This window comes from Canis lupus, chromosome 31 (assembly GCF_003254725.2).
Source record: "Canis lupus dingo isolate Sandy chromosome 31, ASM325472v2, whole genome shotgun sequence".
NCBI classification, from domain to species: domain Eukaryota; kingdom Metazoa; phylum Chordata; class Mammalia; order Carnivora; family Canidae; genus Canis; species Canis lupus.
The window spans coordinates 36,232,661-36,335,467 of NC_064273.1; the positions used below are offsets into that span (position 1 = coordinate 36,232,661).

Sequence of the window (102,807 nt, forward strand, 5' to 3'; positions counted from 1 at the left end):
GACAGGTCAGTGGAACGCTCCAAACCCGTTGGAGGACACGTCCCTCTCCTCGTTGTGCTGCTTGCCTCCAGGAACCCCATCTCATTCCCAGCTACCTTTTCTGGGATCTATCCTGGTCCCTGTTCTGTGCGTCTGCGTCGTCATAACTGGATGGCTCCTCAGCCTGTAGCCCTGCAGAACTGCCCGGTGCTGTTGAGCAGTCTGTGCACTGCATAAAGGCTCCGGATGAAGGGGGCTGCCGCGCTCTGCTCAGGGGCTCATGGAGCCGCCTCTGCCCAGAGTGGTGGGTTTCCCTCACAATAAGTCATCACATGGGCCAGAAGTGATCCGTAATAAAGAGTTCTCTGGGGATCCCTGGGTGGCGCAGCGGTTTGGCGCCTGCCTTTGGCCCAGGGCGCGATCCTGGAGACCCGGGATCGAATCCCACGTCGGGCTCCCGGTGCATGGAGCCTGCTTCTCCTTCTGCCTATGTCTCTGCCTCTCTCTCTCTCTCTGTGTGACTATCATAAATAAATAAAAAAAAAAAAAAAAAAAAAGAGTTCTCTGGAAGGTGGGGGTGATCCACAGTGTCTAGTGCTGGAGAGTCAAAAAGAGGCCAGCTGGGGCGCCGGGATGGCTCAGTCTGTAGAATACACAACTCTTGATCTCGGGGTTGTCGTGGGTGATCTGAAGATTTGTTTTGGGGGCGTGATGGAGGTGGCAGTCTCATTACAATTGGTTCAAGAATTCCAGGAAAGAAAGTAGGATGGTAAGACTGTGTGTGCGTGTGCACGTGAGCATGTTCATGTACACACACGTGCTTGTGCGCATGTGTGCATGCGGGGGTGTGGCTGGGGAGCAGAGAAGGCAGGATGATGTCCAGGTGATATGAGAAGGTCAAGGATTTGGTGGTTTCACATGGGGGCAAGAGTCTAACTGTTGGGTGATTATTTTTATTTTTTAAAAGATTTCATTTATTTACTTGATTTTATTTTTAAAAAGACTTTATTTATTTATTCATGAGAGAGGCAGAGACACGGGCAGAGGGAGAAGCAGGCTCCATGCAGGGAGCCTGGCGTGGGACTTGATCCCAGGACCCCGGGATCATGCCCTGAGCCGAAGGCAGATGCTCAACCGCTGAGGACCCAGGTGTCCTAGATTTATTTATTTATTTATTTATTTGTGAGAGAGTGAGGGAGACAGCAAAGAGGGGGAGCGGCAGAGAGAGAGGGACGAGCAGACTCCCCGCTGAGGGAGGAGCCCGACATGGGGCTCCATTCGAGGATTCTGAGATCATGACCTGAGCCGAAGTCAGACGCTTCACAGACTGAGCCACCCAGGTGCTCCGGGTGATTATTTTTAATATTTTTACAACACACGGAAAAGCACTTGGCCCCGCGCTTGGCACGTGTGAAGGCTTTGTTGACGTGAGCTGCTATTATTACAACCACAGCAACAGAAATGTTGGCGGCGTCCTTCTGGCCTATGCGCCACAGCCATCAAGGCGCTCCCCGACGCTCCCCCCCGTCTCTGGCTCATTAACGACGGGTGGCATGGCCGGTGGCCAGGCGGTCTTCCCTTTGGCCGACAGCCATGGCATGTGGCTTTTAGCTTTGAGGAGAGAAACCTTTGTTGGTGCGGAGCTGGCCTAGGACGGGTTGAGGGAGGCACAGGTCCCAGAACTGTCAGGTGGGTGGCCTGAGGACTCGGGCTGTCTGACAGCGGACCGTCTTCCGGAAAGACTAAACCATGGGGCTCGGGAGACGCGGGTGCCTGCCACGGATGCTTGCTGGTTTGAGTTGAGAATTCAAATATCTTGAGAAAGCGCCCAAAGTTTGTAGAGCATGGACTTCCTCCCCACGTCCACCCCCAGCCCCAGCTCTTCGCTGCTGAGCAGCCGGGGTGACCTTAATCTCTGGGCACCCGGGTGATCCTGTTTTATCCTTTTACAGGTGGACGGTGTCCTTGGCGACATCCTCTCTTCTCATTCCCCGTTTCCAGACGTGACGCGCGCCCTGTGCACAAGGGCGTGGAGTGCATGACTACTTGGGTTATTTCTGTCTCCTTATTCATTGTTAAACATCTTTTACCATTTTAACTGTGTGCAGACTTAAAATCCTTTTTCATGTAATAATTGTCTGAGCTCAGAAGAGCCAGTGGTGTTACTCATTGCCACCGAAACCCAGATGGTATTTTTATTCTGTGCTCAAATTGGCTTCTGCATTTCTTTCCAGGCCCTGTAAGCGCCTTAAAATTTCCATGGATTGGGTCAAGCTGTTCTTTAATCAACCAGCAAGTGTAGGACACACGTATGTCTTAGCCTCTTCCAAAGAAAGATAGATGAAGACTTTTTCTAAGCCGTACGTATTTTTTTTTTTAAGATTTTATTTACTTACTCATGAGAGACACACAGAGAGAGGCAGAGATACAGGCAGAGGGAGAAGCAGGCCCCATGCGGGGAACCTGACTCAATCCCAGGACCCCGGGATCACTACCTGAGCCAAAAGCAGACACTCAACCACTGAGGCACTCGGGCACCCCAAAAGCGTACGTATTTATATACATTTTAAGAAGAGGCAGGAAAAGAGTCCTCCCCTCTCACTCTCACTGTGGCTCACATTTGGCTACCTAAGGGTCTACAGATGGCTAAGGAAGATGATGCACGGTGCTGCCTCCACTCGCTTTGGTCAAGGCCAGAGCTGTGTGTGTCTTGGCTTTCTTCGCTGCCATGGGTGTACTGGGGACAGGGTGCGCTGGGTGGAGCACCGTGGCTTTGGGACTCCAGGGTCAAAGGGCACCACTGCGCCCTGCAAGGCTGGTTAGCAAATCTGGTTCTCAGGGGAAAAAAAGGTCATGGGACTTTGGAGATGGAGAGGACTTGAGAGCTCCTGGTGCAATTTGCTCACGTTTCAGATGGGAAGCTGCGGGGGGAGCCGAATGCAGGAGTGCGGCCTCCCAGGGCAGCTGTGAGAATCAGCCGTCAGGCCTTCGGTTCCAGGGCTCTCTCTCTGCTCCAAGGGTCAGAAGAGAGCGCTGCCCACACCTCCGATCTTCTGGGAAGAGCCCTCTCCTGCCCTGCGGTGAGGCCGTTAGTGAGGTCTGAAGCAGGGCCTTCTCGTGGGAAGGTGATTCAGAGTGAGAGGTCGCGATGCCAGGTCTGAGGGCGTGGGCTAACCTCCTTCTGAACCTGGCTTCTCCTTCCCCTGCTCCAGATGTCTCTGCAGACACTGGTCTCTGTGCCACGTGGCCCCAAGTATTTGACTTCAATGAAAATCCTGCCAACCCTGTGACCTTCTATCCCAGGGCTGCGCGCACCAAGTAGGCACTGCAGGACACCTGCTTGATTGCCAACTGGTCCGCAGATGGGGCTGTGGAGGCAGAAACTGAGAAGTCACCGGTCCCAAGGCTCCTCCCCACCTACCCTTGGTCTTACGAATGCCCTCATCTCCCTCAGAATCGGCGCTGCTCTTTCCTTTCTAGAGGACAGTGGGTGCCTATGAGAGAGAATGCTGGGACCCACCTCGACATCCACCCTTGCCTTCCTTCTGAGTAATGGAAGTCTGATTTTTTTTTTTTTAAGATTTTATGTATTTATTCATGAGAGGCACAGAGAGGCAGAGACAGAGGCAGGAGAAGTATGTGAGATGTGAGACTTGATCCCGGGACCCCAGGGTCATGCAGACGCTCAACCACTGAGACACCCAGGCATCCCCGGAAGTTTGATTTCATTTGGGGTACCCAGTTAAGGGACCGCATTTTCCAGCCTCTTGACTCTCCGGCCCTCACATGAGGACCTGCCAAGAGAAATCCGTGCAAATAGGTGTCGGGAATTCTGAGAAGCCTCCGCTGAAGGGAGGGGGCGCTTGTCTCGTGTTCCCCTGCCTCTTTCTTTCCATCTGCAATGTGGATGTCGGGGGCTGGAGCACTGGCAGCCATTGTGCTCCAAGAGTTGACTCTGAGAAGAGAAGCCACATGTGGCAGAAGAGGAAAACAGAAGCAGGGTGGCGTTCAGGTGACGTTCAGGTGACCTCCTGAAGCTGCCATCTCTGTCCCAGAATGCTTGCCTTCAGACTTCTTTTATGCGTGAGAATTAAACTTTTCTGTTGTTGGATCAGCTGACCCTGATGCTAAGATCTTCTGGGGTTCAAGATCAAATGAAGACACCCTGGTGGAGAGGTTGGAAGGGGCACCTGAGTATACACTTGGTGACTCGAAATACCGCCTTCTTTTCTGCTAGCTCCGTGGGACCTGAGAACCATTGGATCATACGGGTCCGGTGAGCTCAGATCGGTGGGGTGCTCTTCGTGTCGCACGTTCATGACTGGACTTTTTCTCGGTCCCTGGTGGACAGAGAAGCCCTCAGGATCCCAGGCAGCCCCAAGTCCTATTGATGCAGTAAGAGCTGCTGTTCTCAGGGACACGACAAGTAACTTTTCTTTTCCTTGTGTTCTCTTTTCTTGGCTTTCATCTCCATCCTAATCTATGTTGGCGTTTCCATGGGTTTTCTCTGCAAAATGAGTGACTTTGGAAGTTGGTTGCAGCTGGGCAGTTTGGAGGAGTGGGAATAAGGAGGGGGTGAGCCGGGGCTCACACCAGACCTGTGAGGGGTTCGGGGCTGGCCTCTTGGGTGCTGGCTCCTGCCCCTAGGCACATGCAATCCTGGGGGTGGGAGGCAGAGAGACCCCAGGAGCATCCAGAGGGTTGGCAGTGCCACTTCTGGGCCACTGTACAGAGGCTCGCTGGGGATAAAAATGAGAAATCTGGCCCACTTACAAGTAGGAGGGGCTACTTGGCTACAAATAATAGTGGGGACGGAGCCTGGAGCCCAGTGGGCACTCAGTGAAGCACTGTTGATTGACTGATGGTGTTTCTGGGCAGATTGGATGACTTATTTTTCTCTTTCTTTTTTGAGATTTTAGTTATTTATTTGAGAGAGAGAGAGAGAGCGCACAAGCAGGGTGAGTGGAAGGCAGAGGGAGAAGCGGGCTCCCTGACAAGCAGAGCGCCTGAAGTGGGGCTCCATCCCAGGGCCCTGAGCCGAAGGCAGAGGCTTCCCGACTGAGCCCCCCAGGTGCCCCTGGATGACCATCCCAACAGGAATCTGACCAGATCCAGCTGGGCTTTTCATCCTCAGAAAGGCTCTGCTTTGCACCCTCTGAGGGATTAAAATTCTCACGAATCCTAGGGACTCTCCTAGGGCTGAGTGAATCAGGGGATTTCCAGGGGCTGCTCTGGTCTGGCCATGCCCCAGGGGCCGGGGTTTGAGAGATGAGGTCCAGAGCCGTGGCCCCTGGCCTCAGGCTTTCCTCTGGGGATCACTGTCCTGGTGGCGGCTTAGCGCTGGGGGGCTGGCTCCATCTCCCGCCATCCCACTCAGCCCATAACAAATTAGACCTCAGAGCTGGCCCAGCAGGCCCCGGGTGAGGAGCTCTCGGCTCTTGGGCATTCCCGGGACTGGCATAACCTGACAGGCAGGTGCCGTGCCTTCAAGGGAGTGGCTCACCTGAACCTGCCCGGTCTCCAGCAGGGTGGCTGGCGGGGGGCCCTTCCCCCGGGCTGGCCTCCTCTCTTCTGTGTACTCACCTACCCTGCTTCAGACTAACCACCTGGGCCTTCGGTTTCAAAGCTCACTTTAAAACACAGAGTCCTATAAATGGCCAGATGTCACTGGTTTGCAGAGGTCAAACATTTAAAGAAAATGAATGCACAGCTGGCCAGCAGCCTGCGGAGCGGCGTCCAGAACCCGCCCTGCCCTGGGAATGTGGGAGCGGCGCCCTCAAGACAGCAGTTCTCAGCCCCGTGGGGGCGGCGGACAGGATGGCCCCGGGAGCTTTCCCAGAACCCGATGCCCAGACCTCACTGGAGACCAGTCTTCACTGTGAGCTGCAGCTCCCTGTGACCCCAGGGCTGGTGTCCCTGCTGGATGGCAGGTGGGCCGGGGGGGCCGCCTCACTGGCAGCTCCCAGCAGGACCGCAATGGTCCGGGGGCCGCAATCAGGAGACCCCGGGCCAATCTGGGGTCTCCGCTTGTGAGCAAACCTGGGCAAATCCTCGTTCTGAGCCGGGCTCCTCACCTGTCCCCCGGGTGATAGGACAGGCCCCCTCGCAGGCTTACTGTGAAGGGGAAGCTGGTGGACCCTCGGACGGCGAGGGAGGACCTGCTCTGGCTTCTGGGTGAATAGCAGGTGCCCCCGGAGGGTGAAGGCCCCAAGGCCCCCTCCCCCTTTTATCTTCTGGTCTTTCCGTGGACTCCTGGCTCCTGGCAGCCCCGTTTGCGCTCCCTCGGGTCGCTGTCTCTGAGGGCTGTGCTCCTCCCTGCGGGCACGGCCACCTCCCTGGGCGCCCCTGAGACGTGGCAGCAGGTGTCTCCGCTCTCTCCTTCTCTGCCTTTTCTCCCCCCTGACATTTCACATTTCGTGAACTTGGATTTTCTGCTTTCTTGCAGGGGCTTTCCCTAGTCTGTGCTCCTGTCCTGCTGCAGCAGACGGCTCGTTTTAATTACCTGCTTCTTCACTGTTTCCTTCCAGACTATTCTCTGCTCACTAGGCCCTGGCCTCCCCCCATTTCCAAACTTCTGGCTTATGTGACTTTGGTTTTTTTCCCTGCGTGGTTCCATCATGGGGCTAAATATGCTCATGGCCGTGACCTGGTGGGTCACTTCCCAGAATGGTCCTGGCCACCCACCGTCCCTTCCTTCCGTCATCACCCCAGGGGATCTTAGGGGGACCGGCTGGCATGGGGACAAGCCTGTGCCATGCATGTGTGCACCTGTGTGCATGTGTGTACGCACATGTATGCTGCAGTCTGTAATGTGCACACCAGGACCTGCTTCTCCCCTTTCACCTGCCAGTGTTCATTCCCAATGGTCTGGATATGGCTCGGTTTTAGGTTAAGACTCCCACTGATTTCCCAGCAAGTGAACAGAAGAAGTAATACATTGATTTCATTGGATTTGGTCCAAGTCAAGAAAACACGAGTGAGAATTTTACATTACTCTGCTCCAAGGGAGGGGGAGATTTCCTCCAAGAATTTTATAACGATAGCATTTGGGTGTGGGCATTGCACTCAGCAACATAAATCATGATGTTTTGATGGGGGTTACAAAACCAGTTTTGAGCTTACAGACGCTAACACTCCATCCTGCAGGCCCCTGGGCTGGGAGCTGGTGGTGAGGTGAGCTGGGTGCACTTACCCGAGGACCCTCAGGGCCAGCGAGACAGGGTTCACGGTTAGGCCCCCTAGGAAGAGTGGGCCTGCCCAGGATATGGGCTGATGTGCAGGCCCGCCTGTCCTCCGACCACACACTGAGCAGGGCAATGATGACCTGCTTTTCCAAGAAATGCAAGACTTGGGGTGCTTCACGGGGAACCAGGGTGCTCCCTGCAGCTCTGGCCGAGGGAGACAGAGAAGGGAGCAACTGGCATCGCCCTGGAGCTGGTTGTAGGGGGCAGACGTGCTTTCTCTGCTGCCAAACCAAACACCACTCCTTTGTGAGAAAGCACAACTGAAGAAATATGGACTGTAGCACTCTGCACAACGGAGGGACGGAGACAAGGGACGGAAACACCCACATGGCCCTATGCAGAGGGCTGGGAGGCACAGTGTGCTGTTTCCTACAGTGGAATGGTGTCAGCCATAAAGGGAATGAATACACACCTACCACAACACAAACGAGCCTTGGAAGCTTCTGTTAGGTCAAAGAAGCCAGACACAAAAGGCCACAGGGTGTGAGATCTTTGCACAAAATGTCCAGAAGTGGCAAATCCACGGAGACAAGAAGTGGATTAGTGATGGCCCAGGGCTGGAGGGCACGGGGGAGACTGGGAGGAGTGGGGAGCCGATGGCGGAAGGGGGTGTCCTTCAGGGTGATGAGCGTGTTCTAGACACGACCGTGGCGAGGGTTGCACAGCTCTGCAAGTGCACTAGGAAGGACTGAACGTCACGCTCCAGGCGGGTGAATTGTATGGCATGGGGCTGGCATCCCAGCAAAGCTTTTACAACAACAACAAAAGTGGGCTGGCTCAGGTGGCCTGGCCAGGTGTCACCAAGGTCGCCGGGCTTCCTGGACCTGCCAGTGCGGCCCTCTCTCCCCACCCACCTGTCCTACTGTGCCACCCCTTACCCCACTGGTTAAATTCTTGCACTGTCCTGGGGCCATGATCACGACGCCCTGTTGCAACAGTTCTTCTTACTGGAAGTGGTGGGAAAAGAGGTCCTGGGGGGCAGGGGGCAGACCGAAGGTCGGTGCCAGAGCCGGTGCCAGGTCCTTGCATCCTGCCCAGTGGAATAAACAAGGAACGGGAGTGTAAGCAGGTGCCCCATCTCAGCACCAGGGCTGCTCAGGAGTGTGGATCCCTGTGCCAAGGACTCATCCCGAACAGACGTTCGGCTTCACTGATCGTGGCAACGCTCGGCACGAATCGCGTTCTTTCTGTTCGGAGCCACGTGTCCCGGATCTCGGAGAGTGGAAACAGGCGCGATGGCGCTCGACGCTGGAAGGATTCTAACCTCCCCCTCAAACAGGGTGTCAGTCCTTTCACGATGACGTTTGGAGAGACGATGGGCCGGAAGGTTGAGACGACCTTCCAGAATGTGCCTCCAAAATCCCGGCCCAAATCCAGGATGGGAAACGGAGGCTACTTGCTGGCTGAACGCTGAGCCATCGCTCAGTTCTGCAGGGCTCCCCACCCGCTGTCCCCTCCCCTGTGTCCGCGGCCTGACGCTTCCCCCAGCTTGGGGCTCTGCTCTGGCCGTGATGACTGCGTCCCCTTGGGTTTGCCCACCACGCCTGCCCTCAGCTCCTGGGTCCTGGGGCTCATGCAGGCTCCCGCTGCTTTCTCTGTTTTGCTCTCTCGACAACGGGGACATCAACCCCTTTTCATGCTGAACGGCTAAGGTAGACAGACTCATGCCCCCCCCAGAGAGGCCCACCTCCCGATCCCCGGAGCCCATGAATACGTTCCCTTAGGTGGCAAAAGGGACTTTGTCTGCATCGCATGATTCGGTTAAGGCTCTTCAGAGGAGGAGAGGATCCTGGATCATCCAGGTGAGCCCTAAATGTGATCACGAGGGTCCGTTCAAGGAAAGAGGATCAGAGGAAGGAGGATCAGAGGAGAGGTGGTGACAGAGCAGAGGTCGGAGAGGAGGGAAGGTCCTGTGCCATAGGCCTTGAGGATGGATGGACGGGCCGTGAGCCTCAGAGGGCAGCTGCCCCCAGATGCTGGAGGGGGCGAGGAAACAGCTTGTCCCCTAGAGCTTCTGGAACAAACGCGTCCCCACTGACACTCTGATTTTAAACTTCGGACCTCCAGAACTCTGAGCTAGCCCATTGGCGCAGTTTGAATCCACCAAGTTTGTGGGAATTGCTGAAGAAGCGACAGGAAACCGATGCCCGGTGTTACCATCGGCCAAGGCAGGGAGCAGGGCAAGGAGGGGCGCTGTAAGAAATCCTAAGGTACAGCTTCTAGTAACACTAGGCCTCGCCCAGTGTCAGCAGGTCCAGGGCTGCCTTCCACGGCCCCTTCTCCGACTCTGTGGTACAGGCCAACCGGGCCAGGCGTTCCCAATCCCTGCAGAGGGGCCAGCCGCGCCGAACCCCGGTGACCCCGACTCAACTGCACTGCAGCCGGAGCTGGGGTGGCCTCACCACTTCCTCTGAAGGGATTCTCACACTTTGCAGGTAGCTGGCCTGAGCATGACCCCCCCCCCCGCCCCCGCGCCGAGCCCCATCCTGAGACCCTGGCGTCCCCCCACGCCTTCCCGGGGCCCCTGGATTTCCTCCTCTGTTGGTTTCAGGCTGCTCTGCTGTGACCTGCGGCTCTGGCCTCTGAGAGGGTCCCTTCCTCCCCATGCTTCAGTCTGCCTGGGTTTCCTTATCAGCCGTGTGCATAAGGAGGGGGGCCATTTCCTTAGCTGAGGCTCAGCTCTGTCATTTGTCCTAAGCTGTTGTCTTGGCAGAGCCACCCTCCCTGGCCTGTAGGTGACAGAGCAGGAACCAAGAGAGTTGCAAGTTGAGTATCAGCAAAGAGCTGTGAGTGTGTGTGTGTGCGCGCATGCGTGCATGAGCACATGCACCCAGTCTCTGCACGGTGGACCCCAGATGTGTTTGAGAGGAATGGCATTCATTCCCTTGTTCATTTATTTACTCACTTGGAAAACAGAGAGCACCCGCCTATGGACTGAAGGATAGGGTGTCTGCTGCATGGATCGCCATGTGCGTCACGGACCATAGGGGCTGCGGATGCAGACAAGTGGCCACTCGCGTCCAGACTGGAGGGAAGGCAGTAACTTGGGCCAGAGAGGCAGTGGGAAGAACAGAGGCTGGCCAGAGGAGGATTCAGGAGGCTGCATTCCAAGCACTGATGGAAGATGAAGGATGAGGGCCTGGGGAGGGTCACGGTGACCCCGCTGCTGGCATGAACAACCGCTGGATGGCGGGGTGGGCACAGAGAGGAAGTTGTAAGGGGTGGGCAACCGTGGCTCCTCTTCGGGCACATGCACGCCTGTCTGTGCACACGGCTGCAGAGGTGGGATGAGGGTACCTGGGGAGGGAGGGGAGGCAGCAGAGAGAAGGCAAGGCTTCCTGGAGAACCCTGATGGGATCGTTTGGCAGCAGCAATGCGCTTTTTTTTTTTTTTTTTTTAAGATTTGATTTATTTATTCATAAGAGACACACAGAGAGAGGCAGAGACACAGGCAGAGGGAGAAGTGGGCTCCCTGCGGGGAGCCCGATGTGGGACTCGATCCCAGGACTCAATCCCAGGGATCATGCTCTGAGCCGAAGGCAGACGCTCAACTGCTGAGCCACCCGGGTGCCCCAGCAGCAATGTTCTTAAACCCACACACAGATGAAAGCTCTGGAGTCTGCAGAGAACGGAACCAGGCATGCTCCAACCTTGGAGGCTGTGGGGGCCCAGCCAGACCCTGGGGCCCCTCCTCCCCCAGAGGAGCCCGGCTGCTGCTGGTGGGCGGGGTGGGGGGGTTCAGGTGCACCCCTGCAGGGTCCTGCTGGTGTCTCTCTGCTGACAAGCACATTCTCTGCTCTCAGGCGTGAGTCTGTCCTGCTCACAGGATGGGCTGAGGATGATAAGTTGAGGCTCCCAGGAGGAGTGACCCCTCCAACCAGTGGGGACAGGGGTCGGTGGAGAAATGCTTCAGCTCCCTCTTGCCTGGTGTGTCCTGCTTGGGGTCCCACTGGGAGGACACTGATCTCCCACAAGAATCCCTGTCCTCCCTCCTCCCCTGCGCTTCCTGGACCCTCCACCCAAACCACCTGTTTGCATGCAGATCCTTGTCTCGGGGTCTGTTCCGAGGAAAACAAACCTCAGCTATTAAGGAAAGTTCTCCTTGCATATTAGGGTCACTTATTTCCAATGGATAAGGACACATTATCCTATGTTTTATGTCCATTTACCCGAAAAATTAACAAGGGCACATTATTTTTTTAGAATGAGAAAATGTTACTGCAGCAGCAAGGCCGTGTGACGTATTTCATTCCATCGCAGAGTCCAACGTACTCGTTGTGGTCTTTGGATGACAGCAATGCGTCTGGAGCAAGGTTTTCCTGACACTTGAAAACTCTGTTTCCGAGCTAATTTGCCCCATGCAATCGATGCAAAGCTCATATTGCCATCCTGCTCTGACGGAGGGTGGGGGGAAGGAGGGGCTCAGCCCAGCCCCATCTGTTTGAGGTGGGGTGACCTCCCTAATGTGTTTGAATTCTAGTGAGGGGGTGCCGGCCGGCTGTACTTGCCCCAGAGCAGCTCTGGTTCTGGGCATGCACATGACCCTTCCCTCTGTTACACCCGGCTGGCATCTCCCGCAGGGTGAGATCTGAAACGGGTTAAAACACGCAGGGAGCTGCGGGTGGGGGAAAGCAGGTGCCTGCAAGTCCCCTGTTCCCTGGGGCCTGAGGCTGGCAGTGCATGCATGTCGGGCCTCGGAGATTTTCACATCCACAGCGGCGGTGAAGCAAGAAGGCAGATGCTTTGCTGTGACCCAGCTCAGAGCCAAGGGCGGGCAGAGGCTCTATTCTTAGCTCTGAGCCAGGCTTCCCGTTGACGTTCCAAGTTGTGACGAGATGGCAGCCAAGAGCAGGATTAACCGTGGGCCCTGGGACACGACATAATTCATTAGGCTTTGCCTGACGTACCTGTTGATCGGTGCTGGCTTGTGTGGCTGCTCCAGCAGGCGGCAGGTGGGGCCCTGCTGGCCCGCTTGCTCGTTGATGAGGACGGAGGACCTCCCCACCCTCTCCACGCCCCCCGTGGAGTTCTGCATGGGGCGCAAGGGGTGGCACTAGAGTGAAGGGACTGCAGGGCCTCCAGAGTGACATAGTATCTCAGAACGTCTGTTTGTCCCTTCGTTAGAGACTAACCCCCCCCTCCCCGCCCCGGGACAGATCCCTCCCCTCGGATGCCCCTAACCTGCCATGGTCCTTGGTGTCAGAAGAGCACGGTTGTGACCAGTGTGCGCTGGAAAGTGTGCATCGTGTGGTCTCCGCAGGAAACCTGGCATGGGGGGCATGAGGCCTAAGGGGTGGTCTCACCCCTGGCAACCGGTTGGCACCGAGGTATCTAATTATATCATGAGTAGCATACCCGAGAACATTGAGAACGATGGTAATCATTAAAAGCAATTACATTTTATTTTATTTTTTTCAAATATTTTATTTGTTTGAGAAAGAGCTCATGTGAGAGCACAAGCAGGCAGAGGGGCAGAGGGAGAGGGAGAAGTGGACGCCCCTCCGAGCAGGGAGCCCGATGCAGGGCTTGATCCCAGGACCCTGAGATCATGACCCAAGCCAAAGGCAGGTGCTTCACCGCCTGAGCCACCCAGGCGCCCGGCACTTGCATTTTATAAAGTCTTCTCAGGTCCTGGATGCTGACAATGACATCGTGGCAGCGAGGTATCACCCTGCAGCCTCATCTTGCCTGCGATGCAGCTGAGGGCCCCGGAAGCGAACCAGGTGGTAAACCATGAAGCTGGGCTCGGTTGGGCCTCCGAGCCTCCAGGCCTTGGCGAAGCTCAGTGCGGTGACAGTGGCTCTTCTCCCTACTGTCCTGCACGCAAGGCAGTGGGAGGCGGCTATGGACACACCCAGGAAGCAGGCCCCTCCGTCCTCTGGTCCCGGGGACTGGTCCGCCGGACACACACCCATCACCTTCAGCTCCTGTAGCTTCTCCAGAAGCAGGTGACCCTATGTGATGTGTGTGTGTGTACGCAGGGGCAATTCCATGAATCTTCCCACCTTTAGACTTTCAAGAGCCATGGATCCCAGGTGGCCTGGACATGACCACCCAACCAGCTCCGACGCCCCCGGGGCCCACCGTGGCAAACTCCTCTTTCCCAAATGTTGGCTTCAAACATCGAAATCCCTGCGGTCCTTGGTGTCCGCCCACGAGTGCTGGCACCTGTCAGGGAGCAGAAAGAGCCCTAGGCTTGGTGGGAACACAGGCCCAGACAAGGAGAATGGCCGAGAAGGCAAAGTCGGCTTAGTGGGAGTTGAAAATGGAATTCAAGTCCAGCCAGAGCTTTTCCATTATTGAGGCTGACGGCAGAGAGTAGTGCACAGTGAGGGGACAGTCCATGAGTGTGAGCAGCCTTTGTCCCCAGTGGCTGCGCATGGCCGACTGCATCTGCCCTGGGTAGGACGGGCCCGTCCAGCCTCCGGAACACCCTTGAGAGGATCCGGTCGGAAGACAGAGGCGTGATGAGGGAGAAGGAGGCGGGGAGGCCGTCAGTTCAGCATGGGACACGGGGACACAGGGCGGCGCGAGCGGGCTTGGCAGTGGACGGGGCAAGAGCTACCTCCCACAGGTTATGAGTGAGCGAATGTGACAACCACCGGCTTCCCGGAGCATCGGGACTGGCCCTTCCCACGAGGGAAGAAGTAGGGGAGCTGGTGGGTATAAGTGAGCTAAAACACACCAAGGAGGATTGGGGGTGTGTGCTTTCCCCGTAGAACCTGATGACACTCAGTGCTCAGTCCCTGCTCCCGCCCTAGTTTTCCAGAGGATTCAGGGCGACCCCATTTGCAAGGCCAGCAGCTGTAGGAGGTGACCTTGGGGAGGTGCAGGGGCCCCTTTCCTCATCCCCGACTGCGGCCTCCAGATCCACCTTCGCCCAAACCACACGGAGGCCGCTGCCCAGCCGGCCCGAGACGCGGTCTTGTCAGGCCCCTGCCCATCCTCCTAGAACCGAGTGTGGACCTCGGCTCGGCGTCCGCCCCTTCTCCCCGCCGGGGGCCGGACGGGTGACTCAGGAAGACGCAGCGCTTCCTTGATTTCATCACCGTTTTAGGGCAAAGATCATCATCTACGACTCTTCCTCTCTCTGTGTCTCAAAGTGCAAAGGAAAAGGGACTGGGCATTTCGGCCGATTCTGGGCAAAGGCAGGGGGTGGGGGTGGGGGTGGAAATCACAGTCTTGAACACTTGTTTTTCTTTTCTTGTCTTATTTTTTTAAGATGTTATTTATTTGACAAGAAAGAGAGAAAGAGCACAGGCGAGGGGAGCAGCAGGAGATGGAGAGGGAGAAGCAGGCTCCTCTCTGAGCAGGACCCCAGGATCCTGTCCCGAGCCAAAGGCAGACGCTTCACGGGCTGAGCCACCCAGGCGCCCCAGAACATTGTTTTTCAAACACTGAGGCAGGATTTGGGAATTGGCAGCTCACCATTCCCTGTTGATTTGCGGCATGGTGGGATTTTTAATGCAAAACTTATTCAAAACCTGTCTTGGTGCAAAAAAAATTTTCTTTTTTTTTGGTTTACCAGGGACTGTGCTGTGAGAGGGGAAAATTCTGGGAAACCAAAGTTGGGTTGAGGCATCTCCAGTCCAAACAGCTGGGGAGCCATTGGTTTGGGTGTCTGTCGGGGACTGCATGACCTCACCGTGTGACCTTGCAGCAGGGGGACCAAGGGTCACCATTCCCTTGTCCGCAGGGAAGATACCCGCTGTGCATCTTGGAATTTAGAAGGTAAAGAAAGCAATATTGAGATGCAATACTAGACCTTGGGAAATTTATTGTGGTCGAATGGAATTTATTTTAAGCCTCTGAATTCATCAGCGCTGTCCTTTGCTTTCTGAGCAGCGTGTCCCGACTTGGAGACAGAGGACACCTCTGCTGCAGCTCCGGCCACCACCACAAAGCCCAGACGAAAGCCAGGTGTGAGGTCACTGGCTGGTGGCTGCCAGAGGTGGATTTATAGCCCCCGAGGGGGCCCCTTGATGCAGATCTGTCACCCGTCGGCATTGCCGTGCTCCTGGGTCTTGCGAGGATGCTCTCAGCGCAGCAAGTGCTGGGCTGTGAGGAGGTGACGTCCGGGGGACAGAGCTGTGAAAACCACCACACAGAGTCCTGGGGGTTCAGGAAAACTACCTCATTGCTTTCTTTCTTCCACAGTGACCCCGGGGGTCCAGCTGCTCTGGTGACCTGCTTGAGGGCACCCAGGGCACCAGCTGGCTGCTTGTCAGGGCCCCCATGTCCGAGGGGCAGCGGTGGGAGTTTGCAGAGGAACCCCGGCGCTGGGACTTGCAGCTGCCCCCCTGCTTGCTCCCAGGCTGTCATCCTCCATTAAAACTCCCATTGTCTCGCTGCCCTGTAGCACACATGCCCTGAACCCATTTCTCCTCCAGCACTCACATGTGCATGAGACACCTGGAGGTCCTGCACAGCCACAGCAGGCCCAGGAGTGCGAGCCACCGATGCGCTCCCAGTGCTGCTGCTGCCGCGACCACGCTTTAAGTAGCCAGGCCCCAAACCTCCTTTGACTGCAGGAAACTTCTAGAACTGGCTCCTGGCATTATTTCCATCGTGCTGAGCCCTTCCTGCATGCTGGGAAGCACTTCCCACGACCTGACAGGTCAGCGTATGGACATGACCACCTGGCCCAGGCAACAGCAGTGATGCAGGAGGGCCAGGTCCGAGGACCCAGTGGGGGCCCCACAGGACCAGCCAAGAGGGTCCCTGGCTCTATGCAGGGTAGAAATCAAGCTCAAGCCGGGAGGGAATGAGCGCAGAGGTTCTTGAAGCTACAGAGAGAGACCAGACACAGATAGATGGTCTGGGAGACTCGGAAAGGAAAAGGAGAGAGAGAGTCTCCTCTTTGCTGGGGGTCTGGGGTTTTCATTGAGGATGTGTCTGGTGTGCGCGTCCTCTCGGGCATCCAGGAACTGGATAGAACAGGGGCAAGGGTCCAGGTGTCCTTCCTAAGTCACTTATTCCTTGGAGCCAGGGGTCTTGGCATAGGGACGTGTCACACCGGTGGTCTGCAATAAGCATACAATAGCTTCGTCTGGTCACTCTCCCCTGACCCTTCCTTAGATGTCTACTGCGCACGGAAGGTTCTCAGTCGAGGCGTCTTGAACGAGTGGAGAGGAGGCAGGGCAGGACTAGGACACGAGCAGTGCCCATCGGCGCACGAAGCTCAGGCCACTGGGGTGGTGAGCAGGCGCCCGTGCCTGGCGGAGGGCCTCGTGGCTTTCCTCATGCTGCAGTTCTGCTCCTGAGCAGGGCATTTGTAGGATACCTGCTGGGGAGGAGTGTGGAAGGTGGGCTCAGAGTCTGGGTCTCTGGGGGAGCAATGGGGGGGCTGGCGCAGGTGCTGGGGGTTCTCAGCTGCGGAACCCAGGAGCTTACCACAGTTTTGGGGGGTTGGGCTGCGCTGGGCTCTGACCCGGGTGCCGGGCCCCGCCTGGGCCTACGACTCCAGATGCTTGGTCTGAGCAGCTGCTGGGGTGAGCCAGGGCACTGCGTCCCCCGGAAACTTCATTAACCCAGACACCATCAGGAGGACGTGGAACCGTCTTATTGCGGTATCTGATTTCAGCCTCGGGGAAAAAGTGCAAGGAAGAGCACAAAGGGATCCCGTGCCCTTCATGTGACTCGCCAGTGGTCAGAGTTTCGTCCCATTTGCTTAACATCTTCTTCTCTCTGGCATCATCTCTCTCTCCATAATCTCTGTGTAGACACTTTTTCATACATATTTCGTAGGATCCCTACCTTCGTATGTATCTTATAGATACGGAATAACCTTTGTCTCTCTGTATGTCTTTTCAGATATATACACGCAGACATACACATGCACATATACACATGCACACATATACACACATACATACACACGCACATATACACATGCACACACTCGCACATATATACACACGCATATACACACTCATACACGCACATATGCATGCACATATATACACATACACACATGCACATATATATTCACTCATATATACACACATGCATATGCACACACACATATATACACACATACACATGCATATATACATGCACACACATATACACACATGCACACATATACACATACACATATATATGCACACATGTATACACACATATATATGGACACATACATATATACATACATATAGTATAATCTCCATCTATGCATATGTCTATATATGTCTTTTCTTAGATATGCTGTATAATGTATGTGTGTCTCCGTTTCTACATATATTATACACTGACAGAATAATCTCTATGTATATAACCACATATATAGAGAGTAATATGTCTTTATATGTTTTCATGTGTATGTATAGTATGTACAGCAAGTATACTCATAGACAGTATGTATAGAACATATATGTATGTGTAGTATGTCTAGTATGACCTCTATGTATAATGTGTATATGTAAGGTATGTATAGCATGTATATATGTGAATAGCATGACCTCTATGTATAGTATGTATATATAGTATGTATGTCATATACATATGTATATTATATGTATATTATATTATATGTATATAATATATTATATGTATATTATATACTATATATACTGTATAGTATATTATATGTATGTATATTATGTTATATATGTATATTATATACTACATATAGTATATTATATGTATATGTATGTATATTATATATTGTATATAATATATATGTATATTATATACTATATATATAATATATATACTATATATACTATATATGGTATGCCTATACATATACTATATATACTATATGTATGGTATGGCCTCTTGCTGTGGTTTGAATATTTCTGACCTCCCCAAATTCCTATGTTGAAACCTAATGCCGGGCAGCCCCGGTGGCTCAGAGGTTTAGCACCACCTTCAGCCTAGGGTGTGATCCTGGAGACCTGGGATCGAGTCCCGCGTCAGGCTCCCTGCATGGAGCCTGTTTCTCCCTCTGCCTGTGTCTCTGCCTTTCTCTCTCTCTCCCTCTCTCTCTGTGTCTCTCATGAATAAATAAATAAAATTTATTAAAAAAAAAAAAAAAGGAAACCTAATGCCCCACGTGATGGTGTTTGGAGGTGGGGCTGTTGGGAGGTGAGTAGGTCGGATGGGTGGAGCCCCTCTGCGCGGGATTAGCGCCCTAGTGAAAGAGATCTCATGTTGTGACCCGGCCCCACGTGAGGACACAGGGAGGGGCGGCTTCCTATGGAGCAGGAAGCGGGCTCTCAGTGGACATCCATCCTGCCGGCACCTTGATCCGGAGCCTCCAGAACAGTGAGAGATGCATTTCTATTGTCTATGAGCCAGTCTGTGGCATTCTGTTACATCAGCCTACATACAGCCTTCGTGTATCCATCTGTGTACACACACGTCTCTTTCTGTGTAGACATCTTCAAGTAAATACGTGATATGTCTATGTCTCTCTATGTCCTCATTCTCTTACTTCACCATTGCACGTTCATCAAAATCAAGAGGCTTAAATTATTATATTAGTCCCTAATCCACCATCCAAATGCAAAGTTCACACCCTTTGAAATTTTAAAAATTTTTAAAAGATTTTAATTATTCATTTGAGAGACAGAGTGTCAGTCAGGGTGGACGGGCAGAGGGAGAGGGAGAAGCAGACTCCCCACTGAGCAGGGAACCCGAAGCGGGACTCGATTCCAGGACCCTGGGATCATGACCTGAGCCCAAGGTAGACACTCACCTGACTGAGCTACCTGGGTGCCCCTTCACTCCCCTTTATAAAGCAGAGAGATGTGGTTAACATCTAGCGTGTCTCTGACACATTTCAGTTACCACTTCCACCATCAGTGAATTTGCTCAAATAAAAATGATGGTGGAGAGTCCGGAGAACAGGAGGACATGAAGTGGGCCAGGTTCGCCACCACCCTGCCTGGCACCTCAGTGCTGCCGGGTGTTGGGCCCACTGTCACTGTCCTCACGAATTCCCTTCCCAAGAGGAATGTGGGAGGCTCTTTGCCTGTGTCTCCTCCACTGAAAAGCTCTGGAAGGTCTGAAAAACTTCGAAATAATTACTCGTCCAGAGATGACTTCCTTTGGGGAACAGAAGGCATTTTGGGAGGTGGGGGAAGGAGGACGCAGCCCCCGATGATGAGTCAAAATAAAGCCTACAAATGAGCAGGGCTTTCTTGTTGATTATAAAATCATGCCCTTTACGGTTGCCTCGTTTCCCAGCCCAGGACCCTTTCCAGGAACACGGCATTCAGTTGTCACGACCATCATGATATGCAGGGAAGGCGTTCTTTTCACTTTTCTTAGTAAAGTATAAAACTAGAACCAACCATTGGCATGAACATTTACAGACTTGGAATCCGCAGCTTCTTTCCATTAGCGAACAGAATCCAAACCCAAGTGACTTGGGATGAACGGCGCGTGGCTGGGGTCCGGGGCAGGGCTGCCAGGGGCTGCTTTTGGGGCCGCACGTAGGAAGTGTATGCGGTTTATGAACTACTGCTGTCCTGACCCCAGCCTGCGCCCTCGCCGGGTGCTCTGCTCCCCCATCGGGGTTCAGGCCCTGTGCACGTGTGTTAAAAGGCAGATTTTTGGCCGTGCTCTTCGACTGTGAATTCAATTACAAATCTTGCCCTAGCTGAGGAGGAATGAAAGCTTCCCAGCTAAATTAAAGTCAGGTTTGACTGGGCCAGCCTCCCTTCCCACAATTGGATAGTAATTCTTTGTGCAGAGCCATACCGGTCACCCCCAACCTTGGCACCCTTTGTGGGGGGCTCCTGCAGACCAGCGTGGGGCGGACAGGGCCCGTGAGGTAGGGATGTCCTGGCCACACTCTCTGGGCCCCGAACCAGGGGGGGATTTAGACCAGAGCGCCCTGCTTGACCTAAGAGCTCCTGTGTCAGGCTAAGAGCTCCTGTGTCAGGTCCTCTAGCTAAGGACCACCAGCAAAACGGAGATGTGTCTGGAAAAAAACCAAACCAAACCAAACAAACCCATTTTTAACATTTATTACACTTTTATCTCACAGCAAAAGGGCCCAGGGGCCTTATAGGTAACTAGGAAACACTTGTAAGTTAATTAAGCCTGGTTTGGGTCACCTACTCGTTTTTTTGATGGGTGGCCTTAGAGGTGGACTCAGCTCCCCTTTTTAAAAAAGATTTTATTTATTCATTCATGAGAGACACACAGAGAGAGACAGAGACACAGGCAGAGGGAGAAGCAGGCTCCCTGCTCGATCTCGGGACCCCGGGGTCACACCCTGAGCTGAAGGCAGACGCTCAACCACTGAGCCACCCAGGCACCCTGCAGATGGAGTGGAGGGTGAGGGTGGTGGGAGTCGTAGGACAGGCAGGAGGGTGCTGGAGAGTTCAGGATTGGGGAGAGGACGCCCAAGAAAGCCAGAGTGAAGCCTTAGTGGCTGTTTCTTTGTCCCAGCACCGCTCTGGACAGGCCACAGGTGCAGGTGGAATCACGAGGACAGGAAGTCCTACTACTCGGGACTTTCTATGTGGAGAACAGAGGGCCGAGGGGGCCGGATGCAGCCCCTCTGCACCTCTCCTTCATCTCCAGGGCTCCGGGGGCCCAGGGGGAGGGAGTTCTCCTTGCAGTTCCTCCCTGTAGATGGAGATGGCACTGGGGCAGCCACTGACCTTCTCCTCTGAGCGCCTCATGTTTGTGACATGCCTGCAGGTCCAAGGCCAGAGCTAGACCCCCTCCCAGGGCCCAGTGGAGGAAGAAGACCCTGACTGTGAGGAAATGACCGACTCTCTGGGGGATCCCCCCTCTGCTTCCTCCCTGCCTTCCATTCGTCTAAGAGGGGGCATTTCCAGGAGGCTAAATTGGATGACCCAAAGGCCATCTTATTCGATTGTATAAAATCTGAGAAAAGAACTTTGAAATTACTGTGCATTGCTGGGTGTCAGCTCTGGGAGGAAGGCCCCGGGGGCTGCGGCCCAATCCCTGGCCTGATGGGTGGACAGGAGGTGGGCCCACTGTGGTTGTGTCACTGGCGGGAGTCTCCTTGGTGTGGCATGGTGAGGCCTGGCCTGGGCTGGACCTGGTCCCCAGGCCACCCGGCCCTTCCTGGGCGCGTCTCGAGCGAATGCCACCTTCCCCATGTGACTGGGAGGCTCGCGGGCCTACCCCACAGCCTCTGCATCTAATCTTTTCAAATAGTTTGGAAATCTTGGTGGCAAATCACTTAAATAATCTGCACCGGTTCTCACATCCAGAGGCATCCTCTTTGGTGAGCAAACAGATCTGAGGATGGGGATAATTCTCTGCTCTGCAGTCGGCCCCTGAGCAAGCATTAGACCAAGTGTCTATGCTAGGACGTCTGCAGGGGCCCCTGGGCGGCTGGGTGGGCTGAGTGTCCGACTCTTGGTCTGGGCTCAGATCACGATCTCGGGGTCATGGGATCGAGCCCAGTGTCTGGCTCCACGCTCAGCGGGGCGTCTGCTGCTTCAGGATTCTCACTCTCCCTCTGCCTCTCCCCGACTTGTGCTCATGCTCTCTCTCCCAAAATAAATAAATAAAAAAAATTAAAAAGACGTCAGCAGATCAAGAAGAAGCAGACTTGGGTAAGGAGCCTGTCTGAACCCCATGTGATCCTTTCCTTTCCATTTGTAACAGTGTCCTGCGGCTGCTGCAACAAATTACCACCAAATTTGTGGCTTAAAACAACAGACATTTATTGTCTCGTAGTCTGGAGGCCACAAGTCTGAGATGAAGATGAGAGCAGGGCTGGCTCCCTCGGGGAGTGGGGGGGCTCCCGGGCATCGGCGGGGGGCGGGGGTGTTGTTCCTGCCCTTCCCGGCGGCTGGTGAACCGGGCTGTCCCTGGTGTTCTTTGACTCATAGACACCTCTGTTCAGTCTCTGCCTCCTCCGTGTGTTAGGGGGCTGGCGCTGGATTCGGGGCTCACCCCGACGCAGGATGGTCTCATACTGGAGCTTCACCTTCATTACATCTGCCAAGACCCCATGTCCAAAAAGTGACTTCTAAGCTTCTTCTTCTTCTTCTTCTTTTTTTTTTTAGATCTTATTTATTTATTCATGAGAGAGACAGAGAGGCAGAGACAGGCAGAGGGAGAAGCAGGCTCCATGCAGGGACCCCGATGCGGGACTCGATCCCAGGACCCCGGGGTCATGACCTGAGCCGAATGCAGATGCTCAACCACTGAGCCACCCGGGCGCCCCACATTCTAAGCTTCTGCGTGGACATGAATTTGGGGGGTACTGCCCAGCCACGACATCTCCTTTCCTTGGTTGTCATCCCTGCCTTCTCAGGGGACCCCGACTTGCCCAAACCCTCCGCGGAGATGCTTACAGGAGGCAGGCGCCGCTTCAGCAGAGGCGCTGGGGGCCGTGCTGGGAAGGCGGCGAATCTTGCTCCTTCTGGGATGGAAAGCTGCCCTCCGCGGCCCGCCGCCCGCCAGGGGGACATTCCAAGCCGGTCTTTCCATTTGGACTTTCTCATCTGTCTATCTTTTATTTATACAAGCCCCAAGCCACGGAACACTGCTCGGTAAACACTGGGTTATTTGCTGTGCAAATGCTGGGATTGGAACCCAGGCCCTCCCTCCCCTGGAAAAGCCCCGGCAAAGCGCTGGAGCGCTGGAGCCCTCGGAAAATACACGAGGACTTAGTCATCTGGAAGGAAGTTCCCAGTTTTGAGGGCCCGTTACCAAATCCTTCAGGGGCGACTGCGGCCGCCTTGCTTTCCCGTCCCTGGGAAGGCGTCGCCCTGCCGCGGGGCTGAGTCTCCAGTGATTTCTGCGCGGCTTGCCTGTCCACCCCCGCTTTCCGGGGGGGTCTTCTCGCTCGCCAGAGGTGCTGCCTTGTGGTGCCAACCCTGAGTCAGGTCCTCCCCGGGCTGGCCCGCCGCGCTTGGCTGAGCGGAGCAGCCGGGGTGATGGAGGGGAGCGGCCCTGGCTTCGGGGCTGCACCCTGCGTTTGTGCCGGGTCAGGGATCGCCACGTGGTGGAGGGGACTGCAAGGTAGTGTAGCGGGAACGCCCCGTCAGAATGGAAAATAAATAATAATATTCAATTTAAGTATCTTTCTTTTATTCTTTAATTAAATTAATTTATTTGTTCATGAGAGACCCAGAGAGAAAGGCAGAGACACAGGCAGAGGGAGAAGCAGGCTCCATGCAGGGAGCCCGATGCTGAACTCGATCCCAGGACCCAGGGATCAAGACCTGAGCTAAAGGCAGATGCTCAACCGCTGAGCCACCAAGTCGTCCCTCAATTTAAGTATATTTCTAAGACGGGTGCAGCACGGAGGCTCGGTTTCTCAGCTGGGAGTGACTTCCCCTCACTCCGGGACCCCTTGGGCAGGAAGTGGGTGAAGAACACTGCTGAGAAGGGGACTTTCCCCCTCCGGGATCTCCCGGGAAGAAGGGGACACCCTGCGAGCCAGAGCAACACATTTTCCCGACGGACCGCGCATCAGGGTGGTCGGGTTTCTCCTGGGAAGCGTGGCCGTGGCTCTGCGAGGCTGTCCGTGCATCCGAAAACAAGGTGTCCTCGGAACAGAGGGTGGGGGAAGGCCATGACTCTCCTGGTGGGTCCCCTAATGCTCAGGAGGGCTGACCCAAGGCCGCTCGCTGGACCAGCTCTTACGGGGTGCCTACTGTCTGCTAGATGCCCGGCTGGGCGCCAGGAGGAGGTGGTCGGTCTTGCATGACCTCCCCGTGGTGTTGGCCCCCGTCTCCCAGGGCAGATATAAAGAATCCTCCCATGGACACAAGGATAAACGGGAGAGGGACGCTTGGGGGCAGGGCAGGAAGGCGCAGCAGGAATTAGGATTTGAGCCGGGGCCAGTTGGACCCATGCTTGTTTCCTTGTTGGTCCGACGCTGCCCTGATGGCCCCCGTGTCCTCACAAGCATTAGCCCCAACTGTGACACCTGACCTTGGCCTCCGACCTCGGGCTGGCTTGGCCCTGGACGTGGTTCCTGCTGCTCAGCGCCGCCTCTGCCTTGCTCTGGTTGATATGACCCGCTTGAGGGCCCCGTGCCGTCCCGCGACAGCCATTGCCATTTCCCTTCCAGGATCAGCAGTTTCTGGGCCCAGGGCCAGCCCTAACACCCCAGTAGGCCTCCCTGGGGCCGGCCTCCTGCCCCCCTGCCCTGGGTCCCTGCCGGTGTCCCCTCCGTGTGCTCATGATTCACACTGTCCTGGCTGCCGCACTGTCACCTGATTGCGTCCACCCTGACCAGCTGCTGCTGGAAACCCCCACCGGCACCCCTCGCGAGGACGGCTTCCTAGCACCCACCAGCCCCCATCTGGGTCCTTGCTGCTGCCTGCCTGTCCCCAGATGACCTGTGGCAAGGAGTCCGTTTGGCCAGTGGGTCCCCCACACAGACAGTGACTATAGTTGACATTGCATGTACTGGGTCACCTCACGGTCACTCCTGTCCCTAACCTTCATAAGGGGGGAGCGAGGACAGCAGCCCTTGACAGCACCGATGGCGTGCCCAGGGCCACCTGCGAGGGGGCAGCGCTCCTTGCATGCAGACGGACAGATGAGGACACAGCCCAGGGGCCTCCTGAGCTGCCAGAAAGCGAGCCGAGGGTCAGGGCTGGAGCTGGACCCGCGAGGCCCAAAGGCCCACAGCAGAGTCTCCCCCCTTTTCTTCCCGGGTGGCCCCTGGCCCCTCTGGCTCTGGATCCTGCTGCCCGGAGCTGAAGCCACTGCCTGGTGAGGCTGCAATCTCAAACACGGAGGCTGGTGGGGTGGTGCCGTGGGGTCCCGCGGGTGCACCCGTGGCAGGGCCGCAGGGGCGAGGCGGGGGGCGCCCCAGCTGCTCGGGCAGGCTCACCCCGTGCCAGCCGTTCATCGTCACAGCGCTCTAGATAAGGCATTCCAGGGCTTAACAGGCCTCATTATCTGACCCAAATACCTCCTGAAACGGACCTGGCCCTGAGGGATGCCGAGGCCCCGTCTCGTACCCCCGAGGGGTCACAGGTGCAGGAGGTGATGCTCACTTCAAGGGAGGTCCTGGGAGGCGGCTGGCAGGACGGGGCGGGGACGCACCTCCCCCCTCTGGGCCTCAGGGACCAACCCCCTGGGCAGGTTCCTCTCAGGAAGCCGGCGCCGGCCTTTGAAGGCTGTGCCCCTCCCGGCGGGTCTGAGCTCTCGTCCTGGCGTCCTGGCGACATAACTGCTGTGGTGACAGGACTGGTTGTGAGCTTGCTCAGCCCTTATGCTCTGCCCTGTGCTCCGCAGTAGATCCCCAGGGCTGCCCGGGAAAGCGCCACGGGCTCGGCGCTCTAAACAGACAGCAATACCTTGTGTCCCCACCCCAGATCCAGGTGTCCCCGGGCCCGCCGCCGTCACCATTGCAGCCTGTACCTCGGTGGTGACACGACCTTCCCTCTCTGTGTCCATTTCATGAGGACTCGGTCCCTCCAGACTGAGGTCCCCTCTACACCAGCATCACCTCACCTGAACCCAAGGACGTCTGCAGAGACCTTATGTCACCTGTACCCGGGAAGGCCTGAACGTTTCTTCTTGGGGACACACCAAAACCCACAGGGCAGACTGGAAGGCTTTCCGGGTCCAGGTCAGCCCCGGCCACGGCTGTGGTCCTGGGGAGACCCCGGGCGGGGGGTAGGGGGCGTGTGGGCGGGCCTGCGAGTGAGTGAGCGAACAGGTGGAGAGTCGACTTTGCAAACGGGTGGTCGGTGAAAAGAACCAACACCCAGGACGGTGCGATTTGTGCTGTCGACTTCCTTCTCTTGTCCTCCCCTTTCTTGTCGCTTTGATCCTTCTCCAACGTGGCGTGGCTTCACCGTATGGACCACAGCGCCCCCCACCCCGCCCCGTCCTCATTCCAGAAGCCCACCTGTCAGGGCTGGACGTGCCCACGGGAGAAGGCACACGTCTGTCCCAGGAAGAGCAGTGACCGTGCTTCCTCCTGCACCCCGGCCCCCACTGTGTCCCTGCAGAGCCTCCAGGGAAGTGGCCCTGAGCTGCTTGCAGGGAGGACGAGAGCGGGGTGGACCTGAGGAGCCTGGCAGTGCGTGCTCACGGCCCCTCCGAGGCTGGCTCTGGCTTAGACCTCGAGAACATTCTCCTCCTCCCCAGAGGCTCTGAGCCCACCTCTGGCGGCATCTCGCAGAACCAGAGAGTCAGATGGCGTTGGCTGCACCCGTCACCACTGTCCCTAGCCCCATCTCACTCAGCTGCCATGACACAAGGCCATGGACTTCGGGACTCAAGCAACAGAAATGTGCCAGTCTCACGGGTCTGGAGCCTGGACGCCCAAGATCAGTGTCCAGCAGGGTGGGTTTGTGGTGAGGACTCCTCTTGGCTGGCAGATGGCCGCCTTCTGGCTGTGTCCCGATGTGACAGAGAGAGGGGGAGACAGCAAGCGAGCTCTGGTGTCCCCTCTCATGAGGACACCACTCCTGTGGGGTCAGGGCCCCGCCTTGCGACCTCACGACTTCCTTACTGCAAATACACGCTGGGGGCTTAGGGCTTCCGCTTGCGTGTGCATTTAAAGGACACAGACGTCCAGCCCTGCACGTGCACGCTAGTTTTTTCCAAATCTTTTGAAAGAAATGCTGTCGCACGCAACCCTCGGAGGCTGCGGCAGGTGAGGAGTTAGGGAGGGCTGGGGCTGTGTTGGGGCCTGGCTGCCCCAATGCTGGGAGTTCTGGTACCTTCCCCTCGGCCCTGCTCAGGCTGCAAAGCTGAACCAGTGCCTCCAGCTGGGATTAGGGTGCAGGACACAGCATTCTAGAAAACCGCTCACCCTAGACGGTGCAAGAACCAGAGAAGGTGAGAGGTCTTGTCGGTGAAAGCGGGGAGGTTTTGCAGAGGAGCCTTGTGAGCAGGCCCAGTGCCCGTGACCCCGTGGGAAGAAGCCTCCCAGACGCGGCTGAGATAACGCAGCCTAACCTCAGCCTGACGCCCTCGTGCCAGAGGAGGAGGGCAAAGCCACCGACCCGGGGGATGAAGGCCTTACGACCCATTAGACCAGGGGCAGCGGCTTCTCCTGGTGTGGCTGGCACGGAAGGCGGGCGGGCTGGGCAGTCAGCGGGAGGCACCAAGGGATCCGAATTAGCAATCCCCCTGGAGGTGTTTCCCGAAGGTTCTCCTGGGGCCCCGCAGAGGGTGGAGACCCCCCACCCCGAGTGTGGAAGGCGGAAACCTGGCCGTATTATTTCAGAGCGATGGACACACTTCTCGAAGCGTTGATGTGATTATCCACCCACAGATCCACGTGTACCGTGTCTTGCTGTTCACCCCCAAAAATCTCTGCCGGAACTTGGAGGGGGGAGGCTGGAGGGGGTGAGGAAGAAGGGGATGGGGCCGAGGGCAAAGGGGGTCTTCTGGGGGTGCGATGAGGGGTGGGTGAAGCTCTGCCTCTGCCCAGGGGGGGCAGACGAGCATCTGCAAGCTGCTAGAACCAAGCCCCACGGACTGGGGACCTAACCCCGCAGACGGCTGTTCTCCCAAAGTCTGGGGGCAGAAGCCTGAAACCAGGATGGGTGCAGGGGCGGTTCCTCCTGGAGGTTTTGGTGGGGGGGAGCGTCCTTCCTCGCCTCGTCCAGTCCCTGACGTTGCCGCCAACCTCAGCCTGCAGATGCATCCCTCCGTCCTCCGCCGCCGTCCTCCCACGGCCTGCCCCGACCCCCGTGCATCTCCAGTTCGCCGCCCTTCTCTTCAGAGGATGCCAGGCACCAGGATTAGGACTCACCCTGAACCCAGGGTGACCTCGTCCCAAGAGCCCGATGCAGACCACATCTGCAAAGACTCTCTCTCTCCACGTGCACATTCATAGGCGCCAGAGGTTAGAACTTGGACACACCTGCCATGTCTCGTTACGAAGGGCACCTCGCGTCTGTCTCATTATTGGCAAACTGTCCGGAGTCTGGGCTGACTCAGGGGCCGTCACCCTTGCTGCCCCTTGAAATCCCCCCAGGGAATTTCCTAAAGAAAGGGGGTCCCATCCCTCCTCTAGAGATTCTGAGCCCCTTTCCTGGGTTGGGGGTGGATGCTGGTTCTTTTCTTTCTTTCTTTCTTTCTTTCTTTCTTTCTTTCTTTCTTTCTTTCTTTCTTTCTTTCTTTCTTCTTCTTTCTTTCTTTTTCTTTCCTTCTTTCTTGTTCTCTCCTTTCTTTCCTTTTCTTTTTTCTTTTTTGTGTCCAAATCTGGGAACGAACGAAGATGCTGGTATTTTTTTTTTTTTTTAAGATTTTATTTATTCATGAGACAGAGAGAGAGAGAGAGAGAGAGAGAAGGAGAGACACAGGCAGAGGGAGAAGCAGGCTCCATGCAGGGAGCCCGACGTGGGACTTGATCCCGGGTCTCCAGGATCATGCCCTGGGCTGAAGGCGGCGCTAAACCGCTGAGCCAATGCAGCAATACCAATGCTGGTATTTCTTAAAGAGCTTCCCAGTACTCGACACACTCATCCTGGTTTTCATGGGCGCCCCGGTGTCTCTCGTGGCATCCTACAACCCGAGAAGTGCCTCATCCCCAGGGGAACTGGGCATGTTGGGATGAGGTGGGGTGAAAGCCACAGACCTGACCCCCCTGGTGGGGCCCCTCTGCCTCTGAGACTCAGTCTCTCCGACCCCAGTGGCGGCTTTGCCCCAGGTGGGAGATACGTGTGTGCAGCGCTGTAATGGGAGCTGCAGTCTTTGAGAAGCAGACTCTACCCCTGGGCACAGGACACCTGCTACCCAGGCCATCCTTTATCGGGCATCCCCTCCTCTTGCTGGGTTTCTGGGTCCCTTGTTCTAATTCTGCAGAGTCCCCTTCTTTCTGAGTGGGATCTGAGGGTGGCTCAGACTCTTCCCCATGGAGCATCTTTAGAGCTCGGCCAAGGGCAGCTGCCAGCCACAGCCTGTCAAGCCGGGCACAGCAGCGAGGTCACATCCGTCAGGCTGCCAAAGCCGTGGTCTCTGGGCCTCGCTCCCCCAGCACCGACCCCGGAGGGGGACAAGGAGTGGGAGGGGGGTAAGGTGTCACACGGCCGGGTCACACAGCTCACGGGAGGAAGAGAACACCCAGGAGCACTCGGAGCGATGCCACAAGGGCGATGAAGGCCGGCATGTCTGGGACACGGGGTCAGCCTGTGCACCTGGCTGGGACGTGCTGTGCGGAAGCAGCGTCCTCACCTGCCTCCCCACGTGACCTCTGCGGCACCAGAGCCCCGCCAGGCAGCCTTATTCCCTGGGCCTCAGGGGTCTTCCCAAGGCCACCGCGGGGCCAGCCCGGCTTGATTCAGGCCCGAACCAGAAGGGCGTCCTGAGCAGCACTTGCTTCTCGCCGCGGGAGCGGAGGCCGCCCTTCCCACCCTCGGGCGAGTGGGGCGTGGGGCGTGGGGAGGGAGGCACCGCCTCCAGGCCAGACCTCTGGGTGTTCATCTGCTTCACAACCTCTTCCTTCAAGATCTCGGCATCCTGGAGCCGCCATCCCTGCCCGGAGCCGAGCAGCCTTAACAGACCATCCTGCAGGTAGAGTGGATTAGAGATCATGCCTGTGGCCGTATCTCTAACGGGAGCGGGGCACACCCCTATTTCCCATCCTCTGACACTACAGCTGGGGTCAATGATAAGGTTAGTTCCCTGGGAAAATCAGATTTAGGGACGCCTGGGTGGCTCAGGGGTTGAGCATCTGCCCTTGGCTCAGGGTGTGATCCTGGAGCCCTGGGACGGAGTCCGACGTCGGGCTCCCTGCATGGAGCCTGCTTCTCCCTCTGCCTGTGTCTCTGCCTCTGTCTCTGTGTGTCTCTCATGAATAAATAAATAAAATCTTAAACAAAAAAAAAAAAAAAAAAGAAAGAAAGAAAGAAAGAAAAGAAAGTCAGATTTAACCAATAGAATTGTGACCCTGGGCCTTGCTGTCCCTACAGCAGCCCCAGCACGAGGACTGGCAGCAGGGACAAGAAGCCAGCGGGCTTGGGAGAGGCAGGACCCTCGCCCCATCTGATGCAGCGCCCCCCCGCCCCCGCCCCCGGCACTCTAGATTTCCAACATCTGTTTTCAACTCTCCTTCCTAGGACCTGTATGCTTATCTGGGAACGAACGAAGATTCGAACAATTTTTGGTTCAGAAAAGAACCATGACCCAAAACTCATCCTGCTTTTCCCTTCATTTAGATTTCAGCATGTTTTCTAAAAGTTCCTACGAGCTGCTCAAAGCTAAAATGAAGAAATGCAAATGGGCACGTATGGGATGGGTAATTGTATGTCAACCTGACTGGGTCAGGGGGTGGTGCCCAGATATTTGGTCAAACATTATCTTGGTGTGTCTGTGAGGAGGCCTTGGGGTGAGATTAACATTGGAATCGGTAGCCTGAGTAAAGCAGATCATCCTTCCCCGTGGGGGTGGGCCTCATCCAATCAGTTGAAGGTTGGAATCGCACAAAGGCTGACACCACTCCACCCCCCACTGCTTGACTACGTTTGGACTGAGACGTTGGTTTCTCCTGTCTCTGGAGTCAAACCGAGAAGTTGGCTTTTCCTGGGTCTGGAGCCTGCAGGGTTTTGGATCGAAATTCCATCCTTGTCTCTCCGGGTGTCAGACCTTCAGAATCAGATCGGGGTTCTAGAATGCTTTTCTGTGCATTGTTTTTCTGTGCGCTGCTTTCCCACATGTGGGTACTCACAAAATCAGCAGGTGTGAACGCCCTCCTAAATTGGAAGGCACAGTGATTCCCGTTCTGTAGATTGGGGAAGCTGAGGCACAGAAAGGTATGGCGATGGTAAGCCGTCTGGCTGTTGGGAAAACAAGGACAGACCGAGGACGTCCAGCAGGTCACTGCAGGTGGCGCCGCCCGCAGAACCCGTGCGTGGTCATCGGCCTTCCCGGTCTTCTGTGCGCCCCTGACAGCAGGCACCTGGGCCCTCGCAGCCCTGCCCCCAGGGACCCCAGCTTGTGGTAGCAGGTGCACGTCTGGCGCCCGGGGCACCTTAGGGGAGGGCCCCTGCTTCTCCTCAGTCCAACCTGCTCTGGCTCGGAGCCGAGGACGCCGAATGTCCGGCGCGTTCCCTGGGGCTTGGAGACGACGTCCACATATGCGCCGTACCCTCACTTTCCAACCAACCCCGCTCTGCAGGCAACAGTTGCCAACGTGGAAGGTCCCAAGAACCCACCACTGCCCGTGTTCCCTGGACGCAGCTCCCGCCCAGCGCCCCTTAGAGATGAAGCACCTCCCAATCCACCCTCAGCAATGAACATCACAGACCCCATGCCACCCCTGCCCAGAGCCCCCCCTTCCCTCAGGGACCTGCCCCTGCAGCTGGGACCCCGGCCAGAGGTCTCACCCCGGGTCCTCAGGCCCCTAGGATGGCCCTGCCACCTATGCCTCTCCCTGCGCTCACCACCCTCACCCCCAACCTGAGCCCAGGTGAGGCGGGGAACCACTCCCGGCCCGCTCCACCCGGTTGATGGATGGTCGTGGCCAGGGCTGCATGTGGAGCAGGATTCCAGGAAGGGGGCAGTGAGCAGTGAGCGACGCCCCCCCGTGTCATCCCTGCCCTAGGCCACCATTGCGAGCCTCTCGGCCCTGATCGCCACATCCCAGGACAGTGCTGGAGGCACGTACCTTTTGACCTGTAGGGTCCTGATGGGTTTTGTGGTGGAGCCTGCTGTGCGCAGGACCCCAGAACTAAGAGCCCTGCTGAGGTCAGCTCACTCCCCTCCTGCAGGCGGACGGGGCACACAGAGCCCAGCTCGGACACCGACACTGAAACCAGACACGCAGTTCACGTCCTTGGACACATGTTCCAGGGACAGGAAGCCCATCCTCATCCTGTGTGTGTGTGTGAGTGTGTGGGCATGGGTCTGCACGCGCACGTGAGCGTGTGAGCCAGCCAGCAGCTGAGCATGTCTGTACTTGCACACGTTAGACTGTGAGCTACAAACACTCCTGAGTGTGTGCATGCACACAGGCAAAAATGTGAGTGTGTAAGCACGCACGCACACTCGAGCGTGAGCCAGCGTGCATATATACAGGTGAGCATGTGCATGTGAGATCAGGTGTGCGTGTGCGCACACGGAGTGTGACCGTTTGTGCACACGACTGTGTGTATGCACACGTGGGTGAGTGGGTGCATGTGAGTAGCATTGCACGCTGGCAGTTTTTCCCAGATTCTGGGATCTCGGACACCGTGTTGAGCGAGACGCTGTTTTCTGCACAGAGGTGCCGCCCAAGGAGAGGGAGCCTGGGGCGGAGGCGGGGGGGGGTCCTGGCCGGATGGACATGTGACAGGACACTTCTTGGAAGTGACGAGCATGGCATCCTGGACGGACGCCCCTCTCGCTGCTGGGTGCTGGGTGCAGGGCTGTTTGCTCCTCGGAGCGTTCACATGGAAGAGAAACGTGGAAAAACGCCGCGGCCGCCGCGGCCGCCGTACGGAAGACTATGCCCGCGTGGGGACGGGAGGGGACTACCTCACCGCGGGTGGAAGGAGAACAACACAGCTGGGTGTCTTTCTGGGCTTGGAAGAGAAGGAGGTGGAGGGAGCACAAAGCTAGCGACAGACGGTCAATCTTGAGAGGTTTTCTTTTTAAAAATATGAGTTTTACTATAAAGGGAAAGCGCGTCATGACACATGACAACATTTTATGGACAGTTGCAAGTTAGCATGAAGTGCTCGGCTGGAAGGATGCCTTGACCTGGCTCTGCTCTCCTGGGCGGTCTGGCTGGACGTTCTCCTGGCTGCGTCCAACCAGACAGCGGGTAGAGGGGAGCGCAAAGAATCTGGGCTTCAGGATCGAATCTCCCAGGTCACCGGCTACGCGGCCTCTCTGACCCTCAGCCTCTTTATCTGTGCAATGGGGATAAGGGATCGGCTTCCTCCAGTGGCTCTAAAAAGGAGAGAAAGCGCACGGACCAGCTTCAACCGAGGGTAGTATTATCCTTGGCTGCACCTTCATGCTATAGCACTCGTACCTTATAGGAGCAAAGGTTCCAAGACAGAATAGAATAGAATGTCGCAATTCAGATTCAACTCACATTTTTTAAAAAATTATCTTTTAATTTTTAAGAAAGATTTTATTTATTTATTCGGACACACACACACACACACACACACACACACACAGAGGTGGAGACACAGGCAGAGGGAAAAGCAGGCTCCCTGCGGGACCCTGATGCGGGACTCGATCCCAGGACCCCGGGGTCACGCCCTGAGCCACAGGCAGATGCTCCACCACTGAACCCCCTGGGTGTTTAAATGTCTCACATCTTTAAATGTCCAGACTTCCCTAAATTATAATACTTTTTCTATTTATTGTTAGTGCCCATTAAAGTCTCCTTTGTTGAAGACTGTTACAGCTTTAAAATGTATTTTCTTATTGGACCTTTTTTTTTTAAACCTCAGCACAGCTCCCCAGTCCATCCTGTGCTACTGGCTTTCCCCCAGGGCTGCTGCCCTCCAGGACCCTGGCCCCGAGCCCCTCGGCGGCGGCGGGATTGTTTCCACACCTTTGTTTATGCCTCGTGCCCTGGCATCTGCACGCAGGTGCAGCCGCTAATCGTCCCACAGGTTCGTCTGCTGAGGATAAACGACGTAGCAACGTCGGCGCGCGGCAAGGCTGAAGGTCCCTTCTGGAAGAGCCCTTCTGGGGTTGGGGCGCGAGGGAATAGCCCTCGTGAGCCCCACAGCCAACATGGATCTTCGTTACCTCGTCTGAACATTTCCTCGGTAGAACCAGGGAGCTCTGGCAGTTAAAAATGCGCTTCCAGCTTTCGGTTCCAGCAGAGGAGCCGGACGGCAACGCCGGCTAGAAAGCATCTGGTGCAAAATGTCCAAATCCACGCCACCCGGGACAGCCACGGGGGGGACCACATGCCCCAGCTGTCGTCCCATCACCCACACCATTCCTCTTGAAGCTCTGGGGCTCTCTCTGGATTGTGCCCACGTTTGCAGAAGTGCGCACGGAGATGGGTCTTTCCAAGAGATTGTTTTTTTTTTTTTTTGGTTGTTGTGTTGTTTTTGTTTTTTTATATATATATAAATTTATTTTTGTATGTTATATATATATATTTTTCTACATTTTTATGTATATTTATATTTATAAATGTACATATTTTCTACATATATATATATTTTTTTATTGGAGTTCGATGCCAAGGGACTGTTTTGGCTTTATTTCGTTTCCCTGTCTGCACGGGGAGCAGCAGCGTCTGCGTGATGTTGCATTTGGGTGCTCTGTACTGATTTACGCTCCCATTCTCCCGCGGTGGCTGCTTCGACGCCATCGTAGGCGCTGACGAGGAGCGGGCATCTCTGGGGCAGTAGCTCCACGCGGCCCTCACGCCACCCTCCCCTGCCCCCAGCCCCCGAGGAAAAGGTCGCGGGGCCGAGGGCTGCGAACATTTTAATGGCTTTGATCTGTATTGTCCCGACTGTGTGAAGGACGCTTTTCTGAACCCGATGTACCACTTTGATGTGGTGCTGTTTTCGCGCTGATAAGGTAAGAGAATACTTTGCGCTTGATGGAGGGAGTCAGATTTGGGCCTGAAATGGGTTTTCTGCGTAACGGCGAGATGGGACCTAGCGATGCCGCCTGGTGGTCGGGTACTCACCTTTCCTGAAAGATGCCATCTGTCTGGAGCGAGAATGGGCTGGGCCACGCGGGTTCCCCGAGGGACGCGGCCGTGGTGGTGGCAGGTGTTAACGAGCTGGCATAAGGGACTTGGTCCCTCGGAGCGCGCTCGCTGAAGCCATCGCCACCGCGGCGGCGGCACTGGGAACAGAAGGGCCCTTTCTCCAGGCTCGGCGGCCCAGGCCCCTCGGTGCAGCTGCTCGGGAGAGGCCCAGAGCCTCGCAGCCTCCGCCGACCATGCTCAGGACGCTGAGGCTGGCGCTGCTGGCTCTGGTCAGCGCGGTGGGCCGGAGCCAGGCCAGCGGCTTCACAGGTGAGGGCTCGGGGCTCACGTGGGCGATGCCGGGGGAGCGGGGAGCTCCCAGGGAGCAGGTCTCCGGAGGACGGTGGGCCTGCAAAGGAGCGTCCGCTTTGAGAGGCGACATCTGTTCCGTCTTGCCAGACTTTCTGGCAACCACCAAAGAGGTGGTGTGTGTGCGCCTCTGGGTCAGCTGGGGGCCGGGGGAGTTCGCGTGCAGGTTCTGAGGCGGAGGGGCCTGCAACTCTGCATTTCTGCCCGTGGTGTGGGTGCGGCAGGCCCGCAGGCCCTGCAGACTGCCCCGAGTCTCAGAGCCTTGCAGGGGGACCCAGAGCGGTCAGGGAGGCCCCCCTCTGGCCCCACGGCCGGCAGCAGCCCGAATTTCCACCCTGATGATCCTTGCCAGGGCCTCTGGCTCGAACCTTCTCCCCCTGCCTGGCAGGCTGGGGATGGTGAAGTGGGCTCTCACGGCCAGCTACCCTCCCCCCCTTGGGGTCCACCAGCCCCAGAGTCCTCCTCGGTAAATGAAGGTGAAAAGTGGCCGGCAGGGCAGTGAGGGACCCAGCGAGGGCACCTGCCCAAACCCTTTGCCGGGCACCTGTTCCTGCTGAGAGCATGCCCGGTTTCCGAAGCCCCGGATTGCGGAGAATGGAGGTTGCAAACCTGCACAAACAATCATTTCCCTCTGAACTCTGTCTTATTCAGTTGGGAATTCAAACACATCCACTCGGTTTCTACGCTCGACTTCATTTTGGCACTGGTTTAAAGTTTTTTCACCCGCTGCCAAATTTTGGTTCGTGATTTCTTTTGCTTGATTTTCCCTGCAAGATGGGTAACGTGTGAACCCCAGAGCTCAGTGGCAGAGAGGATGGGAGCATCGAGAAGCTGGAGCTGTCAGGAACCCTCGCCGTGCCGTGGGGACTCGGGGGCAGAGGTTCGGGGTTGTGTCAGGGTTACACAGCTCCTTGCCCTCGTGGACCAGGTATTGCTTTTGCAGGCAGAGCTTCATTTCCTTCATTCCAGGGCATAGTTAGTATTTGACAGATGACAACTCTCTCTCTCTCTGTGTCTCTCATGAATAAATAAAATCTTTAAAAAAAAAAAGAAAAAAAAGGGGATCCCTGGGTGGCTCAGTGGTTTAGCACAATCTTCAGCCCAGAGCGTGATCCTAGAGTCCTGGGATCGAGTCCCACGTTGGGCTCCCTGCATGGAGCCTGCTTCTCCCTCTGCCTGTGTCTCTCCTCTCTCTCTCTGTGTCCCTCATGAATAAATAAATAAAATCTTAGAAAAAAAAAAAGACAGATGACAAAATGGGGTCACCGGGAGGGCATGAAACATGCTCAGAGTCACAGAGCTGGGATTGGGGGAAGCTGGTGTGAATGAGGATCTTCTGACCAGGACCAGGACCCAGGACCACGCTCACTGCAGGGCTTTCTCTCCCGAGTCTGAGACCAGAACCCAGGAGCCCCGGCTCCCGCGCTGATGGCTCTTGGAAGGATTTGCAGGATGGGAGGTTCTGCTGTAAGGTTTCTCCTCCGGTCTCTGCTAAGAAGCCAGGTGTGGAGAGGACCGGGGTGGCTTCTGGAGGAACGCAAAAATCAAAATGAGGCAAACATCCCAGAGTTTCAGAGGGTGTGTGTGTGTGTGTGTGTGTGTGTGTGTAGCGTGCATGCACTTTTGATGCAAGAGGGCTCTGCTGATGCTCCGCTGGGACCTTGTCATGATCGGTTGGAGACAGCGGCTCTCTAGAGCCTGGGAAACGTACCTTCGCTAGTGGTTAGCATCTCCTCTTAGGATACGACACAAAACAAACTCTGGAGCCACCTTGCCAAATTCTCAGTGCGGGAAGCCTCGGCTTGGACAAGGCTGTTGGACGCTGTCACACCGTCACATCTCCGGTCCCTCACCCAAGGGATATCCAAGCTCCAGGCCGTTTCCCTGGGCTGGGAAGCTGGTTTCTGCTGCCCCACCCCAAGCACGAGGGCCTCCCCACTCCTCGCCCCGGCTCCCCTTTGGGGAGGGGGGGCAGCAGGCTGCTGCGTGGCTGCCTCCCAGTCAGCACCGTGGGTGTAGCTCTGGACTGGGCTCGCTCTGGGTGCTGGGGTTCGGCCCCGGGTTCTGCCCAGAGCAAGGCTGCGGGCCCCCTCCTCAACCTGGGCTGGAGGGCTGGCTCGGCTCTGCTTCTCCCTGGGGGTCGCCAGCCCCCAGAGTCTCGCTTTCTGCACCCTCGTGGGATGCTGTGAAGCCCAGGGAGGGAGTCTGGGGGCGCCGCCCTGGTGCTGGCGATGCTGACGATTTCTGCTGCCGACACAAAGCTCCTGTCCCCGAGGGGTACGCACTCGGGACAGTTTCCTAAAGCCTCGGCTCACAGGTCAGGCATCTGAGAGTGTAAAGGGCAGTCAGGCCGTCCCTTCATCCTGCCCCGAGAGCCCAGGCCGGTGTGGAGCCTTGGCTCCCTGGGGCTGCCTTGACGAAGCTCCAAGCCCTGGAGATTTTCCTCCTCCCAGCTCTGGGGCCAGGAGCCGGAGGTCAGGGTGTGAGCAGGGCTGGCTCCCCCCGCGCTGGGACGGGGCATCTGCTCCATCCTCTGCCCCCGCTTCTGGGGGTCTGCGGACGGGCTCGGCGCTCCTTGGCTAGTAGACGTATCTCTCCGACGTCCGCCTGCGTCTTCCCGTGACCTCCTCCGCGTGTGTGCGTGTCTGTCTCTGTGTCCAGATTCCCCCTTTTGTAAGGACATGTGTCATGATGGATTGGAGCCACCCAGTGCGGCGTAGCCCCATCTTAACCGATTAGGTCTGCAGACACCCCTTCCCAGGACTTGAGCACGTGGATTTTGGAGGGGTGGGTGGGGACACGATTCGGCCCATAGCAGTCCCTGCTACACGAGGCAACAGAGGCTCCACGGGCAGATGGGACGCCCCAGGACCCAGGCTGGAGAGGGAGGGGTGCCCGGGGGTCCTGAGAACCCAGGGATGGGGGCCGTGGGCGTCTGTGCACAGCAACCGGGCTCCAGGTGAGAGACGCAGAGACGGAGCGGGCAGGTGGGTGTCACACGCTGAGCTTCACCACCTGGGAACGTCTCCTGTGTGCTTGGGCCGCTGCTTATTCCGAAAAAGGCCGCCCTTGGGACCTGAGCCTGGCACGCAGCAGCCCTTATGGAGGGAACGGTGGCGAACTCGTTTCACATGTGAGGCCCTCGAGGCTCGTGGAGATTCAGAGGCGAGCACAGGATTTTCCAGCCTGCAGAACTGGGGGACACGGGTCAGGGAGCGGGGACCTGAGCCCCAGATGTCTGGTCCCTACCGTCTGTGTCTGCGGAGAGCACTTTTGAGCGTGCAGGGTCCCCGTTTACACCTGACTTGCCTGAGTTCACGCAATCGCCTGACTTCTCTGTGGGCTGGTGGAAGACTCCCGGGGTGCAGGGGGTGCAGGGGGTGCAGGGGGTGCAGGGGCAGGAGGTCTTGTCTCCCCTGCTCTTGCAGAAGTGGAGGCCTGGTCCAGAACCCCTTCTATCCATTTGATTTCGGCTTTTTCTCCTTGGTTGTTTCCTCCATCTCTCCTCCCCGCACCCCCAACCACCCCGTAGAAAAAGGCCTTTCCTTGCTGAGCTTCCAACTGTGCAACTACAGCGTGACCCGAACCATCCAGAAGGTGGAGGCTGTCCAGACGTCGCACGTGACCCACGCTCCCTGCGGCGGGTGGATCCCGTGGAGGCGATGCCCCAAGACGGTGTACAGAACCCAGTACCTGGCCGTGGAGGTCCCCGTGTCCAGGAACGTGACCGACTGCTGTGCGGGTTACGAGCAGCTGGGCCTCTACTGTGTCCTGCGTGAGTCTGGGGCGGCCGGCGGGTAGGTGGGGGGGCCCCTCCCCTGCCCTCTCCCTGTGACCCCTGAAGGGACTCAGCACAGGCCCTGTTCGCACCCCTTAGCCCTCCTGCAAGAGGCTAGAACGTGCGCGAGGAAGGTCAGGAGGGCCTGTCCAAGCACAGGCCACCGGCCCACCCCCAGGTCTCGGAACCAGCGGGTCCGGGAGGAGTACAAGTTCCCCGCTGCTGCTGATGCTCTGGGGGCCCCCCTTTGAGAACCTTCACTCTCAAGCAGCCGCTCTCAGGCCTGCCTGCACCCTCAAGGCCCCTGGGCAGCTTTAAAAATGCTAATGCCTGGATCCCATCCTCAGAGAAGGCGATAGAATTGGTCTGGGGCACAGCTGGGGCATTGGGACTTTTTTTTTTTTTTTTTAAGCTCTTGAGTGATTTGAACGTGTAGCTGAGGTTGAGAACCAGCATTGCAACCTCTTCTATATTGGCAGCCGACCGTTTCCTTTTAAAGCTGTAGTGGAATGAGTGTTTCCTTCACCCGAAATCCTAATCTGAGCCCCCACTGTGTGAAAGGAAGGGAAACCCTCCTCTCGGCACCCCCTAACTGCCCAGGGGCCCCCAGGTCCCCTTCCTTCCTCGGGGCTGTTTGGAGGATGCTTGAGGCAGTTCCCCGGGCGGCCAGGGTGGCTGTGCCCGGGGAAGCGTGAGAGGCCAGGGGGGCTGGGCTTTGGAACATTCAGGGCTCAGCCTCTTGACCTAGAGAGAACTTTCCAGAAGACCTCTTCCAGGGGAAAGGATGCATGTGTGTGCGTGTGGGTGGGGCGGTGGTGGTTAAAGTTGAGTCAACACCAGATCTAAAATGAGTTTCGGAGCTGTCAGAAGGTGTCCCTGACCCCACCCTGCCGTGCAGGGGAAGTGGGGAGGGTGTGGCTCCCCTGAGTTTCCAGGGGCCGCCCCTAGACAGGAGGGTGCTATCTCCAGAGTGCACAGAGCAGCACTCTGGGGGTCTGGGGGGGAGGCATCCCTGGGGCCCACGGCCAGGATGCTGCACACCTGGGGGGTCGGCGCCCACCCCTCCCAGAGTTTGGTGCAGACTCTGCAGAAGGGCCATGTGGGCTTGGCACACAGAGTCATCCTGAGCGTGCCCTTCTCAGGGCCCCGAAGCCACCTCACAGGGGACAGGGATGGCTGACCCTTCCCATTGACCCTGTTGGGACGGCCACACATGGAGATGACGGGTGAAATGACACCACTATCGCCAAGGCCATCGCCGCCAAAAACCAGGTGGCTCTGGCTGACCTCAGGGCCTGGTCTCAGCTCGGGGTGGGGGGGTCCCCACTGGTGCCCTTGGGGGCTCTTTCAGGGTGGGGCCATGCCAGGGGCTAGGTCTGGGGAGCCCCTTCCTGTGCTGACACTGGTCCCCCCGTCTCTAAGGGCCACATGTGCACAGGAAGTCCTGCCTGGCAGCAGCAGCACGTCTCTTCCTGGGGAGTGTGGGGGTCCCCGTGTCAGGGAGGCCTCAGGCCGTAGCACCTCGGTCTGGGGGTTCAGGATTTGGTGGCAGAGGTGGGCGCCACCCTGTCCCATCCATCCTCTCTTCCCACCTGCTCGCTGCTGCTGTGACATCACTTGACCAGGGAGGCCATCTGTCCAGAGCGTCCGAGGAGCCCCCCCAACAGGGTCTGAGCCCCGCCAGCCCCACCGGCGCTGACTGGTGCTTTTCTGTCGGGCGGCTGCCCTGCGGGGCTCAACAAGCTAATTCTCCCGGGAGACGGAGGGCTGGCGTGGCGTCCCCTCCTTGTCACCCGCTCCTCATCTTTCTTGCCCTCCACAAGCCAGCTCCCAGGAAGTGCCTCCTGTGGGACCTCAGCCCCACTTCTGAAGCGTTGGCACCTTTAATTAGGGACTCAGCAGGTGTGGGGAGGCCCAGAATGTTCTAGATCCGAGAGTCCCATGGGCAGGGCTCTCTGGGGGACCCACAGGGAATGGTGAGGCTGTGGAAGGGGGACACACTGGGAGCGAGAAAGGGAGGAGTCCCCTGGAGCTCTCATCAGAGGCCCCTCCGAGGCGGCTGAGCAGGGCAGGGGTTCCCCCTGGGTCTTGGGGGGTCGTTCTGGCAGCTGTGTGGGAGCCCGGCAGGAAGGAGAAGAGGAGGCAGTGGGTCTTCATTGCCCGTGTCCTTTATGACAGGCCAGCTGGGTAGGTGCCTGGTCGCCGCCGGCTGGCCCGGAGCATCGCCCTAATGCAGATGGGGTCACAGACGGCGGCGCGGAGTGGGGGGCAGGGGTGTCAGGTGCCTCGACCAACGTGGCACCGACTTGGGCCGCGTCTCTGCCGCCCCCGGCCGCATTCAGTTTGTGGCATCTGAGGAAGGGGACGGGGGCGGGGGGGAGGAGCAGCGGTGTAGCGACAGCGGCACAGAGCCTGGGCCTCTTCCCCAGGAGGGCCCCTGCCCGATGCCAGGGCAGGGGTGACATGCAGCTGCCACCGGGCCGAGCGGATGGCAGCACCGCCCTCTTCACGCTTGCTCGCCTCCTTTGATCAAAGCTCGAGCGAATGATCAGACCCGTTCAGAGGTGCCTGGTGACAGGCTGGAAGGGAAGTGGGAAGTCTCTGGGGTGCCCCGCGACACCCGCGGGTCGATTTGCGCAGAACGAGGCAGGGCTGGGACCCTGCAGTAGCGGCGGGGACAAGCCTAGGAATGTGGGGGGGGGGCAGCAGGAGGGCAGCAGATTCCCTTCCCTCCGAGTGTGGGGTGACCTGCATCTCGGCGACGGGTTTTCTGGGCCGGGGCCACCGCGAACCCCTCAGACGGGCTGGCTTCTGTCCCCGCCCACGCAGCAACGGGCCTTCTGAAAAAGGGAAGGCAGTTATGGGTACCCATGTGATGTCCTCTGCGCTCTAGATGACTTTTTCCATTTATTTTTTTTCAAGTCCAGCGTTGGGGAAACAATGATAAATCACCCACGACTTTATTTAAATGTGTCGTCAATACAATCACAGAAGTGAACGCGCGAGCCTTGCCGAACAGCTGGAAACCTAGAAGAGAACGAAGAGAAATTAGCCGGTCGCCCGCTGCCCGCGTATACCCGTGGTCCATATTTTCCCGTGGCCCCTGCTCAGGGCAGGCATTCTAGAAAAGCCCGGTCGCCCCGGCTGGGATTCTTTGTACCCTCTTACCACTTAGCAATTCTCTTACCACTTAGCAATTCCCCTGGAACATCCTTCCCGTCAATAGATGTGACTTAGCGGCCACGTGGCGCCGTGTCGTGGGCATGGAGGTAGCGGCATTCATGAAGCAAGCCCCCCCCCACCTCACCCCCGCCCCGTGCATCTAGTTGCTCCCGACGTCTCGGGTGGCACAAACACGGCTGTGCATGGTTGGATGATTCACTGGCGATGGATTCTCTGGGTGGGGAGAGTCTTGGCCGATGCCCACCCGCAGGGGTGACACCCCTGGTTTCTGCGGGCTCATCATTCTGGGCGAGCACGAGACCCCACGGGGCCGGGAGGCTCCCCCCTCCCCCCTCCTCCCCTACGGATGACCAGGACCCCTATGGGGGGAAGGATGCAGGGTGGAAACGATTATTCCAGGGCCCCCGTCAGATTCCCAGCCCCGGGGACACTTCGGTGCCACTGTCGCGATGGAAACCTCCCTGCTGTCTGGTTGGCCTGTGACCAATCGTGGGTTGCCAGGCACTGGGCAGGCCCGTTGCACTGTCGGTGCCGAGTTCGTGGAAGGAGAAGCGGCTTTTTGACTTTCCACCCGGTTGGAACTGTTGACTGCTCCCCTGGGCCCTCAGAGAGTAGGTAGCGGGGTGAGGACGGAGGAGGAGCGCGGGCAGCAGCCGCACTCAGGTGAACGTGACCTTGAAACGTGACCCGTTGCGATCGCGCAATCGAGCAATCGTTTCTCGAGGAGCCGCTTTTTCTCCGTGGCCTGGTTTTGCTTCGCATCTAAGTGAACCTCTGGGTTTGGCCTGGCTGTAGATTTGTAGAGAGGTGGTTCCCATTCTCCCTCCCCGGCTCCCCCGAGGGGAGCGCCTTCGGTTACCCTGGCGCCTTGGTCCCCACGGAGGAACCGACTTCACGCTTCATTTAGAGTTCACTATTTTTTTCCCCCCAAGTGTCATTTTGTTCTGTCCTGGGAGCCCAGGTGACATCTGGTCTCATGTCTCCTTAGCCTCGGGACCGTTGGTTTTTAGGATGGGAGGGAAGGCAGCGAGCCGGAGGTCGTTGAGCGGTGGCCCTGCAGGGATGCTGGTGTCTGCACCCCAGCGACAGTCTCAGGCTGCACCACAGGCCCATGCTCCATGTCCCCAGAGCCAGGCCCAGCGTGGCAACGTCCCTGGGACCTCAGACTCCAGAATGGGCACCTGCATGTCTGGGACGTGGCGGGGGAGCCACAGACAGCGTGGAAAGGACAGCGGTACCCAGGGGGACTTTCAGGCCCTCGCTCAGCAGCATGGGTCAGGCAGCGAGCCGTTGGTGTCCTGGCTCCCCCAGAAGATCGATGCAGACTCTCCCCCTCGGGGCACTTCCGGCTTTCTCTTCCCCTCCTTGGCTGGCACAGCTACCCTGGGTGATGTGCTCCTGCACAAGGACCTCCCCCGCTTCTTTCTGTCTGTGGAGCATTCTGTGGAGACCGTGGGGGGACCCAGACTGTCCCCAGGACTGCAGCCCCTCCACTTCCCTTCCACATGGGACCCCACGCATCTCCCTCCCCACCCTCGAGGGACGTTTGCAGAGGGTGGTCACCTGCTGGCCTCTTCTGCGTTCCCTGGAGTCTGGAGGGCCCGGAACTGCACTTCCAGAGGTCCCGGGGGGTGTGGGGCTTTAGATGAATCTAGACGGAGCTGCGCCCGGGCTTGCCTGACACCCAAGGTAGCTGGAGTGCTCGTCTCCAGGGTGGGTGACAGGAAGGCTGGGGATGGCACAGGCCCTTCCTCGGACGCCTGCGCTGGGGCCTCACCTTCCTTGGGCCCCTCCCTGCTGCCCCCCAGCTGCCTCGAGCTCTCAGCTGCCAGGGTCCCTTCGTCCCCGTCTGTCCTGAGCCCAGCTGCACCTCTGGGCGTGCAACCGCTCAGGCTGCCGCAGGTCCTGTCACAGAAGCACCCCCAGCAGAGCGCCCCCGCCTTGAGGGCGGCATCCTGGCCTCCCCAGGGTCAAGTTCTCCCTGCTTTCGAGCTTTCCATCACCCTAAGCGCCAGCACCGAGACTCCTGGCCAGGTCCCCTTGAGGGCATGGATTCTTCTGGTAGCTTTGCTGCATCTCAGTCTCCAAAAGCCCTTTTCTTCAAAAGCCCCCCATGTCTCTCCCACTCCTGGGGCTAGTTCTTAGGTCTATGTGCATACTGGCTCTGCCCCTGGAATCTAAGTGTCCTGAAGGCAGGGACTTTGCCTCTGGCCTGCTGCTGAATCCTGGGTGCCTGGCACATGCCTGATGCATAGTAAGTTCTCTGTAAATATTGAATGAGTGAGTGAGTGAATGAGTGGGACACGGAGCAACAAGGGGGTCTCTGGGGGGTGAAGCCCCTGCACCTGGCCTAGAAAGAGGGGACACCCAGCCCCCCAGCTCACACTGTCTCCTCCCAGGAAAGATGGTCAGACTATATTATATTAAAGTCAGAGCAAATGGCTCTGGATGGTTGCTCTGCAGGACGTGGTGAGGCGATGCCCAGCCCGGACACGGCCCTTGGGCAGGTCATGCTGCGTGTCTCCAGGAACCACAGATGGCATCCAGCGTCGGGAGTGCCCGAAGCAGTGCTTGTGGCTGGCATCACTGACCGCTGATCCCTTTCCCCCCAGCCCTGAATCGGTCCAGGGAGTTTGCCTCGAGACCTGGGGTCTGCCCGGAGGTGGGGTCAGAAGCACCTGTGTCACCATGCATGCTGGACACCGACTGCCCCGGGCTTCGGAAGTGCTGCCCCTCATCCCGGGGCCACCACTGCGTGGCTCCTGCTCCCCGAGGTAGGGTTGAAGCCTCGGTCTGAGTGAAGGTTGGGGCAGAGTGGGTTTCCAGAAGCAGCAGCAGCTCCGTCTCACAGAGAGCCTGCAGCCGTGTGCATGGGCGCGTTCCACTCCTGGGCAATGTCTTTGTCCGAATCTGGCCCCTGAAATCTCAGGGGGGCGGAGAGTTCCCAGGTGCCCCGAGGAAGGAAGAGAGTCTTGGAAGAGCAGGGACTCCAACCTCCCAAGTGTGCCCGGGGGAAGCCCGGGGGCTCCGGCTGGTGCTGGTTGGAAGCTGAGCTGTGTCACAGCAGGGAGATGTGAAATTGGTGACTGGTGGCCCTGCAGGACCACAGGGACCAAGGCCATTCTCAGGGCACAGGTTTGGCAGGTCTGTGGCCTGGCCCTCACGACATACCTGATAGGTCTGAAAAGTTCTGCTCTTTTTTTTTTTTTTTTTTTTTTTAAAGATTTTATTTATTTATTCATGAGAGACAGAGAGAGAGGCAGAGACCCAGGCAGAGGGAGAAGCAGGCTCCATGCAGGGAGCCGATGTGGGACTCCGTCCCGGGACCCCGGGGTCACACCCTGGGCCAAAGGCAGATGCTCAACCACTGAACCACCGGGTGCCCCTGAAAAGTTCTGTCTTGACCGTGGGCTGCCCCCAGGAGAACGGGTCGGTCAAGGTTCAGAAGTAGGGAAATTATGATAAATAATGTATATATATCATATGGGATCTATGTCACAATGTTACAGCATCCGTATAGTATATATGGTATTAATACAGGATGAAGTAACAGGATACACGGTGCAAAATATCACATTATGTATAACGTGAATCAATTATACTCCTACACTATATACATTATCGTCTAAGTTATTTATGACGTATCCAGTATTATCTAGGGACATTATACACGGTAATATGCTCTACAGTGTGTGTAGGGTTATATACTTCGGGGTGTAAGAGAAGTGAGGGGTGTCCCACGCTGTCCCTGGTGGCAGATTTATGTGGGCTTCCGTGGGCCCCAGCCTGTCCCGGGCCTGTAGCTCATCAGGATGTGCCCTCGTGCAGCTCCAGAGAGGAACCCGGTGACCTTCTGGTACAATGTGACTGTCCTGGTGAAAATGGACTTCAAGTTGCTCAAGGAAGTGGACCCCCGACTCCTGGATCACATGCGGCTTCTGCACTCCATGGTAGGTGAGGCGGGGGGTGGGGGATGTGGGGAGCCTGGTCCGGCCTCCTTTCCAGGGCAGGTCCCCCAGGGCTGGTACAGGTGCAGACCCTGGGTGGGGATCCAGGGTGGGGGAAGTTCCACGAGTGACCCCAAAATGCCTGACTCTGAACCAAATGTGAATTCTTTTTTTTTTAAAATGATTTTTATTTATTCATGAGAGACACAGAAAGAGGCAGAGACATAGGCAGAGGGAGAAGCAGGCTCCATGCAAGGAGTCCGATGTGAGACTTGATCCCAGGATCCCAGGGTCACAGCCTGAGCCAAAGTCAGACACTCAACCACCAAGCCACTGGTGTCCCCCAAATGTGAATTATTAATTAAAAAAAAAAAAGACAGCTCTAAAGAGGTGTGATTTATGTGCAATAAAACGTACACCCGGCAGTATGCAGCTGTTCTGAGGCAGAAGCGATGTCAGCTACCCCCTCACCGCTTAGAGCACGGAACCCTCGATCTTTTAGCTTAAATCAAAGCGTGCTCCAGTGTAGACGCTTCAGCTCCAGAGCTGTGCCCTCACTAACCTCACTCAAGGTGGCTGAGGTCCTCGCTCTGCAGGCATCCTGGTAAGCGCTGGGCGGGGAATCGTCGATGAGGGTCCTCGGCCTCCGCACGATTCACGTGTCATCACAGGGTTCCCCCAGGGTCCTGCCTTCCACGCACACGAAGCCAGGAACACTCCCCGCTGTGATAACCAAAAATGTGTCTAGATGTGGCCGCGCGTCCCCTGAGGGGCGACTCGGGTCCTGGTGAAGAGGCCCCCGTGGGGGGCACAGCTCGTCCTTGCTGCCACCTGCGGAGCCTCCTCACCGGGAGTCCTTGCCCGCAGCTGCTGGCACCACCGTCCTGGGAGCCTTGGGATGGCCCGGGCATGGCTCCTGGTCACCGCAGGGCGGCTTTCCCAGGGTGACAGTCCCAGGTCAGGGTCACTTCCTGGGCGAGCGACCCGTGCAGCCGCCCCATGGATACAAGGGCCTCACCCTCGGCTTAATGCTCAGCTGCTGCCTCTTGAAACCTGCAATAATTTTTGAACAAGGGGCCCCACGTCTCCCTTCCGCATGGAGCCAGGCCCATGACATGGCTGGTCCCACCTGACCTTTAGGGCCCATCGACATGCCCCATCTGTAGCTGGGGCTCACGGTGTCGGTCACCGAATGGGGTCCCTTGCTGGCGTTTGGACCAGCCGGCAGGGGCAGCCCCAGGACGGATGGCACTCCCACTCACCTTGCTCTGGGCTGCCCACCTAGACAGCTATTCCAAGGCGTCACCTCCACCAGGAAGCCTCCTTAACTGTCCCAACTGCAAGTGATTTTTGTCTCTTTGTGGCTTCTTGGGGGGCTGGAGCGGCCCAGTTGGCCAGGGGAAGCCAGGTTGCCTGGCAAATCCCGACACTGCCACTCATCCCCGTGTGACCTTGGGCGAGTTACCTCTCTGTGCCTCAGTTACCTCCCACCTGGGACAGGGCTTTGAGGGCTCGGCAGTTCACGTCGCGAGCTTACGGCCGTGCTGACAATGCAGGTTCCCAGAGGCGGTCGTTGGTGTTTTAAATATTACTGTCCCGGGTCACCCCTTTCCCCGTCGGGTGCTCCAGGCAGACTGTTACCACCCACAGGGGTCCTGTCTCCCATGGGTGACTCAGGGATCCCCATGCGGTGCCCTGTTCTGGCTCCCACCTGATGAGCCCTGTGTCCCCCGTGAGGGCGTGTCGGGGCTGCTGGGGCGCCCCCAGGGAGGCTTGGCTGGCAGGGCCTGCCCCCGTGCCACCCATCTTCCCGGTGATCGTGCGACCAACGTGGTCCCGGGGTCTGGAGGCCAGAGGACCGGGAAAGCAAATGTGCAGGAAATGAGAAAAGGGATCTTTAAGCCTCAAAAGCACAATGGGAAGCAAACCCGGGCATACCCAATAGGAGACGGTGCCTGACCCCATCTACGTCTACCTCCGGGGGAGGGGGACCCGGGGTCCTGGGGCGGCCCTGACGCAGCCCCGCAGGCGGGAGGCTCGCACCGCCCCTTCTGGAGGCCGCGAGTCTGGACGCGAGGTGCGGGCAGGGCCACCCCAGCCGACGGCCGCAAGGGAAGGGTCCGTCCCAGGCCCCTGTCTCGGGCCTGTCGTGTCTGTGTGTCCAGAGTTCTTTGTGGAAGGACACCGGTCGTCCCGGTCCCGGGCCCACCCCAATGACCGTATCATAACTAACGACATCTACAACGACCCTATGTCCAAAAAAGGTCACATTCCGGCGTTCTGGGGATTAGGACTTCGACACGGGTTTTTTTTTTGGAGGGACCCTCGTTTAACACCCGACACCTGTCTGCAAAAGTATTTAGGATCTGGTTGGCAGGGCTCTTACTGGGATGATGACAGATAGAGAACCATTGCAGAAGGTCTTTTCTGCGGAGCGGGGCGGGGCGGTGTGTGTGTGCACGCGCGTGTGCGCACAGTCTTTACTTCTCTGGACTGCAGTCTCCCCGTCCGTGTGACGGGTGCCCGTCCACCGAGGGACGCTCTGACTCTGGCTTCGCAGGTCACCAGCGCCTTGCAGCCGCTGCGCCCCGCCGTCCACCCCGTGCAGTCAGCCAGCGGGGACGCCGCCACCACCGTGTCATGGCTGCTGCTGGGCCTGCCGCGGCCGGTGCCCGTGGCCACCGTCTCCGTCATGCTGGACGAGGTCGTGAAGCGCGTCTATGAAGTGATCAACATCCAGGTGCAAGGTACTGCTCCTTCCCTCCGTCCTCCCCTGGGTGGGGGGCATGGGGGGGGCTGCAGGACGGACGGTCCAGCGGGTGAGGGGAGGCCTGACCTGTCTTTAGCTCTTTCTGGCCCAAACCAAGTTTAAACTCTGAGCTCCAAGGTGAAGGATTTTTTTTTAAAGAGATTTATCTATTTATCTTAAAGCAAGCAGGTGCACAAGTGGGGGGAAGGGCAGAGGAGAGATTCTTTAGGCCGACTCCCCGCTGAGCGTGCAGCCTGACCTGGGGCTCGATCTCACGACCCCAAGATCATGACCTGAGCTGAAACCAAGAGTCGGATGCTTACGTGACCCCAGGCGCCCCCAGAAGGGTTTGCACCGACATCGCCCTTCCCTTCGCTGGCCCCCTCGTGTCTCCTCCACACCCTTCCACCCCGGATTCCCCTTCCACCCAAGTGCTGGTGAGCAGGTCCCAGAACAACTGAACCGCAGCCTGTTTCTTCAGTTCTTGGCTCCCTAACCTTCCCTCTTGCCATTTCCCACCTTTGCCAAGGACACCCTTGGCCCTAGGAGGCCCGGTTAGTAGCACAGCCACAAAATTGTGCTAAACACACAGAAGTAGTCTTGTTTCTGGAAGAAATCACCTGGTCTTCTTCTTTGGGGTGGGAGTGGGGGGGTCTTTGCCAGGGGTCAGCAAACGTTTTCTGAAATGGGCCACACAGTAAATATTTTTGGCTGCGGGCTGCACGGCCTCTGTCTCAACAGCTCGGCTGTGTCCTTGTAGCCTGAGAGCAGCTGTGGATGGCGTGGGAGCGGAAGGCTGGGCTCCATCCGTGGAACGTTCTTGCTCATGGCGGGAGGCACCTGCTGCCTCCTGGGCTGAGGGACAGTCGGTCTCTCTTGCTGCTGGAGAGTCTGTGACCCCAAAGGTCATACATAAAAAAGAATGTGCCAGGGTCTGGAGACCAGCGAAAGCTCCGGGGATTGCATGCCACTGCCTTCAAATCCGCAGCTGTTCCTGAAGACCAGACTGAGCCGTGCCGAAGGGGCTGTCCTGTCTGTTCTGATGAGGCTCCCCCCCCCGCCACCCCGGTCAGAGACCATGAGAATGCACCAGTAGTGAGCAAGTCCAGTTTATGACTCAAGGTCGTGAGAGAGAGAGAGAGAGAGAGAATGGACCAGCAGGGGAGCCCGGGCCATCTGGTGGGGGGTGTTGGAGAGTCTTACTGCAGGACCGTGTGGGGAGAGTCTAAGGAAGGGGGCCTCTATCTCTATTCCAGGTTAGACACCCCAGTGAGCATGTGCAATGCTGAGACTGGGTGTCTCGGTAATCTCGTCTAGAAGGAGGGGGAGGCTAGCACGACGAGAAGCCATAGCTGGTGAAGAGCTAAGTCTCTCATTTCAGCCAGGACGGGGGGTGCTGCTTTGCAGGTGACCCGGTGTCTGTGTTTCCTGCCTGGCCTGGATAGGTTTGTGACGTGGCCTTGCTTTGTCCCCCTTCATCCCGGTTGCGGAGCAGCCTTGTCTGGGCTGGGGTTCTGCTAGGCCGTCCGGCTGGCGGGAGAGGGACAGGTCTCTTCTGAACGCCAAGGGGCAGCTCCATTCTCTTTCTGGTCCAGAAGACTGCCCGTCCACAGGCTCTATTCTTAGGCAGGAGCTTCGGACCTCCTCATTTCATGACCCTTCAGACTCGACACAGCCCCTAAGCAGTTCTTGCTGGTGGCAGCAGCCAACCCCTGCCACTGCCGCCGGGTGCCCATAGCGCTGCAAGGTGAGCGCGCCGCGTGTCTGGGACGTGGGCCATCCGCGTGGATGAAGGCGCCCGGCCGGCCCAGGGGCTCTCTGAGACAGAAGTTACCCTGGGATCACTGCCCAAGCCACTTCTTCAGCCCTTGGGACACCAGCCTGGAGGTTAATGGGAATGACCAGGTGCTTAGGGCTGTGACGAGTGTCTCACCCACTCCTCTTGTCAATAGATGTTGGCGAATGCTTCCTCGATGATCTCAGTGCCTGCTCCGGAGGGGAGCAGTGTTTGCACATGGAGGGCTCATCCCAGTGCACCTGCCACCCTGATCCCCTGGCCTCAGCTCCCCAGAGGCTGAACCGCATGTGTGGAGGTGAGTGATCGGGGCTCCCCTGGTGGGGGAGGCATGGCTGAGGGAACCTTCTCAGCCTAAATGGTCCACAGGCCATCGTGTCTTGCAAAGAGGGTGTGACTGGCTCATGTTCAGAGGAGAGTCACTTCCAGCATCCTGGATCCCGTAGTGGGTTCGTCCTTGGGGTTAGTGAATGTTTATGTGCCGTCCACCGTGCTGGATGCTGGTAATAGAAACACGTGCAAATAGGTTGCAACTTTTGCTCTTGGGAAACTCAGTAGAGAACACAACAGACGCTTGCCAGGCGTGACGTGCAAGGAAGATGCCTGTATAGCTCACTGCTTGCGTCTGGACCCTTCCGAGAGTGAAGGGGATGTGATCAATACTTACACCGGGACCACAGTAGTGACCTGGTCTGTCCCTGTGATCCCGCAGTCAACCTAGACGACACCGACGAGCAAGTGCCTGGCTCTGGCCCAGGTGGGTCAGGGGAGGTGACAGGTGTATACCAGGTGTGGGGTGTGCGTGTGATGGGCTTCTACTGAGCAGTGGCTGCGTTGTGAAAGTGCTGCAGCGTGGGTCCGCGGGGGGCTGGAGTCTGGGGGCCGGAGGGTGGTGTGGAGGGGTGGAATCAAGGCATCCGTTGGAGATGAGAGCCCTGGGGACTTACTGATCAATTCGATGCAGGAGAGGAAGAGGGGGAAGGGGCAGCTCACCCCGTCCTGGTTGAACCGCGAATACGTGGTGATTCGCGGGTGAGTCGGGGCTGGCGAGGGTTGTTAGCCTCGTCTTGGATGATAGTTTAAACTGAGATGGAGGTGGAATTGAGGGTCCGTGCCAGGTGCAGACCAAGTTGGACATTTGGTGCTGGAGCCCCGAGAGGGCTGCGCTACACGCCTAACTCGGGGGGTGTCTGCATCCCGGGGTCGCACTTGGACTACGGGCATGACTGGGAGAAGGGAGGGGGCCTTGGCTGGGACTCCGTGCAGGTTGGGGTGCTGACAAATTGCCGGGGGAGGCAGGAAGCATGGCAGGAAAGAGCATCCAGTGGTCAAGGAGGAACCATCCTTCTCAGACGCGAACCCCAAGGAGGCTCAGGGGAATGAGGCTGAGCCCCAGGAGGCCTGGACCCCCGGGAGGGCCTTTTGCAAAGACGGGAGTTGCCAAAGCACATTTGTGTGCTGGCGGTCCTCCGAGAGGCTGCCCTTGGAAAGTCTTCTCCGCCTCCCCACGTCCCCCCACCCCAGCTGGGGATGACGGTCACCTGCAGTTGTTGGGGTGAACAGCTCAGCCTGCAGGGCTACCTGTCTGTAGGCAGCCGGGCCGCGGGTGCAGCTGGGATGCTGAGTGGAAGACGAGCAGTTGATGGAGGGAGCAGTGAGGGTCAGGTTAGCCTTCATTCATTCATTCATTCGTGCATCCATTCCCATATACAACACACTTTAATGAGTATCTGCTATGTTCCTCGGCGTCCAGGAGCCCTTGCTCCCTTGGTTCCCATTTCAGTGAGGAAGAGGACGCACATGTGGGCGAACACCAAATGTGGGGCAGCGGTTCAGGTGCAAGACAAAGGAGAGTGATGGGCTGGGTCTGGGGGCTGGGGGTGTGGCCTCAGAGGTGGTGACTAGGGGAGGCCCTGGGACATGGTGACCTTTGGGTGGAGACCAGAGTACAGTCTGGTCTGAATAACACGCCCCGCAGCGGCCCACCTGCTAACCCAGGGCCTGTGGTTGTCCCTCACGAGGCAGAAGGCACTTTGCGGATGGGATTAGCCAAGGGGCTTGAGCTGGGGGTACAGTGGTGGCTTATTTGAGGGGAGCAGAGGGGGCACAGGCTCTGGGCGGGGCTTTGATGGTGAAGGGACCACCGGCCACGGAGACTGTGCAGGGCAGGGCCTGAATTCTCCCCAGAAGTCTCCAGAAGGAGCACAGGCCTTCCCACACCTGCGTCTTCAACCTCTCACGTCCAGAGCCCTAAGAGTGAATTTCTCTTATTTTGGGGTCATTGGTTACAGAAACTTCGGAAAACTCCCACACAGAATGAGGTCAGGCCCCAGCAGAGGTGCGTGCGTGATGGAGTCCAGAAGCCAGGAGGCGGTGGGGACAGCGTGGCGAGGAGGGGGTTGGGGGTTGGGGACAGGGGGCAGGGCCAGGCACAACCCACCCGCACAGAGGTGATAAGGCCACGGGGATTCTTAAGTCTTTATTCTGGAAACTTGTAGACAGATCGAAGCCTAGAGAGGAGTGTGATGAAGGTCCGCTGACCCCCTGGGGACCCCTTTTGCTCCATCTCTGTCCCCATCTGCTGCCTGCCCCCTGCCCCATCCTTCTGAACCCCCTTCAATGTATCACCCCGTCTGTCACACTCCAGGATGTGACTCTAGGAGATGAGAGAGAGAGATTTTAAAAAACCCAAGTATCAGATCATATCATCCCTTAAAAACCCCAAACCACAGTTCCTTAAACTCATCAAACATCCAGTCTGTTGAAATCTCTCATTTCCCATCATCATCCTAAGTTTTTGACAGTTTGTTTGAGTTGAAATCTGGGGTTTCCCTACACCTCTCTGGTTCTCCTTGTAATGGCTGGAGGAGTCGGTGCCCCTTCACCCAGTGGGGTTTCCCATAAGCTGGGATCTGCCGATGGGCATCCAGGGGCCCTAATACCTGCATCCAGGGGCCCTAATACCTGTCCCCATTCTCTGGATTTTCTAACCCACAGTTAGCTCTTCCTTTAATGGTGCTGGATCCTACGCATCTGATGAAGCCAATGGATCCCTTCACAAAATGTTCCCAAGTGCATCAAGCATATGGGACGACAGAGCAATTTGACCATATCAAGACACAGTTATCAAAATCTCACGGCCCCAAATGGTGACACAACTGTCCAAAGCCACACTGTCCCCTTCCATCCCTTCGGTCAACTGTCCATTGCTGACGTGGCTGCTCTGTCTGCCTGTCAGAAGCCTTCAGAGAAGGGCATGCAGGTGGCATCATGTCCCAGAGACTCCTGCTGCAACCGGGTCCAGTTGCCTACTCTGGCATCATCTTCATAGAGGCCTTTCCCTGTCACCTTCCTTTCCCTGTGCGCCTCCCCTTAATGGCCCCAATTTCCCAGAGTACCTGCTTGCAAGTCCTCGTCTCAGGGCCTGTTTCTGGAGAGCCCAACCTGAGTTTGTACACCATGCACATCTTCACGCATTGATTAAATCATGCAGTTCAGCAGTGGTGAGCACAGATGATGCTCAGAGGGGTGCCACATCGTCCTGTGATATGGGACTTCTGTGGTTTCCGCCGGTACCCGGGTCACGAATGAAGCAAAGGTTACATTATATTAGATGCGCATGAAAATAAAGATTCTTCTTCTCATCTATATGCGTGGACCCCTGACGTCTGCCTCTGGTCTCCATCCAGGTTAATAACCCCTAACGTAGAGGCACCTTCAGATTCAGATTCAGATTCAGATTCAGATTTGGCCTTTTTTTGGCAAGGCTCCTTCATACGCCATAGGTTGCACGTCCTATTTTTCCACAATACGGTGTTGTCTCTGCTCCTGCGGCCTTCGTGGCAGGAGATGAGCAAGCAGGGCTTTGCTGGGACTGCCCTCTGAGTAAGACAGGGCTCTGGAGAGCACACAGGATGACCCGACGCACCTGTGCTCAGGTGCGCTCTGCTGCTGGGTGGAGAAGGGACCAGAGGACCAAATCCCATCTCTCCTTCCTTGGTGATGGAATGTGGAGTTTTCTGTGAAGATGAGCCCAGCTGCAAAGGTTATGTTTCTCTCCCTCTTTGCAGGTAGGACTCACCTTAGCTGGTGAGATATAGTGGACGCTTCCATGGGAGGTGAGAAGACTGCGTGAGGGTGCTGGCCCTGCTGAGATCAGGGTGGGCACGGCGCTACGATGGCCAAGGCCCCGATCACCATCTGAGCCCCATGGTGGCCTTGAGGTTAGACCCTAGGGATGGAGGAGCAAAGACAGAGCAGAGAAGGAGCTGGGCCCCGGGTGCCATAGACGTTCTCCACGTGAGGGGTTCACCTGTGGGGTCCGGCCTGCTCCATGTGCAGCAGCCGATCCCACTCTGAGTTGGGGCAGGGCACAAAGCAGGGATGCAACAGTTCAGGCAGGGTGCCCGGAGCAGTGGCTGGTGATGGGACAGTGGGCGTGGTGGGGACAGGCACCGGCAGGACAGCAGGGCATGAACAGGTTGGGCAGGAGAGGAGGCGTGGGTGGCCTCGGCACCTGCTCTCCAATGGCCCGGCCGAGATCAGAGACAGCCCACTCCTTGTGGCCACGAAAACTTGGTCTCGTCATTCTGGAACCTGGTTTATTACTCTAACAACTTCTACCGACAGAGGAAGGTGAATGCCCGTCCTGGTGCCCCCAGAAGACTGTTTTTATTTTTATTATTTATATTTATTATTTTATTTATATTTATTATTTTATTTTTATTATTTTATTTTTGCTATTTATTTTTATATTATTTATTTATCTATCTATCTATCTATCTATCTATCTATTTATTTATTTATTTATTTATTTATTTATTTATTTATGCTAGGTTTTTAAATGTTATTTAAATCCTGCTACCGATACAACTTTGCATCCTGCTTTCTTTACTCGCCATTATGTCACATAAAGTTTTCCGTGGGAGCGAATTGGGCTTCATGATAAGGATTTCCGATGGTTAAGTCATAGAGTGGTCCCCCTCAGAGGCAGGCTTGCTTTCCGTGGGGTCACTCACCTGCGGTCAACCGCGTCCTGGAAGCAGATGATCCTGCTTCTGATGTGCGGTCCGGATGTCGACAGTAGCCTAACGCTGTGTCACAGCGGCGCCTCACCTTGTCACATCGGTATTTTTGTTATCTCCTGTCATCATAAGAAGGGTGAGGACAGCGCAATAAGATATTTTGAGAGAGAGAGAGAGGGAGAGAGAGAGAGACCACATTCACGTAACTTGCATTACAGTATATTGTTAGAATTGTTCTTTTATTATCAGTGGCCGTTGCTAATCTCTTACTGTGCCTGGTTTAGAAGTTAAATTTTTATCTTAGGAATCTATGTGGGGAAACACATGATGTATGAGGGTGCGGTGCTCTCCGTGGCTCGGGCATCTGCTGGGGGCCTTGCGATGTATCCCCCCACGGGTAAGGGCGACCTCTGTCATGACCAGCTATGGCAATGATACGATGCTCTTAGGTACTTTTCTCAAGGGATGGGGGCAGTTAGCTTGCTCCCAACATTTTGCCATGAAAACTAGAACTTTCACTAACATTGTGAAGTGGTTATAGAGCTTATTGTTTTTTTTTAATTTTTTAAAAAATTTATTCATGATAGACACAGAGAGAGAGAGAGAGGCAGAGACACAGGAGGAGGGAGAAGCAGGCTCCATGCCGGGAGCCTGACGTGGGATGCGATTCCGGGTCTCCAGGATCACGCCCTGGGCCAAAGGCAGGCGCTAAACCGCTGAGCCACCCAGGGATCCCTATAGAGCTTATAGTTATCACTGAGTGCGAACTAGATGTTTATAAGGGGACAGAAGGGCGAGGACCCTCCCTTTGTTCATAACAATAACACAGCCAAGAGCCGCTCAGCACTTAACTCTCCTGGGCTTTGAATGAGCAGTTTACAGTCTTACCTTATTTAACCCTTAGAACACCCCCAGAACGGGGAGCCCCTGGGGGGCTCAGTGGCTGAGCGTCTGCCTTCGGCTCAGGTCGTGATCCCAGGGTCCCACCCGCATCGGGCTCCCCGCAGGGAGCTTGCTTCTCCCTCGGCCTGTGTCTCTGCCTGTGAATAATAAATAAAATATCAAAATCTCAAAAAAAGAAAAAAAGAAAAAAACAAAAAACAAACGCCCCCAGGAGGCATCTGCCCTTACTGTACTCATTTTCAAAAGAGGAAGTCCAGGTAAAGGAAGGTCACCGGTCGGTACGAGGTCCCCAAGCTGATTCTATGAGACAGCCCGGTCCCTGTCCATCACCGGAGGCGACCTTCCCAGCCTCCTCTGGCTGGAGGGCGCCTCCGATTCTGGATTATCTGTTCCTGATCCAGAGCCGACGTGAGGCCTCCTGCGGGGACTCCCCCATGGCCATGCCCCTTCTTTCCCACATCCGAGTGCCGGGCTGGGGGTTGACCAGCGCTCTGGAGCAGTGGGGCCTTTTCTTTGCTGGTGCAGAGCGTGACGGGGGTGACGATATCAGGTTCTTATTCGCTGCCTCTTCCCGCTGATGGGGTGGAGGCTGTGAGCTGATGCTGGGACCTGCGGGCTGGTCCCCAGCGTCCCTCGAGGAATGGGAGGTGTCCAGGGTCCGTCCTCTCCCACTGGAATCTTCCATCTCACAGCAGATGAAGCTCCTTGGAGGGAGGAGTCTTGTCTCCTGGTCTCTGCCAATGAGTCTCTGTACTTGGCAAGCAGCAGGCACTCAAAACGGTATTTATTGTCAATGCATGAAAAGGCATGTTTGAGGGTCCCTGGATGTTGAAGAAATGCACCTGCCAGCCCCACTTCTGGCAACAAAACACTCCTCTGCTGTGCTTCATGACACTGGAGTCGGACCAGACACCAGCACCACCCTCCACGCACAAATGTGCCCACAGGGCTTCGCAGAGAACCCCCCGCCAACCATCCTACCTCTCCTGTCCCGTGGCCTCCGGGGGAGAGTCCTGTCCCATCAGCGAGCGTGGAAGGTGGGAATACAGTACTTGAGAATACTCTGGCGAGCAATCTGATAGGCGATCAGGCTCTATTTACAGTTAGGGACGTTGCCAGCCACACTGCGCCATGCTACTCGAAGTCACGAGTTGCAAGTTTCCTTCAAGATAAAGGGTCTCTCGAGGGCGAAACATCACTAGGAAAAGCTGCACCCTGTCCCCTCCCCTCCCCCCCGCCGCCCTCACTTCTCTTAGGCAGAAAAGACCAGGGAATTTTCCAGATCAGAATGTCAGAGTGAATCCCAGCCGCGCAGCGCTAAGGGGAGCAGCATATGTTTTACATTTAGAGGCTAATGTACATGAGCAATCTGCTGGAATGGTTGAGAGGTACAGACCCCGTGGAAAATACAGCGCAAGTTTCAGATGCTTTTCTTGTGAAATTAGTCATCCGCTTAGCGACATGCAGGGCAGCTGGATTCTTGCACAAAACAAAAGCCGTCAGAAATACCTCACGGTTCCCGCTTGCTCTTCCAGGAACACGGTCTGCTTTTAGCATCAGGTGGAACTGTATTCGAGGTCGCCCTCTCTCCCTCCGACGCGGTCTCCCTCCCAGCTGGGACCTAATAGCCACTGGCCTCGTCTCCCGAACCCGGGGGTGGGCGAGGGCAGGGCCGTGGGCGGTCGGGGTGGTCGGGGCTGGTGAGACGCGGCCGTGCAGCTTCGCCCGTGCTGGTGCTCCTCACCTGCCGTCAGGCTTCTGAACACGGGGTGCTCCGGATCGATGGCGGGAGTCCCCGGCATCTCTACCTTTATAAGGTTCAGGTGCCACGCTGACGGGTCCGGAGCAGAGGCTGAGCTGAGAGATCATGGGAGAGGCAGGACCCCCCAGGAGCACCCGAACTGCTTTGCCAGCGACGGGTCAGGGTTGCCCGGAGCAAACGAGGGCCCAGACCCGTGGACGCAGGGAATGTGATGTGTGTCACCCAGACCAATGTCAGGTCCTGGATCTGGTTCACGGCTGCAGGATGGGGGAAGGCCTCAGGTGCCCTCAGATCATGCAGGCATCCTGCATCCTGAACATTCTTTTCCGGGACCACATTTTAAGAGGAGTGTCCTAGCGGGCAACGAGAAGGCATCCTGCACCTGGAGGACGCAAATCCGTGTCACAGGAGGACAGAGGGAAGGAGTAGAAGGACGATTTGCATTGAAAACATCTCCAGGCCTGTCCCGCAGAGGTGGATCCGCCTTCGAACGTTAGAGGGCGGCTGACGGGCAGCATCGGAAAGACCTCGCGACAGGCGGCACCGTCCCGCAAGTAGCTGCCCCGAAAACTAGTTGGAGAAGGGCCCAGTTCCCGGAGCGCAGACCAGGTGCCGAGAAGCACAGCACCTGACCCTGTCACAGCTCTGCAGGGCACACATCCGGAGTGAGGGGTCCCGGGCCCACGGAGGCGGCGGCAGGTGTCCCTCCGGAGGTCCCGGGGGAATCCGTGTCGCGCAGGCGCATCCTTGACAGGTGTGGTCTCGATTCCCGTGGATACACATCCAGTGGTGGGATTGCTGGATGCGACGGTCACCCTAGTTTTAACATTTGGAGGAGCCTCCACGCTGTTTCGAGAGCGGCTGCTCCACATTCCCACCAGCGCGTTATCTCCCGTGGTGTTGATGTCAGCCGTTCCGACAGGTGTGCGGGGCACCTCCCTGATGACCAGTGACGGCGAGCGCCTTTTCGTGTGTCTGCTGGCCACCTGGATGTCTTCTTCAGAGAAATGTCTGTTCAGATCCTTTGCCCATATTCTAATTGGATCGAGTGTGTGTGTGCACGCGTGTGATCGCTATGGAGTCGGATGAGCTCTTTACACATCTTGGATATTAGCCCCTTACCAGGTATTTGATTTGTGACTATTTTCTCCCGTTCTGCAGCTTGTCCTTTCCTTTCGCGGATGGTTTCCCTCGACGCCGAAGTGTTTTTGTTTGAGTTTGCTGTGGGGCCCACGGAGGGATGTTGCTTTGGTTGTCTCTGGTGTCTCCGACCTCATTCACCCTCTGCCTCCACAGACTGCCCTCCCATCCGGGACTACGTGACCCTCAACGTCACCAGCAGCAGCTTTTGGGTGTCCTGGCGTTTGAATTCTTCCCTGCACCGCACTTTCCACGTGCAGGTCTACAAGGGGGAGGAGCTCCTGCAGAGCGCCAGCACCGCGGGGAGGACCCTGGAGGTGGCGGGGCTGGAGGCCGGAGAGCTGTATGGGGTGAAGACCAGCTACCAGGCGTGCGGGGGCAATGTCACCGCCACGTTGACCGTCAGAACAGGTAAGGGCACCCACACGCGCCCTGCGTCTTACCTGAGGGTCTGCGGCTCCACCTCTGTTGGCCCCGAGATTCCCATCCTCTTTCGTCATCTTCTCAGGGCAGGGGCAGTCCTTCCCGGAGGGGCTGTGGGGGCTCCGTGTCCTTTGAGCGGTGCCACGGTGGCCGTCTGTGGTCTCCACGGCTCCTCTCACGCCGCTACATCTCGTCCTGTTCCGCGGGGGGTGCGGGGGCCCATGCTCACACCTGAGGTGATGAGGTGAGGAGCCCACCTTCCCGGTTTGAAGGCCTTCGCAGTCCGAGAGGGCGGAGCAAACAGTGTGATTAAGCAAAAACAGCAGCGATGGGCGCGCCCTGAAAGGCCTTTTTGCAGCACCGACTTCACAGGGCTGCGTCTATGCGTTCCCGGAACCGGAGCCGAGCATCACGGGGCATCCTCCCGGACCTGCTTCATTTCCCGCATGAGGCCCTTAAAAAGCTAACGCGGTGCCCCCTAGATCGGCCCGTGAAGATACTTTCTTTCACCCAAACAGGTTGTAGGTGTGAACCAGGGATTCAGCTCTGGAGAGGGTGGCTGGTGTGGCCCGGGCGGTGGGGGAGGCGGGGATGGGGCTCCGCAGGTGGCTGACCTCACCGCCCCTCCCCATGACTGCATCTCCTCCCTGCCTGGCCTGGGCGTACCTGGGCGGGGACAGAGGAGCTCCCAGGCCGGTCTGGGGACAGAGCACAGAAATCTCTGCGCGGGAGGCCTTGTGCAGGGACGAACGAGGGATGGAATGAGCAGGCCTTTGAGGACACCGTCCTGCAGCCTTTGGGAGCCGATTTGGGGCCTGCCCTTGCTGAATTGTCACAACACATAGAATGGGCACGCAGCGGCCCCCCCACCCCCAGAGCCCCAGCCATGAAATGGGCACAGCTTGGCACACGAGGCTTCCGACTTCAGAGCAGGACCCACGTCATCTTCTCAGTCTAGGGTCCAAGTACTGCCGGGAGTAAGTGAGGGAGCACTCGGTTCCCTAGGTCGTCGGGGAGTGAGGGCAGACCCCAGCTCTCCCCATCCCCTGCTTCTGCTGACCCTCCCTCTGCTCCCTCCCCAACTCCTCTCCCATGGGACATTCTGAGCATGTCTAGATGTGCAGGGGGGGGGGGCTCAGCAACCCATGCCCTCAGGAAAGTTCCAGAAGACTCCTGAACCGCCAGCCTCTTCTCTCCTTCTCCGTGTTGTAAAAATGTCTGTTGCGTGCACGCTGCTCTCTTAAGGAGCTTGGTTCACGTTAAAGGCTCTATCGAGGTAATTCGGCGTTAGGAGGCGGTGGGCGTTCCGGTCACAGTGGCTGCAGAGCCTCACAGAGAGTCTGGATTTCGGGGGCTCAGGTGGACACTGACCCCCCCCTTCCCAGGAGGCTCTCGTTGTGGGCAGGGTCAAGGCTGACATCACAGGGACACTTGGTGCCCCGAGGACGGGAGAAGGGCCAGAGAGGCCCTGATCTAGAAACGCACGGGGTACAACCCGGTGACAGTTCCGCGGCCCTCGTGGCGCGTGCACCCAGCAGGGATAAAGGGCGCATCCGGCTCACGGCCGTTAGGTCGTCAGAGAAGCACACGGAGACGCAGCAGGACCTGCTTGGATGTTGGTTTTACTCTCGGCGATGAAAGAGACACGCGCTCCCCGTCCCATCCTACTTCTCCCGGCTTTGCTTATGGCCAAAGAGAAGGGGTGCCTCCCTTGCCGGGCGACCCCCCCACCCCGGTTTGCCGGGGACAGTCGGTTCCTGGGATGGGACTCTGGGTGCACACGCTTGGAAAGTCCTGGGTGGACAGGATGCATTGGGTACCGGGGCCTGGTGGCATCCGGCGTGAGGACCCGGCCGGCTGTGTGCGTGGACGACGCGGGAAAGCCGCAGCCACGCGGGGTGAGGATGGCAAGAGGGGCCTGCGGACCGTACGTGTGCCAGCTGATCCAGGACTCCTCCCTCCATCTATCAGCAAACAAATGTCCCCTCAGAAGAGGAGACTTTCTGGGGAACAGTGACAGCAAGGCGTGTGTGACGGTTCATCACCGATTTTGGCCAATTTGCGTTGTCGCTGTTGCAGACGCCCGCGTGTTCCGAGTCACCGTCAGGGTCCTGGACCACAACGTGACGGAGGAGCTGCTCAACCCCGGCAGCCCCGAGTACCGGGACTTTTCCCGACTGCTGCTCCACGAGGTAAAGCCAAAGTGCAGACACGGTGCTGGGGGGTGGGGGTGGGGGTGGGGGGTGGAGGGGCGACTGAGCCAGACAACCGTGCGTGCTGTGCCAGCCCCTTCTCTGTGACTGCGCACGAGCACGCGTCACCCCAGCCCAGATCCTGGGCACTGATTACCCAAGTGCTGCCCCTTAGGGGGGCTCCCCTTAAATCTGGATACGGGGCCAAACGGTCTGTGAAAAGCTCTGGTTCAAGTGCGCCCCCGATGGTGCAGCTGGGTTTTCTGCGGAACCTTCCATCCAGGTAGCCCGGGGCATCTGTCTCCCTGCTTTAGTGCTGGGGCTTCACTGGGGGGGGGGGGGGGCGTTTACCAGGGGTCACGGCATCCACCCTCCCCGTGGCTAATGAGGGGGCAGCAGTATGCAGCCCAGGGGAACCAGGCCAGCGGCCAGGGCTGTCTCCCCTTGGGTGACAGATGAACCTGGGACCCAAGTGACTTGCTAAACCACCGAGAACCATGAATGGCCTAAGATTTTATCCTGCCCTCAAACTGATAAGTTAGCCTGTTCCTGTCAGTGGGAGTGTCTCGCGTGTGTGCGGGGCATGGTGTGTGTGGGGGGCAAGGCTGGCCTCCCTCGCTCGGCATGCTGGCCCCGCATACTGGTGGCCCCGGTGTTTCTGGGGGGGATACAGCCCATGAGGGGCGCAGCTGCAAGTAGCCACTACATCTCTCCATCTGTCTCACACACACGTCGCCTGCACACCGATTTCCAGGGCGCACAGTGGTTTGTGCGTCTTGTGCTCCGTGACAGGAAGCCCAACTGTCGTGGTGACTGGGATTCTCACAATCGTAGTGGGGACCGCGGCTGTCCCTGGGGAGGCCCTGGGGGAGGTGCGGGGGGCCAGGTGCTCCTGTCTCTTCTTGGCCCCTAGAGGCTGGTCACCGGACACCTCCTCTTGGTCACCAAGGGGACACATTCTGTGCACCATTTTGGGGGGTCACACGGGCCCTGCCCAATGGTTTTGGAGACGCTGGTGGAAGCATCTGCTCTGAGTGGCTGTTGCCTCTTCTCCACTAGGTTGCAAACGCCTTCCCGCCAGCGCTGTCCGACCTGTACAGGAGAGGCAAGCTGAAGGTGCGCATCGTGTCTCTCCAGGCCGGAAGCGTGGTGGTGACGCTCAGGCTGCTGCTTCAGGACCCTGAGTTCCCAGTGGGACTCTCCACGCTGGCGCCCATGCTCCCGCCTCTGTGGGCGAGCCGGGTGTTCCAGATCGACCCGCGGGGCACACGCGTGCAAGGTCGGTTCTCCTCTATACCCGAGCCCACTGCCGCCAGGCCCCTCAGAGGCCCGGCCACGCGATTTCAGGTCCATGCGTATTTATCGTGAAAGATCGATCAAGTGCATGAAATTCGAATCCTTATTCTGTGTTCCTGCGTGGGGGCCCACCTGCATCCCACGCTTCTTGCTCCGGTGGGAGAGGGACCCCAGAGCCTGGGGCCCAGAACACGAGGTGGGACGGAGCTGGAGGACCCGGGAGGGGAAGGGCCTTGGGGGCCGCCGTCCCCTGCGCCACCTGCCAACCGGCCTCTAGTTCCTTGGCCTGAATGTTATGTAATTTCACTTCATGTTGCCTTGAGGCAGGAAGTCGTCGATCAGGGGAGGGGGAGACACCTTGGGACAGACAGAGGAGGGTGGTGGGGAGACGGAGAGGAGAGAGACAGTCAGATGTAGGGGTAGAGAAGAGAGAGACAGAGACACAGAGATACAGAAACGGGGATACAGACGTAGGGAGAGACAGAGATAGACAGAGACAGAGATAGGGAGAGAGCAGAGAACAGGCTGATGTGTGAGGCAGGGATGACGTTCCCCAGCGGGGGGTCCTCAGTTGCTCCCTCAGTTCCACCCAAGGCCAGACCCGAGCATCCCTCAGGGGAGCCAGCAGCCCCGAGTGCTGCTTCCCGGCCCGGCCCTGTGCACCAGGCGTTGGGTTACTCTTGCTCCTTGCCCGCGGGTTGAAGGGGTGGCCTCCCCGCACCCCCCCAAGAAATGTCCACCTAGAACTGCAGATTTAGTTTGGAGGAAGCGTCTTTGTAGACAAAATTAAGGTCAGGATCGGAGATCGCCCAGGATCGGGGGAGCGCCCTACAGGAGAAGATGCAGAGGAGGAGAGACCCAGACACAGGGAGGACGGCCGCAGGGAGACCGAGGCCGAGGCTGGGGGCCACGAGCCCAGGAACACCGGGAGCCCCAGAGGCCGGAGGAGGCAGGGAGGATGCTCCCCCTTCTGCCCCGAGCCCCAGATGGGGCCCCGCCGCCCCTGGATCCTGGACTTCGGCCTGTGCAAGTGTGAGAATGAACCCTGTTGTTTCGAGCCAGCTTGGGGGCTCGTGAGGATCTGGGAGGGGAAGAAGAGGCAGAGGAAGAAGAGGCGCCTTCGTCGCTCATGTTCTCAGGGTGTCAGCAGGTCCCGTCAAGCGTCCCCATGAGGTCCCATGAGGTCGCCCTGCAGGCTCCTGGAGGCCTCCCGGTGCTGGCACCCCCTTCCTGCCTGGTGACTGGGGTGGGGGCGCCCGGCCCCGTGCAGGGTCTTGTGACCCAGCGACTGCTGCTTGTGTCACCAGAGCCCCGGGCCCAGCCCCCCTCGGGCAGGCAGCCCAGGCCCCGGGCGGGGCACCGAGAAGCGCACGCGTGGCCGTCCTGCGGAACGCCAACAAACCGCAGCACGGAGGGCTGCTCTGCTCGCGGCTGCACAGAAATGCTATTGTTGGCGCCCTCGGAGCATTCCTGGGTGGCTCGGGGGCTCTCGCCTCCGTGAGTCAACATGTCCCAGCAGCGCGGGGGGTCACGTTGTCATGACCTCAGCTTCCCCCTGAGGCCCATCTGTCGTGGGGGGGTCAGTGGCTGGCCACGTGTCCTTGGTCTGCCTCCAGGAGGGCGTGCCCCCCGCTGAGCAGCACCCTGTTGCTCCGAGCCGCGCCCTCCGGGGCCGCTCGCCCTCCCGCAGCTGCAGGGCCCCCAGGAGCGAGCCCTCCCCCTGCACCCCGAGGCGTCTGGTGGATCCAGAAGGTGCCGAGGCCCCCTGGGCACTCTCACTCCAGACCTGCCTCCTCCCTCTGGACTGGAGAACCACCTGGCCTGGGGCTCTAACGCAAGACGAGACAAAGCGTCCTGCCTCACTCGGGCTTGCTGGCCAGCTGCTCCGGCGGGGAGGCCGGTGAATCACCGTGGCTAAAAATAGCCGCCAGGTGTTCAGGGGTGGGAGCCCGTTCTGGACTGCGGGGCTCTGCTCGCTCATCCCAGGTCCCAGCCCCCTCCACCCCCCAAAACCCCTGGAGCTGCCTGCAGGCTGTGGAGGAAGTGGGGCAGGGCTCCAGGAAGGCCCGGGGGCGGGGACACAGGGCCCTGTCTGGGGGGGCGGGGAGGAGAGGGGGCGGTGGGAGGTGACTGTTGCATCAGCTGATGAGCCCTCGGGTCTCAGGGAGCTGTTCCATGAGCTTCCGTGAAGATCACATGAAGCAAAATTGAAAACCACAGGACGAGAACAGCCCTTGGCTGCAGAGTTTTCTCCGCATAAAACCGAGTGTGCGTCCTGTGTCATGACTTAAATATGGGCGAGTCTGGGCTCCTCTGGCCCAGCGAGCATGGTGGAGCCAGGGGAGCCTGTGACGGGCCGGGGCACAGGGTGTCGCCAAGCCCAGCCCAGCCCAGCACCCCCAGGTGGGCCCCCGGCTCGGTCCCCCAGCAGAGGCCACTCCGTTCTGAGCCACCTTCTCCCCTGGGGCGGGAGGGACAGGCAGGCAGTGATCTGAAGATGGATTCGGGGTGTGGGGAAAGCTGTCCCCCTCCCCTAGCCCGGCTCCTCCTCGCCTGGGATGCAGCTTGAGATATTTACTCCTTCAGGTTTATCATGCGTGTCACATGTAGCACTTTATCAGTCACATGTCAAAGTGCACGAGACCATCAGATGTTTCCCTGCGAGAGTGGGGGTGGCAGTTCCCCCGGGGGGGCGGGAAGAGGGGGTTGGAGAGCAGAGGGGGCCCCAGGAGCCTTGCTTCACGGGTTGGCTAGTGCGGGTCCAGGCTGCCGCTGGCTGGAAAGTGCCGGCTGTGTTGGGTGTGGTGGGTGAGCAGGTGCTGGGGGCCCCTTACCTGACGCTCTTCCTTCGGCCCACAAGGGTCAGCGCTTCCCAGTGACATGGGCTCTTTGGGCTTCTTAGTGTTCAGGACCGTTCCTCCGTGCGTCTCTAAGAGTTCCGGTTAGATTTACCCAGATGCCTCCAGGCTTGGCTAGTTTTCTTTGCTGAAGAGCTAAATATTAGGGGGATGTTGGCCCATTGGTGAAGAGGGGAAGCATCCTGGTTTTGGGGTCTGGAAACAGAATACACAGGAGAAGAATATATTCACACCAGTGGGTGCCAAGGGCTCCAAAGGGAATGGACAGTCGCTAATCTTTGCCCCCAAAGCAGCCAGCCGGCGGTGAAGGTTGTCGCAGGGAGATGCGGGGCCTGCGGTCTAGGTCACAGACAGGCTTCCGGGGGGCGGGGAGCCCACCACCGACCCCGGCCTTTGCCCCTCGACTGCTGGCTGCGGAGGTGCTTGCGGAGAACTCAGCTCCGTTGCTGTTTTGCCTTGTGAGCAGCCTCCGGCCGTTACTCAGCAGCTCGTCCCGTTTCTCTCCCGCCCCGCAGACTGGGACGAGTGTGCAGACAGTCTGGGGCACGACTGCTCCCCCGCTGCCCAGTGCATCAACCTCGAGGGCTCCTACACCTGTCGGTGCCGGACGGCCAGGGACACCAACCCCGCCCGAGCGGGCCGGGCCTGTGAGGGTGCGCCCCCCACCCCCACCCCCGGGACCTCCTATCCCATAGCCTCTCTAGCACCCACGGGCCACTGTCCCGCATCCTTCCCTTATTCGTGTAACGTAGGGCACACCGATGCCGGTCATCTGCACCGAGCCCTGCGCTGAGCCCAGATCTAGAGAAGTTGCCCCATTTCCTCAAGGGCCGGGTGGATTCAGCTGCAAGAACAGGGGCCCCGTGCTTATGTCCTGGCTCTGCAGCCCCCCAGCTGGAGTCCCGCTCGTGGCACCTGAGAGCTCCCATTTATCCAGTGGAGAGGCCCTGCCGCCCCCTCGGAGAGCTGCAGACACGAGCCCCACTAGACATTCGTGATCCCATCACCCCCAATGAGACAGCCTTTGTCCCCACTTTTGGGGCCCCCCCGGGAGGCTCTCGCTCATGGGTGGCATCTGGTAGGTTTTGCTTAGCGTCTTTGGACCAGGTGTCCCCTCTGAGAGTGGATGTGTGTCTCAGTAGGTGACACGGTGAGCCCCACGGGAGGTGTCCTGGCTCCGGCAACAGGAGTAACAGCCCCAGTTCTCGGCACAGAAACAACAGCCCTTGACCGGGAGACTCCCGCCTTGTGGCCCAGCCCTGGGTACCCAGGGGGCACACCCGCAGCAGGCCAGGCCCAGACCCCAGGCCTGCCACCCAGGAGAGGGGGCAGCGACGTGGTGAAGCAGGACGGGAATGGCACAGGCCAGGGCATGGAGGAGGAGGTGCCCAGCATGGCCCCAGGCTTGGTGACAGGCCCACCGACAGCCAGCGGGGCTCCCGGGAACTCCCATGGCTCCCCTCCTGGGGCCATGAATGTCTTGCTGGACACCCCTGGATGGTTGTCAAGAAACTCCAGCACAGAGCCACCCGTCTGGCCCACACCTACTGAGGGCCCCGCAGACCACATCGAGTGGCACGCCGGTCTCCCCACTTGGAGAACACCACCAGCGCCCCTGGACCCCACAGGGCCACAGAACATGCACCCTGGGCCCTCCAGCTCCCCGGACCTGCCTTCAGCCCTCACCCCTGAGTCTCTGAAGCTTCCGTCCTGTGGTGAGTGCCTCGGATGGCGTGTGCTAGGGGGCCTGTGCCCCGAGACCCCGGGCACACCGGGGAACCCTTGCGTTCCAGTTGGTAAAGGCTCACACGGTCATTGAATCAAAGACCTTTGAGAAAAGTCAGGTGTCTTGCTCATCGTATGGCTGCGCCAAGTGGGGCACAGCACAGCCCTGTCCCTGGGGGTGGCCTCTGTCTTGTTAGGACTGAAACCTGGTCCCTGTGCTTTCTCCAGTCCTCCCCTGCCTGTCCCCAAGCCTTCTGGTCGCCCATCAGGAGCAGGAGGTCGGGCCCAGGAGGAGCCTGTGGGGTGCATGTGTCCCCTTAAGCACTGCAGAGCCCCCCCCACCCAGGAGCATTTCCACGCCTCCCCAGCAGTGCAGAAGCCCTGAGCCCTAGCGCAGTCCCCTGCACCGTGCAGACCCCCTGGCAGTTCTACTGACAGCACACAGAGGGCTTGGCCATTGCCAAGGTCCTGGGGCAGCACCGTAGATGGGCGGCAGCCCCGGCCGTGAAGCTCCCACGCGGCATCCCTGTGAGCTCACGGTGCTAGCCCGACCCCGGCTTGCCGCCAAATAGAACCTAAACGTAGCTCCATCGGTGCATCTCCTCTGCTGAGTGTTGCACGTTCCAAGACTACACGGCAGGCCCCGTAAGTCAGTACCGTCGAGCCCCCCCGGGATCACCCTGCGGGAATGGCTCCGAAGCCAGCCATGGCCACCTGTGCTGGCCCCTCTATGAGTCTGCTCAGGGGTGGTGGGGTACCCCCTCTGGAAGAGCCACCCAGCATCTGCTCAAGAGGTTTGCTTTGGGGAAGACCAGGGACCTCAGTGGCAGAGAGAAAACCAAACCGGAAGGGGCGGGAGGGCTGTCCGAGGGAGCCTGGGGCTCAGGGGGCCATCCAGGGACACTGTACCACATGCAGGGCTAGCGGCGGGTTCATATGACTTCCTTGGGCTGGTGTCTGCCGATGCCCTCTCCTGTCCCCAAGCCGTGTATTCGATTTTAGGGTTTGGTGAGGCTTCTCCGGTCCTCTCTCCTTCAATCATTGGATTGCTTTTCATTTGCTCGATGCTTATGTCCACTTGCCAGATCCCGTCCCCATCGAGAGGGTCACCATCTCCAATGTGACCAGCACCAGCTTCCATGTGGCGTGGGCGGCGGACCTCGCCCGGCACCCCACCTTCCAGCTCACCGTCACCTCCACGCGGAGCCCCGCGGTGCACCTGGAGACCCGGAACGCGAGCCTGACGCTGTCGGGCCTGGAGCCCGGCGTCCTGCACCTGGTGGAGATAGTGGCCGGAGCGTGCGGGGAAGGAGGTGCCAGGGCCCGCCTCAGAGTGAGGACAGGTAATGAATGGGCTTCAGGGACGCTCGTGGCCACTTGTTCTCAAAGGGAGGGAACAAGTACGTGAGAGATTTTCAGCGCGTTCAGGTTCAAAAGAGCCAGTCATTTGCGAGCGGCTGGGTTTCTGCCTCTCCGGGGCCAAGGAATGCAGCAGGGGGCAGACCGCGGGCCACGCGGAGGCGCAAAGTGCTCAGGACTCTGCCCGCGGAGGTGGTGGCCGCTGGCTGCCCCGTGTCCTCGAGGGTACGTGGCAGGAAAACACGCGTGGTGCTGGTGTGCTGAGCGTCACGCCCTCCCTCTGATTGCTCCCGCTCTCGGCGGACCTGGACTTGGCTTCTAAGAAGGACGGATAGACAGGGGACATGAGACAGTTGGACAGCTTGTCTGTCCCCTCCCGGCCGGGGCCTGGTGAGGTGGCGTTGGTGCTGGTGATAGTTATGTGTTCGGACAAATCTTGTTTCTCCCCCTTTGCACCCATCGTCCAGATACTTCCCTGAATGCCTAAGTTGCTCAAACAGCCAAGGGCTGGCTGACGTTGCAGATGGGTCCTCAGGTCTTGGGCAGCTGTGTAAGGGCTGACGCAGAGTGCTCCAAGGTGGGGTGCACAGCCCTTGGGGGTGCCAGTAAGAGGAGCTTTCAGCTTCTGTGTGCGTCCTTTAGGGTACCGATGAGCTGTGGACCGGGAAATCAGAGGGAAGTCGGTGTGTGAGGGCGTCCTCCGGCAGGTTCATGGTGGGCTGGAGGAGGGGCGGTCACTGCCGGAAGGCCTCACCTGCTGGAAGGAGGAGCCCCCACCACGGGCATGTGACCTGTGTCGGGGCGGGTCCCTGTCCCTTCTCACCTGTGCACCTGTCCTGCTCCTGAGGCTTTTAGATCAAGCTGCACACCCCACTTGTGGCGTCTGGACCCGTGGTCCTCCGGTGCAGCGATAGCCATGACCCCAAGGACATGGGTGTGGGGTCATCAGGCCATGCGTCCTGGGATGGCTTTGTGGTTTGTGCTAGGCCTGGGCAGTAAGCTGTGGGGGCAGCACTCTCAGCCCCGCCGGGAGAAACTTGGCCTTGCCTCCAGCGCCCGGAACAGCAGGCACCTGGCAGGTGCATCACAGATGTCTGGTGAAGGACCAAACGAGGTGGCTGCCGTGCTGGATGCCACCTGCCAGACACCATGGTGTGGCCAGGCGATGTTGCTGGACCGCATTTTTGTACCAAGGCCTCCTGGAAGCCCCACGTGGACGGAACAGATTCCCATGGAACAGACCTGATGCAAAAGCAGGGACCACCCTTAAGCCACGGAGAGACGGTGCTCTAGGGGGAGGGAGAAGAGGGTCAAGACCCCTGGGCGCTGTGCCGTGGGCTGCGGGCTCTGGCAGGGGCGGGGCAAGGCCGCCCCACGACTTGATTTGCCCAGGACATCCAGGTGGGCCCCTGCGGCCTGGGCATGAGAGAGCCTCCTTTCCTTCTCGAAGTTGTCCCTGCTGGTAAACCACCTGGGCAGCGTGTGCGTGGAGAGCCACATGGGGGCGGGGAAGAGGGGGGCAGGGGGCCCAGAAGCTTCTCCGTCTGTGCCCCGGCTGCATGCCGGCGTCCTCTGGGGTGGCTGGGCTGTGCGTGCGCGTGCGGGGCACCACCAGCCTCCGGTGCCGTTCTTTCTGGCCGACGTGAAGCCACCGAGCTGCCGCTGTCACCGTTCCCAATGCTCCAGACGGGTTTGTTCTCTGTCCACAGCGGCCCAGAAACTCAGAGGCAAAGTCAGAATAGCCAATGTCAGGTACGTAGAGTCCTTCGGCAATGCGAGCAGCGAGGAGTATCAGGACCTCCGGGAGCGGTTCCTTACGATGGTGAGTTGGGGGGGACCGTCCCTTCCTTTTCGGGACGTGCACGGGGGTGCGGACAGAAGCCCAGGCACAGCCACGCGGGACGCGGACGTGTAGGTGCCGGGACCCCCCACCTCCGAGGGAAGCTCCGTCCGGCGTGGTGCCCGGCGTCCCCGCCGCTAGACCCATCGGCAGGTGGGGGACACACCTGGGCCCCTGCTGCATCCTCGCTCGGCGCTGTTCGCTGTTGGGCCAGCTCCTTTACGGCGGTGGGACCCCGTGGAGCAGGAAGCCCGGCGAAGAAAACCTTTTATAAGAAATTGAGATCTAATTTCACGGTCCCTAAAATCCATACTTTACAAGGGCTCCGTGCAGCGCTCTGGGCTTTTTCTGCGAAACTGCGCAACAGTCACCGCCAGTTCCAGAACATTCCCGTCATCACCCCGAAAGAGGCCACACCTGTGCCCATTTGCAGTGACTCCCCCCGCGCCCCGGCCCTGCCACCCCTGCCACCCACTAACCTGCCGTCTGCCTGCCCCGGGTGTCGCGCGTGCACAGAATCATTACACGCGTGGCCTGCGGCGTCTGGCTTGCTCCCCGGAGCCCCGGGCGGCCACACGGAGAGACCACGGTCCGTGCACCCCTTCATCCGCTGATGCGCGTGGCGGTGCTTGCACTTTCTGGCGAGCGTGAATGAAGCTGCTGCTCCTTTTTCCTAATCTCGCCGGCACCTCCCCCGCCGCCCCATTCACACTCCCAGGGACAGTGGTGGCCGGGATTTGCTGCGGCTTGATTCCCCTTTGACGAAGAGAGGATGCGCTGGTCCCGATCCCGCGGTCTCCTGGACGCAGTGCACGTCCGGGTCCCCGTTAGCTTTCCCTCCCCGCCGGGTTTAAGACCCAGGAGAGAGGGTTTGGAAGCGCCACCTCGAGGCGGAGGGTGCTCGCCCCGTAGCCCGATGACTTGGTTCTGTTCTCCCCTCCAGGGTGGAGGAAATGGGTCCCGCTGGGGCTCCTCGGGGATCTGGGATCCTGCCTTATTTGTCCTGGGTCCCCAGCACCCGGCCCAGTGCCCCTGTGCGTGGATTCAAGAGTTGTCAATGGTCTCCTGTAGGTTCCGTGATGTTTGCACGTAATACTAAGCAGCAGCGCTGACCATCGGGCCACAGGGCCCCGGCGGCCACGTGCGGCAGCCCCAGATCCGCACACATGTCTGCACGCATCCTTCCTCCCCCAACCATGTCTTCGCTCGCCTCTTTCTGGGCACCGTTGTTGATTTGTCTAGAGTTTCAGGATAGCAGATGATTGTGCAGCTTGTCACTCATGTAGGACAGCTTTTGGGAGGTTGTGGGTTAACGTGGCACCTTGTTCCCGTCACTCCCTAGCGTGGAGGCTGGAACTTTGCTTTGAGACGGATTTGAAAGGCAGCCCCGAGGGCCTTTAATCCAACCGCATCTCTGGAAGTCCCAGATGAGAGAGAGAGAGAAAGAGACAAGAGCTAGCTCTTCCAGTGGTAGTGATGGTGGCCCGGTGACCGGAGGTGACAGCAGATTTGTCACCTTGGATGTCCCAACGCTGAGAAGTGAATCCATGAGCCTGTGCCTTGAGCCACCACCCTTCACGGGGTCCAGATGAAGACGAGGTTTTCTGGGAGGCCAGACCCCAGAAGCACACGTTCCCATAGAAGTCTAGTGCTGTATGGACCGCTTAGAGCCACTACCCAGTGGCGTTTTGGCTGTGAGGCGCGAGGATGGCCTGCGGGGAAGGATTCCCTCCAAGGTGGTAGAGGGAAAAGCGAGGCAGGAGCTGCGTGTCCTGGTGGGAAGGCTTGGAGGGAAGCGGTTTTGGGGAAGGCGGGAAGAATGGCAGGGGAGCTGGTCTGCAGCAGCAGTAGAGGGAGTGTTCTAGAAAATGCACAATGAGAGAGAGATGACCCCCCCATGTCCACCCATCCAGCCCCCACCCTCCACAGCTCTGTGCCGAGAGCAGTAGGTTCTAAATGCCGTCACGTGTGCCCCTTTGGGTGACGTGTCCCCCCCCACCCAGGCAGGGCCCTTCAATGTCACCCACACCGGCCCGTGGACGTGCTCTGGGGGAACAGGGCTCTTCCTGGGACTTGGGGTTGGGACACGGCACACGGGACCTTGTCCTTTTTGCTGCTGGCCCGAATCCCAGGAGGTGCCCCCTTGGTCGGATACCCTGCTTCCTCTCGTTCTTTTCACGTGCCATCTCTCCAAAGGTGCGGGGTTCCTTGCCAGCCGCCATGCTTCGGCTCGTGGACTCCGGTGGGGTCCAGGTGGAGGTGACCCGCATCGCCAACGGCAGCGTCGTGGTGGAGTTTAACCTGCTGATCACCGCAGACGTAGGTGTCCACGAGGTGTCCGCTGCGTTCCTCGTGGCCTTTCAGAATGCGTCTCTGCTGGAGGTGGTCGGAGAGGACACCGTCATCCAGGGTAGGTGGAGGCCGGCCCCCCCGCCCCCCAGAGGCTCACTGTGTCTGCAAGAGAGGTGGGGAGACCCCAGCTTCTGCCCTTGTTTGGAAGACGTCACCCCATGTGTCTCCTCCTAGGGGCTCCCAGGCAGGAGGTCAACATGGGGAACAGATAGGACCCTCATCTTTTTTTATTTTTTATTTTATCATTATTTTTTAAATTTAATTTATTTCTTTTTCTTTTTTTTTTTTAAAAAGATTTTATTTATTTATTTGAAAGAGAGAGAGAGAGAACATGAGAGAGAACACAAGCAGGGGCAGAGGGAGAGGGAGAAGCAGACTCCTCGCTGAGTGGGGAGCCCGATGCGGGACTCGATCCCAGGACCCTGGGATCATGACCTGAGCCGAAGGCAGACGCTTCACCGACTGAGCCCCCCCTCCGCCCGCCGGCGCCCCATCTCTCTTATTGCTACTGTGTTGGTTTCTGAAGGTTTAGGGGCCAGAACCATCCTGGTGTGAAGCTGCGCAGATGCCCAGAGATGCTGCTCCCTTTCCGGGGTCCACGTCCCGCCCTGGGCCTCCTCTGCCACCCACGTAACCGGGCCGGGGGTGCACCTGCCCCTCTCTGCAGCCCACGCTTCCTCCCAAGCATGGTTTCCAGGGAGATCCTGGTAAAAATAATTGAAAAGAAAAGCAGGGAGACAAAGCCATTTAGATTCCTCTTTCAAGTCCCATTTGTCTTCGCGAGCTGTCGTAACCAAATACCACGGACGGGGCGGCTTCACAACACAACTGCACGTTCTCACAGTTCTGGAGGCTGGACGGCCCAGATCCGGGGGCCCGCTGGTTCGTTTTCTGGGGCGGACCCTCTCCCCGCCGTGTGGACAGAGCTTCCAAGGCCTTTCTTTCCCCGTGTGTGTGCCGAGCTCTGGCGCCAATTCTTATAAGGACGCCAACCCTCTTGGGTGACAGTCCCACCTTTATGGGCTCCATTAACCTTAATTACCTCCTAAACGCCCCCTCTGCAAACACAGTCCCACAAGGGGTTGGGGCTTCAACGTATGTATTTTGGGGGCACATTTCGGTTCACAGCGTATGTCGTACTTGAAAATAAATGATGCAAAAATTTCATGTATGACGTCACTCAGAGGCCATACAAGCATTTTTCTGGTTTTTGGAAAGAGGAGGCTTTTCTAACTTTAAAATTGAAGTCAAAGGAGCCCCCAGAGGCAAAGGCTGAAGTATTTGACTCTATAAAAGTGTAAGCTTTTTTATATTAAACAAAATAAAGGCACCCTGCTGAAGAAGGCAACACCCCAAAACATAGCTTCAATCATCTTTTAAAAAAAGGTTTTATTTACTTATTTGAGAGGGAGAGAGTGAGAGAGAGAGAGTGAGTACAAGCGGGGGGAGCGGCAGGCAGAGGCAGAGGGAGAAGCAGGCTTCTCACTGAGCGGGGAGCCCGATGCGGGACTCGATCCCAGGACCCCGGGATCATGACCTGAGCCAAAGGCAGACGCCCGACGGATGGAGCCACCCCCAGGTGTCCCGCCATCCGTGTTTGAAAGGACCAGGGGGACATGTCACTGAGCAAACTGTGCTATGCGGGAGGCGGCCTTAGGTGTGGACATGCTCTCTGCTCAGATGGCCTGATTTTTACCCATTTCCTGCAGTAAACCCCCTTCCTGTGAGTTAGTGACTGGGCGCAGAGACCAAGGCAGGCAAGTGCGCCGAGAACCTTCTATGGGGACAGGCTTGTGGGGTGCATGGGCCTGAGGCCAAGGGCCGGGGCCGGGGTCCTGTTGGCGCCCCGATGAGCTGCTCCCCCCCAGCGCCCCCGGGACCAGGAGCCCTCCCCCCTAGCAGCCCCCGCAGACGTCCGGACACCGGCTCTTGCCCCCATCCCGGCCGAGAAGCAGGTGCCTCCCTGTCCCCTCAACTCCCCAGAACTGGCCAGCTTTGTCGTCCCTCCGTATTCAACTCCGCGGCCTGAGACGCACGCCTGCCCACCCCCGCCCCGCCCCACAAGGCCGTGTGAACAGCCGGCGTGGGAGCGCCTCTCGCCCGCAGCCCTCGGGGGCCCGGTGACCGTGACCGTGTCCCGTCTTGTTTCCGATGTCGCGCAGATTACGACGAGTGTGAGAGCCAGGAGCACGACTGCGAGCCGGGCGCGTCCTGCCGCAACACCCTGGGCTCCTTCACCTGCAGCTGCGTGGGCGGCGCCCCCCACGTCCCTCTGGAATATTCTGGAAGACCCTGTGAAGGTGAGATTTCCCTAATCCCTTCTCTGAGATACCATCAGGTCATCTGTTCTTTTAAGGACGTCCGTTCACAAAGTCCTTCTTTTCCAAACGGGGTCAGCATATTTTTATGTCCTGGACGCGTTTTCCTACGTGTGTGTGCACGTGTGTGTGCGTGTCTGTGCACACGTACGTGCCCCTTCACACTGTGCCATGCATCTCCAGCCTCCTGGGGGCACTTCGCGTCTCCAAGTGCCCCCAATGAGAGACTACGCACGTAAGGTCTGCGGCGTCCTCTCGGATTCTAGAAGTGACCTCCGGAGCCTACAGCCCGTGTGACAAGCAGCACGCGGGAGATGTTTCTGCTCGGCCCCTCCTTCCACCCCATACTTTAACCATTAAATGGGGCCTCAGGGGATTCAGCGTTGGCCCTGAGGTGACCCCTGCCATGCAGGGATCTGTGGTCAGGTGGAGTGAGACGGACACTTATGCAAGTAAACACTTGTCACCGGGAGTATGGAGTGTGTTCTTGCAGTAGAAGCAGGAGGCTCAGAGGGGCTAGGCTGTGGCAGCCCCAGGAGCTGGGTCAAGGAGGGCTTCCTGGAAGAGGAGGTCTTAAAGGCCCGCTAGGACAGCACTGGGCAGAGGGGCTCCAGTGGAGCAGGTGCCCCAGGTCGGTGCAGCAGTGAGCACAGAGCTCCTGATGGGCGCACGGTGCCGGCGCAGTTGGGCCCGGCTGAAATGTGAAGGGGGGCGGGAGCGAGCGGGGGAGGCCAGTGGAGAAGGCGGTGAGCGCCATGAGCGGGGGTTCGGGCTGCATCTTGGGAGCTAGGTGAGGGGTCGGAGCGGCGGGCGAGCCCCACCCTGACAGAAGAGAAGACGGGTGCTGGGGTGACGGGTGATGGAGCCGGGCCCAGGGAGCGGGCTGACACGTGTCCTGGGTCGGGTTGGCACAGACGAGGCCTGGAGCCCTGGGGGGACCTGGACGTCTCTGCAGAGCCTCCGTGTCCCCGTGGAGGTTGAGGCCGTGCTTTGGGGGAAGCAGGAAGCGGGGGGAGGAGCTGGGGACTCAGGATGCTGAGACTAAACACCCACCTTAGCGCAGCCCACCTTAGAGATTAGGGGGGTGTCACAGCCAGCCCTTGGGCTCAGCCCGCACCCAGCGTCAGCCCGGGAGAGTCTGGGGGGTGGGGGGCAGAGGGCACCATGGTCCCCTGGCCCACGGGAGCCCCCGGCCCACCAGGCCAGGCCCCGCCGTTGGGCAGGAACATGCAACAGGTGCATGTGTGTGGTCGTGGCCAGAATGTGCAGCCCGGGTGTGTGCCGGAACTCAGCCCCTGCCCCCTCCACGCGGGCTCGCAGGCCAGGCTCAGGGGACCCTCCCGAAACACAGACCCAGTCTTGGTTTCATCTCCTTGTGCCTTGCAGGTGACCCTCCTGGCCACGCGGCCCAGACTCCCGGGGCCCCTGGGGGCCTCCCCACCCCTGCAGGAACCAGGGCTGCCTCGGTGCCAGCAGCCAGCCAGGGGCCCCAGGACCCGCCCCCGCGGCTGAGCCTGACCGAGGCGGTCAGGGTGCTCTGCGAGATCGAGAAGGTGGCCATCGCCATCCAGAGGCGCTTCCTGCGGCAGGAGTCCATCCCCGAGTCTTCCCTGTACCTGGGACAGCCCTCCTGCAACGTGAGCTACCACAACAGCACCCACGTTCTCCTGGTGGCCGGGTGGAGCGAGTGCGGAACCGTCGTGCAAAGTGTAAGGGCTGGGGGGCCAGACGCGGGAGGCACACAGGGAGGGAGGGGTGGGGTGCGGAGGGGGACTGGGGAAGACTGCACCCCAAGGTCTCCGACTTGAATGGGGGACCCAAGAAAGGGGGACACGTTAGGGCAGGTTCTCACCAGGGACCAGACTGCGTCCTAGATTCAGGAGGGAGTTTCAGGCTCTGCCCTGTGGGATCCTGTGCAAAGGGCCTGGGGTCGGCCTTGGGGTTTAAAGATACTTCCAGGGATTCTGAAGCATAGGCAGGATGGGCGGCGGCTAGCGAGGAAACAGGGAGGAGAGCTCGGTGTGTTACCGTGAGCGTCCAGACGTGCACACGTGTGAGAACATGCGTGCGTGTAGGTGAGTGTGTGTGATTGTAGACGTGTGTGACTGCGTGAGTGTGCACACGTTTGTGCACGCTGGGCAAGGGGCTGGTGTGATCACAAGGACCCGGCCAGAGGGACTGAGGTCTGCATCACTGCAGAGTCGCTGACAGGGTGACGGGTGGCACAGACGGGAGCCCGGCCCACGGGAGCTCCTCTGGGGGCAGCACCCCTGCACCCCGGGTGCCGGGCTGACCGACTCCGGCCCTGGTTCTTCCCGGGTTGGCTCTGGGTCACAGTTAAGGCTCCCGTGTTCCTCTTGCCTCCCTCCTCCCCACACTGAGCAGTCTCGAGGCCACCAGCGTCCTCCGTGAGGCCCCCCTCACTGGCCACAGGGGGACAGGGAAATGTGCTACCCTGGGACAGGACCTGTGGACACTGACACGGTCCCCAGATGCGTGCGGGGAGGCCTGTGTGTGCAGCCAGGGGACATGTGGCAGAGGCTGGGTGAGGGGGGTGGAGAGCAGGGGGTGGTGGGCGGGAGTGACCAGGTGGAAGGTGCTGGAAGGAGCGCGTCTGGGAGGCAGGGCAGCTGGGCCCTGGGTTGAGGGTGTGCATGGAAGGTCTGGTGGTGGCCGTGGCCCAGGAGATGGTCTCAGCCGGGGGCCGCGTGGCAGTGGAGACGGGGAGGTTGTCCTCAGTCGGGAGGTTGGTCCACATGGCAGGGGCCCAGGGGCCTGGACTTCTGCCGCTAAGAACCTCCTGAGGGCAATCCGAGGCCTTGTTTCCCAGAACAGGGTGGGGAAGGGTGGCCCATGGGGCCGCGGGCTGGGTGCCCTACCTGCATGGTGATGGTTAGGTCCCCGTGTCTAGGTTTCAGTGCGACCTGGCGGTCAATGGGGCAAGGTTGCCCTGCCTGCAAGGACCAGCCCTAAGGCCCCTGTGACTGCCTTTCCAGGGGCCTCAGAGGTACAAGGGGGGCAAAGGCCTCGTACTCAGAGGCTTCTGATTGGGGCCAGTCCGTGCTCCCCAGTGGGGACGCATGGGCCCCGGGCACGGCCTGGGCTCAGCCAACGGGTGATGCAGGGGCCACAGGCACAGGGAGGAAAGATCAGGGGTTGAGAGGAGCAGAGTTGGGTGGGCGCCCCGAGCAGGAGGCCTGGACGTGGACAGTGAGCCCACGCGGGGAGCAGCCCCGCCGAGAGGAGGCAGGGGCTCCAAAGGCTGGCGAGGGACTTGGTGGGAGGCTTCTGGGGAAGAGGAGAGATGGGACGTGGGGGCAAAGATGGCCCTCAGGTGCAGGCGTGCTGGGGGCCAGGCGCTGCGCTGCAGGGTCAGGTGCAAGAGGACGTGGGGGGGCAGGCCGCTGCGGGGTCTGCGCGTGCACGTGGGCGTGCGGGGGACCATGGCCGAGCAGTGCACTTGCACAGTCGGCCTGCTTGCCTCTCTCCAGTGTGACTCCAGCCTCCTCTGGGGCTGTGGGTGGGGGGAGCCACCAGGATGTCCCCAGGGACCCAGAGCCTTCATCAGCCCCCCTCCCACCGTCCAACCAGCACAGCTTAAACATGACCCTGGGGGCTTGCTTCTCTTTCTTAAGGATTCCTCGGGCTCCCTGGAGGCGGGCCGCACTGACTGGGGGTGGGGGGTGGTAGCAGCTTCTCAGCAGCCGCGGTTCTGAGCCCCAGGGCCCACGGGCCAGGCTGGAGGGTGGGCCGGGGCAGAGCTGCCCCCGAGGGTCTCAGGTCCAAGGTAGCAGCCTGCAGGCTTGCAGAAGCGAACTGAACGATGCAGGAGATGATGTGGGCAGCTGTTCAGGGGGAGCCTCGTATGGGTGGGGGGGCCCCAGGGGCCAGCCGGCGCACTGGCTCGCTGCCTTTGTTTCCCTGAGCCACACACACACCTGGTACAGCTGTCACGTTCAGTAGGGTTCAGAGCCCGTTCATAGCAGAGGGAAATGCGTCTCTAACGAGCCATCCCAGCCCTGGAATCCACAGAAGTTCTCCATCTTTTTTTTTTTTTTTTTTAGTTTCTTTTTTTAAGGATTTTATTTATTTATTCATGAGAGACAGAGAGAGAGGCAGAAACACAGGCAGAGGGAGAAGCAGGCTCCCTGCAGGGAGATCGATGCGGGACTCGATCCCAGGACCCTGGGACCACGCCCTGAGCCACAGGCAGATGCTCAGCCCCTGAGCCACCCAGGCATCCCGGAAGTTCTTGATCTTTTTTGACATTTGCCAAAACCTAAGATTTCCCAAAGACTATTTATACAAATACAACGGAATAGATAGAGTTAGCAGGATCTGCTTCCTCCTTTTCTTTTCTTTCTTTTTTCCTTTTTTGGTTCAGCACTTTCAATGTTACTGACCCCTTAATGTTTTAGATGTTAAATCTAAGGCTTTAAGGCTCCCCCATAAGTCGGATAGGCCGCATACAGATTGTGCAGAGGATGCTCTAAGAGACCCAAAGTGATGCACACACCCCAGGAGATTCGCCAGCGTACGGAATCATCTTCACAAACACTTCCAAAATTCTTGTGGGGGGGGCAGGGGTCCGTCCAGTTTGTCTGAGACACTTTTCAAAGCGATTTTCAAAGGCACCGAATGTGCACCATGGTGAGCATGTGCTCTGGACGGAGGGGGGGGCATCAGAGACTTGACGCCCTGTCTGTTATGACCCTACGTGTACGGGAACCTCTGCTCCTCAGCTGGAAGAAGCCACCGGACCCCCAAACATCACGTAGATAAGTATTGCAATGTAGGGAGATGCCGATACAAGCAGACGCAGAGACAGGTGCACGTTCAGAAGTGTTTCAGGGCTTCCATTTTCGGATAATTCGGTGAGGAACCTGGGCAGGTGTGTTCCCAGAAACTAAAGCATCACCAGTCTCTAGTAAGGCAAACGAATTCCAAGAATTAACCGGGTTTTCCAAAATCCGAATTTCACTATGTATATAAAAACCTAGAGACCCCCCCCCCCGCCCGCCCCGGTCAAATCCAGTAGCTTCCGATATAAGCTAATGACTCTCTGATGTAGTCAACTCACCCGTGCTTACCGGGTCTGTTTCACGGGCGCACCGGGAGAAAATACACTTGTCGTAATTTCTCATAAGCGAGTGGCCAGTAAGGAGTAGGTGTGGGAGCTGGAGAGGCAGAGGAGCATTCAAAACGTCTTCCCCGCGGCGACTCTTCGGTCCAGAACCGTCCAAAAGCAGCCGCTCCCCGTCACGCTCCTGCAAGCGTTGCACCACCTGTGACCCATTCGTGCCAGAACCTGGTTGGCTTCCGCGTCTCTATCAGACTCGGGGGTGCCATCAGGGCTGCTGGTCTCCAGATGTCTAGTTTCAGCCATCGCTGCCTGGCAGGCTCACCGCGACCAGGCCCTCCGCTGTGCCGCCGTCGTGGGCGCCACCCTGCTGCCCATCACGTCCTGCTTCGGTGGTTGAGTTTCCGTGGACGCTCCCGATGGGTCCCCATCGGCTTACTTTTCAGCCAGGCCCCGGCTTCCTCCTCGTCGGTGGTCTGGGTCGTCCACCTCTCACAGTTTCCCCTGCCTCGAGTCGACTCCTAAGCCGGTTAGGCCGTGACTTCGGCCGAAGAGTTGCCACGCTCGTCACTAGGCGTCCACCAACAATCTGCAGGCGTCCTTGGCTGGCGCTGTGCCCTGTTCTGGTGACAGCGTAGCAGGTGTCCGTAAAGGGGCGCTGGTCTTGGGAAGCCCACCCCCATGATGATCAGACTCCAAGCCACGAGCACCGCAAACGAATGAAACTTCAGGCATCTTGTCAAACAGAAGACTTGGTTCGGCTCCAGTATGACGATGGAGATTTTCACAGAAATATCCGTCTCCTCCTATATGCTCGCCACTGAAGCACATCGTGCAACTGCCCACCTCGGGCTCTCCGTCCCCGTGGTGGGCTCTGGAGAAATTCCAGAACCTTCGTGCGCTTCGGAAGGAGCATCATCCTGCACAGCTGTCTGGAGAGCCTCTCCTTCTGCTAAACGTTCACACCGCAAGCAGCCAGTCCTCAATCCCGGTTGACTCTAACATGGTTTCTGTAGGTCCAAACCAGCCTGCTCTGCCCCTGGGTCTAGGGGGCTTCACTCCATGACAGGGGCAGGCTCAGCATTGTTCCCTGGGGGCTCAGGTGAAGGTCACGATGACCTCCGCTCTCTGGAGGTTGTCCTCTGGGTCCCTGGGCTCCTGCTTTGCCCCCCAAGACGATGGCGCCTGGAGAGAATGCTGGTGGTCTAGTGTAGACTTCAATCAATTGATTTTAGCTCGATTTCTTTGTAGGAGGGTCTTGTGCTCTCGTTCTCTCATTTTTTTTTTATAATAAATTTATTTTTTATTGGGGTTCAATTTGCCAACATACAGAATAACCCCCAGTGCTCATCCTGTCAAGTGCCCCCCTCATGCCCGTCACCAGTCACCCCACCCCCGCCTTCCTCCCCTTCCACCACCCCTAGTTCATTTCCCAGTCATCTCTCGTTTTCAAAAACGTTCTGGGGGATGATTTGGGGAGGAATTGATCTATTATCTGGGGGGTGTCAGCCGATGATCTCTTCCAATGAGGAAAATGGGCAGACAACACAGGCTACATAAACCAGGGGTCAGGACTTCACGCTCTCTTTGGCATTTCATGTTAGGAAAAGCTCATCAGGGTTTTGGTATTTGGGGGACAAGCTTTAGAGAAGAGCCCACCCCGGGCACCCAGAAGCACGGTCCGCACGTGTGTCCAGGGGCCCGGGAGCACGCTGACGCCCTGTTTGTGTCCAGAATGTGACAAATACCGTGGTGAGGACCACGCTGAGGAATGACCTGTCCCCCGAGGGCATCATCCACCACCTGAAGATCCTGAGCCCCATCCACTGTGCCTTCCAAAATGACCTCTTGACGTCGTCGGGCTACACCCCAGAGTGGGGGTGAGTGGAGCCGTCTCTGCCCATCCCTCCCCAGCTCACTCTCCTCTCTCGTGCCTTCACATTGGATTTCTTGAGGGTTCGACCACTCGAGGACCCTTTTGTGAGGTGCACAGTGGCCAGGGCTTGGTTGGTAACTGCCGGCTCCCCTAATTTTTGTCTTCCCTTCCAAAATAGGAGCAACCAAAGAAAGCCAGATATGCACCCCTAGCCAACCACAGAGGATGCCTTGGCTTCCCCATGACGAGGCCTCCATCGGGGCTGCCTGGGGCCGCCCAGTCCCACTGTGAAGCTGACCCCCGCCCCCGCCTGTCCCTGAGTCCCCTCCAAACCCCAGTGGTGGCGCTAACACACCACTCCAGCCAGCTCAGAATAGGTGGACTTTCTTTGCCTCTTCTCCTTCGAGTGGTCTTCCTTTACTTCTATACTTCTTTGGAGTTGCTTCTCGGGGAGGAACGGGCAGGGGGTGGGTCACAGAAGCGCAGCCCCCGAAACCACTCACTCTTGCAGGGTCTACACCATCATCGAGGACCTCCACGGCGCTGGCAATTTTGTCACCGAAATGCAGTTATTTATCGGGGACTCCCCAATACCTCGAAATTATAGCGTGTCTGCCAGTGACGACGTCAAGATTGAAGTGGGGCTCTATAAACAGAAGAGCAACCTCAAGGTGGTGCTGACCGAGTGCTGGGCGACGCCGTCCAGCAACGCCAGGGACCCGGTCACGTTCGGCTTCATCAACAACAGGTAGGGCTCGCGGGTAGCCCGCTCGGCGGGGCCTCTGGGTTCCCAGACGCTACGGATCTACGGGCTTGGGTTTGCAGAAACGCCCGAGTCTCTGAGGAATGGGAGAGCTGGCGGGCCTAGCGTCCCACGGCAGCAGGTGGACGTGGTGTGTGCACGTCGGGCTCCCGACTAATGAGTCACCGTCCCTTCCTTCCCAGCTGCCCCATCCCCAACACGCACACGAACGTGATCGAGAACGGGGATTCCAGCAAGGCCCAGTTCAAGCTGAAAATCTTCTCTTTCATCAACAACTCCATCGTCTATCTGCACTGCAGACTTCGCATTTGCATGGACTCCCCCGGAACCACGTGCAAAATAGTAGGTGTTTCGCTTTTCTGAACGTGTGTCTGGACTCGCGCACCTTATTGCTCTGAGGAGGGTTGCTCCGTTGTCTGAAGCCCAGGGCTTGGGCGGCTCTGGGGGCCCGACTCCTGGAGGAGACACGGGGCCCCACACACTGAGCCCCCAAAAAGGGGCAACGTGAGGTGTGGACGGTGGCAGCCCACGGGGTGGGCGATCCTTGTGGTCGGATGGCTAAGCTGCGTCCTTCTGGAGGCCGCGCCGTCTGCTGGCCGTCTCATCGCATCCCATCCCTGGCCGCGACACTGCGGTGCTCCTCCAGGTGCTTTAATGCATATTCAGGTGTAAAAACATTACTTGAATTTCGTGTTATTTTTAGCAACATTGATGGAACGCTCCTGAATCCCACCACTGTGATATTTAATAAGACGGGGTTCCCCCCCCCCATGTTCATCCTTCGTGTTGGGATCTTGAATAATTTTACATTCTCATTTCCTGAGACCTTTGAATGTGAGATATGCTTTGCAGTCCTAGGTTTGAAAGCTGTTCTTCATACCAGACAGGTGCGGGAGCTGTCACGCGCTGTCTGCGCCGAGGACGGTGTACAGAGCTCTGCTGGCCTCGGGCCCAGCTCCTGCGTGTTTGTCGCTCCTCTGCGCTGCTCACAGACCTGTGGGCTCCCTGGGTGACCCGCCCCCGGCACCCCCAAGAACGTGCATAGGAGATGAACTCATTTTGTTGATGGCACTTTTTCTCACACAGTAGATCTTCCAGGGGAAAAAAAAAAAGGATTGAGAGGAGCACAGCCTCCCCTCCACCCCCCTGCCCGATGACTGGAAGCTAAGGGTGCACATGCGCCTGCACCTGTTCCAAAAGCCCCTCAGAAATACAGAGTATTTGTAGCCCCAACCACCTCGGCAAGGAGCTGCCAATTCCCGGATTCTTTATAATATGGCTTTACAGATTCCTCTCCAGGTTCTCTTAGGGCCGGTGTTGTTTTGGTGTCCTGTGGCTGTAAGGACCACAGGGCACCCGAGAGAGCAGGCACGCATCCTCTGAGGGGCTGAAGGCTGGATGTCCACGCTCAGGGCTCCCCTGAGCTCCCCCTGGGGCTGTGCGAGAGACGCATCCAGGCTCTGTCCTTGGCCTGTAGACACGGCTTCTCTCGGTGTCTTCACTGCTCTCCCCTGTGCCTATCTGTGTCCAACGTCCCCTTTTCATAAGGACACAGTCATGTAGGATGCACCTGAGTGACCTCCCCTTACCTTCATCCGCAAAGACCCTGTCTGTAGATAAGGTCCCATCCACAGGCCCTGAGGGGCTAGGGTGTCAACATCTCTTAGGGGGAATAATGCAGCTGGTGGCAGGTACATAGCGAGCAGTTCCCACCTCGTCCCCAAGCCTTTCCGCAAGGCGGAGGCATGGAAAGGAATGAGTGGCCGCTGCCGCCGGCCGTAGAGAACCGCCAAGGCGACTCAGAGCCAACAGAGGGGCCCAGGGGCCGAGGGGCCAGGGCTTGGAGACGGCTCAGCAGGTCCTCTCTCGAACCCCTTCTCCCCCTCCCTCCTGTCACCCTGGCAAAGCCCCGAGGCCCAGGTGGTCATTCCCTCGTCCCGCTCCCGTCTCAGCTCATCCACCTGCGACTGGCTGCCTCCAGCCGGTTTGCAACGTACGGATCAGAGTCTCACGGCGACAGTGACCCCACTTCCCGGCTCTGATTAGTTTCCGTCCAACTCATCTGAATGTTTCTTTCATTCCGAAAACAACAGAATTGCGATGGCATCCGGTCCCCGAGGAGCGGTGAAGCATCTGCGACACACCAGACGTCCTGGGGACCCCTCATTCGGTCTGAAGGTGAGTTGGTGACTTGGATTAGTCAGCTAAGGAACAGATGCCGCTGGTTCCGTCTCCCCAGTGCGTGAACCAGGGTGCTGCTACCGGGAACTGGGGGACCCGGGACGATCCTGCAGCCTCGCCACAGGGGACGCAGCAGCTGGCGAGCGTGGAGACCCCTGATTCCAGCCTGCAGTTAAATCCTTCTGGTGCAGAGTGGGGCTGCCCCCCACCCTACCCGGCAGGCCTGGGGGTAGGAGCCCTGCCGTCCCCACGCTGCAGAAGAGAAGCCTGGGGCTTCGGGAAGTCAGCACACGCTTAGTTAGATAAAGCAGGATGTTGGGCTGTGTCACCGAAACCAGTCAAGTTTCCTGACCTGGAATAAATATACCACATGGGTTGGTTGCTGGGAGGGAGGAACTCAGGCTACGCCAGGTCGGAGTCCGTGTAGGCACACATGTGTGCATGCGTGTGTTCGTGTGTGCACACACGAGAATGCTGTTTATTCTGGGCTTGGCTAAACTAGAAGATACAAAAAAAAAAAAAAAAAAAAAAGAAAAAAGGCATGGCTTCCTCCATGGTATAATATTCCACCAGCTGATTACATTCCATGTGATTTCAAAGGCCGCAGTCACTTCTCCAGAAAAACATTTTATTCCTTTTGAGATCGATTTTATTATTGTTGTTGTTGTTTTTAAATTGGTTGGGGGAAATTGTGTGATTTGGGTATTAAGACAGAAACCTCGGGGCGCCTGGGTGGCTCATGGGTTGAGCATCTGACTCGTGGTCTCGGCTCGGGTCATGATCTCGGGGTCAGGAGATCGAGCCCCACGTCGGGCTCCGCACTGTGCGGAGAGTCTGCTGGAGGTTCCCTCTGCCCCTCCCCACCCTCGCGTGCACTCATGCTCTCTCTCCCTCTCTCTCTAAAATAAATAAATTTTAAAAAAGACAGAAATCGCTAGCTGTCCCCCAATAGCTGTTCTCTTACCCTTCATAGTTGTAGAATCCCCAGTGTTTTGCTGGCACGTGGCTCTTGGGAATAAAAACTGTGATTTCCAGCCGACCTGGCAGCTACGTGTGGCCATAGGAGTAAGTTCTGGCCAATGAGATGCAAATGGGAGGTCGAGTGACAGCTCCCGAAGGGGTGCCCATCATGCGTCCCTCTCTTCTTGATCATGTCTCTTCCAGTTGCCTGGCAGGTGGGGTTGGAGGGTGCGGCCAGCTGCCTGGTGGACCCTGCGGGCCTTGAGGACAGGAGCTGGAGGGAGTCCCATTCCCAAGGACACCGCGGAGCGAGTGTGCCAGGCCAGGCTTGGCCTCTGACCTCTGAGTTTTGTGCCAGAAAGAAAGAAACTTCCACGTTTCTTGGTCACTGCTATTTTGGCTTTTTCTCCTTCTGTAGCTAAACGTAATCCTAGTTAGTTTTCCTTTTTTGTTGTTTTTTTTCCCCCAACTTTGAGGGCCCTCTTGGCCTCTCTGTATCTTCCTGCACAAGAACTTTGGGGTTTTGGTTGTGGGGTGTGAGCCAGGGTCTGAGTGCTGATCAGGGCTTGGGAAGGAAGCTGAGGGAGCAGGAGGAGGAGGGAGGGCCTCCTGCCCTGTGATTCTCAACTGCTGGTTCTCATCCAATGTGCTTGTGAAGTTTAAAATGTTCCAGGTTTGGGGGGTGCACCCCAGCTGGGCTCCAGGCTCCGGTGTCTGCACTGGTCATCAGGCAGTTGCAGGACCCACCCACTTCTCCTACTTTTTTTCACTTTCTCAGACTGCTTAGGAGAACTGGCTGACCAGGGGCCCTAATACGCATTTTCATTTATAGAAATAGAACTTATATTTATTTATGGATATTCCAGGTAATGTCAAAACTACTAGAGTGGAAAAAGCACTAGGCTTTAAGTGGGGGCCTGAATTTGAATATAGACTCTCATGCTTCTAGTTGCATGGTCTTGGGAAAATGCTGAGTCTTCTGGATTCAATCTGTCCTTCCATCATTCCTCTATCCATCCACCCATGCACCCATCCATTCACTTATTTATCTATTCATCCACACACTTCCATCCACCCATGCATCATTCCTCCATCCACCCATCCATTCATCTGTCTATCCATCCATCTATTCACCCATCCATCTATCCATCCATCCACCCACTTACCCTTCCACCAACCCATCCATCATTCCTTTATCCATCTATCCATCCATCCATCCATCCATCCATCCATCCATTCATCTATCCATCTATATATCCACCTACCCTTCCATTCACCCATCCATCATTCCTCCATCCACCCATCCAATCATTTATCTATCTATCCACCCATCCATTCACCCATCCAGCATTCCTTTATCCATCCATCCATCTATCCATCCATCCATTCATTTATCCATCCATCTATCCAGTTACCCTTCCACCAACTCATCCATCATTCCTCTATCCATCCATCCATTCATCTATCCACCTACCCTTCCACCCACCCATGCATCATTCCTCTATCCACCCATCCATTCATCTATCCATCCATCCATTCACTCATCCATCATTCCTCCATCCACCCATCCAATCATTTATCTATCTATCCACCCATCCATTCACCCATCCAGCATTCCTTTATCCATCCATCCATCTATCCATCCATCCATTCATCTATCCATCCATCTATCCACTTACCTTTCCACCAACCCATCCATTATTCCTCTATCCATCTAACCATCCATCCACCCATCCATCCACCCATCCATTCATCTATCTATCCATCCATCACTCATCCATCATACCTTCATCCATCCATCCACTGATGCAGCATTCCTTCATCCATCCATCTATCCATCCATCCATCCATCCATCCATCCATCAATCAATCCACTCAGCTTCCATCCATCTCTCCATTCACCCACCCACTCATTCATTATTTCATCTGTCTACATGGTAGACTTACATCTCTACTAAGTGTCCAGCACTCTCCTTTATCTCTGCAACATGGGTGACTACACTGTGTCTCATTTCCTTCATCTACAAAATGGGAACAATAATAACTTCTAGTTCATACAGTGCCTTGTCCATAGAAATTACTGAATAAGAGTTAGTTGTCATCATTTGAAATCACTAGAACACACACTAACAACCATTCCAGACAACACCAAGTGTAATAAGGGTATAAATTGTCGGGTTCAAAACCAAGGATTATAATTATTCATTTTGTTCATCATTCTTTCTCAGGGTTTTCTTAGCTTTTCTTTGCTCCATGACTGTGCCACACGGATATGCAGAAAAAGCATTTAGAAACATGGCATCTCCCAGTTGGGGGAAACTTGAAGTTTTGATTGTGTACGTGAACAGAAATATTGCTGGAGAGTGCAGGGGTGAGATAGACTGTCAGACACATCCCTTCAGGATTGCCCCCCTCCCACCCTGCACCCACACTCTGTTCCCATGTTCACCCACACCCTGCCTCCCATGTGTGTCTATGCTCTGCCCCCGCAACGTGCACCCATAGTCTGTCCCCTCAATGCGCGCCCATGCTCTGGCTCTGCAATCACCATCACTTCCACTGTTGGGAAGAATGAGAGTATTTGGAGATTTCAGGGAATGTGGCCAAGCTCACAGGCTGGTAGCTGCACAGGTGAGGCCTCTCAGAGCAGTTCCTGGCTTCTCTAGACCCCTTGCCTTCCTTTCCTGGGGCTTCCTTCTCCACATTCCCCTCCCGCGCTCCAGCCCTCACACCACCTGTGTTAGTTTTCTGGGGCTGTTGCTCCAGGAAACTAACTGCACAGACTGAGGAGGTGCTTAAAACAGGAGAAAATATTCTCTCACCATTCAGGAGGCCAGAAATTCAAGAGCAACGTGTCAGCCGGGCTGATTCCCACCAGGGCAGTGAAGGAGAATCATTCCAGGCTCTCCCAGCTTCTGGCATTTGCTGCTCTGGCTCCCCTTGCCTTGTGGGATCTCATCACCAGATCTCTGCCTCTGTCCTCACATGGCGTTGTCCCTGTCCTCTGTGTCTTCAAACGGCCGTCTTCTTTTTTTTTTTTTTCTTTTTAAATTTATTTATTCATGATAGTCACACGGAGAGAGAGAGAGAGAGAGAGGCAGAGACACAGGCAGAGGGAGAAGCAGGCTCCAAGCACCGGGAGCCCGATGTGGGATTCGATCCCGGGTCTCCAGGATCGCGCCCTGGGCCAAAGGCAGGCGCCAAACCGCTGCGCCACCCAGGGATCCCCGGCCGTCTTCTTCTAAGGGCGTGGGCCATACTGGATCAGGGGCTTCTCCTGAGCATGACCGCATCTGAACCTGCACCGACTCTATTACATCTGCAGTGACCCTGGCTCCAAATAACATCACATGCTGTGGTACTAGGGGCTGGGACCCCAACACATCTCTATGGAGGACACACAGAGCACCACATGTTGCACGTCGTGGAATATATATATATATATATAATTTTTTTTTAAAGATTTCGTTTATCTCTTCATGAGAGACACAGAGAGGGGCAGAGACACAGGCAGAGGGAGAAGCAGGCCCCATGCAGGGAGTCTGATGTGGGACTCGATTCCAGGACTCCAGGATCACGATCTGAGCTGAAGGCAGATGCTTAACCGCTGAGCCCCCCGGGCGTCCCGCACGTCGTGCAATATTAAGGGAGAATCCATTTGGGCATCGTCCCTGAATGTGTGCCGCCAACATATCTTATATCAGCTTCACAATTTTCTGATTTAATTTTTGGAACTCTTCCATGGCCATTTGCTTCGCTAGATGACTCGTGACTTCTCACTCACTAGAGTTTCTTCGTACCGAGAGGAAGGGAACGTTTAGGTGATGTCTGCCAGAGGCTCACACGTCTCAGCAGGAAGGGTCTGGAGCCGTCATTGAGGCCACTCCGAAGTGAGGAGATGGGGGTCCCCAATTGGCTGAGCTGGAACGCAGACCTTTGGAAGGGGCTGTTTCCCGGGGGTCGTACCTGTGCTAGAAGATTCTCTGTCACATCCGTCACAGGGCGTGTGTCTCCTTTACCAAAGCTCTGACAGCTCAGTGTCTTTGCAAAATGACTGATTGTGTGAGCTACGCCTAGTGACCATGGTGACCGTCCTGCACACGGGTGTGGGCTGCTTGAGCTATGCGGGTGGAGGACCAGTTTTTGTTTTTTTAATTAAAAGACAGGCAGGTGGTCCAACCGTGTGACCCTCATGGAGCTCACACCACATGACTGGTCTCACCTGGACGGGTGGTCACCTCCCCGCTCCCCGATGGTGAAGGTCATGCTGCAGGACGCACTCACTCCCCATTCTCCCCATTCCTAGCTATCTCACGTGGACTGGTAACCATCCTGGGCCACAGAAACCAGTGGACAGTGAGGGCTTGTGGACCCCACCTGGAGCCGCTCTGGGTCAGGGAGTCAGTTAGGAGCATTTGGCAGCAGGTAACAGAAACACAGCGGGGAAGGCAGCAACGAAACCAGCTCATTTGTCCCCAGAGCTGGCAGTATGGGGCTGGCACTGGGCTCCACTGTGGACCCTATGTCCCCGGGGTGGTCCACCCTGCTTGTCCTAGCAAGATGGCCTGCACCTGAGCCCCGGGAGGAGGGCAGCGGCCCATTATTGCACCCCCACTCCCCAGAGGCTGGGTCTAGGGACCAGCAATGCCAATGTTGGCGGGAAGCAGGCTGCCCAGAGTCTGGATGACTTGGGAGGGTTAGCTGCTCGAGCAACTGTCCCCAGGGCCTTCCTCCCTCTGGAGGAGGGGATGACCAGTGTTCCAGGCAGCCGAGGGGAGGGATGGTGGTGGTGGTGTTCCTAGTGCTGTTGTCGGACCACTTTGCCGACTGTGCACACCTGTGCCATGCCCTGGGAGACCTGGCGCAGGGTCTACTTGGAGCAGGTACTGCTCCCCGTCACCCGGGTGGACACCCCACGATGTAGGAGGATGGATGGAGGTGAGCGTGATGCTGGGGTGGCTCTGGCACCTGCTGCAGACGCCCCATCAGGGCTCACAGCCACTCGCACTGTGCTTCAGGGCACCCCGACTTCCTTACAGGGGGGTGGGTCTCTCTCCTGGGGCGGGGAGGGTCTGCTTCCTTCTCTGGCCCTTCGGTTTTCTCCTGCCGTGAAACCAGGGGAAATTCACACACCAAACAGGGAACCAATCAACAACCCAAGGGGACCTTCACACACTCACCACGACGTACAACCACCACCTCTCCCCGGTTACGAAATGTTTTCATCGCCCCCAAAGGTGGCTCTGAACCAGTTGGGGGTCCCTCCCGGCCCCCTTCCCTCAGAACCTGACACCAGTGTGCTTTCTGCCTCTGGTTTTGCCCGTTCTGGATAGTTCTACAAGCAGGGTCAAACTGCGTGTGGTCCTTTGAGACCGGGCGCTCTCACTGGGCCGGATGTTCTGGAGGTTCCTCCGTGCTGTAGCACGCAGCAGGACTCTGCTCCTTTTCGCGGCCCGACGACATTCCACTGTGTGGACGGAACACAACTTGCCCATCTGAGCATCCTTTGGTGAACACTTGGGCTGTTGGGATACTATGAACGTGGGCGTCTGGGTGTTCGGGTCCCAATTTCCAGCTTGTTTGGGTCTGTGCTTTCCTGGATGGTCACTGGGCCTCTGGGTCTGGGGAAGGCCTCGTGGCCACGTGCAGAGCCCAGCCGAGGCCCCGGCGGCCCCTGCTGCTCCCACACGGCCTGACCCCCTGGCTAGTGATAATCTAGAACGTGGGGCAGGCTGATGCACTGCTCTCTCGGGGTCGGGACACCCGCTCGGTCACCTTTGGGAACCCACATGTACTCCAGGCCCATCAGATACAGATAATAATGTCACAAGGCAGTGGACACCGGTGGACAGCTTGGTCCCCTTCCGTCCTAAGCCCTTTGCTCCACCCGCACCGGCAAGGTCGGAGTGCTGGGGTCACAGGAGACGCGTCCCTCCTGGTTCGGGCGGGCCTCCCACCTGTGCCCGTCTCATTCCCTGCAGGTGAGCATCCAGGTGCCCAGGCAGGCCTGGTGGCCGGCTACCTCGTCCTCATCGCGGTGGCCGTCTTTGCCTCGGTGGCAGGGGCAGCTGCGCTTGTCATCGTGCAGTACCAGAGAATGACGGGCAAATACGACTTCAGAGCCCGCCCGGATGACTTCAGCTACCAGGTGTTCTCTGAGTAGGAGGTCGCAGCTGGCACGAAGGTGGGTGAGGAATAAGATGCCTCCGGCGCGCGCGCGCGCGTCCTACCCTCGCCACTGGTGGAGACCTGACAGTGTGTCCTGGTGGCTTTGGGAGAGGGTAGGTGGGGGCTGTCAGGTTTGACGTCCGTCAGTGGGAAGCCACAGGAGCAGTCGCAGGAGGGGAAATGGACCATCAGTCGTTAGGGACGATGAGGTGACTCATCCACTGTGCACAGCTTAACTCATCTACTGTGCACGGGTTAACTCACCCACTGAGCATGAGTTAACTCATCTGCTGCATATGAGTTAACTCATCCACTGTGCACGGGTTAACTCATCCAGGTTCCCCACAACCGTGTGGGGTTGTGTTACTACCACTTCTTCAGATGAGGACCTGGGGCGGGGAGGTGAAGGGGTGCCCTGGAACGCAGCTAGGAAGGGCCAGAGCTGGGATTCAGGTCTGGCGTCCGTTGTCCTAGCTGCTGAGCCACAGTGCCTTAGACTGGACGCGACCGGCTGGCCCTCCCTAGACCAGCGTGCGCCTGACTGGCAGGCATTTAGAACGAGGCTCCCGGGCTCTTCCTTTCACTGGAGACCCGGAGAAGTTGCATGTTAGCAATGATCTAAGAAACCCACAATTCTCTCGGTGGGGCACAGGCACCCAGCAGTGCGGGCAGCAGCTCCTGGGTCAGAAGTGAGGCCCCTCCTGGGACCCTGAAGCCCCTGGGGAGGCAGGTGCTGTTCCCACTGCTCAGGGTTCTCTGCCAGCCTGAGGGCCCCAGACAGGTGGGGGACTGGCAGTAAGTTCCCGTTCACCTTAACACTAACAATAAATAAGACTCCTGAGCGTGGTGCCTTCTGGTCTCTGGTTTGGGGCCCATGAGGTCTGAGTCATGGAGGCCTTCCTATTTACCGACCTGTTGCATCCTATTGTCCAGGAGGGGACACTGTCCTGTAGACAGGCCTCCGTCTCAGGGTCTTCCCCTAGTCAAGGCTGCCTTCCCCACATTCAGCTCTTTATTTTCTTGAGATAACAGAGCTTCGAAACAACCCAGCAAAGTGTGGTCGATATAAGTCCCATCCTTAAATGAGGAAATGGGGCCCAGAGAGCTCAAGTGAATCCTCCGAGTCACACAGCAGAGGCCAGATCAGCACACTTGTCCTCAAGGCGATGTCCTTTTCCCCGTGACTTCTCGTCATTAGAGAAGCTCCAGGAGCTGGTTCTGCAGACACCGGGGGGCCATGCCTTTGCTTTGTCTCAGCCCCCTTGGCTCCGGGGACACCTGATAGCTTAGGTACCCATTCCCTGGGTTCTTAGAACTGTCACAGTTCAGATGGAAAAGACTAGGAGAGGGCCAGCACTGAAGGCCAGTCACCGCCCTGGACAGAGTTCCAAGGAGGAATTTAGTGAATTTTACTTAATACTTGCAACATGAACCCCAACGATGATGTCAATGCATGTCCTGCTAACTTTCTGAGGAAATCTGGTATGTTGGTGCCAAGGTCACCCTGAGTGTCCTCCCTCCTGAAAATGAAAACACCGGGGGGGGGGGGGGCAAAATTGGCCTCTCATCTTTTTCATCTTCTCCAGTGGCTTCCATTTCCAAAGTGAAAAACATCTGCAACTGGTTCTCAAGTTCCTGCAACAATCTGTTCTTTGGCAAACACCACACCATCCCCGCCAGGGTGGCACTCGGCTCAGCCCTGCTGCCCTGCAAGCCCCGTGTCTCGGTCTGTTCTCTACAGATAGTACAAAGGCCAAGGCCCCCAGGGTGTGGTCACCTGGCTCAGGTGTCCGAGCCAGACACACCTGTATGCTGGTGGGAAGCTAGAGCTTCATTCACTGGAGACCGGGCCTCAGCCACCGTGGTTCCTATTCCTCTGTGCCTCCTGGGAGCCCTTTTGTTTGGGCCCAGTCTCTCTCTGTCCAGGAAGCATAGAAGTCCTGTCCTTGGGGTGATGGGACCCCTTCACTACCCACGCTCTGGGAGTATTCCTGCACGAACCTCTCCTTTCCTGCATACACACTGACCCTGGTGACCTCCTCCTTCTCCATGCAGGTAGCTGTGATTCCAACTCAGTTCTTAATTCATCGAGCATTGATGGAAGCCTGCTCTGTCCCACGTCCAGAGCTTGGATGAGTCCCAGAGGTGAAAACACAGCCTCTGACTGACCCAGGAGACCCGTCATCTGTATAGGTCCCAGATAAGCAGTGCCCTCCAGGAGGCTGAGGGGAGCTGTTGGAGAGGGAGGCAGGGTGAGGGGGATGCCCAGACACGGGGATATTCAAACCAAGCATGAATGCAGATCTGCCATCACATAGATCACTCCCACAGGCCCCCAGTTCCCAGACTCTTTTTTACCATCCTAACTGGTCCAAGTGGCCCTTTTTGGTTTTGCTCACCTGACATCTGTCACCTGTTACCCATCCACCCATCCAACCAACCATCCACTCACTTGTCCATCCATCCATCCATCCATCCATCCATAATCCATCCATTCCATCCAACTGTCCACTCATCCATCCATCCATCCTTCACCTTTCTATTCATCCATACATTTACCTACCAATCCATCCATCTTTCTATCCACTCATCCAACACTGTTAAATATTTAATATTTCACATTTATAAATATATTTGACTATATCCTTGAAGTTCTTTTAATAATAGATCCATCATAAATATATTGCTAATATTATTTCTAGCGGGCATATATGCTCTTTACCTTTTCTCCTGCATTACCAGGATATCATTTTTACACAACAGTGACTCAAAAGATACTCTATTAATATGAAAAAAGTAGAAACAACATATATATATATATATACTCATTATTTTAATATTTTTCCAAGTATTTTCAAAGCCATTTAAAAATACAATTTTACCCCAGGGAAGGTACTGTTTACCCATTACACAATGGGAAACCAGAGAAGAAATAGGTGAGTCACTTACATAAGGTCACAAAATGAATTAAAGAGGGATCGGGTATAGAATCTAAACTTCTATTTTAAAATGTTTTCCATGACACCCTACTGACAAGTAGTGGTTTTTACTTTATTTAAAGTAAGTTGAATTGTATCTGATAGCAAACGCCTGAGAGTATAGTGTTTTTCCTTGACGAACTTAGAATGGGAACGCGGTCATAGCTTTTAATTAATGAGATTAATTTTGTTGAATGTAACTAACTGCCTTGAATACAGGACAGTTGGAGAATGTGACTATTTTGATTTAGCGGATATTCTCAGAGTCAGTAAGGAATTACAATATATAACGCGTGTGGTTAAACTGGTTTTGGGCAAGTAGAATAAATCTCATGTGATGCTGAAATGTGACTGCGCTGGCTGCTCTGTTTGGTTCAGGCACATCCCATGCTTACCTGCGTCCACGGAGGGCAGGTAACATGTTTCTGGCTCTTCATGAGCTGCATCCATTTGTTTTGTTTTTTTGTTTGTTTGTTTTGTGTGTGTGTGTGTTTTGCATCCATCTGTTCTGATAATTGGCTCAGTACCTGTCACTCACCTTTCTTGAAAGAAGGCAACAGGTTCAGCAAATCCAGGTTTCAAGACCCATGACCGTGTGGGTCCCACATGATTATTCTCACTTTACCGCCGCAGGAATGGAGACACCGTGCAACGTTCCCACAGGGGGACAACGAATCAGTGGACAGAGCTGGACTTAGACCCAAGCCTGGCTGGTTGTAAGGTCCGTGCTCCCGCGGCAGGCTGGGGTGGGACGTGAGCACGACCACGAACGTCCTCCCGGTGCTCATCTAACTGTTACAACAGCCCTATGAGTTAGAAGTCACTGGTCCCATTTCACAGATAAGCAAACTTGAGGCTAAAACTCTAAGTTACTGCAGTCGGCAGCCCACCACGGACACCCTGATCTTGTCCCTCCTAGTGCAGGTTCTTCCTGCGATTCCGGAGAAGACCTGATTGGCTCACTGGTGAGGAATGGGAGCCTTCCAGGGCTCTAAGGAGAACCCAGAGTCCCCCGGAGCTGTGGAGAGGCCACCCAGGAGGTCTCCGCCAGGTGGTGGGCTTCGATTGGTTGAGGCTCTGGGTCGCTAGCGGTTCTCACGTCCAGACGCCACCGGGAGCCCAGCGTCCTTCCTGGCCCAGGATTTTTCGGGCTGATTCCCTCTGAGCTGGAGGGTCCGGTGGAGGTGAAGGAGGAGGCGAGAGTCGTCCCCGCTCCGGGTGCGCCCTCCCCCCGGACTGCACTGGGTCGCTCGGCCAGTAGATGGCGATGCAGACCAGGGCTGGAGGTCCTCGCTCCCACCGCAGCCACAGCCCTGCTTCTCCGGTTGGTTCTTTTTTTGCTCCCTTTGAGCCATTTGCCTGCAAACGAGGGGAATCTGGAATCATCCCTCAGGGCTTTGCGGTCCTAGGGCACGAGTCTGCTGGGGTGCCTAGGGGTCCTGGAAACAGCTCAGGAAAGGATGCCCGTCTTCCAGGGTGGCTGTGGCGCCTGGAGAAGTGAGTTATTTCCATGCGGTGACCCTAGTGGACCCTGCCTTCCCGCCAGGACTGCCCAAGGGAGGGAGACGCCTCCTCACCCCTTCCTCTCACCCCGTGTCCGGGGCGGGAAGGGCAGCCCCACCGGGAGACAGTCTCTATGTGCCGCTGGGGATAAGCCAGCGTCCTGCGTCCCTGAAGGGGGACCCCCCAGGGGGGACCTCCGATGCCCGCTTGCCCCGGGGACCTGGGGCCTCCAGCAAAGCCTGAGAGCCGGTGGGCTGGAGGAGGACAGCGTGTGTGCCACAGGGTAGAAGTGCTTCCAGCCTGGACGCTGCGTGGGCATCTTTCTGGGTTTAAGTTCCCTGGGGGGGGGGGTGTGGGTTATGGTCAGGCAGGGCAGGGGGGTGCCCAGCGTGGAGGGAAACCAGGGCGCCCCGGGCTGGTCCCAGCGCTCAGGACGCTGCGTCTCGGCCCCGTGGGGAGGGATCTTTCCCGGCACCAGGGACTGGACAGTCTTGCTTGTTGAGGCCCGGGAGCCACAGTGATTCTGATGGAAAGAAATTGATGGTAAGGACTTAGCGGGGGAGTTCCTGAGAGTTGGCACCCCACAGGGTAGCGTGGAATTGTGGGAGTCAGGGTGGCGTGGGGGCTACGGGCACTGACTCTCCTACATGTCACCTAACCTCTCTGAGCCTGCTTCTTCACCTGAGAACTGGGGATGGTGGTAGCAAGGGTCAGGGAGCTTTGGGCTACAGGCAGTGGAGACCTCTACCCAACAGGCTTTAATGATAAAGATGATCCAAGGCCTCCTGCAGATTAAAAGTCCAGGGCAGGGTGGGCTTCAGGTGAGGTTCGCTCCTGCAGCCCTCAAGGACAGACCTTTTTTGCTCTCCTTCCATGGCTTTAGCCTCAACCAATGGTTCCCTCTTAGGCCCCCGATAACTATGAGAAGTGATCAGGACTAGGTGCGCCTTCGTTCACGGGTGGCCAAAGAAAGACGGTGTCTCCCCCAACTACTGATCGAAGGGGCTGAAGTTATGTCTTGGTTGAAACATCCTGGATCGTGTCCCCAACCCTGAGCCAGTCACTCAGGCCAAGAGGGGCTCTGGGCAATGATGACTCCAGAACACTCACCGAGAGGCACCGATGGCTGGCGCTGGACACACACACGGCCCGTTTCTTGCTGCTGCTAACTTGGGAGGCCAGCGCTGGCACCCCGAAGCTGTAGGAAGAGAACAGAGGCGGCCCCAAGGCATCGGTGACTTGCCCCCGATCAAGCAGCAGGTGCAGGAGCTGGGCCAGACCTCCCAGAGCGTGGACCGCCACACATGGGTCCCACCCAGGACCCAGGGTCCCAGGGTCAGCGCCCAGGAGCACCCTCGGAAGGAGGGAGGAGGGTTTATGTTCCAATAAACATCGGGAAGCCTGGCTGCACGAGGCCACGCTGCCGGTTTGGGGCAGGATCTCTTAGCTGCCTGAGCGCATGGGGGCCGCGGTCTCCATCAGCCCTGGCCAGGCCCTGACCTTGACCTTCACTCTCCGTCCAGCAGAGGAGAATATTTAAGATGATGCAGGGGTGAGCACAAGAGCCTGTCCCCCCAGGAGGGGTTGGGTATAAACATCAGCCCCACCCCACACCTCCCTTTGTTCCAGAACCTTCCTCCCTTAGGGGCACCTGGGGAGAGTGGGAGGCTCACTACCTGGCATGACCCACAGGGGCTGGGACTGGGGGGCAGGACCCACAAAACAACAATCCCCGGTCTCCCTCTGAGCGGGGCCCATGAGACTTCGTCCTTCTGGCCCCCTCGCCCCGTCACCTGGCCACGGTGGGGAGCCCTGGTCTGGGAAGGGGGCGCCTGGCGAGGAACCTGGCCGTGGAGCCCTGGGGACAGGTGAAGGGGGCACTTCGCTGCTCACGCCGTGCAGGAAGCTGCGTCCCCGTGGCCCGTGTGGCCTCCCACCCCCATGGACTGGCCGGCTCGGCCTCCCCTTGGGGAGGAATTGGCTCACCCAACACCCACGAGCGTGAGGGCCTCACTCGGAGCCGTCAGCTCCTTGCCCAAGGCGGCCTCCCTCACGCTCCCACCTGCACTTGAGCAGGGCCACGGTGACCTGATGTCCCCAGTAGGTCCCTGCGCCTGCCGCCCACGCTCAGACCCACATAAACTGGCCTCTCCAGGGGCCTGGCTGCTTTTTACAGGGGGACAGCCCCCCGGCACCCTTTGTCCTTCCCGGGGAGCCTGGTGTGATTCCTCAGCCTCTCAAGGGCAGGACCCACACCCTGCAGGAGCCTTCTCAGCAGCCTGTCCCTTCACAGAGGCTGCTGATCCATAAGCTGGTCCCTCTGTGTCCTCCTCGGGGCAGCAGGACCAGGACTCTCTCTGGGCAGCCCCGGGTGCTGGGGTGGCCCAGCTTTTCAGGTTTACACAGAGCTCCCCCACTTGCTGCCCCACGCCTGGAAGGAGGTGATGCTGAAGGTCACTGTCCCGGGACATGTCCACTGTCCTGCTCTGTGCAGCGTCTTGGCCCTCAGCTCCCAGGGCTTTCCAGTCTGCGCCTGCCTGCAGGGACCAGTCCCCATCGGGGGGCTCCTGTGCACCGCAACAGGGAGGTCAGGGAGACGGGACCCTGTGGGTCATTCCCCTCCCACCCATCCCGGCCCTGTTGTGGGAAGGCTGAAAGGCAAATCCCTTTCTCCCATAAAGGGCAGGAATCGTCTCAATCCTGTTTCAGTGGAAGCTCTAGTTGGGGACATTTCTGGGGGGAGGAGGATGTGCCGGGGCCCCCAAGACCATCTTTAGGCTCAGTGAGCTATTAGAAAGACTAAAGAGGTTTAACATCTCATAACACAAGGATGCAGAGGGCAATCGGCAAAGGGGAGGCCCAGGGAGGCGTCCCGGAGAGACCAGAGTCGGGGGGGGGGGGATCGCCCCAAACCCGGGTAGAGCTGGACCACGGGGGTGAGTGTGGGGCTCGGCCCCGGGGCCCCTGCCCAGCCGCGGAAGATAGCCGGCGCCGGCTGAGGAGTCGGGAAGAGCTTCCCTCGGGTGTTTTGGCTGCCTCGTGCTTTACACGTCCCCGGAAGTGTCTATGGATCCTCTCTGGGCAGTAGCACAAGTTGCCATCAGCTCAGCAAAATAAACCTGCGGGTAACCACGGCGATGGGAGGACTCCCGCAGCGGCAGAAAGGACGCGGGGCGGCCGCACGCGCGGTGTGATTTGATTCAGGGCAGCATCAACCCCACTGAAAACCTTCGGTCTCCGGGGCCCAGTGTTTCCCCCCTTCCTGTGGGTGTCCGTCTCCCTTTCGGAGCCTTCGGAGCTCATCGGAGCTGCCGGAGGCCAGGCCTGGCTCCTGATGCCCCATGTGGCGCCCTGGGCTTGCGGGCTTTCACTGCACCCGGGGCACGGGGCCGGGGCCCCACAAATAGTGCTCCCGGCTCCCCGCCCCGTGGCCTGGACCCACCCGGGGTTGGGTTTCTCACGAAGCTGGTGCCAAGAAGCACGAGTATTGCGAAATTCACCGGCGAACTCCAGGCTTATCTCTGTGGATTTTGTGATTAAAGGACAGAGAGAGAGAGAGAGAGAGAGAAACAAAACCCCAAGCAAAACCCCAAGGAACTAAACGTGAGACAAAACATAATGAGCTTGTGGAGTTTTTAGTGGAAAATGATCCTCGGGATCCCTGGGTGGCTCAGCGGTTTAGCACCTGCCTTCGGCCCAGGGCGTGATCCTGGAGTCCCGGGATCCAGTCCCGCGTCGGGCTCCCTGCGTGGGGCCTGCTTCTCCCGCTGCCTGTGTCTCTGCCTCTCTCTCTCTCTGTGTCTCTCATGAATAAATGAATAAAATATTCTTTTAAAAAAGAAGAAAATGATCCTCAAACCACCAACAACACACATCTCAGGTTTGGAGCTGTGTTTACAACCACCTGTGAGTGTTATGAATAGATCCTGCCTCATGGCATCCACGAGAGTTCGGGCAAGAGACCCTCCCGTGGAGCTACTCCAAGTGTGGGGCCGTATCTATAATCAGATGTGAGGGAAAAAGAGGCAAGTTGGAGTTTTCCAACTTGGGGGGAAGGGGCTGTAGAGAAGCCATGGGACAGGCACCCGGACGGGGGCGGGGAGGAGCCTCCTGACCCCTAGCGGTCCAGAGACCTCGTATCCCGCATCCTGGGAGGAGAGGTGGTCAGGGCGGCCAGGGGCTGGTCCCAGGGTTCCGGGCCCTGCGTGCACGCGTTGCTGCTGTGGGCTCCGCTGGGGTGGGTAGCATTGGAAGTGTTTGGTGAAAACCATAATAGAATATTTAGAAAATCCAGAAAAGAGCCCGTAGCTTCCTTCCTGTGGCTCTTCCCTCCTCGTTCACTGGAATCCAGAAGGTTCTGTGGCCTCTGATGGACACATGAGACCAAGATGGGAGGTGAAGGCATCCAGAGGCTGGATGCAAATGCACTGGGGCCAGACTGGTGGGTGCTCCTGGTGGTGGACCAGCCCTGTGCTGGTCACGGGGGGCTGGGACGAGGGCGGGCCTGAGGGCTACAGGCCTGGAGAGAAATCCCAGGGCAGTGGTGTCCCCTGCCACTGTGAAGCCTGCTCACAGGCTCCTCAGTGCCCAGCAGGCCCTGGGCAGGAAGACTTTGCAGGGTCTGGGTCTGGGTCTGGGTCTGGGCGGGTGTCCAGGGGCCCCTTGGGGCCAGCCTTGGTCGCCTGTAAGGCGGCTGCAATGTGCCATCACACTTCCGAGCTCTCAGAGCACACCCTGACCCCAGAAGGCTTTCCCACAGTCCTGCAAGTGCCAGCACCTGGGAGTGGGGGTCCGTCCTGCGGGTTCCCAGGCCCCGCGGCGGGGGCTCTGACTCTGTAACCCGGAGGTAGCCTCATCTCTCGTGCCTGTTTTCACAAAGCTTCAGCTCGCCCTCCTCCTGCCGTAGGCCGGGCTCCCCTGACAGCCGCCCCTCTGCTTGGCCAGACCGTCCCCGGCCACCTGACCCTGTAGCCCTCGAGCCCCTGGACTGCCTCCCCCCACGGCCCCCACGCACGCAAGGCCCCCTGAGAGGCAGCAGCTTCAGGCCTCCCCCACTGCCCGTGACTCCAGTCCCGCAGCAGTGGACGCCACCTTCTCTGTGGAGGGGTGACGGGGACCCCATCTCTTCTCTCTGGCACTGAGCTCCTGTGCCCTCGGCAGGGCTGGAGACACGAGCAGCCGCTGGTGTCGCCGTGATCCTGGAGGACTTGGGCGCTGCATGGGGTCCCGTGAGTGCACCTCACACCCTGACCTCAGTGGCACACAGTGCGGCCCTCTGGTGGCGCCACCAGGTCCTTGGCCACCAGGGCCTGGCTTCCATGGGAGCCATCACACAGCCCAACCCTCCCTGGGCGCAGGCCCTCAGCCCCTCAAAGTTTTTCAGGCCCTCAGGTCTCAAGGTTTTTCCTCCCTCGCCCCGATCGGGGATGCTGAGGGGACAGGGAGAGATAGCAGCAGGGGAACCCAGGCCACGGAGGGAGGAGGACGGCTGGGGGCCCCAACAGAAAGGGGGGGCTGGCACCCCAATGGCACCCTC

At 57.7% G+C, this 102,807-nt stretch overlaps 1 protein-coding gene across 1 annotated transcript; it reads left to right on the plus strand.

The window, feature by feature from the left end:
* The first annotated feature begins 35,003 nt into the window (after nucleotides 1-35,003).
* On the plus strand, nucleotides 35,004-96,077 carry UMODL1 (uromodulin like 1). The gene is made up of 22 exons (XM_049104703.1): nucleotides 35,004-35,079; nucleotides 38,651-38,893; nucleotides 44,692-44,853; nucleotides 45,908-46,029; nucleotides 48,587-48,773; nucleotides 50,728-50,868; nucleotides 59,556-59,810; nucleotides 61,902-62,014; nucleotides 63,074-63,293; nucleotides 66,684-66,821; nucleotides 67,311-67,883; nucleotides 68,979-69,236; nucleotides 70,962-71,074; nucleotides 73,289-73,502; nucleotides 75,607-75,744; nucleotides 77,149-77,471; nucleotides 82,577-82,722; nucleotides 83,230-83,466; nucleotides 83,664-83,823; nucleotides 85,575-85,659; nucleotides 92,604-92,806; nucleotides 94,846-96,077. Exons 1-21 carry the CDS (start codon nucleotides 35,004-35,006, stop codon nucleotides 92,783-92,785), a joined length of 4,086 nt encoding a protein of 1,361 aa, XP_048960660.1. The 3' UTR covers nucleotides 92,786-92,806; nucleotides 94,846-96,077.
* Nucleotides 96,078-102,807: the final 6,730 nt, after the last annotated feature.

Bases quoted from the DNA above. Each gene is read 5' to 3' on its own strand.
- UMODL1 (XM_049104703.1), top strand. From the start codon at position 35,004: ATGCTCAGGACGCTGAGGCTGGCGCTGCTGGCTCTGGTCAGCGCGGTG. The intron at 44,854-45,907 runs GTAGGGTTGAAG...GCCCTCGTGCAG, and splicing joins CGTGGCTCCTGCTCCCCGAG to CTCCAGAGAGGAACCCGGTG. The intron at 75,745-77,148 runs GTGAGATTTCCC...TGTGCCTTGCAG, and splicing joins TTCTGGAAGACCCTGTGAAG to GTGACCCTCCTGGCCACGCG.